We start from the raw sequence: 100,945 nt of genomic DNA on the forward strand, positions 1-100,945 counted from the left end.
CTGTATCTTTTTTTTTTTTTTTTTGTCTTTTGTAGGGCTGCTCCCTCAGCATATGGAGATTCCCAGGCTAGGGGTCTAATCGGAGCTGTAGCCACTAGCCTACACCACATCCACAGCAACTCGGGATTTGAGCTGTGTCTGCAACTTACACCACAGCTCATGGCAATGCCCAATCCTTAACCCAATGAGCAAGGCTAGGGATTGAACCCTCAACCTCATGGTTCCTAGTCAGATTCGTTAACCACTGAGCCACGAAGGGAACTCCTACAGCTGTATCTTGAAAATTACGACAAAATTTAGATTATAAAAATTTCAAAGTGGAGTTCCTGTTGTGATGCGGTGGAAACGAATCCGACTAGGAACCATGAGGTTGCGGGTTCAATCCCTGGCCTCGCTCAGTGGGTTAAGGATCCGGTATTGCCGTGAGCTGTGCTGTAGGTTGCAGACGAGGCTCGGATCTGGCATTGCTGTGGCTCTGGCATAGGCTGGCGGTCACAATTAGACCCCTAGCCTGGGAACCTCCATATGCTGCAGGTACGGCCCTAAAAAGACAGAAAAGACAAAAAAACAACAAAAAAACAAACTTCAAAGAAAGAGAAGCATCAATCTGTGGAGTGAGATTTTCATTCATTTATTATCATTCATTGACTATTTATTTGCCCTGTATTGTGCTAGATGTACCATGATCAAGAGGATTGTGTTGCCCTTAAATATTCAATTCTGATTACAAACTTTTTTTTTTGTCTTTTTGCCTTTTTTCTATGGCCGCTCACGCGGTATATGGAGGTTCCCAGGCTAGGGGTCTAATTGGAAATGTAGATGCCAGCCTATGCCAAAGCCACAGCAACGTGGGGATCCGAGCCATGTCTGCGACCTACACCACAGCTCACAGCAATGCCAGATCCTTAACCCACTGAGTGAGGCCAGGAATTGAACCTGTGTCTTCATGGATACTAGTTGGATTTGTTACCCACTAGCCACAGTGGGAACTCTGATTACATAATTTTAAGTGAACCCGTGAAGAGGAAAACGGAAGGTGTTTGAAGAAGCCAGTTTTGATAGCATGAGGTATTTTCTGATTAGTTCAGATTTTAATAGAAATTGTGCAAATGATGGAAATAAGGAAATACGACTAAGGATGAATAAAGTGTCAAAATGTATAAAAAATGGCATCAGGAATACTAACGCCCAACATCAACTGAGAATTGCAAATTTGCTAAGAACAAATAAAAGAGCTTTATAAATCATATTTAGAGCAAAAAACGAAAGAATTAAGTTTGATGCTTAGGGCCAACTCTGTAATGTGTTCAGAGTAAGCACAACTCTGAGTCTGTCTTCCTTGCTAGGAAAATGTTCTTCATACTGAAAAAGGTTAAACAACTTAAACCAAAGTGGATTAGAAGAAACTTGAGCCCAAGATGAGTGCTAAGTTATGCAGAGAACTACATAATTTCAATCATCTAGACTACATGAATTTTGTCCAGCATACCCAGACAGCCCAGAATGAATGGTGGAACAAATGTTATTTTGAAAATCAAGGAGAATAAAATCAAGATGAGGGAGTTCCTGTTGTGGCGCAGTGGTTAACGAATCCGACTAGGAACCATGAGGTTGCGGGTTCGGTCCCTGCCCTTGCTCAGTGGGTTAACAATCTGGCGTTGCCGTGAGCTGTGGTGTAGGTTGCAGACGAGGCTCGGATCCTGAGTTGCTGTGGCTCTGGCGTAGGCCGGTGGCTACAGCTCCGATTGGACCCCTAGCCTGGGAACCTCCATATGCTGTGGGAGCGGCCCAAGAAAAGGCAAAAAGACAAAAAAAAAAGATGAGATACTGGCAAATACAGAGGCAATTTCCCAAAAGGAGAAGGTAGAGTACCCACACCGGATTTGACCCTGGGCAATAATGAAGAAAGGATTGTTTGGAGTTCCCTTCTGGCTCACTGGGTTAAGGACCTGGCATTGTCACTGCTGTGGCTCAGGTCGCAGCTGTGGCATTGGGTTGATCCCTGGCCTGGGAACGTCCACAGTGCCTGGGCATGGCCCAAAAAAAAAAAAAAAAAGTTATTTAAGGTATCATTCCTGTGCTCTTACAGAGTAAAGACATAATTATGACTTCTAATTAGAAGTCAGTGTTTGCAAGCAACATGTATTTCAGTTTAACCTAACTTCCCTCCTTTTGAGAAGGTTAATGAATTTGTAAAAGAATTGAAAATGACAGTAACCTTGACTTCTACAAGGTTTTGGAATAGGTGTTTCATCATGTCTTCCAGACTCCACTGTCTTTCAGTGTAAGGGATTATGCCCCATTTGTTTTTGGGTCTGTCAACACCTGGAACAGTGTTAGAAGCTGTGGAAATTTGTGCTCTGGATAAACAAATATATTGAGTGAACAAAGGATGCAGGAATATGGCTCTGAAGCTGGTACAACTGAGTGGTTACATTTAGACAATCTTCCCTAAAGGATCCAGCCAATGAATCAGTATCAAACTTAGAGAAATGAAAAATTCAAATTGTGAAGCAATAGGTGTAGGACAATACCATTTCAATTTTGAAAAAAGGATTTATTTGCAGAAAAAAGATAAAGAAAATCTTTATGTAATATAGGCAGGACTGTAAACTAGTATGGTTGTCCCAGAGAGTGGTACTCAGTGAAATTATGAATGTGTTATACTTTATAATCCAAAAATTTGATTTGTGAGTATGTACTCCAGAGAAGCTCTCATAGATCCTTAAGGAGACAGAAGTGAGAAAGTTGATCACAGTTTTGTTTGTAGCAAAGAATAGGAAGCAACATAGGAGCAGAACCTTAGATCTGGACAAGAGGGGCCTCTGCCCTCAACCCTGCACCTTAGAAGTCTTCAAATATCCCAAAGGCATGAAAAGTACATTTCTTAAAGTAAATATGGGTACCTTGGTCACTGACTTGGTACCTAGGGCTGGGAGAGCCTGATCTGCAACCTATGTATCCTCTTTTGTGCCTAATGATATTCAGGCTCCAAGGAAACACATCCACCTATCTTGTCCTGTCTCATTTAAAAGGGCTGCACCAAATCAGACTATTGTGAAGGTCTGTAGGTTGTACTGGGGCCAGCTTTGGAGATGGACATGGCATGGAGGACTGGAAACAATTGAGGAGCAAAAAATGCTTAGGTGGAGTTCCCATCATGGCTCAGCAGAGTGTGACTAGTATCTATGAGGACTTGGGTTCGATCCCTGGCCTCGCTCAGTGGGTTAGGGATCCGGTGTTGCTGTGAGCTGTGGTGTAGGTCACAGATGTGGCTCAGATCTTGTGTTGCTGTGGCTGTGGTGTAGGCTGGCAGCTACAGCTCTGATTCCACCCCTAGCCTGGAAACTTCCACATGCTGTGGGTAAAGCCCTAAAAAGACACATGTGCGCGCCCGCGCGCGCGCGCACACACACACACACACGCGCTTAGGTGAGGGAGAAGACAAATTAATTACTTAACAAATCCTCCTCCTCAGATGCCACAATGCAATAGATGTTTGCATAATGCAATGTCCTTTCCCAGTAGCACCGAACTTCCATTTCTTTACTTCTCTCTTAGTATTTCAATTTGTAGGTCCTCAGACATCAGCAGTATGTTTGCAGCACGTAAGTATGGCAGCTGAGGAACATTTGCAATAACGAACAATTCATATTACTAAATCTGTGATTTGGATATAACATGCTTAAAGTGGAAAACTGATTCCTTTTTTTGGTTTTGTTTTGTTTTCGTTTTTTTAGGGCCCCACTTGTGGCATATGCAGGTTCCCAGGCTATGAATTGAATCGGAGCTGTAGCTGCCGGCTTATGCCACAGTCACAGCAACTCGGGATCCGAGCCAAGCCGAGTCTGCAATCTACACCACAGCTCATGGCAGCGATGGATTCTTAACCCACTGAATGAGGCCAGGGGGATCGAACATGCGTCCTCATGGATGCTAGTTACATTCGTTTCCACTGAGCCATAACAGGAACTCCCTTAACTTCTTTTTCTTCTTCTTTTTTTTTAAACTGATTCTTTATAGTGGCAAATAAATGGACACTGGATGCTAGAATTATGAATTGTTTTTATAAAAATGTTAAAAGATTTAAATTTTAGAAAACTAAATTTAAAATTCAGATTGATTTAAACATTTTTGTTCTTTGTTTTTTTTTGTTTGTTTTGTTTTTTGGTTTTTGGTTTTTTTTTTTTTGGCTTTTTAGGGTCACACCTCTGGCATATGGAAGTTCCCCAGGCTAGGGGTTGAATCAGAGCTTCAGCTTCCAGCCACTGATAAAGCAACGCCAGATCCAAGCATGTCTTCGACCTCCACTGCAACTCATGGCAGCACCAGATCCTTAACCCACTGAGTAGGACCAGGGATCTAACCAGAGTCCTCATGGATACTAGTTGGGTTCATTACCACTGAGCCACAATGGGAATTCCTATTTAAACATTTTTGACTGAATACTCTAATATACATTAATTGAAATCTATACATTGCCTTTTTTTTGCCTCACCTGTGGCATGTGGAAGTTCCTGGGCCAGTGATCAAACCCACACTACAGCAGTGACCCAAGCTGCTATGTGACAACCCAGATTGTTAACTTGCTGTGCCACAAGAAAACTGCATTTTTGTGGAATTTGTTTGTTCATTTATTTGTTTGTTTTTATTATTTGGCTGCCCCATGGCATATGGAGTTCCCTGGGCCAGGGATCAGATCAGAGCTGCAGTTGCCACACTGGATCCTTAACCCACTATGCCAGGCTGGAGATTGAACCTGTGTCCCAGAGCTGCAGACATGTTGCCAAACCCATTGTACCACAGCAGGGACTCTGAGAACTGCCTTTAATGTAATAAATAATTCTGAATATTTTAGAAGAAAAAGACTTTTGAAAAATGTTTATGAAATTTCATTTTGATTTTTATTTTTACATGTATTTAACTTTATTTTCAAAATGAAAATGCGTTTATTATAGAAAAGTTAAAATCTGGATCATTGAGAATGAATATAAATCAAGTTCATCACTAGCATCTGTGAGGATTCAGATACAATCCCTGGCCTCTCAGTGGGTTAAGGATCAAGCATTGCCGTTGAACTGTGATGTAGGTAACAGATGTGACTAGGATCTGGCGTTGTTGTGGCTGTAGCTCCGATTTGACCCCTATCCCGGGAACCGCCATATGCCACAAGTGGGGCCCTAAAAAGGCAAAAAAAAAAAAAAAAAAAAAGCTGAAAAGAAAGTCTAAGGAAGAAGAAGTCTGATTAAATTTTTAAAAATTGTAAACAATGAAAGCAAACAGACTTCTGAGGATGACACATGAAATTCTTTTTCTTTTTCTTTTTTGGCTGCACCTACAGCATGCAGAAGTTCTTGGGCCAGGGATGGAACTTGTACCACATCAGTGACCTGAGCCACAAAAATGACAATGCCAGATCCTTAACTTCGAGGCTACCAGGAACTCCTGAAATTCTTGAATGGATTATTACAATTTTGTATCTAATGGAGATTTAATAACTGATCCATATAGTGAAGCTGGGAAGAAAATTATTCTCTTCAAATTCACACTTTAGATCAAATGAAATCTCTGCAATATTGCATTCTTAACATATGAAGATTAAATAACTTGCCAAAGTAAGTCAAATGAGTAGAGAATTATACATGAAATCAGCGGGTTGAATGAGCAAGAAAACTCTCAATGTTTATTGAGCAGTGACCCTGGATAATGACTCTGGATAACCACATTCTTCTGTTTCAAATTAATGCGTTTATACATATGCGTGTGTGTGTGTTTTGTTTGTTTGTTTAGGGCTGCACCCTAGGCATATGGAAGTTCCAGGCTAGGGGTTGAATTGAAGCTGCAGCTGCCAGCCTATACCACAATCACAGCAACACAGGATCCAAGTCGCATGTGCGACCTATACCACAGCTCTCAGCAACACCAGATCCTTAACCCACTGAGTGGGGCCAAGCCATCATGGATACTCTTCTGGTTTGTTCCCGCTGAGCCATAGCAGGAACTCCGAACGGTTTCATTTTTTCATTACTATTTTCACGTAGCAAAAAATTTCGTAATTTATTTTACACCAAATATTTTCAATTGAAATAAAAAACTATAGAATTTTACATTTTAAGTTTAAAGGCTATGTCTTAGGCCTTTCACAACAAGTTTTCAAGTTTAGCTTTGGCTAATGAAGGCGTTTGTGACTGCAAATATTTAAGTTCCTGATTAAGGGAACAGAAGTATCACTGGCACATACAGAACCACACATGCTCTTACTGGAGCTGGAAAAAAAAGTGCCTGAGTAAACAGCAAACAGTGATAGCTTCACCATCACAAGCAAACCAAATGATGTAGGGCATTACTGTAATACTCTTAAAGTAATATTTTTTTCTTTCTTTTTTCTTTTTTTCTTTTTACAGCCACAATTGCAGCAAATGGAAGTTCCTGGGCTAGGAATCGAATTGAAGCTGCAGATGATGGCCTACACCACAGCTATAGTAATGTCAGATCTGAGCTGCATCTGTGACCTAAGCTACAGCTTGCTGCAACTCAGGATACTTAATCTACTGGGGGAACCCAGGGATTGAATCCACATCTTCATAGATGCTATGTCGCATCCTTAACCTACTGAGCAACAACAGGAACTCCTATTAACTTTTTTTTTTAATTACTCGATGAATTTATCACATCCTGATTAACTTTTTGACTGTTTAATTTTTTGGCCTTGCCTGCAGCATGAGTAAATTCCCAGGCCAGGGATTGAACTTGAGCCACATCAGTGATGTTGCCAAGTGCCTAACCATTAGGCCACTGGGGAACTCCTAAAGTAATATTATTTTAATTACAAGACATTTACAGAAGAAAATGGAACACTTCTAGATTTAGAATAAATCATTTTGAAAATTGAAGCTAGATGCTGGCATTTAAGACATAATGATCACTGTCTAGGATCAGTGCCTAGGATCTAGGAAGGGAAATTAAGGACTTTTTTTTTTTTTTTTGTCTTTTCAGGAGCTGCTCCTGCGGCATATGGAGATTCCCAGGTTAGGGGTTCAATCGGAGGTGTAGCTGCCAGCCTATGCCAGAGCCACAGCAACACAGGATCCAAGATGCGTCTGCGACCTACACCACAGCTGACTGCAACGCTGGATCCTTAACCCACTGAGCAAGGCCAGGAATTGAACCCACAACCTCATGGTTCCTAGTCAGATCCGTTAACCACTGAGCCATGATGGGAACTCCCAGAAAATTAAAGACTGTTAATTTAGTGGTTAGCAAAGTGAGAGAAGAAATCAAATATAAAATAAAAACAAATCTTTGTATTATCAACTTCAACTAGACTGTATAAAGTCATGTTGAATAATTATGCCCATATAAATTTGAACTACCAAAATAAAAAAGTGGAAAATTAGGGAATATTCCATTGGTATTACCCCTGTTGTAAATAAGTACAGGCTTTTGGCTTAAGTGAAGAATTGAGAAAACATTTGTTCGATTTTTTTTTGTCTTTTTAGGGATGTACCCGCAGCATATGTTAGTTCCCAGGCTAGGGGTCAAACTGCAGCTACAGATGCCAGCCTACACAACAACCACAGCACCTTGGGATCTGAACCACATCTGCAATCTGCACCACAGCTCACGGCAATGCCAGATCCTTAACCACTGATTGAGGCCAGGGATTGAACCTGTGTCCTCATTGGTACTAGTCGGTTTTGTTACCGCTGAGCCACAGCGGGAACTCCAACATTTGTTCAGTTTTAAGAATTGATTAAAAAAATTGCCTAAGGTAAGTCTGCTAACAAAGAAATCTATGTAGTTCCATAGTGGTCTAGTGGTTAAGACTTGGTTCTTTCACTGATGCAGCCCGGGGTTCAATTCTTGGTCTAGGAACTATCTCACATCAAGCTGTGACTCAAGAAGAAAGGAAGGGACCTAGAAAGGAAGGAATCTAGGAAGGAAGGAATCTAGGAAGGAATCTGGATGGTCCTGGAAGCATATTTCTTTTCTTCCTTTGGTAGCTTAGCACAGAGCTGGCTTAGTGGGACTGAGCCACATGGGGATGGACAGCTAGGTTGCCGCTGATGCTGGTGTTCCTACAGATAAGAGCTGCTTCAAGCCTGTTCCCAAGGCCATCCATACAAGACCAGGGTGCCGGAATTTCGAGTGAGTCATTTGGAACCTTTCCTGCTCAGTTGAGCCCCCAGATGAGCAACACCGGAACCACCCAGCTCATTAGCCGAGGCAAACCACAGAAGCATTGGAGTTAATAAAGCGGTCATCCTTTAAAAACCACTTACTTTTAGGGTGGCTTGTTATGTAATAGTGGATAATGGACACACCCTCTTATGGTGATCTTGTAAGAATGTTGTTATTTCTTCTCCTTATCATGAAAGCTGTGTGATTCACAGTGATTCTCCTTTCCATCTTCTCTTTTAAAAAACTCAGAACTTTTTGTACTCACTTTGAAGTTCTCTTTGTTAAGTTGTATTTGTTTTGTTTTCTGGTTTAGGTATAATCATCTTCTTTACCTCCATCACCTCAACTGGGTACTATGTGTTTTTGTACTTGTGACTGGTATACACCCTCATTTTTCACCAAAAATTGTTTTAAATCTTTTGTGAAAGAGGTAAGGTAAAAGCTGGAGATAAATGTGTACAGTGAATGTGGGAGGTGAATAGCATTGTGGAGATGAGCATGAGTTTGGAGTGGAGATACACCTAGCTCTGAATCTTGACTTATACCTTAATAGCTGTGAGATTTGGGGCAAGTCATTTTAACATCTCTGAATATCAATTTTCTCACCTGTTAAATGGTAATAATAGCTATATGATATAGTTATAAAAAATAAACCAAGATGGTGTCCCCACTGTGGCTCAGTGGTAACGAACCTGACTGGTATCCATGAGGCTGCAGGTTTTTTCCCTGGCCTTGCCAGTGGGTTAAAGATCTGGCATTGCTATGAACTGTAGTGTAGGTTGCAGATGCGGCTTGGATCTGGTGAGGCTGTGGCTGTGGCTATGGTGTAGGCCAGCAGCTGCAGCTCTGATTTGACTCCTAGCCTGGGAACTTCTGTAAGCTGCAAGTGCAGCCCTAAAAAGCAAAAATAAAATAAAAAATAAAAAAATGAAGTAAACTGAGACAATGTATGTAGAACACAACACAATAACTGCTTAATAAATAATTATTAAGCAGTAGAGCAAATTCCTTAAATTACATAATTAGGATCTAAAAATATGCAACACCCCAGGAATTTCCATTGTGGCTCAGCAGATTAAGAAACTGACTAGTATCCATAAGAATGCCAGTTCGATTCTTGGCTTGGCTTAGTGGGTTAAGAATCCGGCGTTGTCATGAGCTATGGTGTAGGTTGCAGACTCAGCTCGGATCTGGTGTTGCTTGGCTGTGGTATAGGCTGGCAGCTGTAGCTCTGATTTGACCCCTAGCATGGGAACCTCCATATGCCCTAGGTGTGGCCCTAAAAAGGAAAAGAAAAAAAAAAAAAGATACAACAGCCTAGAACAACAATCCAAATCTACCAGGTAAAACTTTTTTTTTTTTTTTTTGGTGCTTATTTAAGGCTGCACCCACAGCATATGCAGGCTCCCAGGCTAGGGGTCTAATCAGAGCTACAGCTGCCGGCCTATACCTCAGACACAGCCATGCCAGATCCGAGCCTTGTCTTCGAGCTCCACCACAGCTCATGGCAATGCCCCATCCTTAACCCACAGAGTGAGGCCAGGGATCAAACCTGCAACCTCATGGTTCCTAGTTGGATCCATTTCCGCTGCACCATGAAGGGAACTCTCTGTATCCATTTTAAGTGAGTCCCCCCAAAATGTTACCAACTGTCCCAAATTCCAAGTGATGGATAAGATTACCAAATCAGGAGTTGAAGGTGGTTGAGCAGGTGTCCCAGCCTTAGCTGACCATATCCTTATCTCAAGGAGAAGACTGGGAATTAGAAGAGGATGTTTGGAGTGAGTGGACACTGTCAGTATCCTGAGAGGCTTTAACCCCAAAGTGGTCTCATGTCTTACATTTATTTTCACGTGTCTTTATTCTCCTTTAATCTGGCCAGTTCCTCAACAATTTTTGTCTTTCGTGACCTTGACTCTTTTAAGGTTGAAGGCCATTTATTTTGGGGAACATCCCTCAATTTGAGTTTATTGGATGTTTCCTCATAACTAGATTGAGAATTTGCATTCTTCACAGGAATATTTAATAACTGTTACCATGCTCTTCTTAGTACCTCACATCAAGAGGCATGTAGTGCCTTTTTGTCCCATTATTATTCATGTTAACGTTGATTTCTTGGATAAGGTGGTGTCTGCCATATTTCTTCACCACAAAGTGACAATTTTCCCATTTGTAATGAATAACTTTTGAAGGGAGATATTTTGAGACGCTATAAATCTTCTCCTCATCAAATGTTCACCAACTATATTTAGCATTCACTGATGATTCTTGCCTGAATCAATTAGTTTTATAATGATTACAAAGTGAGAGGTTAGAAGTCAACCTATTGCCTGGGACTGGACATTTAAAAAACTAAAATAAGACTATTTCAGAAGCCTAAAAAGGAGACTTTTGGAGTTCCCGTCATGGCGCAGTGGTTAACGAATCCGACTAGGAACCATGAGGTTGCAGTTTGGTCCCTGCCCTTGCTCAGTGGGTTAACGATCCGGCGTTGCCGTGAGCTGTGGTGTAGGTCGCAGACGCGGCTCGGATCCCACGTTGCTGTGGCTCTGGCGTAGGCGGGTGGCTACAGCTCCGATTCAACCCCTAGCCTGGGAACCTCCATATGCCGCGGGAGTGGCCCAAGAAATAACTAAAAAAAAGACAAAAAAAAAGGAGACTTTTTATTTTCTAAGAATGACCACAAAAGTCACAGGGCTTGCCTTCAATTTCAGCCTATAGAGCAGGTTTGCTATATAGCAGAATGTTGTAAATAAACTATAATAAAAAATTAGAAAGAAAAAAACTGGTTTGAATGGAAAGTGGAGGAAAGAAAGATAGTAGTATTTCCATTTATAACTTGTGAATCCCACCTTATCTGTGTATCAGCCATACTCATAGATAAAATGACATAATAATAGTGCCTACTCTATAGGTTGTTGAGGAAAGTGAGATAATGCCAGTTAAATTCTAAGCACTTGCTGGTATGCAACCCCTTTGCACTGTGCCTTTACTGCTCTTCCTAATAAGAAGTGAGGTCTGTTTACACACCTCCTTTGGTTAGAGCCAAGAAAATGTTGGATAGCTGTCATTGTGTGCCTGGTTTTAAGAGGCCTTGCAGTTTTGGCTCTCACTTTCTTGCTATACTGATACTATTGCAAAGTAGTCTAGACCCCTTGGGGACAAGAGACCACCATATGGAGAGACCTGGAGCTGACAGCCAGGACAACCACTAGATGCATGAGTGAGGCCACCTTGGACACCCAGCCCAGTCAAGCTGCCAGATGATTACAGCTGAGTAAGTGATTTCGTGTAAGCCCAGCAGAAGAACCACACAGCTGAGCTCAGCTTGTATCATTGACCCTCAGAATTGAAGGCCCTTGGAAAAGAGAAGACTTTCTTGAGCAGGGTGAGTGGGAAGGTGTTGCGGGGGGGGGGGGGGGGGGCTTGATGTGGAGTGAAGAGTGATCATTTGAGGGTATGGTCCTAAGGGATAGGATTCAAGCAAAGAGGTGGGTGACACAGAAAGTAAGATTTTTTAAAAATATGTGGAAGAATTTTAAGCCCTAAAATGAGGTAAATGTCCTTTGAATGTTTTGGGTTTACTATCACTGGAGGAGTTTTTTTAAAAGGCTGGATGACCTTTAGATGTCAGAGTGACATAGAAGGGATGGAGTCAAGTCTTGCATGATCTCTTTCTACCCTGTTGTTCTTGGATTCTGAGAAAACTTCTCTGTACATCAATTGGCCTGGGAGTTCTGAAAATACTTTCTTTTTAGTATTCCCTATAGTAACAGTTTTAACAGTTTTCTACAATGTACAGCAACAAAGATGATTCATTGCAAACATCTGTCAAAGCTGTTGCTTTTTGTTCTTTTGTTTTATAAAGCTGCAGAGTCTGAGCTCCTGAACTCCTGTCTTCTGAATCCCTTAGAATTTTATAAACTGAATTTATTATTTATTTATTTAGGCCACCCCAAGGTATATGGGGTTCCCAGACCAGGAATCAGATCTAAGCTGCAGTTTCGACCCATGCCACAGCTGCAGCAACACCACATCCTTTAACCCATTGTGCTGGTCAGGGAATCAAACCTGCATCTGGATACAGCAGAGACACTATTGATCCTGTTGCAAGAAAGCAGGAACTCCTAAATTGTAATAATTTAAGAAATTCTGGAGTTCCTGTTGTGGCACAGCAGAAATGAATCCGACTAGTAACCGTGAGGTCATGGGTTCGATAACTGGCCTCACTCAATCAGGTTAAGGATCCGGTGTTGCTGTGAGCTGTGGTGTAGGTTGCAGGTGTGGCTTGGATCCGGCATTGCTGTGGCTGTGACTGTGGCTGGCAGCTGTAGCTCCAATTCAACCCCTAACCTGAGAAACTCCATATGCTGTGGGGGCTGCCCTAAAAAGAAAAAAAAATTCTAAGACTCCAATAGTTTTACACGTTAACATCTCTGAAATCAGGATGTCTGCATTCTCCATCAGCCAGGTGGCAGTTAGACCATAAATGTAATTATCAATAATTATGGTCATTGTTGTTCAATTTGTCATCATTTCAACTGAGTTAAATGCATTATTGGTACCACATGTGTTGGATATAATTGCTGCTCAGAGTGACTTACATAAGGGATGCCACTAGCTTGGTAGAGAATCCTAGAGACAATTGGGAGCACTCTTTTAAGCAATGCTGCATCACCAGAGGAAGAGATTGCTTAGAAAAATCCTAAGGGAGTTCCCATTGTGGCGCAGCAGAAATGAGTCTGACTAGGAACCATGAGGTTGCGGGTTCGATCCCTGGCCTTGCTCAGTGGGTAAAAGATCTGGTGTTGCCGTGAGCTGTGGTATAGGTTGCAGACTCGGCTCAGATCCTGAGTTGCTGTGGCTGTGGCGTAGGCCGGCAGCTGTAGCTTTGATTCAGTCCCTAGCCTGGGAACCTCCATATGCCACAAGTGTGGCCTTAAAAAAAAAAAAAAAAGAAAAAAGTAAAAAGACAAATCCTAACTTACACAATAGCATTGTATCAGTTTAATTAGAAGTGACTTTCACTGTAATTTATAAAATAATGACAGATTTTACAAATGATGGCAGCAATTGATAGAGATGAAATACAATTGCTAACATGTATTAGTGCTTACTCTGTTGGCCAGGCACAGTATGAAAGGCTGTACATGGATTATCTCAGTTTAATCTTCACTGGATCTCTATAAGGTAGGTATTTTTATTATCCATATTTTTACAAATGAGGAAATTGAGGTGCAGAGAAACTAACATTCCTGGGGTTTTGTCCTCAATAAGGGATGGAGGCAGGATTCAAATTCAGGCAGTCTAGTTCTAGAACATGGGTTTTAAAGCATTACATTCAACTGTTTCCCATTAGCAGCAACACTTTTTTGGCCCGCGGCAAATGCCATCTTATTTTGAAATTTCTTTTTTATATATTTTGTCTCTTCATCTAGACCTTACAGATCACTAAATCCAGAATCTTTCTCCTCACATTTGGGTCTTTAATATCCTGGCACCATGCCTAGTTAATGCTTATTAAATGTCCTAGGACAGAATAGAATTTTACACACTGTGTTTGGACTTGGTCTTTGATCACAGCCCTAACCTGGCTATGTCAGGGCTAATTCAGTTGCAAGAAAGAGAAACTATAATGGAATTGTGTCTTTTTCTGATTGTATAGTATTCAAGGCCTTCCGCTTGGGGAATCTCTCATTAGATGGGAGATTTTGGGGGGTCGATGCTGTGTCCTCCTCCTTAGTTGCCCCAGAAGAGAGTTCCTTCCTCCCCTATACTTTGCCACTGGAACACTGGCAAGGTGGCCTTAGGCTTGATCCTGAAGCTTCTCCTACCTGGGGCTTTAGGTCTGGAGCAAATGATGCAAAGGTAAGAGATCATTAAGATTCATTAAACAGGAGTTCCCGTCGTGGCGCAGTGGTTAACAAATCCGACTAGGAACATGAGGTTGCGGGTTTGGTCCCTGCCCTTTCTCAGTGGGTTAACGATCCGGCGTTGCCGTGAGCTGTGGTGTAGGTTGCAGACGCGGCTTGGATCCTGCGTTGCTGTGGCTCTGGCGTAGGCTGGCGGCTACGGCTCCGATTGGACCCCTAGCCTGGGAACCTCCATATGCCGCGGGAGCGGCCCAAGAAATAGCAACAACAACAACAAAAAAGACAAAAAAAAAGATTCATTAAACGTACTTGCAGAGGCTAGCAGTGTTGCAAAACTGTGGTAGAAGTGTGCTGGCCAGTCTATCCTTGCTAAAGACAGTTCTTGGGCCACTGGACATGCCAATGAACCCTCATTCCTATCCATCTTCTTGATTTGGTTCTATAGCCTGTTTTCTATTCATCGATCCTCTGATATAGTTCCTTTTTTTCCCCTTAAGATAATAAGAGTTAGTTTCTCCTGCCTGCAGTCAAGGAATGCTACTGATCCCTTCCACCAAGATGGTTTCAGGCAAGGCAAATTTATTATAGGGATACAGAAATATCTCATGAAACTAATTTCTTTTTCTTTTCTTTTTTGCTTTTTAGCACCACACCTGTGGCATATGGGAGTTGTCAGGCTAGGGGTCAAATCAGAGCTGCAGTTGCCAGGCCTACACCACAGCCACAGCCACAGCAACACAGGATCCACACCTCATCTACCACCTACGCCACAGCTCATGGTAATTCTGGATCCTTAACCCACTGAGGGAGGCCAGAGATCAAATCTGCATCCTCCTGAATACTAGTCAGGTTTGTTACCACTGAGCCACAATGGGATATCCACAAAACTCATTTCCAATAGGCCTTCCCTGACCATCCTGTATAAAATAGTTCCTATCCTTCTTGGTGCTCTCCATCCTCTTCTTTCCCTATAGCATTTATTATCTCTAGACAAAACATGCATTTGTTTATTGCCTTCACTGGACTGTCACTCCGTAAGAACAGGGATTTTCATGGCTCACTGCTATTTCCCTAGCACTTGGCACACTGCTGAATGAATACTTAAATAAATGAATCCAAAGGCAAAAAGAGAACCAAGGCTTATAAGGGACTGGAATTGAAAAGTGGAAAACCATGAGGACCTCTGGCAGTTTCTGTCCAGAGCCACAAGTTTGTTCATCTCTACCTTTCTCTTCCCATGTGCTTTTTTGTTTCTACAGATTAAGACGGAGGGAAGGAGGAATAAAGGAAAACAGGATGCTTTAAACCAGAGGGTTCTAAACACAGTGGCTTATTCAAACCATCACAGGATCATTTTTTTTAAAAAATTAAAATTTTTTTTTTGTCTTTTTAGGGCCACACCTGTGTCATATGGAGGTTCCCAGGCTAGGGGTGGAATCGGAGCTGTAGCTGCCGGCCTCTGCCACAGCCACAGCAACACAGAATCTGAGCCACATCTGCAACCTACACCACAGCTCATGGCAATGCTGGATCCTTAACCCACTGAGCAAGGCCAGGGATCAAACCAGCTCTAAGATCTATAGTTTTGTTTTAATGGCCACACCCAGCTGGGCCAGGGATAGATCCTAGCCGCAGTTACAACCTACACTTCTTTTTTTATTCACTCCATTTCACAAATATCTAGAAAACACGCTGGTACTATTATTTTAAGGGTAGAGTCCTAATTTCTAAATTTGCTTCTGCCACCTACATGCTATGTCTTTTTGGGCATGTCATGTCCCTACTCTGAGCCTTCGTTTTCTCAACCAAAAATTGAGGTAGTATCTTCTTTGTGTACTTCTCAGAGAGTTATAGCAATTAGATGAAATAATACAAGAATGCTTTGAAAATTACACAAATGTCTGCCACTATGTTTTTTCCATGATCCTAGAGTTCCTCTACATTGTTTAGAATGTTTTGTGTTCCCAACAGTCATGGTAACAGCAGAAGAGAGTTCCAAAGTTAGCAATATCCTTTCATGATTGAGTTTTACTTATCCACCATCTTGTCTGAGTTAAGCATGGTATAAACATTATGTTGCCTTGAATTTCTATAACACTTATTGCTGATATCATATCAGTTAGTAATACTTGTATTGCTCTTTAATTACTTTCCATGTTGTCTTTCCAACGTCTGCAAATCATCAATCATGGGACTGTTTTGTGCTTGCCATGTGTTTTTCAAGGCACTGGGCTTAAAGGTGGGCAGCTGGTGCTGCTAAAATACCTGTTGATAGAATGATTGGATTGATAAGGTTATTTGTGGGATGATAGAGTGCCTGTCCAGTTTGTTATCATCAGCCGAAGGAACGGGAAGCAGGAAATGATGAGAGATGGTAGTTATTGCCTGCATTAAAGTTTTTTTCTTCATTCCCTCCCTCTCAGTTTTTGTGGAATTTGATAGAGATGGCTGACAGGATGTGGGTGGGAATAGATGGATCTGACAGGGACAAGAGTTTCAAGACTGCGTCTATCTGTTCTGCTAAAGAACTGATCTGAGTAGTATAAAATGGGAATGTATTGGAATGGGTAAATTTTATAGTACATGTTAAAGTGGGATTTATGACAAAGCTCTTGGGATTGTAAGAATTAAAATATAATAAAATTAGATAATGCTTACACCAAAATATTAATACAACTCTTCACTGTGTAACATCTTTTCTCTAAATTTGCAGTGTCATACATCTCGATTGACAAGACTTCATAATCTGTTTAAAAAAGACTGAGCAGAGAGATATCTAGACATTTTTTAGCAAATGAGTACACTAAAACATAGCCAAGGAAAGTGGCTCAATTCTTGGAATTTATCAAACACAGTTATTAAAAATTGAATCCAAAAAAAAAAGGAGTTCCCATCGTGGCACAGCAGAAATGAATCCGACTAGGAACCACGAGGTTGTGGGTTCCATCCCTGGCCTTGCTCAGTGGGTTAATAATCCGGCATTGCGGTGAGCTGTGGTGTAGGCTGCAGACTTGGTTCAGATCTGGTGTTGCTGTGGCTGTGGTGTGGGCTGGCAGCTGTAGCTCCGATTCGACCCCTAGCTTGGGAACCTCCATATGCCAGGGGTGCGGCCCTAAAAAGCAAAAAAAAAAAAGCCATTTTATCTAATTTAGAATACTTAGAGGCTTTAATTTCTAAATCTATAGCAATGAGTTTTGAATGCCATAGCAGTCATCATTTTATTTTTATTACTTTAATGGCATAATCTGAATTTTATAACAATGAACAAAATATAGGTAATTTTTATGGTTAGGCAAGTTAGTAAAAAAAAAAAAAAAGATACATATCTGCACCTCCTGTTTGGTTAAAATCCTTCTCCCCCTCCCTGAGTGTATATGAGTATGTGCTGGAAAATATAATGATCTTAACGATCTTGGTAATTTGAATGTTTATCTTTGCCTTTTTGCAATTTACAACTGAGAGTTTATGTTTTAATTTTTTTTAACATTCTGAAAAAGCCATACTGTTTATTTTTATTTTTTTTATATGTCTGTCTTTTTTTTTTTTTGGTTTTTAGGGCCATAGTTGTGGCATATGGAGGTTCCCAGGCTAGGGGTCGAAATGCAGCTGTAGCTGCCTGCCTGTGCTACAGCCACAGCAACACAGGATCCAAGCCATGTCTGCAACCTACACCACAGCTCAAGGCAACGCCAGACCCATAAACCACTGAGTGAGGCCAGGGCTCGAACCTGCAAGCTCATGGCTCCTAGTTGGATTATTTCTGCTGTGCCACGACAGGAACTCCTATATTATATTCTATTATAGTGATTTTTATTTTTTCCATTATAGCTGATTTACAGTGTTCTGTCAATTTCCTGCTGCACAGCAAGGTGACCCAGTCACACATACATGTACACATTCTTTTTTCTCACATTATCATGCTCCATCACAAGTGACCAGACATAGTTCCCTGCTATACAGCTGGATCCACTGCTTATCCATTCCAAAGACTATAGTTTGCATCTATTAACCACAAATTTCCAATCTATCCCACTCCCTCCCCCTTGGCAACCACAAGTCTGTTCTCCATGTTCATGATTTTCTTTTCTGTGGAAAGGTTCATTTGTGCCCTATATTAGATTCCAGATATAAGTGAAATCACATGGTATTTGTCTTTCTCTTTCTGACTTCACTTAGTATGAGAGCCTCTAGTTCCATCCATGTTGCTGCAAATGGCATGATTCTGTTCTTTTTCTATAGCTGAGTAGTATTCCATTGTGTATATATACCACATCTTAATCCAATCATCTGCCAATGGACATTTAGGTTGTTTCCATGTCTTGGCTATTGTGAATAGTGCTGCAATGAACATGCGGGTGCATGTGTCTTTTTCAAGGAGAGTTTTGTCCAGGTATATGCCCAGGAGAGGGATTGCTGGGTCAAATGGTAGTTCTACATTTAGTGTTCTGAGGTGCCCCCATGCTGTTTTCCATGATGGTTGTACCAACTTACATTCCCACCAACAGTGCAGAAGGATTCCCTTTTCTCCACACCCTTTCCATCATGTGTTATTTGTGGACTTACTAATGATGGCCATTCTGACTGGTGTGAGGTGGTACCTCATAGTAGATTTGACTTACGTTTCTCTAATAGTGATATTGAGCATTTTTTCATGTGCTTGTTAGCCATCTGTATATCTTCTTTGGAGAAATGTCTATTCAGGTCTTTTACCCATTTTTCAATTGGGTTGTTGGCTTTTTTGCTGTTGAGTTGTATAAGTTGTTTGTATATTTTAGAGATTAAGCCCTTGTAAGTTGCATAGTTTGAAACTATTTTCTCCCATTCTGTAAGTTGTCTTTTTGGTTTTTTTACGGTTTTCTTTGCTGTGCAGAACTTGTCAATTTGATGAGGTCCCATTGGTTTATTTTTGCTTTTAATTCTGTTGCTTTGGGAGACTGACCTGAGAAAACATTTGTAAGGTACAACTGAGAGTTTAAATGAGATCTGCGTTCTATAAAGGAAGGGTTAAATTCAATTGAGCAAAATACAATGAGTTGTTATCACAGGGGCAGAGAATATTTTTAAATGCTTGTCTTGGCCCAAACTCTTTATTAAAGTTTTGATTAGGGGAGTTCCCGTCGTGGCGCAGTGGTTAACGAATCTGACTAGGAACCATGAGGTTGCGGGTTAGATCCTGGCCCTTGCTCAGTGGGTTAAGGATCCAGCGTTGCCGTGAGCTGTGGTGTAGGTTGCAGATGCAGCTCGGATCCTGCGTTGCTGTGGCTCTGGTGTAGGCTGGTGGCTACAGCTCCAATTCAACTCCTAGCCTGGGAACCTCCACATGCCGAGGGAGCAGCCCAAGAAATGGCAAAAAGGCAAAAAGGCAAAAAGGCAAAAAAAAAAGTTTTGATTAGGAACTTCTTCAGTTAGCAGGCTCCTCTTACATTCCCACATCACAAAGAAGAGAGGCAGGCCAGGTCCTCTCTTCCTTAGCCTGTCAGTCTCCCCCAAACCAAACCCTTTAGACCACTGTGTGGAAAAATAGAGCTGTATGTGAAGGGCCAGGTTCATCACAGAAACATAACACAATGTAGGAGGAACACAGATTGTGTTAACTTGAGGGTACCTCTCAAAGCCTAATGTAAGGTGCTTCCAATTTTAGGTCTTCCCAACAATGGCATCCTTCAGGGAGGCTCCCTTCATTTCTGACCTGTCTCTCCCTCCTGCCACTTCAGACTCTCAGGAACAGAGCCACCCCGTAGGTTTAGCCCAGAGTTCTTTTCATGGTCTCAGCAAACACGAGATACTTCAGGCCTGAGCTGTGTCATGTTTTGCCTCATAAATGTGAATAGAATTAGGTTTTCCAATTCCAATTCTTTCTCCCAGTTCAGTTTCTGACTTTTTCCCCACAGACAAAAGGTTATTTTTCTTATTAGCGTGATCAAAGTGGTCTTGTCCTAGGAAGAAACTACTTTCTCCCCTATTACATAGCTGACAAGGCACTTTCCTATCTGAGACCTGCTACTAGTTGCCTATGGTTTTTCTTTGACTCCAGATAGGAGTAGCTTCAACTCTGATTAAATTTATTTGAGCAGTTGATCACATTCTTTTGACTCTGACAGATGAATGGGAGGAGTTTATCAATACATCCCACTACATCTAAGAAATTGGGTTCTAAAGTAAAGTGCTATAAAATGTAATAATTATTATAATCTCTTGCACCTTCCAAATTAATTTACTCTTTGTCTACCAAGATGTGGGATAGAATGGAGATGATGAGAAATCTTGTCTTTTTTTTTTTTTAGTGCACCCACACCATATGGAGGTTCCCAGGCTAGGCGTCGAATTGGAGCTGTTGCTGCTGGCCTACACCACAGCCACAGCAACACCAGATCTGAGCCACATCTTAGACCTATACCACAGCTCATGGCAATGTCAGATCCTTAACCCAATGAGCCAGGCCAGGGATTGAACCTGCATCTTCATGGAGACTAGTCAGATTCATTTCCACTGAGCCACAATGGGAACTCCGAGAAATCTTGATAATAACAGTAGATGAATCTTTTTGGCCAGGGAAATCTCTATCAGAATAAAACAGCAGTTATTAAATATACATGGTTTCTAGAGATTTGTTTATGAGGACTGAAGGAAGATTTATTTGTTCGCCATATGCTTACTGAGTGCCCTCTACCAGTGTCTAGAAACAGTGGATGGTAATGTATTTATAATTTAATATAGGAGGTTTGTTTAACATACATAAATATTAGGAAACAAAATAGAATCTCACAAAGACATAACCATCTCCCCATCTTAACAGTTTGCTTGGCTCCTCAAATTAAGTAAAAGTTGCTTAGTTTGGCATTTAAGCCAGATTTTTGCTCTGTCCTACCTTCTTGTTTGTTTGTTTTTTCCCATATATTTCTATAGCAGCATTGTCCAAAAGGCACATGGGCAGTATTATTTTTCATTGTCATATTTGAAAAATAAAAAGAAACATGTAGATTAATTTTAATAATGTATTTCACTTAACCAAATACATCCAAATATTATCATGTTAACGTATAATCAATATTGTAAATCTATTAGAGGTACTTAACATTTTTTTTCCGTCCTAGATTTTCAAAATTTGTTGTGTATATTATACTTAGAGCACATCTCAATTCAGACTAGCTGGAGTTTCTGTTTTGGCACAGTGGGTTAAGAATCTGACTAGTGGAGTTCCCATCGTGGCTCAGTGGAAATGATTATGATTAGCATCCATGAGGATGCAGGTTTGGTCCCTGGCCTCCCTAAGTGTATTAAGGATCCGGCGTTGCTGTGAGCTGTGGTGTAGGTTGCAGACATGACTCAGATTTGTATGGCTGTGGCTGTGGTATAGGCCAGCGGCTGTAGCTTCAATTTAACCCCTAGCCTGGGAACCTCCGTATGCTGCCGAGGGTGTGGCCCTAAAAACCCACACACACAAAAGATTCTGACTAGTATGCATGAGGTTCCATCCCTGGCCTTGCTCAGTGGGTTAAGGATCAGGCATTGCAGTGATTTAGCTCGGATCCTGCATTGCTGTGGCTGGCAGCTACAGCTCCAATTCCACCCCTAGCCTGGAAACGTCTATATGCCGAGGGTGTGGTCCAAAAAAAAAAAAAGAGGAAACTCAATTCAGACTAGACACCCTGGAGGTTCTCAAAAGCCACATATGGCTAGTGGCTACTGTACTAGGAAGACAGCTCAGGTACTCTGTATCCAGGTTATCCCATGTTTTATACACATGAACTATATTGCCCCTTCTCCTTTGTGTCTGGCTACTATGTGCTTCTCCCACTCAGAGAGAAGTGTTTTTTCTTTGCATATGGTGGATATCACATTTTGCTGTGGCTTTTTGTATATTTATCTTCTCCCCCTTACCATAAGAAACTATGTCATGATTTTACTTGCCTCTGTGTCTTTAATATTTTCATATAGTCACCATAACTACCAACATTTCCTTAGGGCTTGCCATGTGCCAAGCACTATGCAATCTGCTTTATATACATTAACTTGAATTCTCATTTTAATTCTCACAACATCCTTATGACATAGTTACTCTTATTACTGCCGTTTTACAGATGGGGAAACTGAAGCTTAGAGAGGTTATGGGCTTGCCTAAGGTCATAGAGCTGTAAGGCCTAGAATTCATAGGGTCCAGTCTGACTGCAGACTTATGCTCTTTTTTTTTTAATTGGGAAATATAACACATAAATGGAAAAATATATAAACAATAAATATACTGTCTAATGAATTATTATAAAGCCCACAACAGTGTAACCACTACCCATACTGAGAAATAGTTTTGTAGAATTGCAACCCACTGTTCCTTCCCAGTCTCAATCCCCTACACATAGGGTTTCTTCTGTCTTAATGGTATCCATTCATGTCCTTTTTTTTTTTCTTTTTGCTTTTAAGGTCACACCCTCAGCATGTGGAGGTTCCCAGGCTAGGGGTTGAATCAGAGCTACAGCCGCCTGCCTATGCCACAGCCACAGCAATGCAGGATCAGAGCCGAGTCTGCGACCTACACCTCAGCTCATAGAAGCACTGGATCCTTAACCCACTGAGTGGAGCCAGGGATCAAACCCATCCTTATGGATACTAGTTGGGTTTATTACCAGTGTGCCACAATGGGCACTCCTAAGTATGCATTCTTTAATTCATGTTTTTAAACTTTATAAAAGTGGAACAATAAGCATACATTCTTTTGTGAGTGGTTTCTTTTTCTTATTATACATTTTAAGATATATAGATATCAATATATTAATGCATTAGTGTGTTTATTTCTCTATTATATTTGATGTCTTATTATATGACAATTTATCTATTTTGCTATTGATAGAGGACATTTTTAGCTATAACATCGGTACTGCTGTTAATATTCTTGCACATACATCCTGGAGCACATGAGCCTTTCTTAGGGTATATATATGGGAGTGACTTGTAATTATCAGTTTCATTTTAGCCATTCTGGTGGGTAGTGTAGTATTATCTTGCTGTGGTGTGAATTCCCTGTTCTCTTACGAGATGGACACTTTCTCATGCTTACTGGTTATTTGAATTTCTTCCTTGGTCATGTGCTTGTTCAAGTCTTTTTCTTCTGACTGTAGTTCTTTACATATTCTGGATATAGTACTTCTCTGAATTCTCCTGTGGTATAGTTGGTTAAGGACTGCTATTGTCACTGCAGCATCTTAGGTTGCTGCTGTGGCTGGGGTTTGATCCTTGTTCTGGGAACTTCCACATGCTTTGGCTGTCTCCCCCCCAACTCTCTCTCACCAAAGACTTCTCTTGGTTCTACATGCTGTAAATTTTTTTTCAGTTTTATTGAGAGATAATTAACATACACTTCTGTATAAATATGGGACATACAACATAATGCTATAATTTCTTATTTGAGGCTTTTTTTTTAAAGCTCTTTTATTTATTTTTATTTTATTTTACTTTTTTGGTTGCCCAGCAGTATATGGAAGTTCCTGGCCAGGGAGCAAATCTGAGCTGCTGCACCTGCGACCTGTGCCACAGCTGTGCTAAGACTGAATACTTAACCCACTGTGCTGGGATGGGGATCAAACCTGCACCATGGCAGTGACAATGCGAGATCCTTAACTCACAGTGCCACAGCAGGAATTCCTTAGCTCTTTTAATGAGGTGTCATTTGATGAAACCAAGCCTTAAAATATTAATGTAGATGATGTATAGTTTATTCTATTATAATTAGTGCTTTTGGATTAATTTAAAAAGTCTACTCCTACCCTTGAAGTCATGGAGATATGCTCTTATTTTATCTTCTAAAAGCTTTATTATCTTGCCTTTCAAATTTATAATCTAATATCCACCCGGAAATGATTTTTTTGTGTGTAATATGAAGAGCCCAATTTCACTTTTTTTCTTCTAAATGGAAATTTGTCCCAGCATCGATTATTGAAAACCATTCTTTAAGTATTGCGTTGCATTACCTCATGACAATATAAATCAAATTCCCATGTATGGATGAGATTTTCTGGTCTCTTTATTCTGTTCTGTTGGTATAAATGGTGTATCCTTGATCCAATACCACACTGCCTTAATGATTATGGCTTTATAATAAAGCTTGCTATCTGGTTTCACAAAGCTTTCTCCTCTTCTTTCTTTTACTTCCTTCTCTTCCCCATGTATGCCTGTCTTTGCCCTTGCATAAAATTTTATTTTTTATTTATATTTTTTTTGCCTTTCTAGGGCTGCTCCTGTGGCATATGGAGGTTCCCAGGCTAGGGGTCGAATCAGAGCTGTAGCCGTCGGCTACACCACAGCCGCAGCAACACGGGATCCAAGCTGCGTCTGCGACCTACACCAGAGTTCACGGCAATGCCGGATCCTTAACCCACTGAGCAAGGCCAGGGATCGAACCTGCAACTAGTCGGATTTGTTAACCACTGCTCTACGATGGGAACTCTGTGCTCTTGCATAAAATTTTAAATTAGCTTCTTAAGTTTCTTTTGGTCTTCGCGCGCACACACACACACACACACACACTGAGATTTATGCGGAATTGCACTGGATCTACAGATAAATCTGGGGAGAACTGATATCTTTCAGTACTGAAACTTCCAATTTGTGAACATATATTATCATCGCTTATTTGTTTAGGTCTTTTTCAGTGTTTTAAAATGTTTTTTTTTGGAGTTCTTGCTGTGCCACAGAGGATTAAGAACCTGACTGCAGCACCTTGGACCGCTGCTGACATATGGTTTTGATCCCCTGCCCAGCTCAACGGGTTAAAGGATCTGGTGCTACGGGCAGCATAGGGCACAGCTGTGACTCATTCAATCCCTGGCTTGGGAACTTCCATATGTTTCAGGGCAGCAATTAAAAAAATTTTTTTGGAGTTCCTGTCATGGCTTAGCGGAAACGAATCCGAATAGTAACCATGAGGTTTCGGGTTCGATCCTTGGCCTCTCTCAATGGGTAAAGGATCTTATGTTGCCTTGAGCTGTGGTGTAGGTTGTAGACTGGGCTTGGATGTGACTTTGCTAGTCGTAGGCCAGGGACTATAGCTCCAATTGGACCCCTAGCCTGGGGACCTTCGTATGCTTCGGGTGAGGTCCTGAAAAAAAAATTGTTTTTCTTCATGTAAGTCTTGCATATCTTTGATTGATTTATTCCTCCATATTTGATACTTGTTTGACGCTATTGTAAGCTTCAAATTTCTAACGGAAAAAATTCAGTTCTCTTTTTTCCTGGAGTATAGAAATATGAATTGGATCTATTAACTTTGTTGAACTCATTGATTGTAACATTTTATCTTTAATTCTTTTCGATTTGCCACATAATATTATTAATTTCTTCCCTTCATGTTCAGTCTTTAGTCCTTTTATTTTTCTTGCCTTACTCCATTGGCTAAGAACATTCCAGGGCAATAACCGGCATTCTTGTTAGTAGTATACTTTAAATCACTGCTAAGCCCTTCTACCTCAAGCCAGCAGTGTGTAATTGCTGATTCCCAGCTGGAGGATTTGATTGAGCCGCCCACGCTCTTCTTTCAGCAGCTGCAACGAATTAAAGTAGAAAGCACGCCTCCCTCAAGCTCATCCCGGATTCCAAAGAAGGAGCTGGCCGCCCTCTCCAGTTGCCACGCAACGGCGTCATCCTGACCGGGAGTAGGTGTGCGGCGGCTAGAAGCACGTGCCGCCGCTTCCGCATTCCGGGGACTACATCCCCCACAATGCCGCGCGCCGCGGCCAGCAGGTCTCCGAAGTGGGGGGAAGGGCCGGGCCAGGAGGCGGAGCGGAAGCGGAGTGTGAGGGGTGAGAGGAGTAGAATCTCCACAACCCGGGAATCAATCTTGTCTGTGACTCCCAGTGCTCGGCCTTCCTCCTTCCGACCTGAAGGCTGCTTCCCAAGCGCGGGACGCCGCTGAACGTCTGTTATTCGGATTTCGCTGCGCCGTTTTGGTTCGGGAGCCCGTTGGCGTCGGCGACGGTGACGAGAAGCCCAGAGACAAGGTAATGAGGAGGGGGCAAGAGGGAAGCGGCGGGGGCAAGTGGGAAGCGGCGGGTGGAGGCATCTCCGCCGGCTCGGCCGCGCCTCTCGCGGATCCTCTCGAGCAGGGCGGCCGCCCCTTCTCCGCCGCGCCCCGCCCCCCGCCCTATCGGGGCTGCTGCTACCCGGCGGCTGTGGAGACCCGGCTCGGGCACTGTCCGTCAGCCCCGGGTCACGGTCGGGAGGCTCTTTGTCCCTGCCCTTCGATTCTGACAGTCGCAGCTCCGTGGGCCCTGGGCGGAGAACCGAGCGCGGCGGACTTCGTCCCGCGGCAGCTGGCGCGGAGGAGCGCCGGTCCAGAGCTGAGGGGATGGAGCGCCCGTGCGGCAGTAGCACTCTCTTCTTTTTCTGTTTCTGACAGCTCAGTTCTGTTCTACTTAGAAAGTCAAATGCCCTTTTTCACTTTTCTCTTCGAAACTTAGCTCCTGGATGACTAATAGGGATGAACTTAAACTGTTGTGTCGACTGTGGCTGGTCTCACAAGCCTTATTAAGTAAGAGTGGCTCAGACAATTTCGATTCCAGCCTAATCGACTCACTGCCTGGCCTTAGTGACCTTGGTTAATTAAAGGCTCTAAGCCTGAGTTTTCTCATCAATCAAGTGGCAGTAACAACACACAGCTTTTAAGATGCTGGAATAAGAAATAGTATGCTTACAAACGCCATGAATTCTTCATTTGATGAAAAAATTCTTTGAGTTTGATACTTACATTAGCTATACTGAAGTGGCATCTAGATGTTGTTTTTCCTTGTTTAATCATAAGCACTCCGGGTCGTGTATTCTTCACTTTATATACTTTATTCACCTTAAACCTAAGACAGGAATTCTTTAAAATATGCAGTCTTCTCAGTTTCCGCAGTTTTAAGATGGTTGAGGAGGTTCTTAGGAAATTGATGACTCTGCTGTAGATCAGCTTTAGAGATACAAGGACTTATTCACCCCACCCCCACTCCCAGCTGAGTCCTGTGGGGGATCCTTAGAGGAGCTCAAGTATTTGTTTTGGCAGAGTAAACATCTAGGTGTTCTGCAATCCTTAGTGGGGCTTCATCACTTTACCCTAGTTCAGTATTTTTCTTTCTCTACACTTTCCCGCTGGCTAGTAGTTTTCCCCCTTTGGGATTTGTGTTTCCAAGTTGTAGTTTTTGTTCTCAGAATAAGTTGAATGATTGCAATAAATTTTCTAAGGAATGACTTGAAACGTTTCCCATTAGTGCTTTAGATTCAGTTGTTCTTGAACTGTTTTCTCCTGAATTTTACTGATAGAGGTGATGTTTTTCTTCAAGGAAATTTTTCTGGTCCTTAGTTGAAATTGTTTTTATTTAGAATGTCTGTTCTGTACTACTTTGAGCTCAAACACTGTTCAGCAGTATGTGAAATAACATGTTCTGAGTAATGCTAGTGTTTTTTTTTTTTTTGGCCCAGAGGGCGGCGTGTGGAAGTTCCCAAGCCAGAGATTGAACCTGCACCACGGCAGCAACCCAAGCCACTGCAGTGACACTGCCAGATACTTAACCCACTGCGCCACAAGAAAACTCCCTGAGTAGTGCTGTTTTTGAATTTACAGTTACAGTGGGGAAAAGCCAGTGGAGCCTCATGAATTTTGTTTAATGTCTTGAGTGACAGATGCATTTAAAAAATAATTAAGAAAAAGAGAAATCTAATGAATATATTTCATAAGGACACTAGAGAGCCACAGAATAAATAAGTGAAAAACTTATTTAAACTGTGGGAAATGACATAAAGCGCATAAAGATTTCTGATTCATTTACAGATGTGTTGGCAGAAGTACACATTTTGAGGAAAATATGTTTCTGTGTTGGTGATATTTAGTGCCGTATAGGACAGAGATTAATGACTGTGGAAATACAAGACCTTGGTTTTTGTCTTGGTTCTGTCACTATCTGTATAACCTTAATTTCCTTTGTAGGCTCAATTTCCTCATCTCTCAAATAGTGAATTGGTCCGATGCCAAGGACTCTTCTTACTCAGACTTTTCAATGATAAGTTCTTTTTTAATGTGGAAAAAAATAGTGTAAACCCTTAGAGTCCTTTATTTTTGTCTTAGTCCTCCCTCCCCCACCTTGAGGAAGGGGACACACACAAAAGAGCTAGAAAGCTGCCAAACAAGAATCTCTACTAACTACTTCATCACTGTTTTTCTTGAGCTGTATGTGTTTTCTGTATTTTTAACATGGTTAGTTCTCTTCCTCCCTACTGTGTATCTCTTTGCTTATGTTTTATAGAACTTGAGTTTGTCAATCCCATAGTTCAACTTCTTGGTTTCTTTCTGTGATTTCTTTTTCTTTTTACTCTTACTCCCAACACCTTTTTTTTTTTTTTTCAAGGGGCCTATTTTTGTTCCAGGCCTTAGGCGAGGGTGCTTAGTGCTGGTTTAATTAGCTGTGAAAAGGACGGTGGGGTCATGTGGCACAAAACATGATTGGCTGAGGCAGTGGGCAGGTCAAGCTCTGTGACAGAAATATCTACTAGTACATAATATATTTTGGATTAAACTTTTACTGTGCTGTAGTGATTGAGTAGCTTCCTTTTGCCTTAAGGTTTGTATTCTTCAGTGCTCTTGTCTTTAGTCTCCTCTCCCCAATATGCCATCTAAAAATGATCTGATACCTTGAGATACGATATTTCTATATCTTAACTTGAACTTTGGTGTCCTTTCCCAGGCAGTTCACATTTATTTATTATTTAGTCTTTTTGCCATTTCTTGGGCCGCTCTCTAGGTTCCCAGGCTAGGGGTCTAATCGGAGCTGTAGCCGCCAGCCTACACCAGAGCCACAGCAACGTGGGATCCGAGCCCTGTCTGTGACCTACATCACAGCTCACGGCAATGCCGGATCCTTAACCCACTGAGCAAGGGCAGGGATCGAACCTGCAACCTCATGGTTCCTAGTCGGATTCGCTAACCACTGCACCACGACGGGAACTCCGGCAGTTCACATTTAAAATCTTAGATCTAATTAGGCATGCATGGCTGTGTCCCTTGTTAAATTTTTCTCCCCAGATATTAGCCTCAGGCAATATTATGTAGAGAATAGAGAAAATATTTTAGAAATGAGCCTTTTCCCCTGAAAGTACATTCAAAAGCAAGTCTGTGGAGTACTTTTTTTAGAATTATCTGTACCTCTGAGCTCTAGTGAACACACTGTGTCTTTTTGTAAAAATATCTTGTCTCCAACTATAAATTCCTTAGGAGACCAATAGGCAGTGATTATAGTAGCACCTTTGGCTGAGTGACAGCTTCTCTGCTTGCTTGTTGCTGCTCTTGCAGTTGATAGTTACTTTAGCTAGAGTCCCAGCAGCACAAAAAGTAGAGCACCGAATATATGCAAAAATGGGATTTGAAGGAGAGACTTCTAAGGTAGGATTAGCCATCCATTAATGTTTATAGTCTTGTTATTGCAGTGTTTGCGTAAAAATACAAAGAAGTATTTCAAGATTGGCAGTGTGAAATGTAGTGTTTTTAATATTTTTGACTGAAACCCATAGCAGGATGTTTTTGTACCTCAAGACTCCATAGATAAATAACTGTGTTCATGTGTGTATGTTTATAAAAAAGATATATATACACACACGTGTACATATATAAAACTGAAAAAAACATTTCACAAAATCTGTATTGTGTACAGTCTATTGTGATGGTTTCTGGATTTTGATTGTGTTGTTTAAAAAGTATCAGTGACAAATCCACAAATAACTAATGCTGGAGAGGGTGTGGAGAAAAGGGAACCCTCCTGCACTGTTGGTGGGAATGTAAATTGGTATAACCACCATGGAAAACAGATGGAGGTACCTCAGGAGACCAATAGAAAACTATACATAGAACTACCATTTGACCCAGCAATTCCACTCTTGGGCATATACCCGGAGAAAACTCTCCTTGAAAAAGACACATGCACCTGCATGTTCATTGCAGCACTATTCACAATAGCCAAGACATGGAAACAACCTAAATGTCCATTGGCAGATGATTGGATTAAGATGTGGTATATATACACAGTGGAATACTACTCAGCTATAGAAAAAGAACAGAATCATGCCATTTGCAGCAACATGGATGGAACTAGAGGCTCTCATACTAAGTGAAGTCAGAGAAAGACAATGATTTCACTTATATCTGGAATCTAATATAGGGCACAAATGAACCTTTCCACAGAAAAGAAAATCATGAACATGGAGAACAGACTTGTGGTTGCCAAGGGGGAGGGAGTGGGATAGATTGGAAATTTGTGGTTAATAGATGCAAACTATAGTCTTTGGAATGGATAAGCAATGGGATCCAGCTGTATAGCAGGGAACTATGTCTGGTCACTTGTGATGGAGCATGATAATGTGAGAAAAAAGAATGTGTACATGTATGTGTGACTGGGTCACCTTGCTGTGCAGCAGGAAATTGACAGAACACTGTAAATCAGCTATAATGGAAAAAATAAAAATCATTATTAAAAAAACCTAAAAAAAATTATAGGTTATACTTTTGCTTTTTTTTAAGTTGATTTCTGTTCCTTGCTTTTGAAAAAACGCTGGAATCCTGGGGTGAGAGTTTGTCTTTTTTAAAATTTTTTTGGGCTGCGGCCTGGGAACCTCCATATGCCTCAGGTATGGCCCTAAAACAAAACAAAACAAACATGCCTTAGGATTGGTACCTAGACTAAACTTTATTCCTACTTCATCTTACCCTGTCTCCTTCATATTAGAAAAAGCCAGTAAGAGTACGTTTTTCTGTGTAAAGACCACCATGTCAGATCATTACTGTTTCTATGTTACTGAGCAACAGAACTGCCATTCTCCTAAGAAAGGGGAGTACAAAGCCTTCTTTGCTTGTGGGTCTCCTTCTGTTGACTTTGGACAATTTCTCCAAACCAGGCCATTCCATGTTGTATTGGGAACCATCTCATTCTAGTGTTTGTCTGAAGAGAGTAGGAATAAGGAATTGACTGCCTGCTCCCAAGATTCTGGTTGGAAGATAATTTCAGAGGTTTCAGTGGGAAAGAAATTGGGACCAGTCCCCTATGCTGCTTCTTAGACCTCCTTAGAGGGCCTTTCTTGACCTCATACCTCATACCAACTCCATGCATTCTCATATCAACGTGTTTATTTTCTCCATAGCGATTTATCACAAGCTCATATTAGTTTGTTTCTTTGTTTGCTTATTTACCATCCCACTTTCACTAAAGCATAATCTCTAAAAGAGTGGGAATCTTGTCTTACCTTCTTTCATCTTTCACATCTCCTGTTTCTGGCACATAGTAGGCACTGTAATAAATATTGTGAATGAATAAGGGAGCAGATGAATGAATAAATCAAATTCTTTCATGTTGTAAGAGGAAACTGCTTGTAGTAAAGGTCGTGTTTAGTAGGCATGGGTTTTTCTGCTTTCCTCTCCAACCTCCCAGTTCTTTTTTTTCTGAAAATGTGTTCGTTCTTATTTGCTGATCATGGTGAAGTTATCTACATCCAGAAGACCTTGAATTTATCTTTGTTTTGCTTCATGTTTTTTCTGTTGTAGTTTTTTTGCCTGTTTAAAAAACACCTAAAATCTAAGATTTTTTTCTTTTCTTTTTAGGATCACACATGCGGCGTATGGAGGTTCCCAGGCTATGGGTCGAACAGAGCTACAGCTGCCAGGTTACACCACAGCTCACAGCAACCCTGGATCTGTAACCCACTGAGCAAGGCCAGGGATTGAACCTGAAACCTCATGGTTCCTAGTCAGATTTGTTTCCAGTGCACCACGATGAGAACTCCAAAGATTTCTTAAATTCTTCTTGCATGTTTGTAATACTTTATGTGAGTATATATATTTGAAACTTTAATATGCCAACTTGATAATTTAAAGAATAGTCCAAATTATTTATCTTCACAATTTGATGCTTATTGCCCTAAATTACCATTACTGTTTTCTTGTTACATTCCATTAAAGCAGAAAAGAATAAGGTTCATTTAATATTGCAATTCATTCAGTATTTACAAACACAGTTTTTCTAATGGAGGTAAGGGAGATAGTATGGTGTAGAGAAAAATTTAAATAGTGAGTTAGGACTTGTATTGTGCACCAATACAGTTTCTGCACTAGCTGTTTGTCTCATTTTAGGCAAGATACTTTATATCCTTGGGCTTTAGTTCCTTCATCTGAAATATGAGAAGATTAGACTAGATTTCTTCTTGGGTTCTTTTAGCCTAGAAATGGATAATTGAAGATACAGTTGTCTCTTGGTATCCACGGGGCATAGGTTCCAGGAGCAATCCCACTTCTACCACGTCACACCATGGATACCAAAATCTATGGAATTCTTAAGTTGGTTATATAAAGTGGTATGTTAGTTGCATGTATAACAAGAACTACACAGTTGTACACAGTCCTCTTATATACTTTCAACTATATCTAGATTACGTGAAATACCTAATACAATGTAAATGCTATGTAAATAGTTATCAGGAGTTCCTGCTGTGGCACAACAGGATCAGGGGCATCTCAAGCAGTGGGATGCAATTTCAATCCCCAGCCTGGAACGGTGAGGTAAGGATCTTGCATTGCTGCAGCTGTGGCTCAAATTTGATTCCTGGCCTAGGAACTTCCATATACTGTGGGTGGCCAAAAAAAAAAAAAAAGAGTTGCTAGTGCATGACAGATTCAAGTTTTGCCTTTTGGAACTTCCTGGAATTTATTTTTTTTCCCTCAAATATATTCTATCTGCAGTTAGTTTAAGCTGTGGATATAGAACCTGCTGACTAATTTTATCTTGAAATTTGCATCTCCAGCCCCAAATACCATCACAAGGAGATCACATTGGTGTTTGGGAGAAGGTGGGGTTAGGCTCAGGGGTATGTTTAAAGTAAATATAAGGCATCTCTGCTGATAGTTTTCCATGCTCTGTGGGACTTGTGGTAGCAGTGTAGGGCTCATTACTCTTGCCCTTAAGGGACCTGGGACTTAAAGAGACAAGGCTCACACTCAGGCTTGTGAGACTGCACAACTCAGAGGGATCTGAACTCAAGGGCTGAGCCTTAAACCCAGCCAAAACCCAGATTAGTACTTCAACCTGCTATCTTTTAGTGAAATTGCACACATGGTGTCAGGACTTGCTGGAGCTCAGGTTATTTATGTCTAAACACAGAGGGAATTCAGCAAGAGGCAAAGTGATAGGTAAGAAGTGGATTGATTTATTACCTTTTTTTTTTTTGTCTTTTGTCCTTTTTGGGCTGCACCCGAGGCATATAGAGATTCCAGGCTTGGGGTCTAATTGGAGCTGTTGCTGCCGACCTACGCCAGCGGCATAGCAACACCAGATCTGAGCCGCGTCTGCGACCTACACCACAGCTTATGGCAACCCTTGGATACTTAACCCACTGAGCAATGCCATGGATTGAACCCGAAACCTCATGGTTCCCAGTTGAATTCGTTTCCACTGTGCCGTGACAGAAACTCCAACATTGCTGAATTCTTAACCTGCTATGCCACAAGAGAACTCCAACTTTGTCATTCTTGTTCTGTTTTTGAAATTTTTTATTATTTATTTATTTATTTATTTATTTTGGCTGTCTCATGGTATATGGAGTTCCCAGGCCAGGGATCAGATCTGAGCCGAAGTTGCTGCAAGGCTGGATCCTTAACCCGCTCTTTTGGGCTGGGGATTAAAACTGCATCCCAGCACTCCAGAGACACTGCCTATCCCGTTGTACCATAGTGAGAATTCCATGTCATTCTTATGCTAAAGGATGTGCCCTACCCCCTTCCCTTCTGTTTCAATTGGATAATATGATGTGTACAGTCAGGTGGTATAAAGTCAGGTGCTGTGAGATGTGAGAGAAGATGGTCAAAGTGGGCTAGAAGAAGGTTGTGAGGTTTTGGAGTCCATCTGGCTAACGTAGCGTTTAAGCAGATGCTCTAGTCTCATTTTAGGCTATATGGAAGAGGAATCAACAACATGCTAATTATGTCATTTTTTAGGACTGGGTAAGGCCTTCATTGTCTACTACCAATGCACTATTTCACAGATTGTGAGAAGAAATTTTTTCAAGCCTGCAGCTTGACAGCATGTTAAGTAGCTGAATGTGAGGATGTTAGGAAACATGTTTGGTAAATAAAAATATCATGTAGATGTAAAATATTATTGTAAGCAGATAGAGTAGGGGTTCCCCAGAGAAAGAGAACCAGGCATGGCTTTCTTCACATAAGTCATTTTGCCCTAAGCTATTTTGTGATCTAAACCTGGCCATAATGCTGGCCCTTGAACAGGTCTCGGTAAGTAATGTTCATTCTTAGTAGAGAATGCAGAAACATTCAAACAAAGACAATACATCAGTTATAAAGACTCCCAATTCTGTTTCAGTGGGAAAGATGAGCTTGAAGCCCTCAACCAATAGATCAACTAGAACCTAAGGGATGATAGTGATCTTTTCTGACCCTTCTGACTTCAACAGCTAAAGCTTGGATTACCCACGCCCCTTCATGAATGTGCCTGTACCCTTAAAAATTCCTCAGTTTTGCTGTTCCAGGAGACTGCTTTGGGAAAGATGCCTGTTCTCTCTTTACTTGCTGCAAGTAATAATAAATCCTTCCTTCTGATCTTTGGCTTGGTTGTGTCTTTTGGCTTGACACCCACCAGGACACGAACCCAGTTTTCAGGTAACATTATTATTGCTATTGCATGATAAAGTGAGAAGATTAGTATGATTGGGATATTTTTGTGACTTAATGGGAAATAAATTTGATCTTTGGGGACTAGATTATGGAGAGACATGAGAGCCAGTCAGGAGTTTTATTTGGGTCTAATAAAACATCCCCTGTATTAACTCAGGTTACTCAGATTAAGAATTACTGGCATTTCTAAGTACCTGATACTACTAATAAATGTTAATATTTAATGTGAGGTATGAGGTGTTATTTATCCTCACAAGTATTGGGTAGGTAATGTGTCCATGCTGTAAGTGAGGTTATTAGGGTTTAAGGAGATAATTTAGTTAAGGTCTTAAAGATAGAATACAGTCAGCCCTTTGTACCTTCAGGTTCCACATCTGTGGATTCAACTGTAGATTGAAAATATTGAAAGAAACAATCCCAGAAAGTTAAAAAAACAAAATTGAATTGGCTTCTAGTAGGCAGTTATTTCTACAGTGCTTAAATTGTATTTACAGCTATTTACTTAGCATTTACACTGTATTAGGTAGTATTAGTAATCTAGAGGTGATTTAAAGTATACAGGAGGATGTGTATAGGTTATATGCAAATACTATGCCACTTTATGTGAGTGACTTGAGCACCTATGGATTTTGGTATCCACTGGGAGTCCTGGAACCAATCCCCTGTGGATACTGAGGGAGTACAGTACTGTACATAATTTCATTGGAGATTATTAATCTCCAATAGAGAATGCCTTGAGGCTGGAGGTGGAGTAGGAGTGGGAGTGCTCCTTTTTGAAGAGGTAACATTTGAGCTAAATACTAAAGGATTAAAAGAAGTAAGCCATGGGGAGAGCATTCCAAGCAGGAGGATAGATGTATAGACTTGGAGGTCAGAAAGAATTTGGTGTGTTTGTCCTGGCTTAGCTGTAGCACAGTGAGCAAGTGGTATGGGATTAGGACAGATAGAGATAAGGGTGGTAGTCAGCTGTGCAGAGCCTTCTGGACTGTGGTACTGTTGCCAAACACAAGTTTGTGTGCCTGATGCACAGTAAGACTGAGCAAACCGAAATGTGAGTTTGGAGCAGAGAAGGGTTTATTGCAAGGGCTATGCAAGGAGAATGGGTGGCTGTGCTCAAGAACCCTGAACTCTGAGAGTTCCCACTGTAGCTCATTGAGTTAAGAATCTGGTGGTGTCTCTGTGGTGATGCAGTTTTGATCCGGTGGGCTGGCCCAGTGGGTTAAGGATCAGGCATTGCCATAGCTGTGGCCAGAAAAACAAAAACAAAAACCGAACAACCTGAACTCTGGGAAATCTTGTGTTCAGCAGTTGTTTTCTCAGCATTATTATTATTATTATTATTATTATTTTTGCATCATCTTTTTTTTGTTGTTGTTGCACCCATGTCATGTGGAAGTTCCTGGGCCAGGGATCAAACCTGGGTCATAGCTGTTGCAATGCAGGATCCTTAACCCACTGCACCACACGGGAACCTCCAGCACTGTTATTTCTTGACTAATCCTCTTTTGTTTCTGTATTCCCTCTCTTCCCTGATTAATAACTGTTTGAATCTGCCCTTTGGAACTCAGGGAAGGCCTAGGAGGCCGAAGCTTTTCTCTACAAACAAGAAACAGGAACATGGAAAGGCTTTTTGTACCTAGGAGGGCCCCACAGTGTCCTGTTCCATTTCAGTAGAGTTTTAATTTTAAGTACAGTGAGGACACATAGCAGAATTTTAAAGCAGGGGAGTGATATGATATGACTGTTTGTGTATGGTTAAAAAAAATTACATGTACCATTTTAACCATTTTTAAGTGTATAGTTCAGTAGCATTAAGTATTCATTTTCTTGTGCAACTATCACTATTATACATCTCTAGAACTTTTTCTTCATCCTAGAGTAAAACTCTGTACTCTAAACTTTAAACCATAACTCCATTCTCTTATCCCCCCAGCCACTGGTAACTACCATCCTACTTTCTATCTCGATGTATCTAACTGTTCTAGGTACTTATATATGTGGAATCATACATTTGTCTTTTCGAATCTGGCCTCTTTAATGTAATATAATGCCTTTAATGTTCATCTGTGTTGTAGCTTGTATCAGAATTTTATTTCCTTTTAAAGCTGAATAGTATTTCCCTATATGTATATGTCACATTTTATCTGTTCATCTGTTGATGGATACTTGTGTTGTTTCCACCTTGCAGTGCTACAGTGAACATGGGTATAACAAGTCTCTCTTTGAGTCACTGCTTTCAGTTCTTTTGTAATTATACCCAGAAGTGGACAAATGGTATTCTGTGTTTAATTTTTTTTTAAGAACTGCCATACTAATTTCCACAGCACCTGTATCATTTTACATTTCCACCAGCAGTGCACAAGAGTTTGAGTTTCTTCACATCTGTACCAACACTTGTTTTTTGTTTTTTTTATAGTTGCTGTGGGAGAAGAAAACTTTTCATCTGCATTTTTATGTTCAGTGCCTGGGTCTCTGCAAACTAAACTGACAGCAGGTTAACAGGAGAAAAAGGATTATTTTATATGCAAATGGTGGGCATCACAGAAATGAAATGAAAACTCCAAAGAAGCAGTTTGTCCTGAGAGCATATATACCATTTAAACAAAGAGCCGTAAATTGTGAAAATGTGCCAAGATGAAGGAAAAAGGAGTTTGAATTTCTGAAGGCAGTAGATTGGGGGAAGGTAAATAAATGGGGGAAACTAATGGAAGATGAGGTTTGTTTTAGTAAGGAGTGTTTGTACAGATTTGTCTCTGCATCAGCTCCCTGTCTGCTGTGATAAGAGTGTTCTCACCTTTCTTGTGGGAAATTAATGTCTTGCTTTTAGGTAGAAAGGGGGAGAACAGGGAGGCCTTTTGTATGTGCTGTTTCTCGTTTATCTTCAGCTCAAAATAATCCTTATACCAAAGTGGCATATTCTGGGGTGGCATGTTCTGACACCCTTCATAGCCAATTCTAATGGATATGAGGTAGTATTTCATTGTGGTTTTAATTTGCATTTCCCTAAGTGAAACTGACATCACTAAAGGCCTGAACCTAGCCAGCACACAGATTGGGACTTGAACCCACGTTCTGGGTCTCGAACCCAGCCTAAATGAAGATTGGGATTTTCGGGATTTGAACCCACAGTTTTGTTTTTTTTTCTTTTTGGGGCTGCCCCTGTGGCATATGGAAATTGCTAGGCTGGGGCCCAGTCAGAGGTATAGCTGGAGCTACAGCTGCTGGCCTATGCCACAGCCACAGCTATGCCAGATCTGAGTCATATCTGTGACGTACACCACAGCTCAGGGCAATGCCAGATCCTTAACCCACTGAGCAAGGCCAGAGATTGAACCCACAGCCTCATGGTTCCTAGTTGGATTTGTTTCTGTTGTGCCACAACAGGAACTCCCTGAACCCACAGTTTTAAAATAGAATCACTCACCCGGTATCTGCACTTACTGACGTTCAGGTTCTTCGTGCCTCCCGCAGAAGGAATTCGGCGAGAGACAAAGTGATAGGCAAGAAATAGATTTAATAAGATAGGATGCTTGTGAGAGATGCAAGCTGGCAGGCAAGGTAGCTCCTCCTCAGTATTCAGTAAGGTGTGTATTCAAATCATCAGAAGGGCAGTCCTCAAATTCTTGCCCTTGGTTTGCTCCCCCCCCCAATGACCTGAGGCAATTCTCGAGCCTCCTCTAGTCAAGCTAGCCTGCCTCCTTCTATTGAACGAGTGATTATTAACTTATAGTTATTAACTAGGTTTCCCTCTCTATGATCCTTTATTGGGATTTCTAGAACTACCTGTGCCTACTCTATCCCTATCATAAGGATTGGTGATTTGAGCATCTTTTCATGTGTTTATTGACAATTTACATGTCTCCATGGAAGAAAATTAAATTTGTGAAATTTGGAAATTAAAATTGTGACTATTCAAATCATGACTTTTGTTTTGCCCTGAGGACAATAGCTTGAAGTGGTGTTGGAGAGGACTCTAGCAAAGCACTTGAGAAGTAGATAGAGGTATTCAACTGGAGATGATGGTACTTGGACCATGCCCTGTTGCTTTTCTTCAGATTCTTCTACTCTACAAGATACTTCGAGGTGTCCTCTCCTTAATTCTACCTTTGGGCCATATTGTGTATAATTCCCTTTGTAATTGCTGAGAAATTTCCTCTGGGAATCCTCAGAATATTCAGAAGTCTCTCTTAGGTCAAAATAATAATGATGATGAAGTTGATAACATTTCTGAACCAAACTTGGATCCACTCTCCTGCACACGGTGAAGCCCAGCCAATCTACTGACCCTGGGTTGTTGCAAAGGAAAGTGCAGTGTTTGTTTATCATAAGGTTCCATGCAAGGAGTCTGAGACAACTAATGCTCAAAAAACTTGGAACTCCCTGATGGTGTTAGAGGAGAATTTTTTTTTTTTTTTTTTTTTTGCTTCTTAGGGTTGCATCTGAGGCATTTGGAAGTTCCCAGGCTAGGGGTTGAATTGGAGTTGCAGCCGCTGGACTACTGCACAGCCACAGCAACACCAGATCCAAGCTGTGTCTACGACCTCCACCACAGGTCATGGCAATGCCGGATCATTAACCTGCTAATCGAGGCCAGGGATTGAACCTGAATCCTCTTGGATGCTAGTCAGCTAGTCAGCTTTGTTTTCTGTTGAGTCAGAAGAACTCCTAGAGGAGAAATTTTTATAGGCAAAATTGGGGATGGGGGCTACTGGATATATGACTTTATTCTGATTGGTTGGTGGTGAGATAACAGGGTGGTGTTCCAGGAGTCTGGTGTTCCCTCTGAAGTTACAGTTTTCCACCTGGATGGGAACTTTAGTTCCTGCCCTGAAGAACTCACAGATATGTTGTGTATATTTCTTGGGGAAGAGCTAGCACTTTGCCCCAACACTGCGTTATTGTTTCCTGTTTTTTTTTTTTTTTCTTTTTTCTTTTTTGACCAACCCTTGGGAAATGGTGTTCCCAGGCCAGGGATCAGATCCCAGCTGCAGTTGCAGGGTCCTTAACCCACTTGCTGGCTGGGGAATGATCCCCTTGGGTCACAGCTGAAACTCCTGCACTATTGTTTCTTGATCCCTCCTTTGTTTTTGCATTGTTTCACTTTCCCTGATTAGCACCTGTTTGAATCTGCTCTTTGGAACTTCTAGGAGGCTGAATGAAGCCTATTCCTAAAAGCAAGAGAAGGGGTGGGGGGGGCAGTCCAGGACAACAAGAAAAGTACTTATACCCAGGATGACCTCACAGGATCGTGCTCAGTTTCAATAATGATTTTATTTTTGCCTTTGAAAACTCTCCATTGGTTTGTTACTTGGGACAAATTTGAAGTTTTGTGTTTTTTCAAGTGACTAGTGGCCTAGAAGTTAGGATGAAAAAATTTTTAGACTGTAGACTTTTGGTGGAGGGAGAACTCTAATAAATACTATGCTAGATGGTAGCCCTAAGTCCTCAGCAATAGTGTTAGACCTTTTAGGTTTGTAGTTATTGTCTCCGTACTGATGTAGGTGGCCTTCCAGGAGCTTGACCAGTACTTGAAACACAAAGAAAAAAAATGGAGAAGTTGTGTTACTGAACACAAGTTTGTGTGCTTGAGGGACAGTGAGGCTAAACTCAAACATTAGAGTTTGGAGCAGAGAAAAGTTTATTGCAGGGCCAAGCAGGCAGAAAGGGTGGTTTGTGTTCAAAAACCTCGAACTCCCTGATGGTTTTGGGGAAGAAGTTTTTATAGGCAAAATTTGGGGTGAGTGGTGCAGGGTGTGTGACTTTCTTTTGATTGACTGGTGGTGAGGTAACAGGATGGTGCTCTAGGAATCTTGTGCTCAGCCTGAAGCTGTCATCCTCCACCTGGATAGGGGCTTTAGTTTCTTCAAAAGAACTCAAAATTATTGTTACATGTTTTACTTGAGGAGGAACCCCAAAGCTGCATTATTGTTTCTTGACTGCTCCTCCCTTGTTTCTTTGTCCCCTCTGTTCTCCGATTATCACCTGTTTGAACCTGCCCTTTGGAACACAGGGAAGGTCAGAGAGGCTGGGTGAAACCTATTTCCTATAAATAAAGATGGGGAACAGAGGGAGGACACAGAAAGGTTCTTGTGCCCAGGAGGTCCCCACAGGGTCCTGTTTGATTTCAGTTCAAAGTGCACATTCCTTGTCATTTGCAACTTTGAACATTGCACGGAAAGAAGAGATGGTAAACTCTCCTTTTTCTTTTTCCTTCCTAAACATTGAGTCTAAGATTGATTTCTCTTTGAAAGCACTAAAGTGGGAGTTCCCTAGTGGTTCAGCAGGTTAAGGACCTGGTGTTGTCACTGCTGTGGCTCAGGTTCAGTCCCTGGTCCGGCAATTTCTGCATGCCTTGGGCATGGCAAAAAAAAAAAAAAAAAAAAGGTGCTAAAGTACTTTAGTTGTTAAGAATTCAAAAACTTCTTGGAGTTCCCGTCGTGGCGAAGTAGTTAATGAATCCGCCTAGGAACCATGAGGTTGCTGGTTCGGTCCCTGGCCTTGCTCAGTGGGTTGAGGATCTGGCGTTGCCATGAGCTGTGGTGTAAGTTGCAGACGTGGCTAGGATCCCGTGTTTCTGTGGCTCTGGTGTAGGCTGGTGGCTACAGCTAGGGTTAGACCCCTACCTAGCCTGGAAACCTCTATGTGCCGTGGGAGCTGCCCTGGAAAAAGCAAGAAGCCAAAAAAAAAAGAATTCAGAAACTTCTTGTCTTTTTACCTCTTTTTTTTTTTTTTTTGCTTTTTAGGGCCGCACTTGTGGCGTATGGAGGTTCCCAGGCTAGGGGTCTAATTGGAGCTACAGCTGCTGGCCTACAGCACAGCCACAGCAACTTGGAATCCGAGCTGCATCTGTGACCTACACCACAGCTCACGACAATGCCAGATCCTTAACCCACTGAGCGAGGCCGGGGATCGAACCGGCAACTGCATGGTTCCTAGTTGGATTCGTTTATGCTGCGCCACGACAGGAACTCCAATGATGTAGTCCTTCAATTTTTTTTGTCTGTGTGAAACCTTAGAAATACAAGAAACTAGAACAGTGTGTTCATATTGATCCTGCAGACTGAAGTGGTACCAGTGGAAATTGCTTTCTCTTCTCTTTACTTCTACCCCTGGCTAGTAAATGCAGGGCCTGCTGTGGTAGGAATGACTTGGATTCTAGTAAAGGTCACCTCTTTGTCTCTCTCTAACTCCTTCCCCTTCAAGGTCATTATAGATAGGGACACTAGGAATCCTATGTCATACCTAATGAACTGACTTGTAACCTTGAATTTAGTGGCCCTGTCTGTAGCTGTCATTGATGTTTCATGAAGAAATTTGAAGCTTGGACAGTGGTTCCCAAACTTTGCTGCACATTGAAGTAAACTTGGGCCCTTCAAAAAATACCGTTCGATGCCTGGCTCCCACCTCTAGACATACTAATCCAATTGATATGGGGCATGACCTACATTGGGATTTAGAAAAAAAAAACTCTCCAGGTGATTTTAATGTGAGCATTGTCTGAGAAGATGCCAAAGGCAGAATTATATGCTGTTTGGAATCTTAGTCACCTCTGCTGGGCTTGGTTGGAATTGCTTGTGGAAATGAACCCTCAGAACAGTTTTCAGGGCTTTCTTGGGTTGCTGTGGCTAGTCCTCACGGGCCCTTGAACTGTTCAGCTCTTTGTCAGGCATAAGCTGGCTCTGGGTCATCTTTTTAACCTAGAGGAGTTTCCACGGTGTCCTTTTTTTCTGATAGCTCCCACATTCACTTTATTCCTCGGGTCCTTTTGTAATTCCCTATGTAGCATGACATTAACTATTCCCAACTTCTCACCTCTTTACTGCTCCCAGAGACAGACTTTTTTTGGCCACACCTGAGGCGTATGGAAATTCCTGGCCAGGGATTGAATCCAAGCTGCAGCTGCTGCAACAATGCCAGATCCTTAACCTACTTTACCGGGCCAGGAATTGAAACTGTGCTTCAGCAGCGACTCAGTCTGCTGCAGAGACATGAAATCCTTCCTGCCACAGCGGGAACTCCAAGACAAACCCTTTTCGTAGTAATTGTTTTATGTTTATCGCTACAGAAAAACATGTTAAGAAACACAAGCAAGTTACAAAGCATATACATTTCTTACTGTACAGTCCCTATAAAAGTTCCTGACTTCCCAGAGTTCCCTTGTGGTACAGTGGGTTAAGGATTGGGGATTTGATGTTGTCACTGCAGCAGCCCCGGTTGTTGCTGTGTGGCGGGTTTGATCCTTGGCCCTGGAACGTCCACATGTCATAGGCTCGGCCAAAAAAAAAAAAAAAGGTTCCAACTTCCCTCCGAGATAGCTTGCTTTAATTTTGCTGAGGGCAGTGGTGAACAGACTCATTACATATGGAGTCAAAGCTATGAAAACCTTTCATGAAACGCTCTTTTCTGAAACTAATGGTGCAATATAGAACAATAAGCGTTCTGTATTTAATATTTGCAGCTTAGATCTTTGGGTCCCTCACACTGAAAAACAGTAGGTATAAATTGGGTTTCCTTGTTCCCTGGGATTTATTACTTTGGGGGCATATCCTCCTCAGCTATGCTTCTGCCTTATCCCCTACCAGTTTTTGATCTCTGTGTCTGGTGTTGGTGCTGCCGTTCACTCTTTAAAGTTTGTGTTTGTGATGGTGAGCAGCCCATCATTCTTAAGCTTGTACCTACTTGGGAAGAATTTACCTCTTAGGGATTGGCTCTCTATTTTGGATTGTTTTCCTCTAGCCACCCCTGCTTCCTAATTTCCTATTCTCTGCCTAATGCCATTTACATTGTTGGGGATTTGTCACTTTTGTAGAGTTTTGTGAAACCTAGGCCTTTTAATAGGGCTAGTTTCAAGGACACCCCTTCTTTTTTTTGTCTTTTTATGGGGTCAAATCAGAGCTATACTTGAGGCCTATGCCACAGTCGCAGCAACCCTGGATGTTTAAGCTACTGAGCGAGGCTAGGGATTGAACCCACATCCTCATGAAGACTGTATTGGGTTCTTAACGTTCTGAGCCCCAAAGGAACTCATCAAAGACCCTTTTATTTTTATTTTTTTTAAACTGAAATAGATCAGTTCCTGCTCTGGTGCAGCAGGATTGGCGGTGTCTCTGCAGCACCAGGATGCCGGTTGATCCCCAGCCTGCACAGTGGATTAAAGGATCTGATGTTGCCATAGCTGCAGCGTAGGTCACTGCAGAACTGTGGTTCTGATCTTATCCCTGGCCCTGGGACTCCATATGCCGTAGGGCAGCCGAAAAAAGAAAAAAATGAAGTACAGTTAATTTGCAATGTAGTGTTAGTTTCAAGTGATTCACACACAGATTCTCTTTTTCAGATTCTTTTCCACTATAGGTTATTACAAGATATTGAGTATAGTTTCCTGTGCTATAGCCCCTTGTTGTTTGCCTATTTTATTTGTATATGTCAATCTCAAACTCTTTTTTTTTTGTCTTTTTTAGGGCCTCATCTGCGGCATATGGAGGTTCCCAGGCTAGGGGTCTAATCAGAGCTACAGCTGCCGCCCTACACCACAGCCACAGCAATTCGGGATGCAAGCTGTGTCTGGGACCTACACCACAGCTCATGGCAACGCCAGATCCTTAACCCACTGAGCGAGGCCAGGGATCGAACGTGCAACCTCATGGTTCCTAGTTGGATTTGTTTCTGCTGCACCACGACGGGAACTCCTCAAACTCTTTTTCTTAATTCTCCTCCCCGCCTACCACTATACCCTTCCATAACCATAAATTTGTTTTCTGTGTCTGTGAATCTGTTTTGTAAATGAGTTTATTTGTATCAGATTTTTAGATTCCACGTGTGTTACCATATGTTTGTCTTTCACTGTCTGACTTACTTCACTTAGTATGATAATCTCTAGGTTCATCCATGTTGCTGCAAATGGCAGGATTTCATTCTTTTTTATGGCTGAGTACTATTCCATTATAGTTATATATCATAGTTTCTTTATCCATTCCTCTGTTGATAGACATTTAGGTTGCTTCCATGTCTTGGTTTTGTAAATAGTGCTGTTATGAACACTGGGGTGCATGTGTCTTAGAATTACAGTTTTGTCCAAATGTATACCCAGATGTGGGATTGCTTTTCTCAATAGTGACTGCACCAATTTAGATTGCCCCCAACAGTGTAGGAGGGTTCCTTTTTCTCTACATTGTCTCCAAAATGTATTATTTGTAGACTTTTTAATGATGGGCTATTTTGACTGGTGTGAGGCAATATCTCATTGTAGTTTTGATTTGCATTTTTCTAATAATTAGCAGTGTTGAACATTTTTTCATGTGCCTACTGGCCATCTGTATATCTTCTTTGGAGCAGTAACTCTTTAGGTCTTCCACCCATTGTTTGGTTGGGTTTTTTGCTTTTTTGTTTTTGATATTAAGCTGTATGAACTGTTTGTTTATTTTGTGAATTAGTCTCTTGTTGGTAGGTAGCATCAACTGCAGATATTTTCTCCCAGTAGTATAGATTGCCTTTTTGTTTGTCTAGGGTTTCCTTTGTTGTGAAAAAGCTTTTAAGTTTAATTAGGTCTCATTTCTTTATTTGTATTTGCATTACTCTAGGAGACAGATAAAAAAATATTGCTGCGATTTATGTCACAAAGTAGTCTATGTTTACTCTTAAGAGTTGTATAGTATCTGGTCTTTTTTGGTTCTTTCATCCATCTTGAGTTTATTTTTGTTTATGGTGTTAGAGAATGTTCTAATTTCATTCTTTTACGTGTTGCTCTCCAATTTTCCTAGCACCACTTATTGAAGAGACTGTCTTTTCTCCATTGTATATTCTTGCCTCCTTTGCCATAGATTAATTGACCATAATGGTATTGGTTTATTTCTGGGCTTTATCCTGTTCCATTGATCAGTATTTCTGTTTTTGTGCCATTATCATAATGTTTTGAAGACTATAGCTTTTTAGTATAGTCTGAAGTCAGGGAGCCTGATTCCTCCAACACTGTTTTTCTTTCTCAGCATTACTTTAGCTGTTTGGGGTCTTTTGTGTTTCCATACAAATTAAAATTTTTTTGTTCTAGTTCATTGAAAAATGTCATTGGTAATTTGATATGGATTGCACTGAGTCTATAGATTACCTTGGGTAGTATGGTCATTTTATGGTTAATATTGATTATTCCAGTCCATGAACATGGTGTATCTTTTCATCTGTTTGTGTTATCTTCAATTTCTTTCATTAGTGTCTTATAGTTTTTGGAGTACAGGTTTTTTGCCTCCTTAGGTAGATTTATCTCTAGGTATTTTTTCTCTTTTTGTTGCCATGTTAAATGGGATTTTTTCCATAATTTCTTTTTCTGATATTTCATTGTTAGTGTACAGAAATGCAGTCAATTTCTGTGTATTAATTTTGTATCCAGCCACTTTACCAAATTCATTGATGAGCTTTGTAAGAACTCTTATAGAAGAGTTCTCTAAGAACTTCTTATGGAAGTTCCCAGACTAGGGGTCGAACTGCTGGCCCACACCACAGCAACTTGGAATCTGAGCTGTGTCTTCGACCTACACCACAGCTGATGGCAACGCCAGATCCCCAACCCACTGAGCAAGGCCAGGGATCAAACCCATGTCCTCATGGTTACTAGTTGGATTTGTTTCTGCTGTGCCACAATAGGAACTCCCTATAAGAACTCTTTTAAAGGAAAAGAGAGACTCTGAATGGAGATAGAGATTCTGAATTTGTGGACTTGCAGCCCTTGCCAAATTTCAGGCAAGTGAAGTCAGTGGGCCTGGGTAAAAATTTTAGCAGGTTAACCTCTCAAAGCCTTAATTTGATTGTCTTTTTTTAAAATAACATTTTTTTTTTTTCTTTTTAGGTCTGCACCATGGCATCTGGAAGTTCCCAGGCTAGTAGTTGAATCAGAGTTGCAGCTGCTGGGCCTACATCACAGCCACAGCAACACAGGATCCAAGCCGCATCTGTGATTTACACCAAGCTCATGGCAATGCTGGATCCTTAACCCACTGAGCAAGGCCAGGGTTCCTACCCAAATCCTCCTAGATGCTATCGAGTTTGTTAACACTGAGCCACAACAGGAACTCCTGATTATCTTTAAAGTGAGAACAACATTTTTCTTTTGAGGTTATACAAATACTAAATGAAGTAACCCTTGTGAAATGTTTATTTAAGAGTTAGGCACATTTGGAGTTCCTGTGGTGGCTCAGTGGTTAATGAATCTGATTAGGAACCATGAGGTTGCAGGTTCCATCCCTGGGTTTGCTCAGTGGGTTAAGGATCTGGCGTTGCTGTGAGCTGTGGTGTAGGTCGCAGACTAGGCTGTGATCCTGAGTTGCTCTGGCCCTGGCGTACGCCGGCAGCTACAGCTCCGATTAGACCCCTAGCCTGGGAACCTCCACATGCCGAGGGAGTGGCCCTAGAAAAAGCAAAACGACCAAAAAAAAAAAAAAGAGTTAGGCACATAAGAACTCAGCACTTGTTCACTGCTACAGTTTCTGCTACTGCTGTTTTACTGCCATTGATGTGAAAGAGGAGCAGTGGTTAAGAGTCGAAGCTTTGAATCCTCCTTCTACCGCTATTCAGTTGAATGACTTTGGGCAAGTTATTTAATGTCTCTTGATCTCAATTTTTTTTTAACCTGTTTGAGAGTATTATTAGTATGAAATGTTGTGAAGATTAATAAGTTAATTCATGTAAGCAGCTTAGAGCAGAATCTGGTACTAAGTAAGTGTATGATGGTTATTGCTGCTATTTAACTGAAGTACCCTCTTTACCTCTGGTTTTGAGTCTCTTCCTTTTTGGCCTAGAATAAGTATAGTAACCTAGAACTCTCTAGGTTGTCTTTTTTTTTTTTTTTTTTTGTCTTTTTGCTATTTCTTTGGGCCACTCCCACGGCATATGGAGGTTCCCAGGCTAGGGGTCGAATTGGAGCTGTAGCCACTGGCCTACGCCAGAACCACAGCAACTCGGGATCTGAGCCGTGTCTGCAACCTACACCACAGCTCACGGCAACGCCGGATTGTTAACCCACTGAGCAAGGGCAGGGACCGAACCCGCAACCTCATGGTTCCTAGTCGGATTCGTTAACCATTGCGCCACGATGGAAACTCCTAGGTTTTCATTTTAACCTTCATTTGCTAAAATACCTACAAGTGTGTATTCTCACTTCTCTGGTGATGTAACTTTTCTGGCTTTGTTGTCATACTAGCTTTAGAACCCTACTGTCACTGCTTCCCAGTTAATATTTCCACTGGGTGCTAAGTCAGATAATTTAGCACTCAGGTCAAAACTTGAAAAGACATAGGAGCCTGTAAAGATTTATAAAGGAAGAATACATTTAACATATATATGTAAAAGAATGTTTTCAAATTTTGCTTGGTAATCCATAATTTCCACTTTCTGAGCTCAAATGTAAAAATCTTTGTAGAAAAAAACATTAGGTAACATTGACTTGGTGAAGCAAAGTTTAGTAATCCAGTATTGATATTAATGGTATTGGAGTTCCTGTTGTGGCTTGGTGAGTTAAGAACCCAACATAGTGTCCGTGAGGATGCAGGTTCGATCCCTGGCCTTGCTTAGTGGTTCAGCAGTCTGGCATTGCCACAGGCTGTGGTGTAGGTTGCACATGTGGCTTGGAGCTGGTGTGGGCTGTGACTGTGGCATAGCCGGCAGCTGCAGCTCTGATTCAGCCCCTAGCCCAGGAACTTCCATATGCCTCAGGTTTGGCCTGAAGAAGAAAAAAAATTTAAAAAAGATACTAATTTATCATTTTAATAAGATCTGAAGGGATTTATTCTGTGCATGGTAACTAAAGAAAAAAGCAGAAATAGAAGAAAATTAGAAAATGAGTTAATTCTCCAATTTTAATGCAGTTATTATTTTACCGTAGTAATTATCATACCCAGTTAGGTAGTCATGCTTGTAGTAAGATTTGGCAGGATCAGTTACACTTTAGCAAGAGTAGATGGGTATTCTTCAAACTTTGGCGCTCCTGGATTTATTGGATGTGTATCAGGGACTGGGTAGCAGGGGTGAGGGAAAGGAAGAGTGGGGATTTTCTGAATAGGAATTGGCAGAGCAAAGATTCCCCACTTAGCTCAACTTGTGCACATCTACTAGAGGAGCTTTGATTATGTATGTTTTGTATTTTGATATTTTGCATAAGATTATTAAATACTTTATTTTAAAAAAGGTTTGAAAGCATCTATGCTAGAAAGCAAATTTTTTGAGCAGAATTGTAGTTTCCCTACTGCCTAGCATATGTGCTGGTTCAGTAAATATTTGTTGAGGAGTTCCATTGTGCACAGTGGGTTAAGGATCTGGTGGTGTCACTGCAGCTGCTCAGGCTCAAACTAGATTTTATTAGTTTAGTTATATGATTATACCCTATGAAGTGGTTTAAAATTAATATGTTTTATTTGCCCATACTACTAAGTACAGGAAGTTAAAAAATTCTTAAGGATTGTTTTCATTAAGCTATAAAACTTTTTTGACTTCAGGTTTATTTTTACTTAAAGAATTTTACTACATTAGATGTAATTGAAGAGTTTTCTTCACTGGACAGTTTTGGTAATTCATGCACATTATTATTCTCCAGGTGTTTTGAGATTCCATGTTTGTCACCGCTTTTCTCTTTTTAAAAAATTGAAGTATTGGAGTTCCCGTTGTTGTACAGTGGAAACAATTCTGACTAATATCCATGAGGGTACGGGTTAGATTCCTGGCCTTGCTCAGTGGGTTAAGGATCTTGCGTTGCCATGAGCTGATATGGCTCGGATCCCGAATTGCTGTGGCTGTGGTGTAGGTTGGCAGCTGTAGCTCCAATTCGATCCCTAGCCTTGGAATCTCCATATGCTGCCAAGGGTGCAGCCCTAAAAAGCAAAAAAAAAAAAAAAAAAAAAATTGAAGTATATATACTTTACTGGAAGCATATTTAATCATGGTTATTAAAGAAGATACTACAGTTCCACATCAAACTATATTTTATATAATCTCTTCATAAATCTGTCATTGTCTATTCTGTTACTTATATAGATTAAGACTAATTCCCTTTTTTCTTCTCCAATTTTACAGAGTTAATTGAGAGTTGGAGGCAAACTTGCTGAAGATGAAGACTATGCAATATTAGAAGAGATTTTTTTCTTTTTCCTTTGAAAAGTCTCATTTGTTTGGTGGCTTGCCTCTAGTTACCATTTTTTTCAGTTGAATTTCCTTGCTTCATCAGAAATGATTTTTACAATCTCAAGAAAAAATATGTCCCAGAAATTGAGTTTACTGTTGCTTATATTTGGACTCATTTGGGGATTGATGTTACTGCATTATACATTTCAACAACCAAGACATCAAAGCAGTGTCAAGTTACGTGAACAAATACTAGATTTAAGCAAAAGATATGTTAAAGCTCTAGCAGAGGAAAATAAGAACACAGTGGATGTCGAGAATGGCGCTTCTATGGCAGGATATGGTAAGATAACCTTAGAATATTTCTGGTTTTCTCCTCTTTATCTTCTCTCTATTTAAAGATAGTTATGGAAATCTGACTCACTCCTTCACCTGTAGGTCTTCACAAAGTAATTTTGTCTTAACTTTATATTATGAAAAATTTCAAATACTGAAAGATAGAAATATGATAAATACCCTTATATCCATCACGTAGACTTTAACAGTTTTATCATCTTGCGGTATTTGTTTTGTCTAATTTTTGGAGAAGATTTAAATTATAGAAATAGTGACATTTTGCTGGTAAGCATTTCCGTATGTGTCTCTAAAATATTGACCTTCTTCTACATAATTATAATACTGTTGTCATCCCTAATTTTTATATTTACACTTCCCCAATTGTTCCAGTATAATCATCAATTGCATAACATCTGTGAATTCGTAAGTTAGCTGTGCCTTTATCTCCAGTGTTGTTTGTTGGCCTTCTCCCTTTCACATCCCAGTTCCTGCTATGTTTTCTGTTCCTTATGATGCTGTATTCTCTCTTGCTTTTAAGACTTAAAGAGCAAGAAGAGCTAGAACCCTGTGTGTATATGAGTGTGTGGACATTTTCTCTATTTCAGTATTTCCTTTCTTCTTTTTTTTTTTTTTTTAAGGGCAGCACCTGAGGCATATGGAGGTTCTCAGGCTAGGGATCGAATTGGAGCTTTAGCCGCTCGCCTACGTCAGAGCCACAGCAACGCGGATCCGAGCTGCGTCTGTGACCCATACCACAGCTCATGGCAGTGCCAGATCCTCAACCTACTGAATGAGGCCAGGGATTGAACCCTCACCTCATGGATGCTAGTCGGGTTCGTTAACTGCTGAGCCATGGTGGGAACTCCTATTTCAGTATTTTCTTAAAATTAAGGTTACATGTGTATGTATTTAACGAATCAAAATGTATTTTGATTCTTGTAATGAAAAAGGGAAGTTCTTCCCACTCCCAACAGGCCTCACATTTCCCATTTCTTAGAGCCAGCCATTTAAAATGATTTACTGTGATTTATTTGGTGATTACTTCTATACTTCCAAATAACTACTCTATGAGCTACTTCTTGATTTTCCAGTTATGGGAATTATCTGTTAATGTCCCACTAAACAGGGTGAAGGTTCAGCTTTCTTTTTTTACCCAAAACTGCATTATGCCCACCCCAGGCTCCTTTCACACATAGGTGTTTCTTGGTCTATAATAATTTTGGTTGGAAGTGTTCAGTGTTTGCATTATTATGACTGTGTTGATGGTATTTATTACTGTTCCTGTAGTACATTATGTTTATTTTCGTTTTTCTATACAACTTTGTTTTCTCCTCTAGAATTAATATGTCTCAATTTTTGTTTCTTTGTCTAGTTTTCAACCCTGGCTTCCCCACAGTTGTTTAGATCTTCTTTCAGTATTTTCAGATACATTAGTTATTTCATCACTTTTTATCTTCAAGAAATCTGTTCCAGAGCCTTTGGATCTGCTCTGGTCTGGACTGTTACCTCTTTAGGCTTGTAGTGGTGAATTGTTCTAGGATCTCACTCTGCCATCATCCTTTACCTCTGTCTTTTTGGACCTCCTATTTCCCAGAATCTTGTGGCTTTCTCTTTGTTGGTTAAGCCCTCATTTTGTTGGAACAGATCCTGTTTCCTCAGAAAGGTAGAAAGGAGGTCATAGTTTTGAGTCTTTGCATATTTGAAAATTTTTTTTTTTTTTTTGGTTCTTTAAACTACCCCTCTACCTTCATGCTTAACTGAAACTTTGAGTATACAATCATAGTTTGGGAATAGGTTTCCCTTGGATGTTAAATACTTCGTTCAGAAGTTCCTGATGTGGCGCGGTGAAAATGAATCCGACTAGTATCCATGAGGATGCGGATTGGATCCTTGGCCTCGTTCAGTGGGTTAAGGAATGCTGCATTGCCTTTAGCTGTGGTGTAGGTTGCAAACGCGGCTCTGATTTAAAAAAAAAATTAAAAAATTAAAAAAAATGCTTTGTTCTTTTTTTTCCTCCTTAGCTTCTACTGTCCTTTGGGAATCTAATGTTCTGATTCTCCATTCTATATGATTTATTTTTTGGAAGCTTGTAAGATTTTTGTCCCACACTGTTTGGAAATTTCTTGATGACGTGCCTTGATGGCATAAGGTTTTTTTTGTTTTGTTTTGTTTTTTGCTTTTTGCTTTTTAGGGCTGCACCCACAGCATACGAAAGTTAGCAGGCTAGAGGTCAAATTGGAGTTACAGCTATTGGCCTATGCCACAGCCACAGCAACAGTGGGGTCCAAGCCTGATCTGTGATGTATACCACAGCTCATGACAGTGCTGTATCCCCGACCTGCTGAGTGAGGCCAGGGATCAAATCCGCATCTTCATGGATTCCAGTTGGATTTGTTTCCTCTGTGCCACGAAGGGAACGCCCAGGGATTTTCTTTTTTTTTGTCTTTTTTTTTTTTTTTTGGTCTTTTTGCTATTTCTTTGGGCCGTTCCCATGGCATATGGAGGTTCCCAGGCTAGGGGTCGAATCGGAGCTGTAGCCACTGGCCCACGCCAGAGCCACAGCAACGCGGGATCCGAGCCGAGTCTGCGACCTACACCACAGCTCACGGCAATGCCGGATCGTTAACCCACTGAGCAAGGGCAGGGACCGAACCCGCAACCTCATGGTTCCTAGTCGGATTCATTAACCACTGCGCCACGACGGGAACTCCCTCTTTTTTTTTTAAAATACATGTGCATGGACCTCAGTGGGCACTTTAAATCCTGAAACTTAGGTTCTTCGATTCTGAGATATTTTTTCCAAAATTATTTATTTATTTCTTCCTTCCCATTGTTTTCATTTTTTTCTTGCTAGAATTCTCTTATTCAATATTTGGGCCATCTGAGCTGGTCCTCTAATTTCCCTTTATTTGCTCTCCTAGTTTGCATCTCTTTGTCTTTTTGCTTTATTTTTTGAAGTATTTCCTTAGCTTTATTTTTATTTATTTATTAATTTAATTTAATTTATTTATTTTTTGCCTTTTGGGCTGCACCTGCGGCATATGGAGGTTCCCAGGCTAGGGGTTGAATTGGAGCTACAACTCCTGGCCTACGCCATAGACACACAACTGCAGGATCTGGGCTGTGTCTGCCACCTACACCACAACCCAGGGCAAAGCCAGATCCTTAACCCACTGAGCAAGGCCAGGGATCGAACGTGCAACCTCATGGTTCCTAGTCGTATTTGTTTCTGATGTACCACTTTGGGAAAATCCCTATTTTTACTTCTATGTGGAATTTTTCATTTTGTTGCTCTCTTTTTTTTTCTTTTTTCTCTTTTGCTCCCTCGGCATGTGGAAGTTCCCAGGCTAAGGTCAAATTGGAACTATAGCTGCTGGCCTACAACACAGCCACAGCAATGCAGGATCTGAGCCACATCTTCAGTCTATACCACAGCTCACAGCAACACTGGATCCTTAACCCACTGAGCAAGGCCAGGGATGGAACCCGGAATCCTCATGGTTACTAGTCAGATTTGATTCTGCTACACCACAGCAGGAACTCCTTTTTGCTCATATTTGTAATTTCTAAGAGCTGTTTCTTGTTATTTCTCTAAGGTCACCAATGATAGCTTTTCTAAAGTGTTGTTTTGTTTCTTCCACCTATGTCTGGTGATCCTTAACCTTTGAGGCCTGTCTGCCTGACTGCCTGCCCTCCTTCCGGAATGAGACACTAATAAGCTTGGTAGGAAGTGCTAAGCTGTTGGGTGGTATTCACACTTGATCTGGCTGGAACATTTCCTTGGGAGTATCCTTAGTATTTTCAATGACTTCTGATACTAACTACTTAGAGTTAGGTCAGATTTCACAAGTTAAGGGCATAATCCTCCACAATACTGTCCTCATTTCAGACACCAGCTGTAAGTTTGGGTGTCCACAGGCCACCCCCACTTTTGAAGAGTGGGCTATAAACTACTCCCACAGGTTTATACTTCATGACATGTGCTCATGAAACTCACTGAAAGCACTATACTTACTATTATAGTTTTATTACAGGAAAATGAAAAGCAGAACCAGCTAAAGGGAGAGACTCACAAAGCAGGGTCTGAGAGTTCCACCTGTAAAGTTTCCTTTGTTTTCTTCCCATGGAATCAGGACATATTGCCCTCTTGGCACATCAGTGTGTGACAGTATTGAGTATTTGCCAGCTAAGGGAGCCCATCCAAACTTTAGTGGGTAGAGCTTTTATTGATGTTGCATTCTGTAGGTATGATTGAATCATTAGCTGTATATTTGAACTCAATTTCCAAGTCTTTCCCTTCACCCCCCAGCACCCCCCCCCCACTCCAAAAATAATGCTCTAATCACAGGGCTGGTCTTTCTGACATGGCTAGCCCCCATTCTGAGTCATCCCAGCATAAATTATCAAAGGGCTGACTCTGAGTCCTATTTTATTTTATTATTTTTGACCCCTCCCACACCATGTGGAAGTTTCCAAGGCCAGGGATTAAAACTGCACTGTAGCAGGGACCCAAGCTCCTAAATCCCACGTTATTTATTCATTAAATTTTTTTTTCTTTTTTTTGGCCGCCTATTGGCATATGGAGTTCCCAGGCCAGGGATCAGATCTGAGCTACAGTTCCGACGTATGCCACAGCTGCGGCAACACCAGATCCTTAGCTCACTGTGCCAGGCCAGTGATTGAACTGCATTCCAGTGCTCCAGAAACACCGCTGATCCCCTTGCACCACTGTGGGAAATCCCTCAAGTCCCGTTTTATTTTTTGTCTTTTTAGGGGTGCACCTGTGGCATCTGGAGGTTCCCAGGCTAGGGGTCGAAGTGGAGCTGTAGCTGCTGGCGTACAACCACAGCAATGCTGGATCTGAGCTGCATCCGACACCTTTGCTGCATCTCCTGGCAACACTGGATCCTTTAACCCACTGAGCGAGGCCAGGGATCCAACCTACATCTTTATGGATACTAGTCAGTTTTTTTTTTTTTTTAAAATTGTCTTTTTGCCATTTCTCGGGCTGCTCCTGCGGCATATGGAGGTTCCCAGGCTAGGGGTCTAATCGGAGCTGTAGCCTCCGGCCTCCGCCAGAGCCACAGCAACGTGGGATCTGAGCCGCGTCTGCAACCTACACCATAGCTCACAGCAACGCCGAATCCTTAACCCACTGATCAAGGCCAGGGTTCTAACCCGCAACATCGTGGTTCCTAATATTCGTTAACCACTGAGCCACGACGGAACTCCACTAGTCGGGTTCTTAATCTGTTTAGCCAAAGCAGGAACTCCCCAAGTCCCATTTTAATATAAACTATTAGGTGTTGCCTCAGGGGCCCACCTTGAATAACAAAGACAATCAGTAAATTTTAGGTTTTTAGAGACTACCTGCCAAGAACCTGGTACAAAGGCCAGCCAAGTTCTTTATTCCATAATATCATTGTCTCTTTCTTTTGTATGTCCCCAAAGTCAGTATAATTAGGTCTTTTCTGTTAAACTAGTCAAATTCTATAGAGAAGGACTTCCATTCTCTTGCTGGATGTGTAGGCCTCCAAGTGTTTTGGGTCTGAATGAGAGGAAAAGGGGAGGGGAGGAGGAGTAGTAGCTTTAGCACTCACTATGGGACTTTGACTTATTCTCTCCCACCACACACCCACTTCAGTTTTGTACTCAGGCCCCTGCACTATTTTACTGGCTTCCAAAAACACATCTCAGAATTTCTGCAGTGCTAGGGGGGCTTGCCTGATTTTGGAGTGGTAAAGAGAATTTAGGAATCACATTGCTTATAGATGAATTTTTACCCAATCCTTCTGTTTTTTTTGATCCCCCTTTTATCCCTATTTTCATTGGTACCTGGTGCATCAGTTTTAGGGGTAGGTTTCTGTGAAGGAAAATGAATTGCTCTCTGATTTTTCTTAATTTTTAAACTACTTTTGGGTTCTCTTTTAAGGTCCAACTTTTTCAGGTCTGGTAAGTCAGTACACACTCATCCATCTGCTTTCCAGCTTTTGGAGTTTTGTGGCTATTGTCTCCCCTCTTGTTTTTAGCTTCGTGGATTTATGCTTTAAAAAAAAAAGAAAAAGAGGCGTTCCTGCTGTGGTACAGTGGGATTGGTGGCATCTCTGGAGTGCTGGGATGCAGGTTTGAACCCTGGCCTGGCATAGCTGCGGCTCACATTTGACCACTGGCCAGGAACTCCATAGGATACAGGGTGTTTAAAAAAAAAAAAAAAAAAAAGAAGAAAAAAAACAACCCCTCCCAAAAAAAAGAAAAAAGAGAAAGAGAAAAAAAAACACCTTTGCTATTTTAGTAATGTATCCAGAGTCAGCAGAAGTTAAACCTTTGTTTAGTTTACCATTTTTATCTGGGAATGCCTATACACTTTCTGTTTTTTCTTCTCCCCCTTATGATGGTTTATTTATTTATTTTTTTGTCGTTTTAAGGCTACACCCATGGCATATGGAGGTTTCCAGCCTAGGGGTCTAATCAGAGCTACAGCTGCCAGCCTATGCCAGAGCCACAGCATCTGCAACCTACACCAGAGCTCATGGCAATGCCGGATCCTTAATCCACTGAGCAAGGCCAGGGATCAGACCTGCAACTTCATGGTTCCTAGTCAGATTCATTTCTGCTGCGCCAAGATGGGAACTCCCTGATGGTTTTTTTAAGTGATGAGGGTTACTCCGCATTGGCTTTTGAGGATCAAATGTAGATGACTAGATATGAAGGAGATATAAAGCGAGATGGAGGTACTTGTGACAGATACAGATGCAGCAGTTTTATTGTTTTGCATTCTGCTTAGTCCAAGGACACTGATAGAAACAAAGAAGAAGTTCTTTTGGAATAAGAAAAATACTTAGGAAAAAACTCCTGTTTGAGAAAAATAACTGTAATATTTTAAAAGGTAGCTGTCTGGAGTTCCTACTGTGGCACAGTGGGTTAAGAACCTGACCAGTATCCATGAGGATGCAGGTTCAATCCCTGGCCTCGCTCAGTGGATTAAGGCTGCAGTGTTCCCTTGCATACCTTAACTTGCATACTCATTGCCCGTGGGTCGAGTATCTGGCTTGGATCTTGTGTTGCTGTGGCTGTGGCGTAGTCAGGCAGCTATTTTTAGCAGCTCAATTTTGAAATAAAAAAGACCTATTTTATAAACTGTGTTAAATTAATTGACCACATCTTTGGCATGTGGAAGTTCCTGGGACAAGGATAGAACCTGTGCTGCAGTTTCAGCCTGTCCCACAACTGCAGCAATGCTGGATTCTTAACTTGCTGTGCCACAGGGGATCTTCCTATAAACTGTATTTTTTTTTTCCTTTTTTGGCTGCCTCATGACATATGGAGTTTCCGGGCCAGGGATTAGATCTGAGGGCAGTTGCAACCTAAGCTGCAACTGTGGCAACACCAGATCTTTAACCCACTGTGCTGGGGCCAGGGATCAAACCTACATCCCAGTACTCCCAAGACACTGTTGATCCTGCTGTTTCGCAGCGGGAACTCCCTATAAACTCTTTTAAAGTTTAATACAGGAGTTCCCGCTGTGGCATTGTGGGTTAAGAATCTAACTGCAGCAGCTTGGGCTGATGCTGAGGCACAGGTTCGATCCCCTGCCCAGTGTACTGGGTTAAAGGATCTGGTGTTGCTGCAGCTGCAGCATAGGTTGCAGCTGTGGCTTGAATTCAATCCCTGGCCTGGGAATTTCCGTATGCCACAGGTGCATCCATAAAAAAAAAATTAATACATGGTGGAGGTATTTTTATGTCAGTGAATGAATGTATGCCTCCATTGTTTAGTGGCCATATGGTATTTAACTAATTTTCTGAAATTTTTTTTTACTTTTTTCTAATTACTAAGAAGTTACTATAAGCACTCATTTATTACAGAAGTAGACAACAGATAAGTAAAAGTAGAATAGAAAGAATGTCAGTTAATTTGGCATATATCAGTGCTAGCATACTTTTTTCTTATAGGGCTAAATAGTAAATATTTTCTGCTTTGTGGGTCATATAATCTCTTTTTCAGTAAATGAGCATGGCTATATTCCAGTAAAACTTTTATAAAAACAGGCAGACAATCAGCTGTAGTTTGCAGACATGTGGTCTAGTACATTGTTTTATTTTGAACAAAAATGGTATTGTACTATATGGATACTCGTTGCAACTTAACTTCTTTTCACTTAATTATTATATTTTTCCATGTTATTACGGATGGGTCTGTCTCATCCTTTTTAATCAATTAATATTGTTTCATTTTATAAATACTCCTTTTTCTGCTTATTCTGGAGTGATGGATAATTTGTTGCTAATCTCGTGTGTTTGATTTAGTACTGAGATATATGTGTGTGTATGTATATGAAATATGTGTAATATATGTGTGGATATTTTATGTTTGTGTGAATGTTTTGGAAGGATAGATTTCCTGGAAGTAGAATTTTTTGGCCAAGGGTATGTGTGTTAAGTTTAATAGGCACTTACCAGATTGCCCTTTAGGATGGCTCTACTAATGTTGATTTCCTGCTACCATTCTGAACCAGAGTGAAAGTGCCAGTTTCTCCACTCTGTATATGCCAATTGTATTTCATTTTTAAATGGCATCTTATTGTTTGCGTTTGCATTTCTTTGTTTATAGGGGAGGTTGAAAGATTTTCTTGTTGGCTATTTGTGAAAAGACATCATGCTCTCATTATATGTAACATGGTTTTCTTCTGATTTTTCAGTTGTCTAATAACTTGGTATATTTAGAAAAATTTATGTGGTAAAATGTGTCCATTGTTTTTTATGGTTTGTTTAGTTATATGCTTAAAATGTATTCTCAAAGTTCTTTTGTGACTAGCAGGTTAAGGATCTGGCATTGTTGCAGCTGTGGTGCGAGTTTGATCCCTGGCTCTGGAACTTCTGTATGCTTCGGGTGTAGCCAAAAAGAAAAGAACAAAAACAATTCAAAAAAAGTTTTCTCTAAAAATTACAGTCTAATATATTACAGTTTTGTTTTTTACATTTATGTCTGTATCGTAGTTGAGATTTCTGGTGCAAGCAGTAAGAGATGCAGATTATTTTTTCAAACACAGTAGCTAGTTATTTCAGTATCATTATTGGAAATCTACCTTTGGCTCCATTAATTTGAAATGGCAGTGTAAATTACAGTAAAATGAGAATTTCATAAGTTCTGGAGACCTTGAACTTTCAGCTGTTTATAGGAAACATTTAGCCTCTCATTGCAATACAGAAAAGCTAGTCAGTAAAAAATATCTACCTTTGGAGTTCCTGTCATAGCTCAGTGGTTAATGAATCCGACTAGTAACCATGAGGTTTCAGGTTCAATCCCTGGCCTCGCTCAGAGGGTTAAGGATCTTGCGTTGCTGTGAGCTGTGGTGTAGGTCACAGATGTGGCTCAGATTCAGTGTTGCTGTGGCTCTGGTGTAGGCCAGAGGCTACAGATCTTATTAGACCCCTAGCCTGGAAACCTCCATATGCCGAGGGTGCAGCCCTAGAAAAATCCCCCCCCCAAAAATTTTACCTTTGAGCTCTTTAACCTTTAATTCCCAGTTGGCAAAATAAGCATGAGCTAATATGTATTTTTAATGCTGCTTTACATTATTATTTTTTAAATTGTTATTTCCCCAATATAGTTTTTTTTTTTTTTTCCTACTGTACAGGGTGGTGACCCAGTTACACTTATATGTACATATTTTTTTTCTCACATTATCATGCTCCATCATAAGTGACTAGACATAGTTCTCAGCGCTACACAGCAGGATCTCATTGCTAATGTTAATGCTCCTTTACATTAAATTACTGCTATTGCAAAGCCCATGATAGATCAGTTCAACTTTAAAGATTACTGTCTGTAATTTTTTTTTTTTTCCATTTTTGGCTGCCCCATGCATATGGAGTTCCTGGGCCAGGGATCAGATCTGAGCCGAAGTGCGATTTCTTGTTTTAAGAGTTTAGCTTTGGAGTTCTTGTCGTGGCTCAGTGGAAATGGATCTGACTAGCATTCATGAGGGCATAGGTTCGATCCCTGGCCTAAATATTCCCTGGCCCAGGAACTTCCATATACCCTGGCTGCAGCCATAAAAAAAAAAAAAAAAAAAAATTCTCACTTTAATCAGCTTTTCAATATATAAGCTATTATGTAATGAATGGATGAAAAATGTTGTAAACATTTTCAGAAAACAAGCTAGAGAATATCTTCTGTAGTTGCAGAAAGCCAGTTTTAAAACATTTTTTGGAGTTCGCTTGTGGCACAATGGCTTAAGGATCTGGTGGTGTCAGTGCAGTGGCTAGGGTTGCTGCTTGTGGTACAGGTTCAGTCCCTGACCCCAGAGCTTTCATATGCTGTGGGTGCAGCCCCCCCCCCCCCCAAATTTTTTTTTTTGAAAACAAGGACCTGGAAAAAAATGGAGATTTTTTTTTTGGTCTTTTGAGGGCTGCATCCATGGCACATGGAGGTTCCCAGGCTAGGGGTCTAATCGGAGCTATAGCTGCCGGCCTACGCCACAGCCGCAGCAACGTCAGATCCGAGCTGCATTTGCAACCTACACCACAGTTCATGGCAATGCCAGATCCTTAACCCATTGAGCGAGGCCAGGGACTGAATCTGCAACCTCATGGTTCCTATTTGGATTCGTTTCTGCTGTGGCATGATGGGAACTCCTAGATCTATCTCTTCTTTGTTTTTAAGCTATCAGTCTTTACCTGTTCTTGTTGTCTACATACAGCTGAAAACCCTGGACATTTTATACATAACAAACACAAGAATATGGAAGAGAAAATTTCAGACTGGCTAGGGACCCCAGGACTCAAGGATCGACTCAGTGTTACATTCTCTGAGTTTTCTTTTTACCTCATATGTTCCATACTTGAAGCTGAATAAGACGGCAACCTAGAAATGCCACCAGGCATAGAAAAAAACAAAACAAAACAAAAACCCAATGGAGGCCTGTTTTCTGTAGCCAAAGAAGGGACAGCCTAGCAAGACAATAAAATTTCAGGCAGTAAATCATTCTTTTCCAGCCAGACACCACAGAAAAAAATTGTGCCTGCACCATCACTCAGATGATCAGAGGCCAAACGTGGGTCATAGGCTTCAACCCTTTTGAGGCTATAATGAGGCATCCAAACTGCCCTCACACCCTGTGGTATTAGTGGTGACCACATGGGGAGCCAGGATTTATACCCCCACATGGCAGTTATGAGGTGCCCATCTCCTTCCCTCTGGGGTGATGTCAAAGGAATGCTAGTGGAGAGTCAGGACTTTCACCCAGTGGTAAGGAGCAGTCGCCATCACAGTGTTAATGAAGAGTATGTGGGAACCTGGAATTCCCAACTTCCATCTGGTAGTGATGAGGAGCTCACCAACCCTTAGGTAATAATGGAGGCTACATGTGGAACCTAAACTTTTGTCTCCACCTGGCAGTCACAAGGTGGGACCACTCTGCTCTTTCACAGTGGTTATTAGAGAAAACCATCTAAAATCGAAGTTTTAAATAAGATCCAGACTTTCATAGTGAATGTGTAAATGTCCAGTTTTCAAATAGAAATCACATCATACCAAGAACCAGGAAAATCTTGAATGAAAAAAGACAACCAATTACAGATGTTAGAATTACTGAAAAAAGATTTTAAAGGAGGATTAAAAATGATTCATTGGGAGTTCCCGTCGTGGCGCAGTGGTTAACGAATCCGACTAGGAACCATGAGGTTGCGGGTTCGGTCCCTGTCCTTGCTCAGTGGGTTAACGATCCAGCGTTGCCGTGAGCTGTGGTGTAGGTCACAGATGCGGCTCGGATCCCACGTTGCTGTGGCTCTGGCGTAGGCCAATGGCTACAGCTCCGAATGGACCCCTAGCCTGGGAACCTCCATATGCCGTGGGAGCGGCCCAAAGAAATAGCAAAAAGACAAAAAAAAAAAGATTCATTGAGGAATTAATGAAAACAGCATTAGTAAGTCTCAGCAGAGAAGTAGAACATATAAAGAAAAATCAAATGGCAATTATTGAATGGAAAAGTACAATGATTGAAATAAAAAGTATGAATTAGCATATTGACCCAAAAGCAGAAAGGAGAGGATAGAGGAAATAATAGGTGAACTGAAATATAGAACAATGTAACTACCCAATCTGAACAACAGAGAGAAAATAGATTTAAAAAAATCTGGAGTTCCCATCGTGGCGCATTGGTTAACGAATCCGACTAGGAACCATGAGGTTGTGGGTTCGGTCCCTGCCGTTGCTCAGTGGGTTAATGATCCGGCGTTGCCGTGAGCTGTGGTGTAGGTTGCAGATGCGGCTCGGATCCCGCGTTGCTGTGGCTCTGGCGTAGGCTGGTGGCTACGGCTCCGATTAGACCCCTAGCCTGGGAAATCTCCATATGCTGCGGGAGCAGCCCAAGAAATAGCAATAAGAGGAAAAAAAAAAAATCCCAGAATTCCCATCGTGGCTCAGCAGTGATGAACCTGACCAGTATCCATGAAGACTCGAGTTCAATCCCTGGCCTCGCTCAGTGGGTTAAGGATCTGGCATTGCCATGAACTATGGTGGAGGTTGGAGACTTGGCTCAGATCCAGCATTGCTGTGGCTTAGGCTAATAGCTACAGCTCTGATTCAACCCCTAGTCTAGGAATTTCCATATGCTTCGGTTGTGGCCCTAAGAAGACAAGAAAAAAAAAAAAAAAACTCAATGATTTAGGGACCTTTTGAGTTATAGCAAAAGGTATAACCTTTTTGTCATTGTAGTCTTGGAAGGAGAGGAGAATGAGGGTAGAGCTGGAAAAATACTCAAAAAAAAGGTCATAAACATCCCAAATTTGGCCAGAGACATAGACCTCATGTTCCAGAAGCTGAGTGAACCCTGAGTAGGATAATTCTAAAAACGCCCATGCCAAGATATATCATAAATTTCTGAAAACTTAAAGAGAAACTAGGAAAAAAAAATCTTAAAATAGAGAAAAATGACACAGAAAACAATTCAAATGACCTTGGGTTTCTCATCAGAAACCATCAAGGCTAGAAAGAAGTGGCAAGTTTTGTCTGAAGTGCTGGAAGACATGAGCTGTCAATCTAGGATCCCCTAGTAGCCTAGTGAGTTAAGGGTCTGGCACCACTGCTGTTGCTTGGGCTTGATCTGTTGCTCTGGAACATTCGTGTGCCACAGGTGTGGCCAACCTCCCCCCCCCCCCAAAAAAAAACCCCAACGACAAAGAACTATCAATCCAAAATTTTATACCCAGTGAAAATATCCTTCAGGTATTAAGGGAATTCTTAGATTAAAAAAATGTAAAGACAACGTATGGAATGGGAGAAAATAGTTGCAAATGATGCAACTGACAGAGGCTCAATCTCCAAAATATACAAACAACTCTACAGCTCAACAGCAAAAAAAAAAAAAAAAAAAAAAAACCAGTCCAATTGAAAAATGGGCAGAATACCTAAATAGACATTTCTCCAAAGAAGACATAGGGATGGCCACCAGGAGTTTGAAAATATGCTCAACATTACTAATTACTAGGGAAATGCAAATCAGCTGTGATGAGGTACCACCTCACACCAGTCAGAATGGCTATCATTAATAAGTATGAATAATAAATACTAGAGAGGATGTGGAGAAAAGGGAACACTCTTACACTGTTGATGGGAATGTAAATTGGTACAACCGTATGGAAAGCAGTATGGAGGTACCCAAGAAAACTAAATATAGAGCTACCATGTGATCCAGTAATCCCACTCCTGGGCATGTATCCAGACAAAACTTTCATTCAAAAAGATACATGCACCCCTGTATTTATTGCAGCACTATTCACTATAGCCAAGACATGGAAACAACCTTGATGTCCATTGACAGATGAATGGATTAAGAAGATGTGGTACATATACCCAGTGGAATAGTATTCAGCCATAAAAAGAGAAAAACAGTGCCATTTGCAGCAACATTCATGGAACTGAAGATTCGCATACTAAGTGAAGTAAGTCAGAAAGAGAAAGGCATATGATGTTACTTACGTCTGGAATCTAAAATATGGCACAAACGAACCTATCTACAGAACAGAAACAAACTCATGGAGAACAGACTTGTGGTTGCCAAGCGGGAGGGGTAGGGAGTGAGATGGACTGGGAGTTTGGGGGTAGTAGAGGCAAACTATTGCATTTGGAGTAGATAAGCAATGAGGTTCTGCTTATAGCACAGGGAAATATATCCAGTCACTTGAGATGGAACATGATGGAGGATAATATGAGAAAAAGAATGTATATATTTGTATAACTGGGTCACTTTGCTGTATAGCATAAATTGACAGAACATTGTAAATCAACCATAATATACAAATAGGTGACGGAAAAAAATGTCACCAGCAGGCCTACCCTAAGAGAAGGCTAAAGGAAGTTCTCTCGACAAGAAATAGGAGGAACGTTGGAAATGAAATCAGTGTTTTCTGTGGCTACAATGAATTCAAACCTGAAATTAATAACAGTGATAATAGCATAATCTCCAAGTAATTGGAAACTAGATAATATGCTTCTAAATAATCTGTGGGTTAAAGAAATCTCAAGGGAAATTTAAAAAAATGCATTAATCTAAAGAAAACAATTGTGGGACACAGGTAAAGCACGCTGAGAGGGAAGTTTAGAGCAATAAGTGCATACATTAGAAAAGAGGAAAAGTCTTAAATCCATAGTCTATGCTTCTACCTCAAGAACCTAGAAAAAGAAAAGCAGAATAAAGCCAGAACAGACCAGAGGAAGGAAATGATCAAGATGGGAACAGAAATCAATGAAATTCAAGGAAAAACAATAGAGAAGAATCAATGAAACAAAGCTCATCCTTTGAAAGGGAGGGGAAGAAACTGACTTTTAGCAAAACTGACCAAAAAAAATACAAATTGCCAATATCAGGAATGAAAAAAACATCACTGCAGACATCAGAAGTGTAATGAGGGACTACTGTGAACAGCTCTACAACATAAATGTTGATAACATATGAAATAGGTCAGTTCCTTGAAAACCACAAACTATCACACACACAGTATGGAATAGATAATTTGAATAGCCCTCTACAGGCACATCTCAGAGACATTTGGTTCTGGACCACCACCATAAAGCAAGTTACGTGAATTTTTTGGTTTCCCACTATATATATATATATATTTTTTTTGTGGTCTTTTGTCTTTTTAGGGCTATACCTGTGGCATATGGAGGTTCCCAGGTTAGGGGTTGAATTGGAGCTATAGCTGCCAGCCTACACCACAGCTCATGCCAGATCCTCAACCCACTGAGCAGGACCAGGGGTCAAACCGGGTTCGTTAACCACTGAGCTGTGACAGGAACTGCAGAAGTTCTGGGGCAAGGGATCTCACAGTGACCATGGTGGTTCTTTAACCCACTGAGCCTCAGAACTCCCTATACTATAGTCTGTTAAGTGTGCAGTAGCATTATATCTAAAAAACAAATGTACACACCTTAATTTAAAAATACTTCAGGGCTTCCCATTGTGGCGCAGTGGAAGCAAATCTGACTAGTATCCATGAGGGTGCAGGTTTGATCCCTGGCTTCACTCAGTGGGTTGGGGATCTAGCATTGCTGTGAGCTTGGTGTAGGTCGCAGACATGACTTGGATCCCATATTGCTGTGGCTGTGGTGCAGGCTGGCAGCTACAGCTCCGATTCAACCCTTAGCCTGGGAACTTTCCTGTGCTGTGGGTGTGGCCCTAAAGAAAAAAAGGTAAAGCAAAAACAAACAACTTTGTTGCTGGAGTTCCCACTGTGGCACAGTGGGTTATGGATCTGGCATTGTCTCTGCGGTGGCATGGGTTTGATCCCTGGCCCAGTGGGGTGGGTTAATGATTTGGCATTACTGCAAATGTGGTGTAGGTTGCAGCTGGGGCTTGGATTCATTCCCTGGCCTGGGAACTTCCATATACTGTGGGTTTGGACAGAAAAAAAACAAACCAAAAAAACCCCACAAAAACCTTTATCATTAAAAAATGCTAACCATCATTTGAGCCTTCAGTAAGTAAGTCATAATTTTTTTTGCTGGTGCTTGTCTTGCCTTCATGTTAATGGCTGCTGATTGATCAGGTTGGGGTGACTGTGGCGATTTCTTAAGACAACAATGAGGTTTGTCAAATCAGTTGACTCATGAACAACTTCTCTCTAGCATTGATGCAATGCTGTCTGATAGCATTTTACCCACAGTAGAACTTCTTTAAAAATTGGAGTAAATGCTCAAACCCTGCTGCTGCTTCATCGACTGTTTATATCATATTCTAAATTCCTTTTTGGTAGTTTCAACAGTCTTCACAGTGTCTTCACCAGGAGTAGACTCCATATCAGGAAACCACTAACTTTTTTTTTCCCTTTTTTTGGTTGCCCTGAGGCAAAATGGAGTCTAGGCCAGGGATCAGATCCAAGCCGCAGCTGCAACCTAAGCCACAGCTGTGGCAAAACCAGATCCTTTCCTTTTAATCTACTGTGCCATGTCACAGTGCTCCTGAGAGGCTGCTGATCCCATTGTGCTCCAGCAGGAACTCCAAGGAAACCACTAACTTTGCTCATCCATAAGAAGCAACTCCTGGAGTTCCTTTTGTGGCTCAGCAGTAACAAACCTGATTAGGATCCATGAGGATTCGGGTTTGATCCCTGGCCTCGATCAGTGGGTTAAGGATCTGGTGTTGCTGTGGCTGTGGTGTAGGCTGGCACCTACATGCTCTGATTTCACTCCTAGCCTGGGAATTTCCATACACTGAATGTGCGGAACTAAAAAATAATTTGAATTTGAAAAATATTAATGAGGAAAAGTTTTTGACATATTTTAATTACTTAAGTGTTTTATTTTTTATTAGTCGTTTGTGTTTTACTACAATTGTATTTCTTTTTTATGTGCATGTGGTTATTTTTATTTGTATCTTCCTTTCTTTAAGAATGTAAATAATAAAGACTGTTGAGATATAAATAAGAGGTAAATCAAGACAGGCATATAAGTGTGGAGGCCACAAAGGCATGTGTACGTACTGTTTGTACTGGTGCTTTGCCTGGTTGCCTCGATTATTCCTTACCTTTTCTCTGTTCTGTTTTGTATCTCAAGGGAGGGTGATTTCTAAGGTCCTAAAACAACTGGCTTCTGCCTGGTTTGGCCAAGGAGAAGCAATGTCAGAAGTATGGGAAATAGGAAGGAGGGGAGAGGAGAGGCTGTTTTTCTGCCTTCCTGTGTGTCTTTATAGCGCCAGCTCCTGCCAGATCATCTCCTTGGCTCTCTTTTCCACTAGGTGTACTTGGACTTGGGCTCTGGTAACATCACTGCTTTTTCTCTCTGTTTTTTAGGCCTTCCTAGATAGTGGCTTCCTGCTGTCCCTCAAAATCCTTGATAGTGTATAGCGTAGTTAGAATCTTTTTATATTCCGTGTCTTTAGTATATTTAATAGCATTGCAACCTCCTTTTTTTTGTTTTGTTTTGTTCTATTCATTTGTTTTTTTTTTTTAGATTCCATTCTATCCTTCTTTTGGTTTTTGTGAAAAAATTACTATGAAAAAGTTATTATGAAATAGTTGGGCTAGGTGCTGTTTTGGTAGTGTCTGTGTTCTTTCTTTTTTGTCTTTTGTCCTTTTTAGGGCCATACCAGTGGCATATGGAGGTTCCCAGGCTAGGGGTCTAATCGGAGCTGTTGCTGCTGGCCTACGCCAGAGCCACAGCAATGCCAGATCCGATCTGCGTCTGCGACCTACACCACAGCTCATGGCAACGCTGGATCCATAACCCACTGAGCGAGGCCAGGGATTGAACCCACAACCTCATGGTTCCTAGTTGGATTCGTTTCCACTGCCACGACGGGAACTCTTTGTCTATGTTCTTATGTGTTTTTGTACTAGTCTTTTTTTCCCCCCTTAAACTCTTTGATTTCTTGGAGTAGGAAAACTTAAAGCAGTGATAGAGCAACTTTAAAGGGTCTTATTTCTTAAATCTGATTCTTCACATTAATCTCAGCAGTGATACCACCTATGAAATATGAATCAGACTTTCAGCAAATGTTCATTTCCAACATTTGTTGACTGCCTACTGAGTGATAAAGTATCAGGCTGGATGAGCTGAGTAACAGGATAAGCTATGGGTCTCTACTTTCAGGTTGCTTTTAGGGGTTCTGAACAGGGTCCTATGGTAGGGAAGGAGTTCTTATTGCTAGTATCTTCAGTTATATAGGGCTTTATGGGGAAGTACTATGGACTCCCATATAATGTAAACATGTAATTCTTATAAATATATAGTCCCATGAAATGTAACTATAAAATTGTAAATCTAGAGAAAGGGAGAGTTTTGATATATTCTTTTTTTATTGGCAAGTATATATATATATATGTATATATATTTTATTTCCCCAATACATTATTATTATTTTTTATACTGTATGTTTTGATATATTCAAAGGAATCGTTCTGGGTTTTTTTTCTTTCTTTTTTTTCTGTCTGCACTTGCGGCATATGAAAGTTTCCTGGTTAAGGATTGAATCTGAGTTGCTGCTGTTGCCTATGCCACATCTGTGGCAATACCAGATCCTTTAACCCACTGTGCTGGCTGGGGATCAAACCTGCACCTCTGCAGTGACCCAAGCTGTTGCAGATTCTTAACCCACTGTGCCACAGCAGGAACTTCTATTCTGGTTTTTCAACTAACCAATTTTATATCATGGAGCAAGTTAATTAAAATCTCTTAGTCTTTTAAAATCTTTTATTGAAACAATTGATATTAGGAAATATCAACTGAATAACAATTGAAAGAAGGATATTTAATGATAATTTAGAACCTTGTTAAGGTAAAATCATAGTAGTTATTTCCGGTTAAACTCAACTTTTCCTTTAATTACCATTCCTAACTAACTAATCAATGACTGTGCTGTACCTTTATAGTTCATGTTGCACTTCAGCTTGGTGTCAAACCTCTAAGGACTTTAAGTTCATGTAATGTTAACATGCTGGTAAACTCCCCTACCCTTGTCTATTCTAGCTAACCTCCCCTGGCCTAGGTTGCCACTTCTTCAGCTATTACACAAGATGTGGCTGCCAGGGAAAAACAGATCCAGTAGTTGTCTTTTTAGACTTATTGCTGAAAGATTTTTAAAAATATGGAATTCCCACTGTGGCACAGTGGGTTAAGGATCCTACTGTAGTGGCTCAGGTTTCTGTGGAGGTGCAGCTTGGATCCCCAGCCTGGTGCAGTGGGTTAAGGATCTGGTTTTGCTGCTGTGGCTTGGATTCGATCCTTGGCCCGGAACTTCCATATGTCGAGGGCGTGGCCAAAAAAAATTCTCATCTATCAATAGAATGTTGAGAATAAATGTAAAATTTAAAAATACATATATTTAATTTTTTTTCTATTCACTAAATATTTGATTGAAAGATCTTAATGAGGAAATATCTCCTCTCACCAGTCTTTCTCTTTAGTGTGTTTTGTTTCAGATGGCTTGATAATTGTTCATTTTTCCCATTAAACTGTGGAAACACAAATATCAAGTGCTCTGTCAATGTTTAATATTGTGTATTTTCATTTTTCCCCCAGCGGATCTGAAAAGAACAATTGCTGTCCTTTTGGATGACATTTTACAACGTTTGGTAAAGCTGGAGAACAAAGTTGACTATATTGTTGTGAACGGCTCAGCAACCAACACTACCAATGGTACTAGTGGGAGTCTGGTGCCGGTGACGACAAATAAAAGGATAAATGCATCAGGCAGCATTAGATAGCAGTTGAAGATCACCTTGTGCTGCTACATTAACCATGGAGTATATTCTAATGGCAGAAAAGCTTTTCAGTTGCTGGCTAGGATAGAGTAATACTTTACAATAAAAGCTCTATGCATTTTCAAGGAATATGCTGGAGTCATGGAACTCTGATTCTGTATATAAATTTTAAAATATATTACTTTGCTTTCAGGCACATCTCTTCAATGCTGTACTATATCCTTAAAAGGAATTTGGGAACATGGTTGATGTAGTGAGCAGGTAGGTGATCTTTGTATAAATCTGTGTTTGAGATCAATCTGAAACAATAACACTGAAAGACATAGGTTCATTTCTATAAAATATTTATTTAAATATATAACATATTTTTCAGATAGGTGAAGAATATTGTTATTGAATCATTCTGTCATTTGTTCTCAATAGGTGTGACTGTTGGACTAATGCTATTAGAAAATGTGCTTATTTCCATTATTCAGATAATGAACATAGAAAGGAAATATAATGTTGAAAATAATGTTTTGAAGTCATGACCCAAAGAATGTGTTCATTTGCACTATTCCTTTAGAAGATCTGGAGGTTAATTATTGTATATTTAAAAAAAATTACATTTGTAAGAGTATAATCTTGAAATGGGTAGTAGCCACTGTCCGTAACCTAAACATTGGGACAATTAAATAACATTAAAAGAGTAATCTCTAAGCTCATATATAGCATTTTCTTGTATACTTATGTTCTGAAGAATAAAGGATATTTTTATGATATTAAATAAATATTAATTCATGATTGTTCATATACATGAATGTTAATTTAAAAGTGTAACCCTTTGAGTGATTATGCTGTCAAGAAAACACATTATTTCCATATTTGGGTAATTTTTACTTCTCTTATGTTGACAAGAGAGTGGGAAACTGAGATATTTGTGAGACTAGGACTTTTAAGGACTTTAGCCAGATGTATATAATAAAGGTATTTGTGTTACATTAAATTGCTTGGAAAATGTTAACATTATACTATGTAGAGTGTCCTGCTTTATGAAATTTTGAATTTGTATAACAGATACACTAGATATTCATTTTATATAATGACCACTTAAAAATAAGAACATTTAAAATGTAATTTAAATTATAAAGATGGACTGTCTTTTCAGGAAAACAGCTATTGTATATAGCACAAGAGATCCTAATCTTGGATTATTCTAATAATAGAGCAAAGTACACCTTTATTTAAATTTCCCTTGTAGCAAATTTAATTGCCATAAGGTGCCCTATGTTTCATAGTATTTATTCTCTATAACAGCTGCTTAAGTGCAGCTAGCTTCTGCAGTTAGACTGTGTTGAATTTAGTTTTGGTTATTGTTCATTATTATGGTATGCTGCCACAGTAGTAGCAGTTATTATCATGTTTTATAAAAGTAAGTATGAGAAGATATTGGTTCATGAAAGCTAGCTTTCCAAACTCTTCCCTGTACCTTATCTTTTAAAGAAATTATTTACATACCCTTCCCAGGTGAAGTTTGGAATAATTGTTCAGTCTGTCTTATTAGATGTGGACATTTTGGTATTTGTTTTCAGGGATGAAATAAAATATACTATTTGTACCTTAAAGTGTTATCATAAGTTTTTTTTTCTTTAATAGTGGTTGTGCATTTAATAAGTGGTAAATGATTAAAAGAAATCTTAGATAAATTTGGGTTTGGGGAGTTCCCAGGAGGCTCAGTGGGTTAAGGATCCAGCATTGCTACTGTTGTGGCTTGGGTCGCAGCTGTGGCATGGGTTTGATCCCTGGCCCAGGAACTTCCGCATACCATGGGTGAGGCCAAAAAACAAAACAAAACAACAAAACAAAAAAAACCCCCAACCCTCCCAAAAAAACCTGGGGTTTTATTCCATCAACTTCAGATAACTTTCAAAAGAGAAACATGAAGATTGCCTTATTCAGGCTAGGAGAGTCTGAATGTAGGGATTGATGGGAACAAATCTCAGGATTGATTGGAGGTGGTTCTTAGGTTTGTACTTTCAAGTTGAAGTTTACTGTTGAGTTTTAAAGTCATGCCTTAGTATTTATATCTTTAGTTAATCTTAGTTAATCAGGGCATTAGCACAGAGGGCATCACTAAAGATGCTGAAAACTTTCATATTTATTTCAGATTTTGAGTTTAAGCAGCATATTAGTTTAAAAAAAAAAGGAATATAGACATCATCATGTTATTAATGATAAGTTGAGTCTCATTTGTCTTCAAGAAACAGGACCATGACTATAAAGGTAGACTATAAAGGTGCGAGTCTGCCTTTTTTTTTTTTTGATTACTCAATGAATTTATTACATTTATAGTTTTACAATGATCATCACAATCCAGTTTTATAGTATTTCCATCCCATACCCCCAGCGCATCCCCCCCCACCCCCCGAACTGTCTCCTTTGGAAACTAAGTTTTTCAGAGTCTCTGAGTCAGTATCTGTTCTGCAAAGAAGTTCTTTGTGTCCTTTTTTCAGATTCCACATGTAAGTGATAGCATTTGATGTTGATGTTCGAGTCTGCCTTTTTAGTGACACATATTCTTCCTTATTTTGAGTTTATAGATTCTGCCTCATCTCAATTATGTTTCAGAAGCTTAAAGTGTTAACAGTTTACATGGAAATTTCTGACTTGCATATTTGGTTTAATTACAAACAGTGTTCTTTTTTTAACCAAACACTTGGAGTTGAATAGCTATTAATGTCATTATATTGTTTTCCCTTTTTTTTTTTTAAAAGAAGTGCACATTTGGTTTAATTGTAAACAGTGTTCTTTTTTAAACCAAGCACTTTGAGTTGAATAGCTATTAAAGTAGTTACATTGTTTTCCCATTTTTTAAAAGAAGTGTTAGGTTCCGGGTGTGGCACAGTGGGATAAGGATCCAGTGTTGCCACAACTGTGGTGTAGGTTGTAGCTGCTCCTTGTATTTGATTCCTGTCTTGGGAACTTTGAAATGCTGCAAGTGTGGCCAATAATAATAATAATGACAAGTGTTTACTGAGAAGGGGAATGATGTAATGAAAGAGGCACTACTAAATATATATTCAGTAGTTAATTGAAGCCAGTTTTCAGAGTTGATTCCTAACTTTTCATTGAAAGAATGATAGGGTTCACTGTGTGAGAGAGCTCAAGTGTTAGAGACTGGAGAGAAATAACTGAAAATAAAAATGAGAAAGACAAAAAAAAAATAGGAATTCCCGTCGTGGCTCAGTGGTTAACGAATCCAACTAGGAACCATGATGTTTCAGGTTTAATCCCTGGCCTTGCTCAGTGGGTTAGGGATCCGGCATTGCCGTGAGCTGTGGTGTAGGTCGAAGTCCGAGGCTCGCATCCCGCGTTGCTGTGGCTGTGGTGTAGGCTGGCAGCTACAGCTCCGATTAGACTCCTAGCCTGGGAACATCCATATGCTGCGAGTGAGGCCCTAGAAAAGATTAAAAAAAAAAAAAGAATAAGTGGGAATCTGATATCTTTCTACCCAGGGATAATTGCTTGTTGACATTTGAGTATATAAATGGGAATCTGAACTTCCCTGCCCACAACCTACTGATGTCTCACTTCCCCTTAAAGTAAAACCCAAAGTTCTTACTGTGGCCACAGAAGCTCTTAAAGGCCTCCTGACCTCATCTTTTACCACTCTCCTCCTTTCTAATTCCTTGTCAGTCATAAGGACTTGCTCTTCCCAGGACATACCAAACATTCCTTTGCCTCTGCAAGTGCAGAGTTGTTAATGCCTTTATTTGCAACTCTTGTTCCCAGATTACTTCCTAGTTCCTTCCCTCAAGTCATTGGGGTGTTTGCTCAAATGTTACTTTTTTTTTTTTGTCTTTTTGCCTTTTCTGGGGCCGCTTTCCAGGGCATGTGGAGATTCCCAGGCTAGGGGTCTAATTGGAGCCGTAGCCACAGCAATGCAGGATTCGAGCCGTGTCTTCGACCTACACCACAGCTCACAGCAATGCCGGATCCTTAACCCACTGAGCAAGGCCGGGGATCGAACCCACAACCTCATGGTTCCTAGTCGGATTCGTTAACCACTGCTCCACGACAGGAACTCCTCAAATGTTACTTCTTAAAGGAAGTTGTCTCTGATCCCGTACATAAAATAGCATGCCTCTAGCATTCTTCTCACCCTTTTTATTTTTTCTTCAGTCGTTGTGATATACCTAACAAATTGTATATTAACTTACTGTGTTTTTTTCTGATGCTTCTTAGAATCTAATTCACTGATATAACCTGGGCATATACAGTTGTGTACACTCATGTTGTGTGTCTGGCATATAGTATGTCCGTGGTAAATATATTTTTTTTTCCCGTGGGAAATATTTATTGAAGCAAGTTCCTAAGCCATTTTATAGTTTTCGCTTTGTGCATCTATGTTAAAAAATACATTATTTTTGTGTAGTGTATCATGAACTTCTTTCCAAGTTAGTAAGTATATAACTTTGATGGTTATTTCATTGTGTGGCTATGTCACAGTTGATTTATCTTTTACTCAGTTATTAGGCATTTTGGTTGCAGATAATGGATTTAGGCCTAGATGTGGACAAGTCTAAAGCCTGCCCTCTTTCCATTATTTCATGCTATTATTTTTATTTTAGATGCTAGAATGTAACCTAGTAAAGTGTGATTAATATCCATTTGGAGGAGATAGAAATATCTTTACTATAAGAACAGAGAAAATTTGGAATCAGTGGCCATCCTTAGATCTTGTATTGTATCATGTGCACCAGACTAGAAGCATTTTGCAGAGTAGGGAAAAGACGGGGGATAAAATGTGCCTCAGTGAATCCATAATTGGGTTAGAGAGCTGGAAGGGGATTGGTTAATAATGGTCAGACTAGTGCTTAATCAGATTAAGTTGGTTATTTTATAGCTTTTGGCTTAAAATGAATCAGTAATATTAGAATATATTTAGGTAAGGAAGTTATTCCATGAAGATATTTTTTGAATTGTTGTTTTTCAGATTTTATTAATGTATGTGTTGTTCAGACATCTTTCCAGAATGAATTAGGACCTCCAATGAGTCCTTAGTAGGTCAAGTGTAACTTCCCATTGCTTCTGAGTATTAATTAGTATCATCATTATTTAAATAAATACATATTTTTTTCTTTTTAGGGCTGCACCTGTGGTATATCCAAATTCCCAGGCTACAGGTCAAATTGGAGTTACAGCTGCCGGCCTACACCACAACCATAGCAATTTGGGGATCTGAGCTATGTCTGCGACCTGCATCACAGCTCATGGCAACGCCAGATCCTCCACTCATTGAGGCTCGGGTTCAAACCCACATTCTCACGAATACTAGTCAGATTAGTTTCCGCTGTGCCATAAAAGAAACACTAAATCATTGTTTTTCATTTAGCTTTCTTGGGTGCTTAGTTCATCTACCCATCTACTCTTTCTTTAATATCTAATACCAATTAGACATTAATATTTAATACTGATTTTTTTCAGGCAAAGAAATAAACTTTGGTTCTGAGGGTTTTTACTAAGTAGAGGATGATATGAGAGATGTTATAGCAAAGATTGAGGAAAAGAAATATTTTGAACCACTGGTTTTTGGGAATTTACCCATAACAGGTTATGTGCAATTTTGAGATAAACATGTTTTTTATTTGCTTGTTTATTTTTCATCTTCATGAGTTTGAAAAGGAGGGAACAAATTCCCTTTTATTCTTTTCATCAAATCTGAACTGAGAGTTGAAGTCCAAAAGTCTTGAGTGGATGGTTGAAGCAGGAGAACACAGAAAGGGGACCTTTGACAGGTAAGAAGGGCCATTGTCCTCTGCCTCCTGAAGGAGGCTCTAACACCTTTTATATTAGAACTATTCAAAACCAGAATGTTCTCTGGGAGGAAGATTTTAGAGCAGTAAGGATCTGGTGAATTTATTTTTAATAATATCCCCCTGTAGTGATTGTCTCACAATAGCAATTATTGAGCATCTACTAAGGGCTATGCCCTGCACTTGCTCATCATGTACAATGTCTTATTTAATCTTCAAAACAGCTTTGTGAGGTAGGTTCTGTTACCCCCATTTTGTTTTTGTTTTTGTTTTACAGCCACACCTGCTGTAAAGGAAGTTCCCAGGCTAGGGGTCAAATTGGAGTTGCAGCTGCCAGCCTATGCCACAGCCACAGAAATGCTGGATCCGACCTACACCACAGCTTGTGGCAGTGTTGGATCCTTAACCCACTGAGTGAGGCCAGGGATCAAACCCACATCCTCATGGACACTATATCAGGTTCTTAACCCACTGAGCCACTTCATGTTACCCACATTTTGTAGTTGAGGGACTGTGCTGCAGACTAGCTGCATGTGGGGGCTCTGGTCACAGGTCTGTTAGACTGCATAGCAGAGATTCATACCCAGAAGTGTTGGTCTACAGTCTGTGCTCTTGATGGTGCCTTTTGCTTAAGTAAGCAGAAGCATTCCCCTTCTTCCCCTTGTCTTTTCCCCAGGACTTAGGAACATCTTTCCTCTGATCCAAGAGAGATCTCCTCACTCTGTCCTTAAAGGCCTGGGTCAGCAGAGGGCATAGAGTCTGCAAAGGCACCACACGATATGGGTTAGGCTCCTAGGCATTGGTGGTAGCCCCCAACCAGGCCGATGGCCCAGGATGGCTGGGGTTTTGGGCTGATGGGAGATGAACTCACACTGCCGTTATCTTGGAGCTTGTGAAAGAGGTTTTACAAGCTCCAAGATACTGTAGTAGTGGCTTTTACAATCAATCTTGGAATAAAGGGAAGAAGGTGGATTGTCTTAGTGTGTATTTTTCAGGGTGAATAAACTCTTCTCAGTCTCTTTTCAAAGCCATTTATTTAGTGTGTGTCTACCGTGGGATTCAGAGTACTGTCAGCTCACCTGTGGCAGTTCTTCATCAATGTCAAGTCTAATACTAAGATTTTATTTGAAAGGTTTAGATCAGGGACTTTCTGGGTCCAAAATATTTCCATTTGCTAGAGGCTAGACAGAGTGAAATTTAAGACACATTCTTGCTCTGTTACTTTGGTCCTTGTAATCTCTTTAGGATTCACGGATGGATCATTTGATGATTTAAAAGATCCTGAGGGAGTTCCCGTTGTGGCGCAGTGGTTAGCGAATCCGACTAGGAACCATGAGGTTGCAGGTTCGGTCCCTGCCCTTGCTCAGTGGGTTAACGATCCGGCGTTGCCATGAGCTGTGGTGTAGGTCGCAGACGCGGCTCGGATCCCGCGTTGCTGTGGCTCTGGTGTAAGCCCGTGGCTACAGCTCCGATTCGACCCCTAACCTGGGAACCTCCATATGCCGCGGGTGCGGCCCAAGAAATAGCAACAACAACAACAACAAAAAAGACAAAAAAAAAAGATCCTGAAATTATCTTTATTGACTTGATAGTGTCCCATTTAAGGGTGTTTCAGGAGTTCCCACTGAGGCACAGTGGGTTAAGGATCTGACATTGCCACAGCTGTGGCATAGGTCACAGCTCCATCTTAAATTCAATCCCTGGCCCAGTTACTTGCATATGATGCAGGCGTGGCCAAAAAAGGAGAGGAAAAAAAAAAGTGTTTAACATAATATCTCTGAGTTTTCAAAAATACTAACCGGCTGAGTCTTAAAAACTGCTAGCCATTTGGGAGTTCCCTTCGTGGCTCAGCAGTTAACAAGCCTGACTAGGATCCATGAGGATGCATGTTCAATCTGGCATTGCCTTGAGCTGTTGTGTAGTTTGTAGACGCGGCTCAGATCTGGTGTGACTGTGACATAGGCTGGCAGCTGTAGCTCTCATTTGACCCCTAGCCTGGGAACATTGATATGCTGTGGGTGCTGCCCTAAAAAAAAAAAGCAAAAAACACCAAAGAAAACAAACCTCCAGCCATTTCTCCAAAGTTTGCCTCTTGATTTGAGAGCATTTATTTATTTATTTATTTGTCTTTTTGCCATTTCTTGGGCCCCTCCCACGGCATATGGAGGTTCCCAGGCTAGGGGCTGAATTGGAGCCATAGCTGCCGGCCTACGCCTCAGCCACAGCAATGTCAGATCCAAGCCGTGTCTGCCACCTACACCACAGCTTATGGCAACGCTGGATCCTTAACCCACTGAGCAAGGCCAGGGATAGAACCCAAAACCTCATGGTTCCTAGTCAGATTCGTTAACCACTGAGCCACGACGGGAACTCCGAGAGCATTTTAAATTGCAGAAGCTCTGGATCCACCTTTCTTCCTTCTCCGGGAGACCTTTGCCACTGCATGTGGTCCATGATCACCAGCATGGAACTGACTTCTCCATGGAGAAGTGAGGAAAAATTTCATGGAAATCCTTTTTTTAGCATTTTTATTATTACCTGTACTCTATAACAAAAGGGCTTCTCTTTCTCTGGTCTTCCACCTGAACCTCATGTATTTAAAAATGGAAAGAATGTCAAGAATGCTTAATAGTGAACTATATGAGTGCCTTTTAGCTACAAATGCCCTTTTTTTTTTAGCTTAAGGGCATAGACCCACTTGGAGGAGGAGGAAGGCAGGCAGAAGTTGGGGGTGGGAGGGTTGCCATATTAATGTAGTTTGTTTTCTTTTACTCTTCAGGTTGCTGTCATTGTCTGCCTCGGAAAATACCTAAGTGGCACTTGGAACTGAACTCTCTTCAAGGAAGGTGGTGTGAAAATTGAGAGTTTAAAGTAAAAATCACTGTCTCTCCATATAACTTAATTCTTTTTATCTTTTTTCCTAAATACTATGTGTTAAAAAAACAGTATTGGGTTTAAATACAGTGCTAATAAGCATGGTTAATAGCAGAAGAAAGGTAGCTCTTGGGTTTTTTTTTTGTTTTTTTTTTGTCTTTTTAGGGCGGCATGTGGAAATTCCCAGGCTAGGGGTTGAATTGGAGCTGTACTGTTGGCCTGCATCACAGCCATAGCAATGCCAAATCTGAGCTGCGTCTGTGACCTACACCATAGTTCACGGCAACGCCGGATTCTTAACCCACTGAGTGAGGCCAGGGATGGAACCTGAGTCCTCATGGATGCTAGTCATTTTCACTTCTGCTGAACCATGGCAGGAATTCTGGTAGCTCTTGTTTTTTGATTCAAACAAGTGACGCAGAACCTCAGCTGAGGGGCCCAGAGAAAGCAGAAGTGGCCACTCTCCCTTCTGTTTCTAGAAAGTTTTCCTGAGGCTAAAAAGGAAGTCAAGGCCACAACTTTGAAAGGGGAAATTTTTCTTATTGTTAATTAGTGCTCAGTTAACTTATCAGGGAAATAATGAAGTTGGGGAAGACTTAAGCTCTGTCTTCCACCCCTTTCTTCAGGGAGTCTCTGCTTCACATATACTGATGCCAAGGTGGGGAGAACTGGTTTCTTCAGAACCCAGAAGGCTAGTATTTCTTGTGATGATAAGGCATGAGTGCTGGCTGCAGAGAAGTAGTGTCCCAACTAACTGTAGGCACAGCTGGGGCGCTTTGCCATCTTGGAATGTCTTGTTGGAATTCCAAGCAGATGAAGCCTAGCCTAGAGCAGGGGATAACTATGAAACAATCCCACTGACAGGTGTTAGCGGCCCTATTTTATATCATATAGTTCAGATTTGTTCTTCTCCATTTCTTTGCCTGGTATACCTTTCCCTTTCTCTCTTTGGTTTGAGTCTGGTTCTTTTTTCCAATGTGCTTCTCAAGTTTTACCTACTTAGTATTCCAAGTTTCTAATTCCCAGCCTTAAGTGATTGCCCTTTTCTCTGGAATCCTGTTAACACTTGTGGTCATGCATTCATTCATTCATGCCATCCCTCTGTCTAGAAAGCTCTTCTGCCAGCTGTTTGTGAGAGTGGCTTCTCATTCTTCAAGTCTGAACTGAATGCCACTTCTACAAAGACCTTCCCTTCACTACCTATTTTGAAGTAGGAGATTTTTCTGTATATTCAGAGACTGTCAGGTTTCTAGCACCTTGCACAGTAGCTGGTGCATAGCAAATATTTGCTGAATGAATTAACAAGTGAATTTATTTGTTATTGCAATATAATGTGAAATGATTTTTCAGCTTAAGAACAAAAACTTTGATAACTCCTAAAAAAAAAAAAAAAAGGAGTTCCCTTGTGGCACAGTGGGTTAAGGATCTGGCATTGTCACTGCAATGGCTTGAGTTGCTGCTGTGGTGAGGATTCAGTCCCTGGCTTGGGAACTTCCACATGCTGTGGGCATGGCCAAAAATAAAAAGAAAACTTTGATAACTCCTAAAGAGACATATCTAAAGACAGGAGAGATTAGACCCATGTCTGTTTGTATAAGGAATGAAGAAATTATCTGAAAAGTAGCTCATTCTAGTAGATGAAATCTCTGAGACGCCAATGTATGTTTCAAGGATAGTAATATGCGTAAAGAGGAAAGATTCTGCGTGTTTTACTCACATACTTTGTGTTCTAGTTCTCTGGGAATTTTGAGAAAAATGTTTTCGTTTGTCCTCAAATAGTATTTAATGTACATCTAAATATATTGTGATAGAGATGGATATAATTTAAATAAGACATGATCAAACTTTTTATCCCAGTTATTTCTGTGCAGAAGTCATTATGTATTTTCATATAGAAAATAAATATTATTATTACTTTTTGAGGTATGAGCTAGGTTATTTATTTTGTATATAGATATCCAATTTTAATAGCATTAATTGAGAAAAATGCTTTACTAATAGCCTTTGCAACTTTGCTGAAAATAAACTTACATATCTGAGCCTGTTTCTGTATTTTCTTTTTCTTTTTTTTTTGTATAATGATTTTTATTTTTTTCCATTATGGTTTACAATGTTCTGTCAATTTTCTATTTTAAGTTGATTTTTAAAAGTAATCTAGATTTTTAAAGTTGAAGTTGAGAAAATTTGATTCTTAACGTCTATTATTTTGACAGTATTACTCTTGCCAAATATGTGAATTCTGACTCATTGCCTCCAACTACAGAGCATTGATAATGCCTTCCCTTTGTGACTAGGTGGGATTTTGGTAAAATAAACAGCATATCTAAAACCCTTGAGTTTTTAGGAAGGAAATATATAAAGGAAGAAAAATGAAATTGCTCAAGTTCCTAGCATGAGACCTTGCACAGAGTACATTCAGTATGTATTTGATAATTTATCCCAAGAAAAAGAGTCTGCAGAATAGCACTTATAAAGCAGTAGAAAGATATTTCACATTTCTACAATTCTTAGATTGTATCACAGTGTAGTCCATATCCAAGAGTTACATTTTTCTAAAAAATCTTATGGACTACATAATACAATATTTCAAATGGTAAGTTCTAATTCATTAAGGAGATATGAAATCAGTTTAGTGGGTTGTGACTAGCATTTTGAAGTAATGGAATAAAATGGAAATAAATATCAGATTGCATTATAAGTATTTCCTGAAACTTCTGATTCATACATCTGTGTGTGTATTCCCTGGGTTATGATGTAAAATACATTTCTTAGGTGAGTTGAGCTTAAAAAAGCTTTGAAGGCTATTGATAAAATTATATAGATTATAATTTACATAGAACTTTTCTCTGTAATTTACATAGAAGTGTATAATTTACGTAGCACTGTGGAGGCTGGGTCGCTGCTGTGGTGTGGGTTTGATCCCTGGCCTGGGAACTTCCACATGCTACAGGCATGTCCCCCCAACCCCCCAAAAAAGAAGAGTAAAAATAATTGTATGGAATTTTAGTTTGCTGTTAGCAGCAAGGAGAATAACAAAACTGTATTCCAGATAAGCCATATAAGATTCTCTTCTCCAATGCAGGTTGGGAGGTAATTAGAAGAAACTAAAATACACTAATAAATTCAGGTCGTATTCTGGGAGATCCTTGGTTACATTTTTGGACTTAACTCCCCCCATAATGTGCAATTAATGATTTTCTCATTTTTTATAGGAAACAAATAGCACTGTCAAATTATGACTATCAAGTAATATTTTGGTCTTGCTGAGTACTGTACAGATCCTATTGGGAAGACAAATTATTCATATTTATTGCTTAAAAAGTATAAGACTATATGGTTTTCAAATTCCTGTAACAAGTTTCTCTCTCTCTCTTTTTTTTTTCGGGCCACACCCACGGCATATGAAGGTTCTCCTGCTATGGGTCGAATTGGAGCTGTAGCCTCCTGCCTACACCACAGCCACAGCAACGCCAGATCTGAGCTGCATCTGCGACCTACACTACAGCTCATGGCAACACCAGATCCTTAACCCACTGATCAAGGCTAGGGATGGAACCTGCATCCTCATAGATGCTAGTCAGATTTATTTCTGCTGCACCACGATGGGAACTCCACAGATCCCTCTTTTTAAATTAGGCTTACCTGAGGATAGCTTCCTCATTGAACCTATTTAAAATGAGGCAACAGAGCATTAGATTTACTTTCAATATTTTATTATAAAAATTTCAAAGGTACTTGCTGTATAACGCAGGAAACTACATCCAGTCACTTGTGATAGAACATGATGGAAGTTAATGTGAGAAGACGAGTATGCATATATGTATGACTGCGTCACTTTGCTGTACCGCAGAAATTGACAGACCATTGTAAATCAACTATAATAATTTTTTTTAATTTCCTTTTCAGAAAAAAATACTTTTATTTTTGTTTTTATTTTTTTTTGTCTTTTTGCCTTTTCTAGGGCCACTCCCTCGGCATATGGAGGTTCCCAGGCTAGGGGTCGAATTGGAGCTGTAGCCACTGGCCTACACCACAGCCACAGCAACGTGGGATCCAAGCTGCATCTGCAACCTACACCACAGCTCACGACAACGCCGGATTGTTAACCCACTGAGCAAGGCCAGGGATCGAACCTGCAACCTCATGGTTCCTAGTTGGATTCGTTAACCACTTCGCCACGATGGGAACTCCGAAAAAGAATACTTTTAAATAAAAATAATGAAACTTTTAAAAATTTCAGAATATAGCAAGGTGGAGAGAATATGTCCGTCCACCATCTAGCTTCTACCATTAATTTTTTCATTATGCTTTGCCACTTGAGGAAGTTCCTGGGCAAGAAATCAAACATGAGCTGCTGCAGTGACAATACCGGATCCTTAGCCCACTGCACCAACAAGGGAACTAATCACAGTGTTTTTGATTTTCCTTTATGTTGTTGCATGTCAGTTTAATGCTGAGTAGTATTTCATTTTATATTTCACAGTCTATTTTTCCTCCTGTTGATAAATATCTGGGCTGTTGCTACTTTTTAGACTAATATAATAAAACTGCTGTGAACATTGTTATAGAAATCTTGTTTGTGAACATAAATCTTCATTTCTTTTGGATAAATACTTAGGAGTGACATTACTGCATCATATGGTAAGTCTGTTAAGAAATAGACTATTTTTTCCAAAGTAGTTGTGCCATTTCACATTCTCACTGCTAATAGAGTTATGATTAGATGTCTCCACATTTGTTTATGCTCAGGGTAGGTAACAGGTCATAATACCTCATTCCTTTGAAACAGCGGCTCCATTGCGCCCGTAGGACTTGGTTGTAGATTTTGAACAAACCTGTAAAATCATGTTAGTGGAGGTCCTGAGCTGCTTATACATATGCCAGAGAAAACAATGTTCTACCAACAGAGGGATGGAAAAGCACTATCTTTAAGACAGAATAAAGGGACTAGTAGAAGGACCCTTGGACCAGTCTCTGTCTTTTGGTGTCCCAAAATTTATCTTACTGCTAATTATAAGGAAAGTAAGGCCTATCCCAGAGGAGAGCGTCACTCTTTGGCAATATTCTAAACCAAATTGCTACCTATTTCCCTGGAATAGTTGTATATATATTTTTTTCTTGTATTGTAGCTTTACTATACAATTCTCAGGTACCTGTAGAATGGGTTTTTAATTTCTATTCCATATATGCTGTCAGTTTGCATGGTTTTCTTTATTCTGGTTGATATGGTGAATTGCACTTATTAACTTTCAAGTATTAAACCAACTTTTGCATGCAAGGTAGTAATGAATTGCTATTAATAATAAATTTTATTGGAGTATAGTTAACAAAGTTGTGTTGGTTTCAGGTGTACAGCAAAGTAAATAAGATACATACACACACATTTCCATTTCTTTTCAGATTCTTTTCCTATATAGTTTATTACACAGTATTCAGCAGATTTCCCTGTCCTTGTTACTTATTTTATATATAATACTGTGTGTATGTCAATCCCAACCCCCTAATTTATCCCTCCCTTTCATGTTTCCCCTTTGGTAACTGTAAATTTGGTTTCAAAATCTTTGAGTCTGTTTCTAAGTTATTTTGTATCATTTTTTATTAGATTCCACATATTAGCTATCTCATGTGAAATTTGTCTTTGACTGACTTCATTTAGTATGATAATTTCTAGGTCCATTTATATTGCTGCAAATGGCATGATTTTGTCCTTTTTATGACTCAGTAGTATTCTGTTGTATATATGTACTACATCTTCTTTATCCAGTTCTCTTTGATGGCCATTTAATTTGCTTCTGTGTCTTGACTGTTGTAACTAGTAGATGTACATTGGAGTGCATGTGTCTTTTCAAATCATGGTTTTCTCTAGATACATGCCCAGGGTAGGATTGCTGGTTCATAAGGTAGTTCCATATTTAGGTGTTTTTTTTTTAAGGAAACTCCATACTGTTCTCTATAGCGGTTGCACCAATTACATTTTCACCAGCAGTGTAGGAGGGTTCCCTTTTCTCTACACCCTCTCCAGCATTCATTGTTTGTAGACCTTTTTTTAATTACTCAATGAATTTTATTATATTTATAGGTGCACAACAATCATCACAACCAAACTTTACAGCATTTCCATCTCAAACCCTCAGTGCATCCCCCCACCTCCCAGCCTGTCTCATTTGGAAACCATACGTTTTTCAGTCTATGAGTCAGTATCTGTTCTGCAAAGAAGTTCATTGAGTCCTTTTTTTAGTTTTCACATGTAAGTGATAGCATTTGATGTTGGTGGTTTGTAGACTTTTTGATGATGGCCATTCTGACTGGTGAGAGGTGATACCTCACTGCAGTTTTGATTTGCATTTCTCTGATAATTAGCAATGTTGAGCCTCTTCATGTGCTTTTTAGCCATCTGTCCGTCTTCTTTGGACATATGTCTGTTTAGATCTTCTGACAATTTTTTAATTGTTTGGTTTTTTTTGCTTTTGAAACATCTTATAAACAATCTTATAAAGCTGTTTGAGATGTTTGTATATTTTGGAAATTAACCCCTTGTTGGCTGCTTCGTTTGCCAAGATTTTCTCCCATTTTGAGGGTGTATTGTATTATTTTTTTTCTTTTTTTCTTTTTTTTTTGCTTGTCAGGTTTTTTTTTTTTATTACTCAAATGAATTTATCAATCTGTAGTTGTATAATGATCATAACAATCCAATTTCACAGGATTTCCACCCCATAGCCCAAGCACGTCCCCCCACCCTCCAAACTGTCTCCTCTGGAGACCATAAGTTTTTCAATGTCTGTGAGTCAGCATCTGTTCTGCAAAGAAGTTCAGTCTGTCCTTTTTTCAGATTCCACATGTCAGTGAAAGCATTTGATGTTGGCGTCTCATTGTATCGCAGACTTCACTTAGCATGATAATTTCTAGGTCCATCCATGTTGCTAAAAATGCTGGTATTTCGTTCCTTTTAATGGCTGAGTAATATTCCATTGTGTATGTGTACCATATCTTCTTGATCCACTCCTCTGTTGGTGGACATTTAGGTTGTTTCTTGTATTGGCTTCAATTTGCTATTGTTTTAGGGATTTTTTGTTTGTGTAGGTTTTTTTTTTTTTTTTTTTTTTAGTTTTTTGGCTGCCCCATGGCATATGGAGTTCCTGGATCAGGGATCAGATCCAAGCTGCAGTTGCAGCCTAAGCCACAGCTGAAGCAACACCAGATCCTTAACCCACTGTGCCAGGCCAGGGATGTAACCTGCGTCCCAGGACTCTTGAGGTGCTGCCGATTCCATTGTGTCACCTCAGGAACGCCTTTAGGGATTTTTAAAATAGATTTATGAAAAAATTAGTTGGTAATTTTCCATCCTTCTAAGTCCTTCTTCAGTTTTGGTATTGAGTTTATTCCGGCATCCTAAGACAAATTGAAAAGCATTCACTCTAAGAGGATGAATATGATTGATATTATTTCTTTTATTTTGTTTTATTAAGTTGGTCTTTCTCTAAACTTTTCTTTTTCCTAGAAATTTTCAAGTTTATTGGCATAAAGTTGTTGATAATATCTTATTTTTAATATTTACTGTATAGTTTGTAATGATGTTGCCTTTCACTTGTTAATTTCTGCTTTGCTCTTCAATTATTTCTTAGATAAAAAGTAGCATTTTATACCCATGATTTATGCTTTTTTTTTTGGTCTTTTTGCCTTTTCTAGGGCCACTTCCGCAGCATATGGAGGTTCCCAGGCTAGGGGTCGAATCGGAGCCATGGCCACCAGCCTACGCCAGAGCCACAGCAAGGCAGGATCCAAGCTGCGTCTGCAACCTTCACCACAGCTCACAGCAACGCCAGGTCCTTAACCCACTGAGCAAGGCCAGGGATCAAACCTGCAACCTCATGGTTCCTAGTCGGATTCGTTAACCACTGTGCCACAACAGGAACTCCATGATTTATGCATTTAATAGTACATTCTGGAGGTCACTTCCTAGCAGTATTCAAGAGGTATTCCTTGTTTTTTCAGTGTTGTTAGAGGACTTGATTTTATGGTTGTTCATGCAACCAGTCCCCTTTTAATGGATGTTTGGTTTGTTTCCAGTCTTTTTGCTGTAACATAATGCTGAGGGAAATATACCTTTGTGTGTATATATATATATATATATATATATATATATATAAAATTTGCTGGTGGTGATCTCATTTATATGTGGAATCTAAAACAAAAACAAAAACCAGGTTCGTACATACAGAGAACACATTGGTGGTTGCTAGAGGCAGAGGTTGGAGGGTGGGCAAAATGGGTAAAGGCAGTTAAAAGGTACAAATTGCCATTTTTAAAATAAGTCATGGGGGTGTAATGTACAGCATGGTGACTATAGTTAGTAATACTGTATTGTATATTCACAAGTTGCCAAGAGAGTAAATCATCAAAGTTGACATCATGAGAAAAAAAATTCTGTAACTGTATATGGTAATGGATGTTAGCTAGGTATTGTGATGATCATTTCACAATATACACAAGTATTTTAGGTGTATTATATACACCTAAAACTAATATAAAGTTGATGTCAGCTGTATCTCAATAAAAAAATAAATTAAGGAGTTCCTGTTGTGGCTCACTGGTAAGGAACCCAACTAGTATTCATGAGGAAGTGGGTTTGATCCCTGGCCTTGCTCAGTGGGTTAAGGATCCAGTGTTGCCGTGTGCTGTGGTGTAGGTTGCACATGCGGCTCGGATCTGGTATTGCTGTGGCTGTGGCGTAGGTTGACAGTCCCAGCCTAGCAAGGGAACTTCCATATGCTGCGGAGGTGAGGCTCTAAAAAGCGAAAAAATAAAATAAGTAAAACCAAAGAAAATAAAAACATTTTTTTTGCTACTATTATCTTTGGGACAGATTGTTGGAATTTTCTAAAAATGGGCGGGGGGCGGTAACTATAGATTAAAAGAAATTTAAGAGATACAACAATCCCATATAGAAGAGATAATCCTTGACTGGATCCTGCTATGAAAAAAATGAGCCGTAAATAACACTTTGAGGATGTGAATAAATTTAAATATGGAATGGGTATGAGATGAAATTAGTTACTTTTATGTTGTGGTGATACTGTTATATTTAGATAGGAGAATGTCTTTAAAAAAATTATTTTTTTTTTGTCTTTTTTTGGGCCACACTCACAGCATGTGGAGGTTCCCAGGCTAGGGGTCCAATCAGAGCCTCTGGTGTATGACAGAGCCACAGCAACGCAGGATCCCGGCCCCATCTGCAACCATAGCTCATGGCAACACTGGATCCTTATTCCATGAAGTGAGGCCAGGGATTGAACTTTTGTCCTCTTGGATGCTAGTCAGGTTTGTTAACTGCTGAGCCACAACAGGAACTCTGAGAATGTCTTTTTTTTTTTTTAATTCCATAGTTAATTTTATTATATTTGTAGTTGTACAACACTCATCACAACCAAATTTTATAGCATTTCCATCCCCAAAACCCAGTACATCCCCCCCATCCCCCAATCTGTCTCATTTGGAAACTGTAAGTTTTTCAAAGTCTGTGAGTCAGTTTCTGTTCTGCAAAGAAGTTCATTGTGTTCTTTCTTTAGATTCCACATGTAAGTGATAGCATTTGATGTTGGTGTCTCACTGTCTGGCTAACTTCACTTAGCATGATAATTTCTAAGTCCACCCATGTTATTGCAAATGCTGTTATTTCTTCCCTTTTAATGGCTGAGTACTATTGCATTGTGTATACCACATCTTCTTTATCCACTCCTCTGTCAATGGACATTAGGTTGTTTCCATGTCTTGGCTATTGTATATAGTGCTGCAATGAACATTGGAGTACATGAATCTTTTCGAGTCATGGTTTTCTCTGGATAGATGCCCAGGAGTGGGATTGCTGGATCAAATGGTAATTCTGTTTTTAGTTTTCTGAGGAATTTCTGTACTGTTTTCCACAGTAGTTGCACTGGTTTACATTCCCACCAACAGTGTGATAGGGTTCCCTTTTCTCTGCACCCTCTCTGGCATTTATTGTTTGTAGACTTTTGGATGATGGCCATTCTGGCTGGTGTAAGGTGGTACCTCATAGCGGTTTTGATTTGCATTTTTCTAATAATGAGTGATGTTGAACATCTTTTCATGTGTTTTTTGGCCATCCGTATGTCTTCTTTGGAGAATTGTCTCTAGATCTTCTGCCCATTTTTGGATGGGGTTGTTTGTTTTTTTGGTATTGAGCTGCAGAAGGTGTTTATAAATTTTGGAGATTAATCCCTTGTCAGTCACTTCATCTGCAAATATTTTCTCCCATTCTGTGGGTTGTCTTTTCGTTTTGTTTATGGTTTCCTTTGCTGTGCAGGAACTTTTAAGTTTAATTAAGTCCCATTTGTTTATTTTTGTTTTTATTGTCATTACTTTAGGAGGTGGATCTGAGGAGATATTGCTCTGGTTTCTTTTGGAAAGTGGCCTATGTTTTCTTTGAAGAGTTTTATAGTGTCTGGTCTTATATTTAGATTTTTAATCTGTTTGGAGTTTATTTTTGCAGCTCCATGGTGTTAGGAAGTGTTCTAATTTCATTCTTTTTTTTTTTTTCTTTTTAGGGCCACACCCACAGCATATGGAGGTTCCCAGGCTAGGCGTCAAATTGGAGCTACAGCTGCCGACCTATACCACAGCCACAGTAATGCAGGATCCGAGCCACGTCTTTGACATACACCACAGCTCACGCAATGCCAGATACCTCATGGTTCCTAGTTGGATTCCTTTCCACTGTGCCATGGTGGGAACTCCTTATTTCATTCTTTTACATGTGGCTGTCCAGTTTCCCCAGCACCACTTATTGAAGGGGCTTTCTTTTTTCCATTGTATATTCTTGCCTTCTTTGTCATAGATTAGTTGACTGTAGGCATGTGGGTTTAATTCTGGGCTTTCCTATCTTGTGCCAGTACTACATGGTTTTGATGACTGTAGCTGTGTAGTACAGTCTGAAGTCTGGGAGCCTGATTCCTCCAGCTCCATTTTTCTTTCTTAGGATGGCTTTGGCTATTGTGGGTTGTTAGTGCTTCCAAACAAACTTTAAAATATTTTGTTCGAGTTCTGTGAGAAACGTCCTTGGTAATTTGATAGGAATTGCATTGAATCTGTAGATTGCCTTGGGTAGTATAGTCATTTTGATAATATTGACTCTTCCAATCCAAGAGCATGGTATGTCTTTCCATCTATTTGTGTCATCTTTGATTTCTTTCCTCAGTACCTTGTAGTTTTCAATGTGCAGGTCTTTTGCCTCCTGAAGTAGGTTTATTCTTAAGTATTTTATTCTTTTTGATGGGATGGTAAGTGGGATTGTTTCCCTAATTTCTCTGTCTGATCTTTTGTTGTTAGTATATAGAAATACTGTTGATGTCTGTGTATTAATTTTGTGTCCTGCAACTTTGCCAAATTCATTGATTGAGCTCTAATAGTTTTCTGGTGGCATCTTTAGGATTTTCTAGGTGTAGTATCATGTCCTCTGCAAATAGTGTTAATTTTACTTCTTCCTCTCCAATTTGGATTCCTTTTATTTCTTTTTCTTCTCTGATTGCCGTGGCTAGGACATCCAAATCTGTGTTGAATAGTAGTGGCGAGAGTGGACATCCTTGTCTTGTTCTTGATCGCAGCGGGAATTCTTTCAGCTTTTCACTATTGAGAATGATGTTAGCTAGTGTGGTTTTGTCATTTATGGCCTTTTCTTATGTTGAGGGAGGTCCCTCTCTGCCCACTTTCTGAAGGGTTTTTATCAGAAACGGGTGTTGAATTTTGTGAAAGGCTTTTCCTGCATCTCTTGAGAGGATCATATGGTTTTTGTTCTTCGGTTTATTAATGTGGTATATCATATGATTGATTTTTGGATATTGAAGAATCTTTGCATCCCTGGGATAAATCCTACTTGATCATGATGTACAGTCCTTTTAATGTATCATTGGATTTGGCTTGCTGGTATTTTGTGAGGATTTTTGCATCTATGTTCATCAGTGAAATTGCCCTGTAATTTTCTTTTTTTGTGGAATCTTTATCTGGTTTTGGTACCAGGGAGATGGTGGCCTCATAGAATGAGTTTGGGAGCATTCCTTCCTCTGGGACATAGTTGCAGAAGAATAGGTATTAGCTTTTCTTTCAGTGTTTGATAGAACTCACCTGTGAAACCATCTGGTCCTGGACTTTTTGTTTGCTGGAAGTTTTTTAATCATAGTTTAGTTTCAGTTCTTGTGATTGGTCCGTTCATTTTCTATTTCATCTTGGTTTACTCTTAGAAGATTGTACTTTTCTAGGAATTTGTTGAAGTTCCCCATCCTGGTGCAGCAGAAACACATCTGACTAGGAACCATGAGGTTGCGTATTCAATCCCTGGCCTTGCTCCGTGGGTTAAGGATCTGGTGTTGCCATGAGCTGTGGTTTAGGTTGTAGAAGCGGCTTGGATCTGATGTTGCTGTGGTGTAGGTCGGCAGCTGTAGCTCCGATTTGACCCTAGCCTGCGAACCTCCATATGCCACAGGTGTGGCCCTAAAAAAAGAGAATTTGTCCATTTCTTCTAGGTTTTCTGTTTTATGGCATATAGTTGCATGTAGTAGTGTCTTATGATCCTTTGTATTTCTATGATGTTTGTTGTACCTTCTTTTTCAATTTTAATTTTATCGATTTGAGTCCTCTCTTTTTTCTTGATAAGTCTGGCTAAGGGTTTATCAATTTTGTTGATCTTTTCAAACAACCAGCTTTTAGTTTCCTTGATCTTTTCTATGGTTTTCTTCGTTTCTTTTTCATTGATTTAGGCTCTGACCTTTATGGTTTCTTTCCTTCTGCTAACTTTAGGTCTTGTCTGTTCTTCTCTCTGCAGTGGCTTTATTTAAAAAAATTTTTTTTGGTCTTTTTGTCTTTTTTAGGCCTGCACCTGTAGCATATGAAGGGTCCCAGGATAGGGATTTAATTGGAGCTGTTGACGCTGGCTTACTCCAGAGCCACAGCAACCCCAGATCCGAGCCGAATCTGCGACCTACATCACAGCTCATAGCAATGCCAGATCCTTAATCCACTGAGCGAGGCCAGGGATCGAACCCACAACCTCATGGTTCTTAGTCGGATTCGTTTCTGTTGCGCCACAATGGGAGCTCCTCTAGCTGCTTTAGATGTAAAGTTAGGTTATTTGAGCTTTTTCTTTTTTCCTGAGTTAGGCTTGTATTGTATTAATTTCCCTCTTAGAACTGCTTTTGCTGTATCCCATAGGTTTTGGAGTGTTGTATCTTTGTTGTCATTTGCTTCTAGGTATTTTTTAATTTCCTCTTAGATTTCTTCAGTGATCTATTGGTTGTTTAGTAGCATGTTGTTTAGTCTCCATGTGTTTGTTTTTTTTGCAGTTTTTTTCTTATTTTTGATTTCAGTTGTACAGTGTTGTGGTTGGAAAAGATGCTTGATATGATTTCAGTTTTCTTAAAGTTACCAAGGCTTGATTTGTAGCCCAGAATTTGGTCAATCCTAGAGAATGTTCCGTGTGCACTTGAGAAGGATGTGTATTCTGCTGCTTTTGGGTGGAATGTCCTATAAATATCTATTAAGTCCATCTGGTCTAATGCTTCATTTAGGTCCTGTGTTTCCTTGTTGATTTTCTCTCTGGATGCTCTGCCCATTGCTGTAAGTCGGGTGTTAAAGCCCCTGCTGTTATGGTGTTATTGTCAATTTCTTCTTTTAAGGTTGTTAGCAGTTGCCTTATATATTCAGATGATCCTGTGTTGGGTGCATATATATTTACAATTGTTATATCTTCTTCTTGAGTTGATCCTTTGATCATGATGTAATGTCCTTCCTTGTCTCTTATAAGAGTCTTTATTTTAAGGTCTATTTTGTCTGATATGAGTATTGCTACTCCAGCTTTCTTTTGATTCCCGTTTGCATGGAATATTTTCTTTCATCTTCTCACTTGCAATTTGTATGTGTCCCTAGAAGTGAAGTGGTTCTCTTGAAGAGAGCATATATATAGATCTTGTTTTTGTATCCATTCAGCCAGTCTATGTCTTTTGGTTGGGGCATTTAGTCCATTAACGTTTAAGGTAATTATTGATACATATTTTCTTATTGCCATTTTATTAACTGTTTTGGATTTGTTTTTGTTGCTCTTTTTTCTTCCCTTCTTCTCTTGTTCTCTCCTTTTGTGGTTTGATGACTATCTTTAGTGCTGCATTTGAGTTGATTTTTCTTATTTGCGTGTGCATCAATGGTACGTTTTTGATTTGCAGTTACCCTGAAGTTTCGATACAGAAGTCTCTCTCTCTCTCTATATATATATATATATGAGATTGTTTTAAGTTGTTGGTCTCTTAATTGCAAGTGTATCTCCAGTGTCCTACATTTATCTCCTGTACCCTCCTCTTCTCACAATTTCTGGTTTTGGTAGCATATTTGTGTGTGGATGATTTCCTACCTTTACTATAAAAATGCCTTTACTCATGAGCCTTGTCATTTGTGGTATTTTTTTTTTTTCTAGTTGTGGCCTTTTCTCTCTAGAGAAGTTCCTTTAGTATTTTTTTGTAAAGCTGGTTTAGTGTTGCTGAATTCTCTTAGCTTTTGCTTATCCATAAAGCTTTTGATTTCCCCTTCAAATCTGAATGGGAACCTTGGTGGGTAGAGTAATCTTGGTTGGAGTTTTTTTCTTTTCATCACTTTAAGTATATCATGCCAGGTTCCCTTCTGTCCTGCAGAGTTACTGCTGAAAAATCAACCAGTTACTTTATTGTGGTTCCCTTGTGTATTATTTGTTTCTTTTCCCTAGCTGCTTTCAATATTTTTCTCTGTCTTTAACTTTATTGTGGTTCCCTTGTGTATTATTTGTTTCTTTTCCCTAGCTGCTTTCAATATTTTTTTCTCTCTTTAATTTTGGTCAGTTTGATTAAATTTGATTAATATGGAGTTCCCACCTGGCTCAGCAGGTATTGAACCTGACTAGCATCCATGAGGATCCATGAAGATGCAGGTTTGATCCCTGGCCTTTCTCAGTAGGTTAAGGATCCAGCCTTGCTGTGAACTGTGGTTTAAGTTGCAGACTCGGCTCAGATCCCACATTGCTGTGGCTGTGGTGTAGGCTGGCAACTACAGCTCTGATTGGACCCTTAGCCTGGGAACCTCTGTATGCTATGGATGTGGCCCCTAAAAAAACAAAAATAAAGTTTGATTAGTATATGTCTTGGGGTGTTCCTCCTTGGGTTTATTTTATATGGTACTCGTTGTGCTCCCTGGATTTGAGATAGTGGTTCCTTTCCCATGTTAGGGAAGTTTTTGGCTGTTATGTCTTTGAATATTTTTTCTGTCCCTTTCTCTCTCTCTTCTCCTTCTGGCAACCCTCTAATACAGATGTTGGTGCCTTTAATGATGTCCCAGAGTTCTCTGAGACTCCCTTCATTTCTTTTCAATCTTTTTTCTCTTTTCTGTTCCACATCAGTGATTTCCACTAGTCTGTCTTCCACATTGTTAATTCGTTCTTTTGCCTCCTGTATATTGCTGTTGGTTGCTTCTAGTGAATTTTTTATTTCAGTTGTTATATTTTGCATCTCTGCTTGCTTAAGTTTTCAGTCTTGAATTTCTTTGCTCAGTGTTTGCTATAAATTATCAATCTTTGCCTCCAGTTTATTTCCAATGTCTTGCATCATCCTCAGCATTATTTCTAGTCTTTTTCCTGGAGGCTGATAATCTCTAGATCACTTAGCTGTTTTTCTGGGTTTTTTTTCTTTCTCCCTTATCTAAGTTATAGTTCTCAGCCTTTTCATTTTTATAGGTTTTTGATATGGTGTCCTTTTTGCAGACAATAGAGTTGTAGCCTCTCTTACTTCTGATGTCTGTCTCCCCCTGTGGCTGAAGTTGGTATGGGGGCTTGCAGCAGGCTTCCTGTTGGGAGGGACTGGTGCCTGCCCACTGGTAGGTGGGGTTGATTTCTATATCCCTGGTGGGTGGAGCTTTGTCTCTGTGTAAGATTAGAAGGGCCTGTGTGCCTGGGGGGTTCTTTAGGCAGCCTGTTTACTGATGGATGGGGCTGTGATGTTTACTGATGGATGGGGCTGTGATCCCACCTGGATTATTGTTTGTCTTGGGGATTCTCAGCACTGATGGGTGGGGCCAGATTTTTCCAAAATTGCCTTATCCAGAAGAGCACACCCTGATGATTATTCCTTTGCCTCCAATGTCCTTACCCCACAGTCAGCCACAGTCACCCCCCATTTTCCCAGGAGATCCTCCAAGAACTCAGGTCAGGTCTGACCCACATTCCTATGGAGTCTCTGCTTTGCCCTGGGACCCAGCACACATGAAAGCCTGTGTGTGCCTTTTAAGAATGGAGTCCATGTTTCCCCCATCCCATTGAGCTCCACTGGCTTTCCATGCCAAATGCTCTGGGCGCTCCTTCTCCCAATCAGATCCCCAGGCATGGTTACCTGACATGGGGCTCAGAGCTCTCACTCCTGTAGTTGAGTCTCTGTGATAGTTACTTCTTGTTTGTGGGCTGCCCACCCAGCATGTACGGGGTTGCTTATATCGCATAATCACCCCTCCTACCATCTAGATGTGGCCTCCTCTTTGCCTTCTGGAGTAGGATATATTTTTGAAAGTTTCCAGTCCATTTGGCTGAAGGATGTTTAGCATTTCTTTGCAATTTTGTTGCTTTTATGAGAGTAGGTGAGCTCCAGTCCTATTCTGCCATCTTAATCCCGTCTCCTGCTTAAATGTCTTGAGAATATCTTTTTTTAATGTGTAAAGTATTTTGGCATAAAATGTCATAATGTGTGACACTTTGAAACAGATCAACCATAGTAATAAAAAAATAATAAAGTAATATATAGATTGATAAATCAGTAAAACTGACAAAATAATAACAGTTGAATCTTAGTGGATTTATGGGTGTTCATTGTACTATTTTTTCTACTTTTGTATATGTTTGAAATTTCATAATAAAGTTTAAAAGAAAAATATTTAAGAATTACTTTCTTTTTAGTGAATTATTCTTTTATTATTTTATCTTTATGTTGTTACTTTCTTTATTTCTTTCTTAGAAATGTATTTTGCTTGATACTATTATAATTATCTCATCATCCTAATGTTCTATCTCATAATACTAGTGTACTTTCTTTTTGTTAATATTTGTCCAGAGGCTGCAGCTGCAGAGGAACCATCCCAGGAGAGCTGCAAAAATGCTATTTGTGCATGTGGCCTTTGGCTGTGGCTTGCCCCCTCTCTTGGCACCTAGGCCGGTGCTAGGCTGGTCTTCAAAATGCTTTGGGATCACCCTTTATTGCCACAAGGAACCTCCATGCCTCTAACACTTGTCTTTGGAAGACTGATACTGCAGAAGTGTCCTTTGTTCTTGAAGAGTGTAATCTTGGAGACACTACCTCTTTGACTGAAGAAACAGGTGTGTCTTAAGTATTGGTAGTAACATTGGTGCATATATGGGCTGAGGAATGTTCAAGCAGATGAAATGGTAGTGTTTTCTTCAGGTTTGAGATGTATGTCTCAACTTGAAACCTGACAAAGTTGGGTTTTTTTTGTGTTTGGAAATGCTAATTAGGGAAAGAGATAATTGTGGAGAGGATAGGAGTCATTGTGGATGTTCAAGCTGCTGGGTTGTATAGTAGATGCCCTGGGTAATAACACTGATGGTAAGGATCCAGTAGCTTCCAAGACCCATGGATGAGTTGGCCTGAATGCCCTGGGATCATTTCTCTGATCTCTGTGCAGGAACCAGTGCAGACTGGCGTTAATGCTGTGGATAGTTTGGTGCTAATTGGTCATGGTCGGCACAGGCTGACTGCTAGAGATTAACAGACTGGCAGAATGTCAATGATTGACTGAATCATGACCCAGGAATCTTTCTTTGATAGATCTCAGAAAGAAAAAGCTGTACTCTATGTTAAAAGAGATCTGGTATTTACTCCTGGGCATATATCTGGACAAAACTTTGACTGAAAGATACATGCACCCCTATGTTCAATGCAGCACTATTCACAATAGCCAAGATATGGAAACAATCTAAATGGCCATTGACAGATAAATGGATTTAGAAGAGGTGGTACATATATACAATGGAATACTGTTCAGCCATAAAAAAGGACAAAACAATGCCATTTGCAGCAACATGGATAGAACTAGAGATTCTCTTACTAAGTTAAGTAATTCAGAAGGAGAAAGACAAACACCATATGATATCACTTGTACATGGAGTCTAACATATTGCACAAATTGATCTATCTACAAAACAAATGGGATCGTGGATGTGGAGGGCAGACTTGTGTTTTCTAGAGGGTAGGGAGGATAGAGGGGGACTGACAGGGAGTTTCAGGTTAGTAGATGCAGACTCTTACATGTAGAATGGATGGGTGATGGGGTCTTGCTGTACAGTACAGGGAACCTTGTCTGGTTTCTTGGGTTAGAATAAGATGGAAAATGAAAAAAAAAAAAAAAAAGAATGGGTGGCTGAGTCGCTTTGCTGTACAGCAGAAGTTGAAGGAACATTGTAAATCAACTATAATAAATTAGGAGTTCTCGTTGTGGCTCAGTGGTAGAGAACCTGACTAGTATTCATGAGGACTCGGGTTTGATCCCTGACCTTGCTCAGTGGGTTAAGGATCCGGCATTGTCGTGAGCTGTGGTTTAGATTGCAGATGTGGCTTGGATTGCATGTTGCTGAGGTTGTGTTGTAGGCCAGCAGCTGCAACTCCAATTTGATCCCTAGCCTGGGAATTTCCATATGCTGCACCTGTGGCCCTTAAAAAGAGAGGGAGAGATCCAGTGTTGCCCAGTTGGTAAAGATACTTAGCGATGTGGATGCCATATCTGTGGCTTCAGCTACTGCCTCTGACACTAGCCTATGTCAGTACCTGACTCCTTTGCTATTCTGTGAGAGAGTATTTTAGAAATAATGGCAGAAATGCCTTGATCATTTATGATGAGTTATCCAAGCAGGCTATTGCTTATTGTCAGATATCTCTGCTGCTCTGCAGACCCTTCTGATGCTTGTGAGCCCTAAACTAGTGATGCGTTTTACCTACACTCCTTGACTTTCATTCCAACTAATGTCATTTCTATCACTTACAAACAGATCTTGGAAAGAGAATTGTTCTGCAGAGATATCTGCCCTGCCATTAACTTGTTTTTTGTGTCCTATGTCAGATCTGCTGTCCACATTAGAGCTGTGAAGCAGGTACAGGTACCACAAAGCTGGAATTGGCTCCTTGTGGTGAGGTTGCTGCTTTTGCCCAATGTGGTTCTGACCTCCATGCTTCCACTCAATTACTCTTGAGACGTGGTAAGTATCTTGAGTTGTTCAAGCAGGGACTGTATTCGCCTGTGGCTGTTGAACATGAAGCTCTCAACTATGCTGGTGTAAATGAGTTTCTTTTTTCTTTTTTTGGTTGTACATTCAGAAGTTCGCTGGCTGGGGATCAAACCCTCACCATAGCAGTGACCTGAGTTGTAGCAGTGACAACAATGGATCCTACACCTGCTGAGCCACAAGAGAATTCCAGTAAGCATCTTGATAAACTGGAGCTGTGTTTTTGCTGAAGTATTTAAAAGCAAATCTTAAATGGCATGCTGTTTTATCTAACTGCTTTCATGCTTTGAAAGGCAAATAATTTTTTCTTACGTAACCACAAAACCATTTATTCATCTAGCGAATATTTCCAAAGCTCTTATTATTTCTCTGTCTCAAAATTGTCTTTTTACAATTATTTTTTCAAATCAGAATCCAAATAAGGTCCACACACTGAACTTAGTTCTTACGGTCTCTAAGATCTTTTTTCATGTGGAGAAGTGCTTCTTTTCCCCTCCCTCATGGCATGTATTTCTTGAAGAAAGTGGGTCAGGGGTCCTGTAGAATGTCTCAGTTGCATCCTTGTGGTGGTTAATTTGCTTCTCCATCCTCTGTATTTCCTGTTTTATAGAAGTTAGATCTAAAGACTTGATTATATTCTGTGTTAAGTTTTTGACAAGACTACATTGTAGGTGATGTTATAGACTTCATATTATCACCTGGGGAACCAAGTGTCAGATTTTCTCACTTTTAGCAATGCTAAAATTATTTAGGTGGTGACACCCTGATTTCTTCATTGTAAAGTTTTCCAACAATCTTTTAACTAATGATTTCAGTATCTCTCGATGACTGTTGTCTGATTCAGTTTGAAATAATTAGGGATTGATTATGTATTTTGGATATGCTGGGTCAAATAAGGTAAATTAAAATTTAATTTTTTCTTTTTATGGCTACACCTGTGGCATATGGAAGTTCCCAGGAAAGGAGTCAAATTGGAGCTGCAGGTGAGGCCCCACAGCCATGGCAATGCCAGATACTTGATCCACTGAGCAAGGCCAGGCATCGAACCCACATCCTCATGGACAGTATGTCAGGTTCTTAACCTTTTGAGCCACAACAGGAACTCCTTTTCTTTATTTAAATAAAACTATGAAGCAGGGAAAGGAACCAAATATATAGTATATATATATACACACACACACACAATTTTTTTTCCCTGCCCTATGGCATATGGTGTTTCTGGGCCAGGGATCATGTGGGAGCTACAATCGAGACCCCAGCCATAGCTGCAGCAACATTAGATCCTTAATCCACTGTGCTGGGCCAGGGTCAAACCTGCATCCTAGTGCTCCCAAGACGCCACTGGTTCCTATTGGGCCATAGCAGTAACTCTAAGAAAGGAATATTTTCTTTTTTTCTTCTTTTTTTTTAGGGCTACACCCATGGCATATGGAGGGTCCCAGGCCAGGGGTTGAATCAGGGCTGCAGTTGCCAGCCTATGCCACAGCCACAGCAATGACAGATTCAAGCTGTGTCTGTGACCTACACCACAACTCACGGCAACGCCGGATCCTTAACCCACTGAGCAAGGCCAGGGATTGAACCTGCAACCTCATGGTTCCTAGTCAGATTCGTTTCTGCTGAGCCACGACAGGAACTCCATGAGAAAGGAATATTTTAAACTTACCGTCTTGGAGTTCCCTTTGTGGCTCAGTGGTTAACAAATCTGACTAGGAACCATGAGGTTGCAGGTTCAATCCCTGGCCTTGCTCAGTGGGTTAAGGATCTGGTGTTGCGATGAGCTGTGGTGTAGGTGGCAGACGTGGCTTGGATCCCGAGTTGCTGTGGCTCTGGCGTAGGCCGGCAGCTACAGCTCGGATTAGACCCCTAGCCCGGGAACCTCCATATGCTGCCACAGCAGCCCTAGAGGCAAAAAGACCAAAAAAAAAAAAAAAAAAATTATAAGCTTACTGTCTTAATTTTAAAATGTGAGATGACTAAAATATACCAATGAATTAATTTAAAAACAAGGGGATTTTTTTCCTCATCTGAATATGTCTGCAAATTCTATTTTAATTTTAAACAGTCTTAGTCAGAACATGCCTTCAGTAGTGTCAAAATTTAACAACTTTGAACTACTGGAGGTACTCCGCTTGAACCTTTTTCTCCTTATTATATACAAGTAAGACATGATGACTCCAGAGCATTGTGGAGGCAGAGTGCCACTGCAAATTAAGAGACTATCATTCTAAAGTCCATGGATTGTGAAGCAAGTTTAAATACCTTTTAATTATTTGGAAAATTTGGGGGAATACAGGTCATACTAAGGGAAAAAAACCTGCAAAGAATTTTCCAAGTTTCATCTAGGTTTTATAGAATGCTATCTCTAAAACTTGACATAGATTCACATATTTACATATACATTTGTTATCAGAAAATGCTACAACAGTAATTTACAATGAAAATAAGCTTTGCACATATGCACTGTAAAGGATATTTCTGGAATCCTGCTTTAGGTACTGGTTTGAACAAAAAAGTTGTGAAAATGTATTATTTCTCATTGACATTGTCCAAATGGTCAAAATAACATATACTTTGTATGTTCATATACATATTAATTAGTATATTGGGAGCCATTTGGGATTTGAAAAAATTAAGACTGGTAATCAAAGTTAATTTTAGTGACGATGTGTTTATATAGTGTTCAGTGACAGTAACTTTTATTGTGAACCATCTACCAGTGAGAGTTGCAAATTTTCTTTTAATGAATTTTCTCTAAATTATTGATTTACCAAGTGTCTGGCAAATGCAGTTTGCATGTTTCAAAACATGTCTTACAGTTCAGTGCCATCCTGTCATTTCTTGGTATCAAGTTAGGAGTGAAGAATCAGTTTTGGAAGAAAGCATTTCCAAAGGTAAATAAAACAGTGGAAACATTATTTTATTCATGTTAGCCTGGCTAAGTTTTTAAACCTCATGGCTTCTCCTTAGCCCTACTGAATAACTTAACTCCTCAGTGTTGACACCCTAGCATGGTCCAGTTAGTTCACCCTCAAGGGTCAATATTTCTGGTAATAATGGTTCCCACAATTCAAACACTGAAAATACATTTTTTTTTCCTT

The 100,945-nt window shown here is 40.2% G+C and overlaps 1 protein-coding gene and 1 pseudogene across 2 annotated transcripts; both read left to right on the forward strand.

The window, feature by feature from the left end:
- The first annotated feature begins 25,791 nt into the window (after positions 1-25,791).
- CCDC126 (coiled-coil domain containing 126) lies at positions 25,792-71,476 on the forward strand. 2 transcript variants are annotated; one of them, XM_047753606.1, is made up of 4 exons: positions 25,792-26,041; positions 37,154-37,420; positions 49,789-50,179; positions 69,691-71,476. In XM_047753606.1, exons 3-4 carry the CDS (start codon positions 49,942-49,944, stop codon positions 69,873-69,875), a joined length of 423 nt encoding a protein of 140 aa, XP_047609562.1. In that variant the 5' UTR covers positions 25,792-26,041; positions 37,154-37,420; positions 49,789-49,941; the 3' UTR covers positions 69,876-71,476. The 2 variants fall into 2 exon arrangements, with proteins under 2 accessions (XP_047609562.1, XP_047609561.1); XM_047753605.1 differs by lacking the exon at positions 37,154-37,420.
- A 23,203-nt stretch (positions 71,477-94,679) lies between these two features.
- Positions 94,680-98,082, forward strand: LOC125112168 (ATP synthase subunit alpha, mitochondrial-like; annotated as a pseudogene).
- The last annotated feature ends 2,863 nt before the right edge of the window (positions 98,083-100,945 follow it).

Source organism: Phacochoerus africanus, chromosome 11 (genome assembly GCF_016906955.1).
Source record: "Phacochoerus africanus isolate WHEZ1 chromosome 11, ROS_Pafr_v1, whole genome shotgun sequence".
NCBI classification, from domain to species: Eukaryota; Metazoa; Chordata; class Mammalia; order Artiodactyla; family Suidae; genus Phacochoerus; species Phacochoerus africanus.

Excerpts from the sequence above, each read along its gene's own strand:
- CCDC126 (XM_047753606.1), top strand. The coding sequence starts at position 49,942 with ATGATTTTTACAATCTCAAGAAAAAATATGTCCCAGAAATTGAGTTTA. Across the intron at positions 50,180-69,690 it reads CGCTTCTATGGCAGGATATG|CGGATCTGAAAAGAACAATT; the intron begins GTAAGATAACCT and ends TTTTTCCCCCAG.